Source organism: Zeugodacus cucurbitae, chromosome 4 (assembly GCF_028554725.1).
Source record: "Zeugodacus cucurbitae isolate PBARC_wt_2022May chromosome 4, idZeuCucr1.2, whole genome shotgun sequence".
Classification (NCBI taxonomy): Eukaryota; Metazoa; Arthropoda; class Insecta; order Diptera; family Tephritidae; genus Zeugodacus; species Zeugodacus cucurbitae.
The window spans coordinates 67,629,662-67,740,000 of NC_071669.1; the positions used below are offsets into that span (position 1 = coordinate 67,629,662).

Here is a 110,339-nt window from a genome sequence, read left to right on the forward strand (position 1 = left end):
GTAATGCCGGTGCACTCTTTGTCCATTTAGTGTATAAAGCGAGGTCAAGTTGAGTTAAGTTTGGTTTGAAGAGCTGCCTTTATTTTCACGCGAGTGGAGAAAAAAGAAAACTGATGTAAATTCAACTTGGTAGTCTATTCTAAACACACATACATACATACATGTGAGTATCCATATGTTGTCTGTGTGTCTCCCTTATATGTAGCTCCAAATGAGGAGACCATATACAAAGACTACTCTTGAACATAAATGGTTGTGAGTAGCAACTTGTTGTTGTTGGTGTTGCGAAAAATAGTCAAAGTAAAATAGCAAAAATATATGTAAGTGAAAACATAGTGCGGTGAAAACAATTAAAACATGTTGCAATTAGTAGATTAGAGCTTTTAATTGTTGGATTAGTTTTTGTTCAGCGCTTGAGCGCCCACAGCTTAGTGTGGTGATAATAGTTGAGTGGTTGAGAGGATTAACGAGTGGCGATCTGAACTACAAAGGAGTAGTAGGAATAAAGAAAAAAACTATTTAAATAAATGTAATGGTAGTCTAAGATCTGCAATGCTCTCTGCATAAAAATATTTTTTTTTAGATTAGAAAGCAATATAAGATCAGATTATTCTGTGAAATATTATAAATTTTAAATCTCAACTCGATCGTTTCAAATAATGATTTTAGTGAGCGATATAGCGATTTTTTAGCGATATATTGCTTTGCCACCTTATTATTTTAACCATTGTTGATTTTGAGCAACTTAGGACCGCCTGTTGAGAACGAGTCTTTTTCCATTTCTATGCAGAGAAGGTTGCCTTTTCTTTTTAACAGCAGCTGGAATAGCATTCAATACTTTCTGAGCTGAAGACACTGCAGCCCTTCATATAGTACGTTTTCTCCCGCATGGATGTGTGATTTCTGAATAGACTTAGTTGTAAAGTTCGTACTGCATGTGAGTCCTCTTATACGATTGTAAAGGGGTACATAAAATTGTCTTCATGGATGAAATTATGTACTTAGAACTTATGTATCTACTTAGAACTTAAAAAGGAATCTCCCTTTACACCGTCTGTTTCAGTTATGATTGTATCAAACTCTCGATTGACAGCAACAATGTACCTCTTCTGGTCTGCGGGAATCGCGACAATTTTGATTGAATATAATCTTATTTGGTTGTGTTGTGTCACTTTAACTATTACGACATCTGGTCCATTAATTCTAGAGAGTGTATTTTACAATACTTCGCTCAATATTGTGGCTTCTTTGAAGATCGGCTTCCCAAGATAAATAATTGAAACTATCCTTACTTAAACTCTTTCGAGCAATTAGATTGTGTTATCGATTGTCGAGGGATGACTTTAATTTAGAATTCCATATAGACTAATAGAGATTGGCTCTAAAATAATGTATTAAAGTTCTTAGTTCAGCATCTATCATCTGAGAGTAAGAATTATCAAAGAGGCTTGTGAGTTCATACAACGTGTAACTAATGAGGTTGGTGGTGGTGTATCCCATACCATACCTTCAATAGGTATTTATGAGAATGTTTCGAACGGTTTATTGAATTAAGCTGCCAAATAATTTGAGTGGCTAAGTCGCGTGAAAAAATAGTTTTGTTTCTTTAAGCCATTCCTTCAGCTTTGCAGCACAGCTCACTTCTTCGCCTCATATCAACTTGCCACCATCACTGCCTCCACATCCCTTTACATTCTAATCACTTTTGCTGTAATTCACGCATTTGCCTATTGTTGTGCAATGAATGCGTTTGCGCTTGCATTCGTTCGTATTTTCTTTACGGCGCTTTGCAGCCAAAAATGGTAATTTACGGTGTTCTTTCCTCGTTGTTGTTGTTCGTTGCCTTTTGATTGTTATATTGTTCACTTGCTGGTTTTACGTGATGCGTAAGTGTTGTTGTAGTGTTCTATTTTAGCTGCACATGAGCTGCTTTCAAAAGGATTCAGCGCTGCTACCTTCTCTAGTATATCCTTGCCGCTCTTCCATCGTCCGTTCATTGCTTTCACAAAACAGTTGAATGATTTCGAGCTTCTTAAATTAATAGTTTTCGCGTAATCCGATACAGGGTGCGCTTCATATTAATTCTTTTAAATGTTCAGAAACCACAGTTTACTCAAGATATGACTGAACCTATCATTGAAAACCGGAAAGAAAAAAAAACTAAAAAATTTAACTATTTGCCAGATTGAGCTATTGATTTTTTATTTATTGTATGCCTCTCGATGATATCCCATAATATTATATGCCCCGGAGGCTTGACATTACCAGCCGAGAGATAATTGGATATCTGTCGTGCTCTCATCTTAGGACCCTTCGGAAGTTATTGAAGCAGTTCTTTACTAGTTTTGATTAATTCGCCTATATCAATTGATTTCTTTCCGTCTTTTTCTTTTTCCTTATAGAATCATTTTGTTACGGGCGTAGCATTCTCTATAAATCCATAGTAGGTTCGGTTTTATTTGTGGAAAATATTTTCATCTTTTATCAAAGACTTTGAGCCTCCTATTGAATACAAAATAATGTTCTTTCTGATTTCTACCGATATCTGTACATAAGGACTACGTCGAAGTGACCCACTACGTGATTCTTCTGCTAGATATCGTCGACTGAAGTCCCTAATATAACATCTCTAATATTTCTGTTAATTCTTCTAATATAATACCGGATTCTCTTATTTGTGGATATTAAGCTCAACTCCAAACTCATATGATTTCCATGAAACGATTTTAACAGGGAGCCTAATTGTGTGACTGATGTTTAGAGTCTTCTTCGACATTTGTGGTCTTCTACTTCTTTTGGATCTTAATAGTGTTAAGAAATAAATGGTTGGGGGATTGTTTTGTTGTACCTGCTGAATCGTTCAAAAAAATGAGTATCAACGAAATGGACGTTTTGAGGCTTGGTCCACCTACTTTAGATAATATATAGCATACGTTCTACGAACGGGTTCCTATTTAACTGAAAGTATTATACAAAAAGAAGAATTATCTGTAATTCCAATATCAAGGCACACCCTTTAACATCTCAACGCATTCTTCGAATGCAACCAAAACTTGTGGAGGCGCATAAACAAAACGGCTTTAGATTGGTGTGTGCAAACTTGGAGCTCGATTGAATTTATTTGCGTTATTGCCACAAGCAAACGTCGAATAACCGACAAACGAATTCGTCGAATGGCGAAGGTAATGAAAAGCGAACAATGCAAATGTGTGCGCATTGCTTTGCAATCCTTTGCAGCAACGCATTTCCTGTGCCTGAGCCGAGTTGGCCCATGTTTCTTCCGCCTATTTCTCAACGGCGGCGATTTACATGGGCCGCCAATAAAAACGAGGCAACAACAAAACAAATGAAAATAAAAATCTCATAGTGAGCTCGAAATGCGTATTCGCATGTATACTCGTAGGTGATTTCCAAACCGGCAACACGCATATACCGAAGGCATAAAGCCCACGTCCAGCGCGTCGATGGGAAGATGGCCGAACCGGAGTGGCCGGGCAAGTAAACATTAGCGCGCAGAGAAATCATTAGAATCCTTTGTGAAAGTGTGCGTCCAAGTTGAAGTAGGCTCGCGTAAAACGCAATAAAGGAAGAAGCTGTTGGAGAAGGAAGAGACGGTCGCTGATGCGCCGGAAGCCAGGCATGGCCAATGCACTGCACTGTGAGTTGCAAAAAACTACAGTAACAACAATAAATACGCAAGCAACAACAAAGCGTAATTGAAGCATATACAACAACTCGGTGTATGTGCAGCAATATACATATGCATAAGCTTATGGCCCGGACAAGCGACCGAGGCGAAATAGAAATAAAACTATGGCGGAAGAAAATCTAATGTTTGTTTGGAAAATTTTCGATTTTGCATACCGTTATATCCGCCGACCGGCTACACACGCCGCAACCATATCTTTTTACCAGCTTGCGACAACAACAACGAACGCACTACAATTGGTGTCCGTGTCCCCGTGCGTTGCTCGTAGGCGAAGCATCCGCCAGAATATCGAGTGTCGTTGATGATTGTGATGACGACGACGATGGCATTGGCGTTGGCGTCGGCGACGCTGATGTTTGGGCTTGTGCTTGCATCGCTTGAACGGTTAGGATGAGCAAATCAGGCTCCGCTGCCTGGCGTATACACACGACACTGTGGCAAGTCCGAGAACAATTTCGAAAGTTGCACTCCTTACCACACCCTTTTTGTGGCGTTACACAGCGCCTAGGCCTTCTGCAGCTGACTTGAGTGCTGCACCCATGCATTGTGGGTGCTGTGGGCGGTAAGGCGTTGGATGTGAGTTGTGATAGCCTCGTATGTCCCTAGCAACTGCCACCAAATGCAGCGTTTTTGCTCGCTGTGATCTTTCTATGCCTACAGCTTGCACGGATGAAATGCCGGGTACGTAGAAAATCTTCCAACAACTACACATAAATGCAAATGTAGGTACATGTTCGAACAGAAATTGTAGGACAATTGACTAGTTTTGAAATGGCGGTATCTGGAATATTGATAGATTGATTTTGACGTCGATTCACAAAATATATAAGTAGTCGGATATCGCATTCGTGACTTTCCTTTGACCCTTGATCTTGGGTAATTTGGGAATATTTTTTTACTACGAAGAAGGTAGGGTTCAAAGCTGTCGGAGAATTATCTTTAAATTATGAAATGAGATTCGGTAACAAGTTTCTTGGCTTAACTTACGGATCAGCATTCCCCGTTTAAGCGCTTCGAACTGCAAAGGAATGGTTTTGACGATTCAGAGCGGGTGAAAAAGACACCATGAATAAGCCAACCGGCGGAAGACCTGTGACGACGAATACCAATCAAATCATGGAAAATATCTAGGACCGGCTTGTAGCATCTCGTGACATTGCCCAGAAGATGGGAGTTAGTCACCAAACCATTTGAAACCATTTGAAACCATTTGCAGAAGGCTGGATACACAACAAAACTTGATGTTTGGGTGCCGCATGATTTGACAAAAAAAAAACCTTCTGGACCGAACGAACTCTACCCATTTTTGAAGCGGATGGTGACTGGCGACGAAAAATGGATCACGTACGTCAATATCAAACGAAAACGGACGTGGTCGAAGGCCGGTGAATCGTCCCAAACAGTGGCCAAGCCGGGATTGACCTAAAGGAAGGTTTTGCTGTGTGTTTGGTGGGATTGGAAGGTGAATCATCCACAATGAGCTGCTCCCATATGGCCAGACGCTTAATACTACCATCTACTGCGAGCAACTGGACCGCTTGAAGCAGGCGATCGACCAGAAGCGTCCAGAATTGGCCAATAGGAAGGGTGTACTGCTTCACCAGGACAACGCCAGACCACACACTTCGTTTATGACTCGTCAGAAGCTAGGGGAGCACGGATGGGAGGTTGTATCGCATTGCTTGTATGTGTTTGGATAGCATCTCTGCTTGAAGGTCGATATTCTTTAAACAATAAAATTAGTACAAAGAGTACGTTCTTGTGGCAGATCATTTTCATTCGTGTCCCTACTTTCAGACAGAATTCTGATTTTGTTATCTCCTTAGAGACCTGAAGTCTCCAATGAAGCACATACATACTAAGTAGATATTTGGCAACCTCATGCGATGAGTCGTACCAAAAGTCTTCAATGAGCCCTTAGAAAGTGTTATGTTCTACCTCAAATTTTATTCGCTTTGTTAGTGGACCAGTCTATGGTAGTTTGTATGTACTAAAACATTGCTAGTTGCGAACTAAAACCTTTGTCTACCTAGAAAAGTGTGTCTCTTATAAAGTGTAGGCTTGGTTGCGTATGTTTCTATTGGCAATGTCGTAATTTTGTAGGCTCTTATTTTTCCTTGCTTCAGCCGGTGGTTTATCGTCGGCATCGTGTGAGTAAATGTGAGTGGCGACAATTTTTTAATGCTGAATTTTTTCTACACGAGAGATTCGTATAATTTTACTGCGAAAGCTTATTTGCCTTAGTCTTTCACTGCATTGGCATACATGTATATGTGTTTTATGTTTGTGAAAACATCGAAAAGATACATCGAACGTGCTTTGGCCAGAAAAGCTGGCATATTTTTCTTCAACTTGTTTTTGTATGCTTTGGTACGCCTAAGCCTTTCTGATGTGTGTTTTTATGTGAATTTTTTCTTCCATAAAATGTATTTAATTATTTTCGTTTTTATATGTAAGGCTCAATTTCTAATCGAAGGATATTTCTAGAGGTTGTTGTAACTGTGACGGGCAGAGTCATATTGAATACGAAAATTTTAAAAATTTAAATAAAAGCTAAAAAATTTATACCATCTAATCTGATCGGTCGAATTATAAATTTTCGGGGAAATAAAACTCGATTTCGACTAATACTTTGATAAATCCCTCTAAAACTAAGGGCTTTTCCCAGTCCTGGTGTAGTTGTTGGAAGTGGTATATCCGTTCGATACCTCTCATCAAGAATATAAAGGTCTTTTTAATTAGATCTAAGCATAACAGAGTGTCTTCTTGCCACAAAAAAGTTTAAAATTGAGAAATAGACTATAATTTTGCCGGGAGAATATGTATATTTTTAAGAAGAATCAAGGTGGCAAAGCTTACCTAGTAGGGATCATCATTAAATCAAGATTCATGACAAACTAAACGAAGGCGTATGAGAACTTAGCTTTATTCTGAGTCTAACTTTTTAAGGAAGTATGGTTATAAGTACAGACTGTTTTGAGGTTACTCGGTTCTGTCTTTATACCAATTTTTTGAAACATAAAAGATTTAGAAAATATTGTAGAATGTCTTTAGCCCCTTGTTATGGCATATAAATCTTTAGAAGAAATATAATTTTTATAAAGTGATAGTTCATTTAAGCCCTGCCAAACAGTTTCTTTTGTTTACCTCCAATATCGTCTTTAAACGAAACATTTCAAGTGTTTGCAAAGTGCCCATCGCTTTGGACATCTATGGCGTATAACCCACTCAGTACGAGTATGGTGATGACCATCAAAAAGCTTTACAATTGCTTTACGCTAGTGGAAGTGTCCACTTCCTGTACTCTTTCAATTTTCTTATTCGTCGCCGTTTGGTTTTTTTTTCGCTTCTGCACAACCCGTTCCGTGGTTATTCACTTTGATGCGGATGTCGCTGCGGTTGTTGGTGTTGGCTGGATTTCTTCTTTTTAATCGATTTTCTGTCGAGCACCTCAATTTGTCCAAGCTATACGTACACTCTGATTCATCTCTCAATAATTCCACTTTGAAGTCATTGCTTTCATCCATCAACTAACGCATCTTGGGCCGCCATTTTTCTTTTCTGACTCATTCCATTTCAGCTACTTCTTATTGATACTTTTTTTCCACTTTTTTCGTACACTAGTATTTTTCGCTAACTCTTTGAGTCGGAAACAGTTTTCATTTCCTATTTGAATGTTAGATTTTTCCTTTTCACTTTTTTCGCATTTTTTTCCATTGCAACGACAAGGATGTCTCTTAGTTTTGTTTAAAGTAATTGATGATTGTAAATTTCAAGGTTTGCTGTACATATTCGTAAACAAAATGTATATCTTCTTAAAGACTATGGCAAATTTATGAAATCTTGAACAGTCATTTCATTTTATAGTGCTTTTCTTTTAAAATTGCTGTGAATCCAATTTGTGTAATAATTCTGCAGATTGGCAGAAAATATGCTGAATATCTTTCGTATGAAATTTGAGTGAGTAAAATTTCTGGCTAAAACTTATATAATTAGTGCAACTTATAATATTTTAGGTCGAAAATGTATAGTTATAGCTTCAAGGTAATTTCTTAACCCCTTCCCAAAGTTTTTTTTTTTAAAAGATTGTAAGTGATTCTCGATACTTAAGGAAGATGCGATGTGATTTTTAAACCTGAAGCAAACCAGCAAATTTTCAGAATCTGGCTTATTCTTTCTCTTCCTTCATAATATTAGGGTCAAATTGTTTTTTTAGTTTCGACTGCGGAAGGCTACAGTAGATGACAGACGGCAAACAAACATCTGCAAGTCCGCCATTTTGTTATAAACCTCAGGAAACATTTAATTGCATATACAATTTTCTCTATATATAATTTAGTGGTATTTCTTCGGATGAAATCGAAAGAATAAGATGAAATTTGACGATAGTGATGTAATCCTCATTTAAAATTCTAATAATAAAGGGTTTGCCAATAAGAGTACATTCGATGTCATTATGTATGTAACTCGATTTTTTTTGTATGGCTAGCAAGGGCACGCTTGAAGAACTCCAGACACTGTACTCAATCTTCGACGGTTTTCAAGCATAAATCGGCCGATACTACTGCAATTTCACTTCCGATATTCGTACGAAGTTCATCAATCGTCGCTGGCTTTTTGGCATAGACCATAGATTTGATCTAGTCCTACAGGAATTAGTCTAACGGCGTCAAATCTTACGACCTATTGACTGGGCCATTTCGCGTGATAACCCGTTCACCAAACTTGGTTTTCAATAAATCGGTTGTGACATTCGCTGTATGGCTTGTGGCGCCGTCCTCTTGGAATCACATTTTGTCCAAGTCCATATCATCCAATTGGGGCCAATAATTTTCGATACCCATTCATAGTAACTTGTCTTGTACATCACGGAAGAAGTACGGCCCAATGACGCTGCCGGCCCATAAACCGCACCAAACAGTAATTTTTCGGGATGCAATGGTGACTCATGGAGTAAGCGTGGATTGCTACTTGACCAATAACGCATGTTTTGCTTATTGACGACGCCGTTCAGCCAGAAATGAGCCTCATCGCTAAAGATGATTTTTCGATGAAAATCCGGATAATTATCAAGTTGTTGCTCAGCCCAATTCACGAGCATACGACGATTTTGGTGGTCAAGCGGCTTTAGTTCTAGCCTCAATTTTGATCTTGTAAGGATGGAGCACAAGATCTTTTCGCAAAATTCGCCACAACGACGGCACATAGATGCCCAACTCTTGAGAACGACATGTGCGAGATTGATATGGGTCTTCCTCAATTGATGCGCTAGCGGTAGCAATATTCTCGACACTACGGTTACTTCTTTGTCTCACTGGCACGGAAACATTTTGTACTGTGCCTGCGGAATCAAATTTTCCACTAGACGCTGAATTGTTGATCTGGCAGTACGATTATGACGACCATAAATTGGACTTAGTGCTCTTAAAGTTGAAGGCATTGACTCCGAATTTCGGTAGTAAATTTTAATAATCTCGACACGTTGTTGGATCGTCATCTTTCCATGATGAAATGTCAAACCTTACTGAAGAGAAATGTTCAAAGAGCGAGGAAAAATATGGCGTCGTTTGCTGTCCCTATCAGTGTACTTTTGTAGCGTTCTTTTTGAAAACCCCTTTTCTTTAGATCCGACTAAAGTAAGACTTCTTTTTCATTCAGGCAAATCTCCAACTTTTTTTAAAACAAACGTGGCTGATTTATTGAGCAATCCAAGACGAGCCTTTCCATAATAGATGTACGTTCATTATTTTTTATGCTGCGTTTTAGAAATCTTCAAAATCTTTCTTGGAAGCATTAATTACAACTATATTAAAACCTTGGAGTTACATTTGAACATTCCTGGTAAATGGGTGTACGAATTTTGGACTCTTTGTTAATCGTAATATTGCTATGAAGGATAAGCCAAAGAGTTTACAATAAATTCGAGAATGCAAAAAGTTTATTTCTTAAGAAATTCGAATCCTATGATGATTAATATTCTAACGAACAGACCGACTAATTTCAGTGAATCAGATCACTTATTTTGTAAAACTAAGTAAGGCCATTGGAGTTTCCGAATTTGTTTTTTTTTTATTTTTTTATTGGCTTGAGTCAACATGCTTTTCTAATGAATAAAATCTGAGAATCACTTCTTTTGCGATGATCATACCGAAACTATATAATAAAATTATAATTAAAATTATTAATAGAAAAAATATTTAAGACCTTCAGTAAAATCTAATTGCATGCCGCTATTGAATAATATATAGTTTATACAATATATTTCTCGGAAATAGTCATCAGCACATCAAATCATCGAATGGGGAGCACACCTTCTTTTTCTCCGACTAATTACAATAAATTACAGCTTTGTTATTGTAGACAATGCGGAAAGAATCAGTCAACTAATGCTTACTCACGCGCAATCAATCTGTGCAAATTATAGTTGTTGTTATTGTTATTGTTATTGCTGGCATGGCATAGTGGTTGTATAATAAAATATAGAATTTATTGAAATTATAAATTCGCTTTAGGGGCGGATTTTGTCGCCAATCAACGGTGAGTGGGCTGCAACATTCGACTGCAGTATAACAACGACAACAACGTATAAACGCGAATTTAAATATGAAAACTTACGCAATGCCAACAACAATTGCCTGTAAAAACTAACAACAACAATTATATAAATATGCAATAGTGCATTGCATTGGCTGATGCAGTGCTGTTGTTGTTGTTGCTTGTGTTGTTGTATTGCCGCAACATGTTTGTTGTTGTATTAACAACAATGCTGTTGTAGTTGTTGCTGACTGCTGTCAAGCGAGCACGTGGCATTGGTGACAACAATAACAATAAGACTAACAACAACAACAATAACAACAACAAACACAACGGTCTATATTACCACCTACATGCCCTGCACCACCACAAGCAGCGCCACTTTCAACAACAACACTCGTTGTTAATACACACACACTTCGTTCCGTTATAACGCCAGTTCGTGTCCAGTGCCTACCACTTTTCCCCTACTCAACGCCAGCTCACACTCCCCACCGACTGTCCGATTCGCACATTCGTTTACCAAACACGGGACATTCATTTTAAGCACCGCCTACTGTGTGACGTCACACCGTAGCTTTGTTGTTGCACACTCTCACCATTTGTGGGAGCACACCGTGTATTTGTTGTTGTCCCTTGTGTTTGTTGCTACTTGTGCTTGAGCGTTTTTTCTGCACTGTTAAAATGCAAACACGATTTTTGCTCTTTTTTGCCCAAGCTCCAACATTGCCCCAGCACAACAACAATGTCGTAGTTAAGAAGAGCCAACGAGCGAGAGCGACTATGGGCACGATGAACAAATGAGCGAAGCAATTGTGTAGCACACACGAGCGAGAGCACGAGGCCACATCATACCATGGTTGTTGTTTGTGGGACGAGAGGGTGGGGGCTTTCTTGCATGCTTGGTAAGGCGATAGCAGCAGGTTGGCTTTGGTAGGTGCTGTGCTGTGCTGTGTTGGCCGAGCACACAGAGAAACTACACTCATTCCCTGTTATATGTGCCAACAACTGCAAGCACACTGTGGAAGGCGTGGCTTAGAGTTGTTGTTCTTTCTCAGCAGCAATTCTCCAGCTCTTCGTCAACATTGCACGACTTGGCTGGTTAAATAGACGGCAACAACACATACAAGAACAATTATGCAAGTTTTTTGCAAGCAATGGGCAAAACTATCGTCGCCGACGACGACAGCGACAACGATACCACACACAGCCATGGCCCGACGAAGTGGAAGTGAAAGACTTTTTACGTTGCAGCGGCGGCGCTCGTCTCTATTGCGAGCTCTTCTCTTTCTTTCTGGCAACTGCGGAAATGTCTTGAAGGTGGCTGGACCCAAGCAGCTCTACCGAAACTACCATTGCAAAAGTGGGCGCCGTAGGACCCGTTGACTGGTTTTTAAATGCACACGATCCATTTACATGCGTTCGTCGCTTTGCATGTACATATGTATGTATGCATGTCTGTAGTTGTATAAAAACTACTTTTTGCCTTTGCAGTTTGTCGTGTTGTAATTGCTGCGAAATATGGGGAAAGGTGCCGTGAGTGAAGCCTACAACAATGTAGAATTTGCATACAAATGAATTTTGACTTATGAGACATTCATGCACGCCTATATGCACATATGCATATAAGTGCACTAATGTAAGTATATATGTACATATGTAGATATGTATGTGCATTTGCCTATTAATACAAGTATAAGGCAGCTTACTCATGTTCATGCTCAATACTAGATAGTAGTTTCTAGTCTTATACATAAGGATGTACATATACTAGTGCTGTGGTTGTATATATACCCATGTACGCTATTGGGTGGCCAACATATCACGCTAATATTATGCATATACGCGGACTAATTGAAATCATGCAATGATTTTTTTCTCATTTCGTAGATTATTTCGCGAAATTTGGAATACTTGATAGAATTATGGTTGGAGATTGTTATTTACTTATTTGATGGAAATGTATTATATTTCTTCGGTACAAAAGAATTATAAGGCTTTCTCATAGCGTTGAATGCTTCAGTTTTTGAATTAGAAAGGTTTTATTGAAATAGAAACATGCTTCTATCTATATAATCAACTATAATATTAAATTAATTTATTACAATTAAATAATAATCGATAAATTAAATTACTAATTTTGCATTAAAATGATGATTATTATTTCTTATCTGAAATTATATATAATTCTTATCAACTGAATCAAATATTTTGCAAACAATTAAATATTTTCTGTTTTTCAATTCGATTTATTTTAAATAGTGATTAAATGATTTTCTTTTGTACTGCAAAAAGTAAAAATATGTAATTCTCATTTCTTTTTTCATTGGTGTTAGGGTCAAAAAATAGGAATCAAATAATTTCGACTTCAAAAACTTTTTAACGAATTGTATATACATACATATATGCATATTCTTTTAGTGTATTTAACTATAGATCAGTCTAATCCGATCAGTTGAAATTTGATGCATAAAATTCTTGATTTTCGTTGATTACATCATTTCAGGAGTCTTACAGTTTTTATTTATCTTCAGCAATATTTTTTTTCTAAATCGAGAGAACTGTAGACCACAATCACTTATTTTAATATCTATAAAAAACGTTATACTAAAATTCAAACATACATATTATTTATTACTTAAAAACATGAAGACAACTAATTTAACAATCATTTATGATTTTAAAAACTTTTTTATTTTATTGCTTAAAATTTTCAAACAAAAAATAAGAAATACAAGTTCGTAATCGTGTCATTTGGGCGATTTTTTCTAACCAGGTTTTTATTGGATGATTTTTTTGTTTTAAAAATAAAACAAATTAATTAATTTAAAAATAAAATATATTTTATAATATATCTATGTTTTCTTTAATAGATTTTACACATTTTCTAATTTTTATTGCGATTGACCTTCTATTTTTAAATTATATTTCTGACTTATTCTATATACCTCAATATGTTTAAATTCTTTCCCATCAGTTGACCTATACTAAAGCTTAATGCTCTTGCAATTAATTTAAGTAGTAGTGAATTATATGATTGTTGGAAGCCATTCTTGGTGTATCTTTGCGTTCTAAGTTTGGTTGACGTAGAAAAAAATATAAATAAAGGCAAGAGAATTTCGTTGGGACAAATAAAGGGTGTTTTTTTTTAGACATGCGGTCTTCAAGAAGAAATAATACGAATATAATTTAATTTTATGGCGTGTTTAGCATTATTATAAAAAACAAGAGTCTGACATTATGCTTTGAGGGGCACACCTAGTGTAATGGTTATCAATTATTTAAAAAATTTAAGAATATATTTACACATATTTCAAAAATATACAGTGAAATTTTTGAAGACAAATATTAAATATTTTTTATGTTATAGTCGATCTCCAACGGCTCGAAAAAAAGGTCCTTCACTGCTGCAGTGATTCCGGCCTTCTCCGTGGATGAAATCTAAAAAAAAAAATTCTCGTTAAACTATATAATATTGCCTGTACAATGATCTACGATAAAAAAATAGTCAAAAATTGACAATTGACGTTTTAAAAAAAATAGTCGAATTTTACCCAAAATTTTGATCGTTTTTGGCCTGCCAAAATTTGATTTTTTGATCAATCAAAAATCGACAGTCATAGGTACGGAGAACTATATATAGAACATGTAAAAAAAATTCGATGTGATCGGATCATTTGTTTTTGAGTAATCACTGCAGCAAATTCGGAAAATGCTGTTTCGTGTTTAAAGATAAAATGATCGTTTACACTGTTACCGAGCTGATGCTCTTTAAATTGCTATAACTCAAAAACTATTTGAGATATCGATTTGAAATTTTAATCTGTTATCTTTAAATAGATTTTTTTTTGAAATTCCACACTAGGTGTGCCCCTTAAAAATGAAAAATGAAGTGACCGCCATAATTTAGGCTGGTTCGAATAAATTCCAGTCGAGAGTTCCAATTTTTTGCAGCAACATTGTTCCGAATTAAGTCTGTGAATTATGAAATGGTAAACTAAACTGAGTATGAATCAAGTGGATAGATCAACTCCGTAAAATGTATTGCCTCAACCACACGTCTAACAAAAAACTCCGTTACAATTTTGATCGAATTAAATAATTAAGTTTTCATGAAAATGAACATAAAAAATTTGTTCTATTAATATTTACAATTAGAATTTTATCAACATTTTCTTCATGCAGTCTTTGGACCCTTTTAAACTAAATGTTATAAGAATCTTGCATATAAAGCCTGCCATTCAGAAACTTAAATTATCTATGAAATGTTGCGATGTGTAAATGCATGTTTTACTAAACTAACTATAGCTCGCTAAAAGCTGAATTAGTGCTAACAATGTATTTATTAAAATTAATAGTCAATTGTTACAGCAACAATCAGGTTGTTATCACCTTATTTCTTGGAATAATTATACGTATGTATCTACTAGATAATTATGTATTTCCTACATTTTCAAAATTGTTGACTGTTTTTGCATAACAGGGATTATTAAGTGATATTAAGTGAATGAAATCACTTTGATCACTATTATCTATTATTAATATATTTTCCAATATTTAAAATAATTTTATTGAAATAATTAGAAAAAGTTGGATAATTGTATAATAATATTTAATTCAATATCTCACAAGTTGTGATGAAATCTTCATACGACGTGACTAAAATCGCTCTTTTTTTGGATTTATTACAAAATTTTATTTCTTAAAATTGCTTGGAAATATAATATATTGTGCTAATTAAACTATTTTAATTATCTTAACAATGAATTTGCCAATTATTATATACCCAACATTAATACAAATATTAAAAAAAAGTTCATCATTGCTAAAACTGTTACTAATACTCTCTTGCTAACGCGCCACTATAATTATGCGCTCTTAAATATTTTGACAATTCTCTGCAACCAAAAACTAAAAGCTAAACAAAAACACAAATCTTTCGTAGCAACTCAATGTCGGCACAGCAGCAGCAGGGGTGTTTTGCCGATCAACGGAATTGTGAGAAAACGAAACAGAGAGCAAATGCAGCGAATTCGCCTGTCAACGGTCACAAGATGCAGGCACACACCCCCAAAACGGAATGCAACCGTTGGAGCAGAGGCATCCTCAACAACAGTAACAACAACCAGAGCAACCCACAACAGCAGCAGCAGCACAAGGCGGCAGCAGTGCATTGCGTGGAGAGAGAGAGAGAGCCACACACACACATATTGAAGGAAATGACTTTACGGTGCTCACGCATACCAGCGCAGCGCCATAACAACTGAGCTGAAGCGGCGAGTGGCGGCTCGTACGAAGCCAATTGGCGAAGCGGGCCGGCGCGCGTTTGTAGTGTGAGTGCCACGGGAGTTTGCGAGAGTGTATGCGTGTGCCGCGGCGAGTAGACAGCGCTGTTGGCGACGCTGCAAGCTGCATTCGGTCCACGTATGAACCGCAAACACAGAGTTTTATTCACGTACGCGAGTTCAGTTCGCATTCAACTGTTGTGTCGTGTCGTTCGTCTGATTGAATTGAATAGCGCATTTTAACGTCGACGAGAGTGTGTGAAGCAGCAAGCAAAATTGCCATTGTAATGATGTTGATGATGAACAGCAACTGTTTTGATTGAACGGCCCAAGCGACCGCGCGCACATTTTGTGAATGAGCGTAGAGTAAATGGTAAATGTTGGATGCGATCTGTTTATTTTCGTTCAGATGTGATGTGATGTATGGCGACAGCCGCAAACGTGAAAGAAACGCGCAATCAAAAATTTATGTGCGGCAGCTAGAAAGTTAAAAAATAAATGAAAACAAGAACAAAAACACAAAATAATTTTTGTGAAAATTATAAACAAAAAATATAATTAATTAATGACAGTGCAGTAACTGTAGTGAATTTATAATATAATAAAAATTTAAATACCAAAAAAGTGAACTGCATAATTCTAGTGCGCTGCAGTGTAGTAAAATTTTTTATAAGAAAACGGTGAAAAAGTGATTATTTATGCGCGACGCAAACGACGAAAATCGATTTTCAGAACAAAACATAATAAATATGTATGTATGTGCATAAAAAATATATATAGTATATCAGCCGTCTATATATATAGAGAGATATAACAAAACCGTATAAATAAAACTTAAATTAATGCGCGCAGAAAAAGCAAGCGCAGCAGTAAAAAGCTGTGAACAGCAGCGGCAGTGAACAGTGAAAAAGTTTCCAGCGTTGCAGCGCAACAAATTTGTAATTTATTAATTTATTACACTTCAGTTTGCCAACGTTGTGCGCCTGCTTCCGCCACCCAGGCTCCTTTATATACCACCAGTACAACTTGTATAATAATTGCTACTGTTGTTGTTGTTATCGCTGTTGTTGGCCATTGCCATTGTCGTTCCGCAGGTTCCTTTTTGTTTTTATTGTTGTGCACATTGTTTTTTATGACTATTGCTGCTACGGTACATGTTGTTGTCGCCGTTGTTTTTGTTGTTGTTGCATATTATAAACGTGTTTACGCGCGCCTTACAAACCGAAACCAAAACCAACTTCTCAGCCAACCAACCAACCAACCAGCCACCCACCGTAGAACTCACAGACACACGCACACAGGTGGCAACCGCCTCAAACTCAGCCTCATCTCATACTCAGCGTAACAGCCTTGATGTTAAGGACAGCCGGATGTCCTTACTTTCATACGCTCGCCTCATTATTATAACGGTTATTGTACATAGTTGTGTGCCTGTGTGTGCGCTTTTTTGTTTTCTTCGTAGACTGCGAGAAGACGACGATCTTTGCAAACTTACTGCCAGTCAGCCACCCAAAGGAGCTACTCAGCAGCAACGCAGCGGAAATACATATATGTATATGTACACAAAGGGCTTGTTGAAAGCGAGTATATATGAGGCCGCGCTGTCTTATAAAGTAGAAATATAAATAAAATGGAATCTTCTTCGTTTGTTTTTGGCTGTGAAGGCGCCAAGTCGCGTGTGGTGGGGCAGCAAAGATGAGTAAGTCGGATTTCCGACGCGGTCCATGACGGCAATGCTGTGAGTTGTGGAGCAACATTAATTAGTATTAACGGCTCGAAGGTTGGGCAGAAGAAAGGACGCACACAGCAAGACGGCACAGTGATAAAAGTTGTGTGAAAGCAAGCGATACACTAGTACAATAAACAATAAATACCGTTAGATTTCGTAAAGGAAGTGTTGGCGATAATTAAAGATTTTCACGGACGGGTTAGAAGTAATGAGGAGGAAACAATTTCTTGATAATTTAGAAAGTTGAGAATTTGGGTTTTGGCCGACTTTTTTGGATTGTGGTTAAGAGTTTATAGAAGTAAAAAATTAAAAAAAAAAAATTTTGAAAACAGAATTGATAAGTTATAAAATAAATATTCAGATAAAGAAGTCAAATAAGAAAAGCTGAAAATGGAGGAAAATATTTTGACTTAATTTACATAACTCTTTCAAGAGCCACAAGTTATAAGAAGAAAGTCCCTAAAGAGATTGACTAAATAAAAATACTTTTATAGCAAAATTTTATATTTTTTTTTAATTAATTAAATTATTAAATTAAATTAATTATTTAAAAAAATTGTTATATCAAAAAAAATATTAAAAAAATTTTTCGATTTCGCCACACTGTGATTGCTACACAGTAATTGGCCCCAAACAAAGACGAAGATAAACGTACGAACTGCCAAAACTTTGCAGCAATTTATTATATTCATATATTAATATGCAACAAAAACCATATATTATATGTATAAACAACAAAATATCGTACACACACAATTACAACAATATATATTTGGTACATTAATAATTATATACGCAATATATGAAGGCGCAATATTTCACAAAGATATTATATATGTGTGCACAAATGCACGAAAAAGGACACGCAGAAAAAAAAAAACAAAAATAAAAAAAATTGACAATACAAATAATAAGAAGCGCAACAACAAAAACAATAAGGCAATAAAAATAATATAAAGCAGCAAAGTAGCGTAGCGTTGCCATACTACAACATAATGGCGGTAGTAGCAGCAGAGGCAGCGACTGTGGCAGCAGCATTAATAAATTAAATAAATAAAATATAAAATAAAATAAAATAAATAAAAGAAATTATTGACATACACGAGCGTAATATGCTAGCAACAACAATAAGCACGCCAACAAACCACGGCACTCCTTGGTGGTCCCAACAAGCAAACGGCAACAACAACAACAAGCAGCAAGCAGTAGCAACAGCAATTTATTTTTATGTGTCTCCACATTTATTTATTTGTGCCAGTGTTGTTTAACTTCTACTGCATATGGGTGTGTGTGTGTGTGTCAGTGCGTGCTTTATATAAATATATCTATCAGATATATATATGTATGTATATATGTATTTAAAATACATTTGTTATGCGCTACATTATGCTGTGGCCGGCCACCCTTTGCAGCGCACACAATTACTGCTTCGAATTGTACAAATACACATATATATAAATATCATATATAACTGTATGTATGTCGGTGTATATTTATACATTAAGCTACATACATAATTAATATAAATAACATTAAAATAAAATTAATAAATAACGAAGCAAAACAGCTGCAACAAAAACACCACCAAAATAAGCAAGCAACAACAACACACATAACAGCAACGGCAGCAGCAAAAGCTCAGCAACATAATGCTGCGTAGCGCTGCTGCTGCTTGTTTGTACGCTTGTGCTCGAGATAGATTGTACTGTATTTGGCCGAGCGGGTGGTGGTGGCGCTGGCAGCCTCTGCTCAATACAAATTTATATGAATTGTTTTCGTTGTGTTTCGAGGCGATTTTGTGGCAACTTTTGCCTTTGCGGTCGCAGCTGGCAGACAGTTCACACCTTCTCGTAAAGCACAAGTAGCTGAATGTTTGTTTCTACTGTTCAATAAATAATTTTTATAGCGTTTTTGTGCGTTCTTTGTTTTTTGATGCTTGTTGTTGTTGTTAGCGGGGTTACCTGCAATTGTGTGTTTGAGAAAGTTTTATGTGTTTCCGAAACTGGCGATTTAAGGGCGAACTTTTTGTGTTTTTTTTTTCTTTCATTTTTGGGAGTGAAGGATCTGTTCAATATTAATTTATTACAAATATTTTTTTGAATTGTTGGAAATTTTTTTGTTGTTGCATTTTAGATTGTTCACACTTAAAATAATTTAAAGTTTGCATGAATTTTGTAAATGTTTTTTAATACAAAAGATTTCGAAGGAAATGAGTGAATATATTTTAAAATAGCGAAAATTGTTTTGAAACAATTAAAAATTTTAATTCAAATTTTTTGCAAATATTTTTCCATTGGTATTTAATGTTATTCAGGACAATTTAATAATAGTAAAGATTTTTATGAAGCAAATATAAAATAAATAAATTAAATTTAAAGTAAATAAATTAAAACATATTGGAAATTAAAGCATAAAAATTAAATATAAAAAATTTTTACATTAAATCATTAACTATTTTTAAATATTTTTCGAAAACTTCGAATATTTTTTTTATTAAAAATATAAATTTTCTAAATTAAAAGTATATCATTTTTTAAACTTGTTTTCGAAGTCATATTAATACAAATTCATATTTTTTAAGTAGTTCAAAACGATGACTTTTCTCTCCTCATCTCTTCGCCTTTGCGAAAATCTGAGCTCTTAAGTTAGCATTGATGTAATTTTCGAAAATTGAAAGGGTGTTTCCAAATTTTCATGTTTTGAATATATTGCCAAAATCAAGAAATTACGCTTGTATATACTCCATTAGCGTTCATATTTTTGATTTGTTTCAAAGGCGTATTCGAAAATTTACAAATTAAAAAAAGGGATTTTGAAGAAATCTGACCACAAACACTTCTTTAAAGAAGTTAATATTTAAAATTTATTGAGTCAAGAGTATAAATTTTTCATAAAAAATGTTTAAAATGTCCATACTAAACTATTTATAAACACATTTTGGTTTTATTTCTTTCTTCAAATTTTATTTTCAACTGACAATTTTAAAAATTCTAATTTTGAATTCGATAAAGCAATTAATTTTTAATAAATATTCGCTATTAGAAAATACACTATAATTTTTTAAGATTTATGCTTATTTTCTCCATTAAAAAATCTGAGGTTTTCAAAAAAGTTCTGACAATTAGAGTTTGGGAAGGAATCAGGCAAATACAAGCATATGGCAAACATAACTGAAATTTCTATAGATATGTATGTAGATATATATAAAAATAATTTTCGTGTTCATTTCAGCAGAAAGAAAGAGAAATATAAAATAGAAGAAGTATAAAAAAACATTACTAAAGCAAGTGACAACAGTAAAATCGATAAACTATTCGAAAAATGTGCAACACTTGAAGACAAGTGTTTAAAAACTTTGTTATATTATACCACAGAATAAATAGACCGTAAACGCTATAAGCAAAAACAAAAAAACAAGAAAACGTTAAAATGGATATGACAAAAGACATTATTGATTACACACAAAAACACACCGAAACGGCCGAGCGCTTAATTGCCGGCTATCAATCGCCACTATCAGAGATCAGCGAGAGCGAAGCAAACACACGCGCATGCGCCACAGCCTCACCATTTCAGATTGGCAGCAATATATTGGAAGCTAAAATAACAACAACAGCCACAGCATATAACGAGGTGACAGAACACACGTCCGCCAACACAGCAAACGCCGCGCAGCAGCTGGAACAGCAGACCGCCACAGCAGACACTATGGAGCAACAAGCGGCACAAGATGCGGAGCATGATAATATGTCTGTTGACAAAGCAGGTGAAAGAAATGTTGCTACGGCAGCAGCCAAGACTGTGGGCGCTGTGGTGAGTGGTGATATAACGCCACCACCACGCCCCTTCACCACCAGCGAAGTGGTTGGCTTGAGTTCGGCACTGGATGATGATCCCGATTTGCACGTCGACATGCAATTGCCCAAGTCGCGTTCGCTACCCACATCACCCGATCATCACCGGCGCAGCTTGGACTCGGCATCAGCAGAGATTTTAACGCGCATGAATGCTGCACTCTTTGGATTCGAGCAGCGACGCGGCTTGGACGGCGCAATGCATATGCCCATCACAGCCGGTTTATCGGCGCCAATGCGCATCTCGAAGTTGACAAAGCAGTCTGCGCCACTAACCGCACGCAAGTCCATTTCACCGCTTGGCTTGAAGTCGAAGAAGCAATTGGCCGCAGCCGCTGCAGTCGGAACAAATTCACAGCAACAGCAGTTCTGTCTGCGTTGGAACAACTATCAATCGAATTTGACAAATGTCTTCGATGAGCTGCTGCAGAATGAGTCGTTCGTTGATGTGACGCTCGCTTGCGAGGGACAGTCCATCAAGGCGCACAAGATGGTGCTATCCGCTTGCTCGCCATACTTCCAGGCGCTCTTCTACGACAATCCTTGCCAGCATCCCATAATTATAATGCGTGATGTGCGATGGGAGGAGCTGAAGGCCATCATGGAGTTCATGTATAAGGGCGAGATCAATGTCAGTCAAGAGCAGATAAATCCTTTGTTGAAAGTCGCCGAAATGTTAAAGATACGCGGCTTGGCGGAGGTGAGTGCCGGCAGTGGACATGGCATGGCCGCACCACACCCCATGATGCCCGAACAGCGCATGACCATTTTCGATGATGAGGACGATGCCGAGAGTGATGAGGATACAGAAAGTGCCGAAGACGGTTGTCAGAAACCGAAGCGCGCACGCATGCTCGATGCTACAATGGGTAAGGCGTATCCACATGGCGCAGCGCTTGATCTAAACTTAGCTGCACAGCGTCAGCGCAAACGTTCACGAGATGGTGTCTTCACCGATGGCAATTTGTCACGTTTCGGTGTCAATGTCTCAATGCCATCAACAACCGAAACAGCGGAGTCCAACACGCATACAGCCAACGCTGCCGCTGTTGAAGCCAGCAGCGCTGACGCCAATACTACATCACAGCAACCACCCGTTGCCGTGACCACATCCACCATTGTACGCAACCCCTTCGCTTCACCCAATCCCAACAACAGCAACAACGCCGCAACAAATGCCAATCAGAGCAACTCACAGTCCGCCATTGCAACCGGCGCAGCACCATCAGCCGCCAGTTCATCAACACCAACGCTGAGCAGCTCAACACCGACTGCATCAGATATACCCACACCGCATGCCACCGGCCACTCATATCGTCCACCATCGATGCCGTCGGCTGGCAGTCTCAAAGCTGCAATGTCTTCTCCAGCCGCAGCTAATACGAGCGGCATTCCCTTGAATGTACATTCCAATCCCGTCGCCGCGGCTGCAGCAGCAGCTGCTCTCGGTGTAAATCCCCATCATCCGCATCATCCCCACCACCATCACCATCATGCCGCCGCAGCGGCCCAACAGCTAGCTGCTCAACAGCAATTGCATGCAGCGGCGCACTCACACGCAGCCATGGCTTCAGCGTTGGGCGCATCTTTGGCTGCCGGTGCTGGCGCAGGCGCCGCTGGCACTGGAACAGGCAGTGCAGCAAATATCTCGTCATCGGTGGGACATCATGATGAGCTGGAGATCAAACCGGAAATCGCTGAGATGATACGCGAGGAAGAAAGGGTAAGTGTTGCAGTCTTTTTTTAATTCTATTATTATATTTTGACTCATTAAGAAACCGGTAGTATGCTTTGATTTAGAACAGAGCTTCTTGAGCGTCATTTTAATATGATGACGGTAGTTCCGTATCTTATCTGACTCAGTTAGTGAATGAAATTATTATTTCATTTATTAATAAATGTAAGCGGTCTTCGATCTGTCTTCTCTTCTCATTATGTCTAAATTTTTTCTTCTTCGCTCATCTCTCTTTGTTCATTATGTCTGAATTTTGCTCTCTTTTCAAAAAATATGTATGAAAACACAGTAGGAGTAAAAGGAGTGCATTTGAGTAACTTATTAAAAATTGGTATAATCGTTTACCACTCTCATAAAACTGGTATAACCACATTCTATTCTCATAAAATTGGTATAACCTCTTACTATTATCGTATAATTAGTATAATCTCTGACTATACTCATAAAACTGGTATATAGTTTATACCAGTTTATACCACTTGCCCGTTCGATTCGCCATTTTGTAAATATTACTTACTTTGACAGAATTCACCTTCAATTAATGCACATTATCAGTTTGTGTATAACGCAATTAGTGAATTAAACTGCACATTTATGTATAATCAGGCTTAAATCATAAATGAGCAATTTAATTTACATAAAACAAAAATAAAATTCAAATAAATTGCTAAATAAATAGAAATCATGCGTTCTTTTGTCAATATTTGCGTCGCTTGCATGGCATTAGACGACTTTGAAGACACACATTGCTGTTGTTGTTGTTTCTATTATTATTATTTACATAAGAACACATGTATTTACCTGGTCGTGTGTGTGTGCGTATGTGTGTTTGTGTCACATACATTAAATTCATTATGCAATTTTGTCATTAACATAAAATGAAAAATGATTTCAAGTCTGAATTTCTAGGCTGATTTGAAAATCAGCTAACTGCGCTATTGACTGGCTGACTGACTGACTGCCACGCTGACTAGCTGTTTGACTCACTGACTGACTCTTTGACTCACTGACTAACGGTTTGACTCACTGACTAACTGCCTGTGGCTCTCACTAACTGTCAGTCTCAAAATTTGACTTTTATTTGTTTGCATTGTGACTTTGTATGCGCCTAATGCACACAAATCACGCGTGAGTGTGTGTGCGTGTGTGGCGCGCTGAGCAAATACCGTTTGCTTAATAAGTGTCTTGCAGGGTGAGGAGGGGGGAATGCAGCCGCATGTCTGTCACGGACATGTGGGGCACTAGGCTGCACTTAAGTTGCGCTTAACCAACATGCAGCTGGGCCGGGCCGCGACGCAGGTGAAGAGGTCCCTACAAACTTGCAAATTTACACACAAATATATATATATAAATATGTGTGTGTGTGTGTTAAGTTATACAAACTCAAGTATTTGACGGCGGTCGCAGGCACGCGTAAGTCGTCGTTGCCGTCGCCATCTCTCTGTATGTGTACTTACGTTACTTTGTGTGCTATGCAAATTTTCGAATTGCACATTTACATAAATAAATGGCGAATAACTTAGTACATAAACAATTGCAAGTAGGCACAACAAAAGCAAAATTATACATTAAATTACTAACTAATTTGCAAAAAAATAATGACAACAACAACTCAAATAAACTAATTTCGCCCTACGCCGCTTGCTTCAGCGTCGCTTGGAAGATGCAATAAATATATGTAATTATATAAGTTTGTATGTATCTATGTGTGTGTAACTGTTAATTCATTAACTGCACAATTTAAGTAAATTTGCAAATATTTTTTTTTTTGAATTTTCATTTTATTAGTTTTTCCTATTTTTTGTTGCTTTTTTTCATGCACCGAACGGCATTAATAATAAAATATTTGCTCTGGCACTAGGCGCTTACTTTGTTAGGCACTCGCCTCGCGAATAAATATGCGTCAATGTCGTAATTTTTAATAAAAATGCATTTATGCGACGCAGTAAGCGCTGAGCTTAGCTGAAGTGGGCAGACACCTGCAGCTTCTGTATTGTGAAGTTTTAGCGCGTGGAAAAGGTCAAAAATAGGGCGCATAGTGCGGATTGCATATTTATTTATTGAAATTTATTTTTTATTTTCTTTTAAATATTGGCGTATAAATTGGCAACTGTCGAGCTCAAAGCTCATTATTAAATTATATGTGAAATGAAAAAAAATTGGAAGAAATCTAAAGGGGTGGCCTTCATTTGTTTGAGCGTTCATTTCTTCTTCTCTCAAGCAAGCTTTTCTTGCTTATAACGGCGCGACAGGAAATTAAAAATACTATAATCAATTATTGAAACTTTTAATTACAACTGGGGAATGTATATATGTACTATATATAAGTATATAACATATAGATGTGTATAAACCTTGCAGTCATTTAACCTCACTCTTTGGCAGAGTGTCTCTAGGATGTTGCTGTTGTTGTTATTGTGGTAACAGAAATCATTCCTCAAATAATTTTGTGGAAAGCTGTTGAGCTCCCCTTGATCGGATAAAAAATACATATCGGTTACTTAGACCCGACTAACGTGGAAACTTTACTAATCTCGAGGGTTCGAAAAGAGTTCTGATATTTAATCTTGGATATTTAACCTCGATGAGTTAAGATATTCTTTGAAAATAGTCCGTGCCAACAAGTAAATGGCTGTCTAGTGATACAATAACGGTTATTTGTCTCAAATTAAATGGTTTAAGGTAGACGAAGGATCGGCTAGTGATCTCATAACGGTTGATTATACCAAACTAAAGGGTGATTTTTTAAGAGCTTGATAACTTTTTTTAAAAAAAAAACGCATAAAATTTCATCGGTTCTTTATTTGAAACGTTAGATTGGTTCATGACATTTACTTTTTGAAGATAATTTCATTTAAATGTTGACCGCGGCTGCGTCTTAGGTGGTCCATTCGGAAAGTCCAATTTTGGGCAACTTTTTCGAGCATTTCGGCCGGAATAGCCCGAATTTCTTCGGAAATGTTGTCTTCCAAAGCTGGAATAGTTGCTGGCTTATTTCTGTAGACTTTAGACTTGACGTAGCCCCACAAAAAATAGTCTAAAGGCGTTAAATCGCATGATCTTGGTGGCCAACTTACGGGTCCATTTCTTGAGATGAATTGTTCTCCGAAGTTTTCCCTCAAAATGGCCATAGAATCGCGAGCTGTGTGGCATGTAGCGCCATCTTGTTGAAACCACATGTCAACCAAGTTCAGTTCTTCCATTTTTGGCAACAAAAAGTTTGTTAGCATCGAACGATAGCGATCGCCATTCACCGTAACGTTGCGTCCAACAGCATCTTTGAAAAAATACGGTCCAATGATTCCACCAGCGTACAAACCACACCAAACAGTGCATTTTTCGGGATGCATGGGCAGTTCTTGAACGGCTTCTGGTTGCTCTTCACCCCAAATGCGGCAATTTTGCTTATTTACGTAGCCATTCAACCAGAAATGAGCCTCATCGCTGAACAAAATTTGTCGATTTGTCGATTTTTCGATTTGTCGAACCGAACACTGATTTTGGTAATAAAATTCAATGATTTGCAAGCGTTGCTCGTTAGTAAGTCTATTCATGATGAAATGTCAAAGCATACTGAGCATCTTTCTCTTTGACACCATGTCTGAAATCCCACGTGATCTGTCAAATACTAATGCATGAAAATCCTAACCTCAAAAAAATCACCCGTTAAATAAGATTTTGAAAATAATCTCTACTAGAATATTTAAGAAATTCAATCTTAATTTCAATAACTTCCAATAAATTTCATTCTAAAGTTTCTGCTATCACCTTGAGTCACCCCAAATGAACGAAACCCGCTAACACCCTCAAAGCAAATTTCTAATAGCAAATAATTCAATAGCGTAAAAGCGAAATAATTATTTTAACGCAGTTTTGTGAGCATACGGCTATTGACTTTACAATTTAATTGCATTAATTAACTTTATTTCTTTATCCATTTGGATATTGACCACACACACACACACACACCACCCTCAGCCAGGCAGCTGTCAGCATTGGCGCTTACTTTTGGCATTTCTTTGTTAATTTATTGAAAATAAATTAGAAATGTAGACAATAAAAATGTGCGAAAGCATGTAGCAGCAAGTGTCTGCATGGACTTGCTAACGGTAAATGGCCATGTGATGGGTGGCAAAACCGAGTTCGACGCACCGTTTGGCGTTAAGAATTCAGCGAGTTGTCTGCGTAGTGCCTGGATAATGTCTTCACTTGCCTGCACTGTGGTTTTGCAATGCAGAAAAGTTTACCATTCAAATATTTTGGAAGTGTTTAAAAATGCGTGGATATTTGAAATTTTAGTGAGAGGAAGAAATTAAATTTTTCGAAGAAAATTTTTGATTTCTTAAGAGAGTTTAAGGTTAGATTTTGATTTAAATAGAGGCATTCTTAAAACTTGTTCAAATCCTCACTATGATGCGATCATGTTTGGTCAGCAGATTTCATCACAAAAAAGCTTTATAAGAGCTTTCATGCCACAAAGTTTTCAAAAATTGCCACAAAGCTTTTGAAAATGTAATCTCTGTGTGGAGAATTCATCTACGTGCCTATTTGTTGTGTTTCAAGTATTCTCCTAGATTTTATTAATTTCCAGTTACTCTGCGATTTTATGAGATTTACTCTATTTGTCTTGTAGAGAGTCTGAAGAGAAAGTTTAACTTAAATAGCAAAATCTTGGCAAAAATTTCAAAATTTTGTATACAAATATTATTATTAATATAAAAAATATTAAATTCTACAAACAACGCATAGGAGCATCTTTTCTTTTCTTAAAAAATATTTCGAGTCTCGAAAGAGTTAGCTTATGAAATCACTCATATTCATATGTTTTTTGATATATTTCTTAAGTTTCTGGACTTAAAATATTTTCTGAAGATTTTTTAGAGTACCGTTACACTGTTCGTAGTTTTTCTTGAAATTAATATGAAGACAAAGAAAATTCTTATAATGCAAAGAATGAACTTTCGACTTAATAGGGTGGTAATGTGGTAGCAAATGCAGCGAGAGCAATGAACACAAAAATTAAAAGTGTATATATGCACACATATACAGTTATATTATAAGTATAAGTTGTATATATGTATCTCCATGCTTTCGATGCTTGTGCTTTCTGCTAACATATACACATATACAGTAGCATTCATGCTTAAATTCGTAACAAGACTTTGAAGGATCACGAAGTCAAATCACTTGCAAGCGAAGGAAGTTTGGGGGTTCTAGTCTCCTGCTCCAAATACATATACATATATACATATGTAGCCAAAGTTGCTATGTTTCAACAAGTTTACTTATAAACTTGGTTAACTTGTTGGTAGCAACTGTGTATGTGTTGTTGTTGTTTTTGGCGCCGTTTGTGCAACAGCAACGCGGCGAGTTTGTGTCGCCCTTCATCAGCGCCTGCTAATTTTCTCCAATTTCGCTCGCAAATTTCTCACATAACGGTATTGTGCGCGCTCTTGCACGCTCTCTCTCAGCTGCCACTTGAGCTTGACTTTGGGTAACAGTGGCAGTCACTTGCAGCTGGTCACAAAATTTTGGCGCACAAAAACTTCACACGCCTTCTTAGCACCAGCGCCATGCGACAGACACTACACTTCCGCACACACACACACACACACAGCTACTTAACCGCATTGTGTTAGTCATTCGACTTGTTACAATTGCTGTGCGCCTGTTGCTTAATGCAATCTACTACGCTTTTTCCAATACTACACACTCAACAGACGACACCAACAACGGTGTTGAGACGCGCGCTCACTCATTCACTACAAATTGATGGCAAGCGCCGACACGCGACGCACGAACACTTTTGTTCGCACAAGTGCTTTTACTTATATTTATTATAGAGTGAGTGAGCGCGCGCGTGTGTGTGTGTGTTGGCACAAAATTTGACTGTCTTGACTGGCTACTGAAGAGTTCACACTTGCTTGCGGCGCGTAGTAAATTTGGTGGCAGCGCGCGCGCCGCTACACGACGCGTCCAGTTACGTCGCGCGACGACAAGGCATGCCATGACGCGCCGCGCCGCACCGCGCTACACACAAGAGCCGCTTCATTCATTCGATTTCATTCACAAAAACGAAAAATGTGAGCAACAATAACAACAACACATGCATGTATGTCGGTATGCGCGTGTGTATTTACAAGTGTAGCAATAACAACAACAGCGCCAACGACGACATTAAAGGTTACGACTAAAAGTATTAGCAGCTGTTAAGCGTTGGCAGCGCCAGCCAGCCAGCAAACAACCAAGCAACCCCACAAGTAGCAGCAGCGCGCCGAGTTAAAGGCAAAAAAAAAAAATAAAAAAACAATAACACAGTTATAAAAGCTAAATGCTGTGCGGTGACGTCACTTTGCCATTGGTCTCTGTCGCCAGCGTCAGCGTCTTTTTGATGCCTCATCTACGGCGCGTAGTCGAGCGCGCAAACATGCAAGCACAACGCTAAATACAAACAAACATCCAGAGCACTGTGAGCAATATGTTATTGCTTGTTTTCGGATGCTGTGCGTTGTTTCTTCAACTTTGTTGTTGTGTGTTTCTTTGTTTGGTTCTTCATTCTCGTGGCGGCGCTGCGCTCACATTTGTGGCTGCCCAGCATTTTCATCTGTGCACGCTGGCATTGTTCGAGACTTGACTTCGCGTTTTGTTTACATTTTCGCTTGGCCTGCTCTCGTCGGGTCGTCATCATCCACTACTTACTTGACTTCCATTAGCTGGCTTGTCTTGGACATGGTTTGTCGGTTTGTTGGCTTGTTGTTGCTTTTCGGCGCTGATAGCTCTGTCAGATAATCAGACAAGTCAGCTGACAAATCGACATTAAAGCACACAGCGCCTCTGTACGTCTGTCCAGCTGTCCGCCTGTCAGTTAGACGTTCCGTCAGCGCTTTCATTTAATGTGTTGCCTTTGTAGTGAGTTCTTTGACTTTTCCGTGCTTTGCTTTGCTATTTATTTTATTTGCATTTACTTTTGATGAAAATTTTTGATTTTTTTGTTGTTTATTGCTATGCATTTATCATTCAATTTCATCTATTTTTTTTTGTTTGCTGCCTTTTGGTAATTATGGTTTTGTGCTGTGCAGCTGGCGGTGCGTTGATGAAAAGGTGAAACCATTTAATTTATTGACTGAACTAGTCCGCCGTTTGATAGAACATTGATTGATTGTAGCTGCTTTTGGAAAAAATTGTTGTTTTCTTCAAATTTGGTAGAGTTCTCAAGTTTTGTCGGGTAGTGCTTATTAATGTCTCGAGGTTACCCGCCCCTTAAAATTTTGCTCTAAATTTGAATTTTTAATTTTATTCTAGAGTTTAATAATTTGTTATAAGGTCAGCTTAATTATGGTTTCATAACAGTAGTCGCACTAATAAATGTCTTTTGTATGCTACAATGGGGTGGTCTTAAAATATAATGCTCTTCATTGACTTAATAGTATCTTGCTAATATCGGTTAGCATTTGAACACATGTTCGAAAAATTTAGAAATTATTTTGTTAATCACTAGAAATATGTTTAATAGCATACTTTTTAGCGCAATAATGTGGGATTTCTGTATACTTGGGTATTAGAAAAGAATTTCTTAAGAAATTTTTGAGACATTAGATCATAGGTTAGGTTAGGTTAGGTTAAACTGGGAGGCCAATACGCCACACATAGATCTAACGGGTGATTTTTTTGAGGTTAGGATTTTCATGCATTAGTATTTGACAGATCACGTGGGATTTCAGACATGGTGTCAAAGAGAAAGATGCTCAGTATGCTTTGACATTTCATCATGAATAGACTTACTAACGAGCAACGCTTGCAAATCATTGAATTTTATTACCAAAATCAGTGTTCGGTTCGAAATGTGTTTCGCGCTTTACGTCCGATTTATGGTCTACATAATCGACCAAGTGAGCAAACAATTAATGCGATTGTGACCAAGTTTCGCACTCAGTTTACTTTATTGGACATTAAACCAACCACACGAATGCGTACAGTGCGTACAGAAGAGAATATTGCGTCTGTTTCTGAGAGTGTGGCTGAAGACCGTGAAATGTCGATTCGTCGCCGTTCGCAGCAATTGGGTTTGTGTTATTCGACCACATGGAAGATTTTACGCAAAGATCTTGGTGTAAAACCGTATAAAATACAGCTCGTGCAAGAACTGAAGCCGAACGATCTGCCACAACGTCGAATTTTCAGTGAATGGGCCCTAGAAAAGTTGGCAGAAAATCCGCTTTTTTATCGACAAATTTTGTTCAGCGATGAGGCTCATTTCTGGTTGAATGGCTACGTAAATAAGCAAAATTGCCGCATTTGGGGTGAAGAGCAACCAGAAGCCGTTCAAGAACTGCCCATGCATCCCGAAAAATGCACTGTTTGGTGTGGTTTGTACGCTGGTGGAATCATTGGACCGTATTTTTTCAAAGATGCTGTTGGACGCAACGTTACGGTGAATGGCGATCGCTATCGTTCGATGCTAACAAACTTTTTGTTGCCAAAAATGGAAGAACTGAACTTGGTTGACATGTGGTTTCAACAAGATGGCGCTACATGCCACACAGCTCGCGATTCTATGGCCATTTTGAGGGAAAACTTCGGAGAACAATTCATCTCAAGAAATGGACCCGTAAGTTGGCCACCAAGATCATGCGATTTAACGCCTTTAGACTATTTTTTGTGGGGCTACGTCAAGTCTAAAGTCTACAGAAATAAGCCAGCAACTATTCCAGCTTTGGAAGACAACATTTCCGAAGAAATTCGGGCTATTCCGGCCGAAATGCTCGAAAAAGTTGCCCAAAATTGGACTTTCCGAATGGACCACCTAAGACGCAGCCGCGGTCAACATTTAAATGAAATTATCTTCAAAAAGTAAATGTCATGAACCAATCTAACGGTTCAAATAAAGAACCGATGAGATTTTGCAAATTTTATGCGTTTTTTAAAAAAGTTATCAAGCTCTTAAAAAATCACCCTTTATTTAGGTCCTTTGCGATACCAGATGGAGTGCCGTCACGTTGTCCACGAGGAGTAGTCATCCTTTAGGATGCCTGCGTTTGACGCGAATTTTAAAAGCATTTGTGGCTTTGTGGCTTTCGATACCTCTTCCAGATTCCCATTTTGTAGGCATGTGCCGCCACCAGACAGTGGTCTGTGAGTATTCCCACCAAACTCCTACAGTCCCTTCTATCGAGTGACAGAATGAGTTTGGTGTACTTCTGGTCTACGGTTTTACACATGGCTTTGGCGGTTTAGTATTAGATCATAAGTAGAACTCATTTCCATTTGGTTCATCTCCCTCAAAACAGCTAGTTTCTTAGGTCTTCCATGAGTTAACCTGGATAAGAATGCATTAACCTTTTTTCCGCAAATAGGTTTTAAATTTGTAACACTAACAACAACTATATTAGAGGTTTTAATAATATGTTCTATAGACAAAGCTTCAATGATTCTAATATATTGAATATCCATCTCTTGCGTCATGGAAAATTCATAGCTAAGAAAAAATCGACCAAAAATTAATTAAAATAAAAAACCTTTTGAGATACCTACCATAAAGATATTTACAATTCTGAAGTTGATATTAGAAATCTTTCGAAAAATTCTTTTTCTGTTTTTGAGAAATCTATATATACTCAGTACACTCAGGTTGTCAAAAAATTTTTTATTACCATCTTGAGATATGCTTTTTTGGTTTAGAACGCTGTTATCCTTTAGTTGAGGCACTGTTAAGAAAAATTAGATAAGTTATTACTTCACGAATTTAGCTCAACTTTGAGTCAAGTCTACTAGCTTATTGTGTTAACTTTGAGCCAATCTCACTGTGGCATAGTATTTTATAAAATTAATTTCATTAATATTTTAGACGCGCTCAAACGAATCCAGGAACAACTGAATTGCTTTGTGGAGCAACTTTGCAAGTTCTTATTTTCAGCCACGCAATTCCGGCACAGACACACACACAACCTGCCCCAAAAAATGCGGCAACAATCGCGGCATGCAGCAAATGAGCAAACATCATGCCTTTGCATTTGCCGCCGCCGACTTTAAAAATTATTATGATTACCCGAGTACACGAGTGCTTCTTGCTGCCGCTGCAAATATATCAATAATTGAGCATACATTTGTATGTATGTATTTAGAACTCCTGCGATGGCAAATCTTATGGTAACGCGTGTGTTTCGCTACTACATACTGCTCCGCCGTTGCAAGTAGATTCGCAATTCGCTTTCATGCCAAATTATTTTCTTTCATCTGTTATTGATTCATATCAATTTTATTTTATTCCATGTTAGTTGGAGAACAGAGCGTTGCCACCGTCGCACACACCACTCTACAAACACACACAGCCACATACAAAGCACAACTTGCAGCGCCGAATAACTTCACCTTTGCCGGTTGTGCGCTGTGTGTCTTTCTTGGTCTCGGTGTAATTTCTCGCTGGCTGGCTGGTTGGTTGCTTGCCTCAATTGCTTTATATTTATTTATTTACTTGTTTGGTTGTTTGCTTTCTTGTAATGCCGCTGTGTACCTACCTACCTTGTTATTTATTTTATACAATTTATATATTGTAGTTTTTTATTTGTTTGCTTTATTGCAATCATATTTTTTAAATGCAAACGTATTATTGTTATTGTTTTTATTTCATTTATATCGGGACGTATGTACATGCATAACTATGCAACTACGTAAGTAGAATTTCCGGCATTAGGGTGGGACAGTTAAACTATTTTGGTTCAATAATTCGTTGGAGATTTCATGTAAGTGAAGAATTCTTCGAGTAATTCTCTGGAGATTTAAAATATTCGTTCACATAATAGTTAGCAAAGTCACCGCTAACTCTTTTTTTCATTATACCAGTTTATGTGTTTTATACCAGTGGCTTTCATTTGGTATAATATCGGATTTACTTGTTCAATATTGCATGTTTATAAGATCCATATGGATTTCAGTCGCAAATAATTCAGTTATAACTATGGTATGTTATCTTAATTTATTTTTGGGTGGGTTAACTGGAATGCTTTGGAACAAAAAATTTTTTTAATATTTATTTTCACTGAACTGAATAATCCTATAACTAATCGTTTTGATAATTGAAATCTTTGATCATCTAATAGCCAGCAAAGTAATTACTATATCTTTTTTATTATACCAGTTTTTGCGATTTATACCAGTTGCTTTCATTTGGTATAAAATCGGATTTACTTGTTTAATATTGCATATTTACAAGTTCCATTCGAATTTTAGTCGGAAATAATTTAGTTATACCTAAAATTTTGTTATGTTAATTTATTTTTGGATGGGTTAACTGGAATGCTTTGGAACAAGCATTTTTTTATTATCTAATTTATTCGAATAAATTTACAATTAATTCTTTTGTGTATTAAAATACACGTTAATATTATAACAAAAAGCTGTCTCTATTTCATTATACCAGTAAATATGATTTATACCAGTTGCTTTCATTTGGTATAAACTCGGATTTACTTGTTCAATATTGCATGTTTACAAGTTCCATACGAATTTTACTAGGAAATAATTCAGTTATACCTAAAATTTTATTATCTTAATTTATTTTTGGATGGGTTAACTGGAATGCTTTGGAACAAAAAATTTTTTGATGTTTATTGTAAATGAATAATTCTATAACTAATACTTTTGAGAACTAAAATCCTTGTAAAATCCTCATATAATACACAACAAAGTAACTGCTATCTCTATTTCATTATACCAGTAAATATGATTTATACCAGTTGCCTTCATTTGGCATAAAATCTGTTTCATTTTCATTATTCCAAAGTAACTGCTATCTCTATTTTCTATATTTCATTATACCAGTAAATACGATTTATACCAGTTGCCTTCATTTGGTATAAAATCTGTTTCATTTCCATTATTGCATATTGTTGGTTAAAAGAACAACTTATGTAGAGTTCTAAAGAGAAAAAAGTTATATTGTAAGAGAATTTTGGAAATTTTGGGGCGAAAGTCTTCTAAGCCGCAGAGAAAAAGTCTGCGGTAGCCTCTTAGTTTTCGATTTCTTACTCATCAGTAGCGCTGGAAGATAGCAAGCGGCGATTTTACAGCTTCTTCTTAACTAACTCCTCACGGTTGCACAAGAACAATGAAAACTTCTGCAAAAAAAAAGGTTAAAAATCATGACCCACCCTAATGCAACGTAATGTACCCACTCATTGCGTACAACTGTACAGACTATTATTGCATTCGTACTTTTTGCCGCCAATAAAACGTGTTGTTGTTGTTATTGTTGTTGTTGCTGTTGTCGTTGGAATATTATTTGCTGGGCCATGCCAGTTGTATTTGTTCAGTTTCCGTTTTTTGTTTTTTTACCCGCCGCCGCACGTAATTGTTGTAGGAAAATTATAGGTATTTGCCCTTCTGGCAGCGTCGAGGCAACGAAGCGCAAACATAAAAATTGCGCACACCAACAAACAAATATAACTTTATAAGTTTGTATGTATGTATGTATGTGAAATAATATAATAAAAATAAAATGTACGAAATTATTTATTTCGTCGAAGGCGGCTGGGCGTGAAAGGAGGGAGGTAGTTGGCAAGCATGCGGTCAAAGCAGCAACAGTCGTACAATTCCACAATTGTTATTTATATTGTTATTATTATTATTATTGTAACTGTTTTTTGTTGTTGTTGTTTTTTTTTTTTGTTTTTGCTCATTGCCGCTATAATTGCGTGTACATACAGTGACATACATAAATATATAGAAAAAGGAATATATATATATAAATATTTATTTATCTTTATTTATATATGTATATAGAATTATATATATTTATCTAAGAGTGTGTGTGTGTATATCTCCAGCGTATTGAGTCCGCTCTTATACGTTTGTATCTTAGCTCAACGCGCTGTCGTCATTGATCTGCTCCGTCATTATTATTACGTGTGTATGTATTTGTTGTTGTTGTATACTCTATTCCTGCCTGCTGCTGCTGCTAGAAAAATGACTTGCAAAGAAATGGAAATGCCAGCGCAATGGTGTGCAATTAAAAGTAACAAAATTAATGTAGCACAATTTCCCTTCAAATGTTGTTTCATTTGCCGCGCGTTGTTGTTGTTATCGTTATTCTTTTTTTATGTATGTATGTATGTATGTATGTATGTTACATTCCTCCCACTGTGTCGGCATTGCAGCCCATTAAATACAAATATAATTCATAATTGTATATATATAATTACAGAGTGTCTTAGTTGCTGGAAGAAATCTAATACACACATACATACATATATACAAATATACATACATATATATACATATATATATATATGCAACTACTGTACCGTCATTTAACAACGACGGTAATATTTTTCTCAATTATAGAAATAACAATCGACAATAAAATAATGTGTTATAATTAAGTACGTTTGTTTGTTTTTGTTTTTATAGTTATTTTCCATGACTTCAAGGCAGTCACACACACATACACAAATATACATACAAACACACACAAACTTCGTGCTGCTTGCATTTCTATTTGCATTGTGTGTGTGTCTGTGCTCGCTAAAAATTGTATCTTCAACGCCTATCTGCCTTGTACACATACACACACACATGCAAACATCAATGTGTCACATATATTTGTATCCGTTTGCTTGTCATCAGTTACAAATTTCGCTGCAAGCCATACTTTTCTTTCCTGCCTGCCTTTCAGTCACTTGCCGATTGCTTGATTTGTCCGTTTGTTTGTTTGTTTGTTTGTCTGTCTGCGTTTGACTTGACTACACTTGATTGTAAGACGGAAATGTCAAAGCAGCATATAACATTATGGTGTCAAAAAATTATAATTATCTGCGCCACTACACACATCCACGCATACATATATATGTGCACTCATTATATTATTATTGTTATTTTTTCTACATATTGCCAAGTATATTTTTCATATTTAATTTCTGAGTGAGTCATTACAATTCATCGTTTTAAATTGAGTTAAGGGTATTCACAATATATTTGCAGCTGGTTTGGCAATTATGGAATGAAGATTCTGTTGAAGAAAAATATTTTTATTTGGAATTTCTTGATATATTTATATCTGAAGTACTGTAGCAGCTACTAATTTTAGAGTTTGTTTTTTAAAGAAAAAAATATTTTTTTCTAAGCATGACTTTAGGAGCTATGTTCCATCTAAAAATTATTTCAAATATATATAATTTTGTAATTATATATATAATTTGTTTCAGCGCCTAAAGATATATTACTGAATTCTAGAGCAAAAAAAAAATCTGTCAAAATATTCACAATCAGTTAAGTACTTGGATCTTAGGGTGCCCTATACATTTAAGCACACTTCATTAACTGTGTACTAACTTTATAAAGCGTATATGGAGAGCTTCCCCTCAACACTGCTGCATTTTTTAACATGAAATTCCCTACATCATGATAAGGTCTCAATAAAATCAGTCTTGGATTTCATCAGTCCCTTCGAAATTTTACTTTTTTCTCGACTGAACTCGAATTTTTTCTCTTGAATCTTGTATTTCTCATAGGCGAGATATTGAGCAACGTTAGGTCCACTAGCTCTGTACTATTAGGTGCTTTTGATCGGTATTTAAGTTCCAAGTATTGCTCAAAATGTATTGTATAACTTGTGGGGGTGACAGCTAAACCTCAAAAAACTTTGACTTTGCCCGTCGTATACTAAATCGTGGATTGTTTAAAGCTGTTAGTTATAAGAGATATCTTCACTCTATTTAATATGTTTTTTACCATTTTTTTTTTAATTTTACAGCTTGCAGCCTTATAGCGTTTGTAGACAGGAGCTAATTGATCAATTAACCGGCCTCTGCTCAATTAAAACGCTTATTAAGTTTGATTTACCATAATAAATAAAATATACATTTATTTTTGATTGAATTTTATGCGACTTGAAAATCAAATGCAACTCTGCAACAAAGACGGATGATATACGTTCTTTGTCTGCGATTGGCTGATTTTTTTTTTAGAAAGCTAAGGCAGATGTCACTGCTAAAAATATTAATCAGCTGATGAAACTTGCCAACTTCTTATGAAAAGCAAAAACAAAAATGTATAACAACTGATGGGTTATCGAGCAGCCGGCAGTATAAAAGGCTAAAAAGGGTTTCTCAATAAAAATTTTAATTGTTCAATTAATTTGGCTGTCTAAAAACGCTATTCGCTTAAATTTAATCATTAAGAGCTCTAGCTCTGGTTACAATTAACTGCAGTCGATTAGTCAAGAAATCAAACTCTTTTTGAGAACAATGAATCGAACATTAAACTGGTATGAATCAAATAAGCTTGGAAGTAGCGATAATGAGTTAGTGTAACAAGTGTTTACGCCACTTTAATGAGGTATTGGCTAGTATTGACTAGTATTGATGTCATATTGATCATTTTATTGCCGCTTCAATAAGTAAAGTTTATTGATAAGCGAGTGGATGTTTGAGCATAGCGAGTAAAGTGGAAGATTTTTAATGTGTAGATTTTTAAAGTTGAAATTTTTTGAAGCTGAAGTCTTAAGCAGGTTGCATATTGAGCTCACTTGGTTTAAATGAAGTATACACTTTCTCTAATTACTGCACTCTACTTCGTAGTTGTTTTTCTATAATTGAAATATGTAGCTGTCATTGATATGAAGGTAAAATCAAACATGATTTCATATCAAATGGAAAAAATATTTGTTTATAATTTTTTTTTTTATTTTTAGACAATATTTAGAACATAAAAACAATTTTTTATGATATTGTTGATAAAACAATTTTCGTTTTCCCCATAAAATACGAAAATATTTGCATTCGTCTTATAGTTAGTCACATAAAGTTATGTTTTATAGCGTTATTTTTGACAATATTTCAAATTTCGACTTGTGCAATAAAAAAAGTGAATTTCATATACGTAAACTTGCTTGCATAATTAGTAGTAAAAAATAATTAGTACAATAAAAATAAATAAAATTAAATTATAGCAACAGCACACTAATATATGTATGTATGTATACATGAAAACGAGCTTATTAACCAGTCGACAAATCAAGAATTATGTTGAAAAGTAACGCGCGACCTTTGGCTACATAGCTACATAATCACTCATGATCGCTTACGAAATTCGCATTTATATGGTACAGTTATAATTAGTAACTGGTATTTATGTATGTAGAGCTGTATAGGCCTGTATAAGTGTGTTTATAATGCAAATCGTGTCAAATAAAATTTATAATCGACACTCAATTAGTTTATTACTTTATTAAATATTACCAATTTTTTTTAAACAACGTTCAAATCCAATAGCCTTGACGCGCTTGTGCTATAAAATGGTACAAATACTTATGTATATATATATGTATATATATGCTTATATGTGTATGTATGTATACATAGTACATGTGTATGCCTTCAATAAAATTAATATTTCTCTACACTTAATATTGTATAAAATGACATTAGACTACAAGTATTTCGTGCCTTAAAATATTATAAAAGCACACACATACACTAACGCATACATACAAACACATATAGCGTCGCATACATAGTAACTAATTTTATTAAATTACAATCGCGCTCGTATAATAAAAACGCTTATCATTTTAATCACACGGCAATATTAAATCGCTATCATATAATATATTATATGTACGCGACACACACACACACAGTATTTACAGTATATTTTAATGTTGTATTTAAGAAAATAAAATCATAAAAAACCTCATATAAACTAAATATTACTTAAACACAAATTGTTAGCTTGTATTTTTCGAAAGCGTATCACCTTGCTGTTAGCACGCAGTTAACCAGCAACACAACAACAACAACAACCACAACAACATGCCATCATAATAATAATACCAATTTAATGCCAGATAAGATTGTCAAGGTATGTCGCCATATAAAAAGCGCGTTTAATAACATATTATAGATTAATAAATAAATAAATTGCGTTCATAGCCGCTTAACTTAGTGCGGATATGTTTTAGTATAATAAGTAAGACGGCGCAAATATTAGAATTCTAATAAACAAGCAATTGACAAACTCATCGTCATATATCGTCAGCAACACATACGAATATATATACTATATATTTTATAATTTGATAAATGCGCGAGATATAATTTAAGTAATAAAAATTTACAACTTATTGCTTGGTAATTAGTACATGACATGGGGCTGTAAATGGGTTAAGGCACAAGCAGTACGAGTATATGTATGTACATATGTATATTCTACAAATACTTATAATTAGTTAGTTGGCTTTATATGGAAGATAGCAGCCTTCCTTAATTATAAATAATTACAAGTATCATAGTAATTTTGTTAAATAAATAATTAGGAAAAACAAATCACTTTCATATGAAAATATACCTTGCTTAATATTATAGAAAAAGTGAGGTTTGCAAGTTGTTTACTTAGAAATATATTATAATATTATAATGATGGAAGGCAAGTAAGCTGCTTCAAACTGGTTTCAAAATATTTATTTAAATAATATATTATTGTAATTTGTTGTTGTGTAAATTCAAAGTTAAACAAATAATTCTTTATAATGCTATTCAGTGAAGAGCAGAGCAAAAAATCTTGTTAACTTTATACCCATATTGTGTGAGTGTCGCCTGGCAGTAGAATAGACTCCTGTCGATTGAGTCGATAATATTTCAAATTGCTATTGTGTAACTTGATCGACAAAATTCAAAAATTTTCAACGACTGAAAATTTGCTGTCGACAAATGAGCGAATGAAATTCATTCATAGTCGTTGGTTGAGTGATTGATCGACACTTACAATATCAACGGTAGTCGACAATCGCTCAGTAGTCGTTTATCTACTGCCAATCTACACTCGCAATAGAGGTTCTACGGTTTACGATTTTCTAACATAACCTCAAAACTGTGGGAATATTTAATATATTAGATCTACAACTTTGCTTCCACCGTCTTCCAATAGATGCCTCTAGGATCAAGCACTGCTGCCAGAAAGATAGTCAAAAATAGTAGCTAGCGACGGCCAATATTTTGAATTACATTTTTGTAACCGTTTTTATACAAAAAAATTCTTAAATTTACAAGAAAAAAAAAACAAAAAAACGGCGGAAGCAAAGTTGTAGGCCTAATATATATTATTTTAAAGACTAAAAACTTATTTATCAAAAATAAAATTGTATTTAACCCTTTTGTTTGAAAAAAAAATCGTGATTATTTCTTTATAATTTTTGACATAACCTCAATAGTCTTGAAATAATTATTTTTTATTTAATTAATTATAAAAAGACGAAAAACAAAATATTTTGAAAATGAAATGATATTTGGCCATTTTGAAAAAAAAATTTCGTATTTTATTCACCATTTTTCGACATAACCTCAAAAATTGCGAAATATTTGTTTAAAAATCAAAATAGTTTAGCGACTCACCTGAACACTCTCCAGATTGTAGAACTTATTTTGATATCAGACTGATGTTTCCACTACCCATGTCTTTTATGTGACTCAAATAATAATACAAGTTTACGAATACACCAGATTCAATCTAATTGTAACGGTGCTTTTATACAAGTACCTTCGGAAATTTCAGAAAAATATTTTTTTAGGTTTTAAATATATAACCAATCAGTAATGGTGGAAAGTGTATAACATTAACATACCTTAAACTCGATATACAGCTATATTCGCTCCTGTAACAGTCCCAGAATCTCAATGAGTAGAGGTTGAGAGCACTAAAATTATGCCATTTGTAAAAAATCATAAAAATTCGAAGATAAAATAAGCAACACTGAGTTAAACCACATATAAGTGGTGCCACAAACTCGAGTTTATGATTTTGAGTTTATGGACAATTACCGAATGCAGTTATTGTGATGTTTAAGTAACTCTGAGTTTAAATAAACTTTTTTTGTGGCTAACACAGGGTTATATTAGCAGTGTAGTAATGTTTAAAACGAGTTAATTGAACATTTTTGCATTGTTAGCTCTGAGTTTACGAGTAGTGTTTATCGTTAAACACCAAAATTGTCAATAAACACGAGTTTATTGTCGTGCTAAGCATGAATAACTTTGTTGTTGCTCTCATATGCAAAATTTTTTCTTGAAGAGCAGAGTAAAGAACGCACAAAAGTCTACAAAAAGTACAGTTGTATGTCCGAAAATACTAAACTCGCGTACAAAAACAACAAAATGCACATTCTACAAATATCCTTGCCAAGAACTGCACAAAAAATTTTCAACAAAACAGCGCGAAATTTTGCTTATAATATAGCAAGTGGTACTACTTGCCACATTTGCTGTGCGCCTGTTGCACGTGTTGCTGTAAACGCACATTTAAATACAGATAAACACTACTAAAACGGCACTTTTCCAGCTTTACCATCTTTCCATAAGCACATACAGCTAAGCAGTGGCGAAATGTTGCATGCAACAAAAAAGAGTAGTGAAAATTCGCAATGAAAGGCAGTCGCCTAAGAGGCAGTTTAGCAAAGAAATAAATTGCTCGTCCACTTGGCGGCACATTGAGCGTCCGTTTCCGCGTGTAATTTATGTGCCGTTAGTAAAAGCAAATGCTAACAGCAGCAGCAGTAATGTTGGCTATGATTGAGGAAACTGCTAGTGGCAAATAGTGGTAAGAGATTGCTGCAAACACACATACATACACACAGAATGTAGCAAGTGGCACTTTATACTGTGCTCGCACTCGCCAGCCGTGCTGACTGCACTGTAAGACGCATAAAAACAAAGCAACAACAACATACATACAGCGCATGTTGCAGGCGTGAATGTTGCAACAAGGAGCAACTTGTAACGGACAGTAGCCAGGTGCACAGCATTCAACGTTCGCCACTTAGTCTCACTCTCTCTCTCTCTCTTTAGCAGGCTGTATTGCACTCTGCATCCTTTGAAATTCGCTGAGGCGTGCAAGTGTTGCAATGTTGCATGTATGGCGGTGTAAGGATGTTGGTTGTTGCGCACAAGTCCGGCGGCTGAGTTTTTCTTTTTTGCTTTAAAGTGCTTACAACTACTCGCACATATAACGGTACAAACATATCCGCTTGTGCGCGCTTATGTCCTTTGGGTTGTGCAACGCATGCAAACTGCTTGCAACATCGAAGTAACGCCTTTGCTGTAGCAGCAACATTACAGCTGGCTACTGCTGGTTTTCCGCGCAATTGCTGTTAACGGCGTCGGCGCCGCCTGCATTTTACACAAACAATTTGCGTTTTTATGCGAAAGCAATTTGGTGGAAAACTGTTTCGATTTAGTGGCAACACTTGCAACAACACTACAACACACACACACAGCTGCATATCTACAGCGATTTACAGTTAAGCATGAGTAAGTGGTCGGTGCTGTAAGCATATAGCGAGTGCAGAAGGCTCTTGCGCCTGAAAATATGCCAAGTAAAGTGTGCTTTGATGGCCGCCAAACACTTCCTCTACTTTTGCGCGCTGTGTTGGCGCACATCCTGTTTTACGTCGTTAACGTAAATATTTCGCGCACACACACAAGCATCTGTTTGATTGTAACGAGTATTTGTTTTTTTTTAGCATACTTACAGGCGCATTTGCCTTTAAATGTACTTCTGTATGTGTGGTTGTAATTGCGTGAGTGGCTAATTTTTAACACTTCACGCGCAAAATGCTTGTACTTGCCACACTCCATTCTTCTTCTTCTTCTTCTTTTGCGCGTCAACTAAAAGCTGAAATTAGTTGTGGCCTAAATATGCAATAAGCAATTTCCATTGGAATTTATTGCACTTACTAAATAAATAGCCGCTTACCGCCTGAGCACTTATTTGTTGCAGCTATTTACACACTTTACAGTTAGAGTGGCAGCAGCAGCGGCAAGCGAGTATTTGCGGAAGCAACATCGTAAATTCCACGCTTACTGCTTAATATTAATTGTCTAAGCAAATATTTGGTGTAATAGAAAAATATTTTACAACAACTCGCCAAGCAAATAGAGGTGGATGGCACAACAACAACAACCAGCACAGCATTAATAACAAATGTAAATAGCAAAATGGGAAAAAGAAATGTTCGAAAGCTTCGAAATTCTTTGCTGCCGCGCCTCTCCTATTCGATTTATTAACATTTTTTACTACGCCAATAGTGGCAGATACATATATTATTTGCTATTGTTTTCGTTAGCAAATTTACCAACGAATACCGTTAGTTAGTTAGTGAGTTAGCTGAACACTATTTGCTGAACATTATTTATTTGTGAAGTGTGTTAACGGCATAGAGAGTGCAGAATTTTCACGAAGATGATGGGCTGGTCTGCAGTGAGTTGTTGCTTTTATTGTAGTTTGCACTATAGCAAAAACAAGTGTTACCTAGCGAGCATAGTCCAGTTCGACGTCTGCATTTCTGCGTAGCTCACTTGCGCACAGACCCTCATGCTTTTTTATTTGGGAAATGACTGCTTGTGGAACTTAGAATATTACCTGTAGGAAATTGATTGTCATAAGAAATAAAAAAAAATTAACAACAAAAATTAATTTTTAAATTCTACAAAGATTTTAAATTTTTTGAATTTTTTTTATATGTGGCAACTCTCTTCCACATAATATTTCCATTGAATTCTTCTACATTACTCACCAGTGGCTTTCTAAAAATAATTATGTTTCAAAAATAAAATTTTTTCAGTTTTAATTTTTGTATAGGTGGCAACTCTATTTTAAAATATTTCTAAATTTAAAGCTTTTCGAAAACTTTCTTGAATACCTTAAATTTTACATTATATCTATAATATTCTAACAATGTTGATATTGCTTTTGGGTGGCAACTCTTGGAAATTGATTGCCAAAAAAATATTTATGTAAAAAACACAAAAAATAAAAATAAAAACAACAACAAAATTGTATACTAGTTACGTACAAAGATTTAAAATTTTTTGGAAATTTTTTTTTATAAGTGACAACTCTAATCCACATAATATTTCAATTGAATTCTTCTACATTAATCTCCAGTGGCTTTCAAAAAATAATTGTGTTTCAAATATAATTTTTTTTTTGTTTTTATTTTTGTGTATGTGGCAACTCGATTTTATAATAATTCTAAATTTAAAGATTTTCAAAAACTTTCTTGAAAACCTTAAATTTTACATTAATATATAGTATTTCTATAATATTCTAACAATTTTGATGTTGCCTTTAGGTGGCAACTCTAGGAAATTGATTGCCAAAAAAAATATTTATATACAAAATAGAAAATAAAAAATAAAATTAAAAAACAGCAAAAATGTAGTATTATAGGTATTATTAAATTATGGAAAGTTTAATTTTTTTATTTTTTTATAATAGGTGGTAACTCTTTTCAAAATTTTTTTTTTCAATTGAATATTTTTATTTTACTCTTCAATGCCTTTCTCAATCATTTTCGAGTAAATTTTTAATATTTTTGATTTTTTATAGGTGGCAACTCTATTTAAAAATTTGGCAAAATTTTCAGCTTTCAGTTGACTTTCTTAACCAGCTTATATTTTACATAATTCTATAATATTTTGTTACAAGTTTACTATTTCCGTTAGGTGGCAACTCTGTTACAAATCATATTTAAGGTAAATATTTCAAAAAAAATTATGTTTGATGTCATATTTTTACAAATTTTTGATTTTTTCGAAAATAATCAGTTTAATACATCAGTTACCATTTTAGACCAAATCTGCGAACCAAGAGAATCTAATCTTCGAACCTAGTGATTAGTCCACACTTTAATTATAGTCTCACAAAATTTTCCTACAGTGCCTGCACAAATATGCAACTATGCAAATGATTATGCCCGCATTTCTACAAGACTCACCAACTCACCAAGTCAACTTCTTCACTTTGTTGTTGTTGTATTTTATGTATATTTATTGTCGTGTGTTTTTTGCGCATAACATTAATTCTAAGTCGCGCAAACATTATGTATTTATAGTAATTTGTATTTTCTTCAAATATTTACATGCTGCTATCATTTGTTTTGCGCTTTGTTGTTGTTGTTGTTGCTGTTGTTCGTTGGTTATTTGTAAATGTTGTGCGTATTTATTTTGACACGCGTACATTTGTAACGGAGCATGTAGCCGCAACCAGAAGACATGCGTACAAGCAGCACGCTCGAACACAGACACACACACGGGGCATGTAAATGTACACTAGCGTGTTAAAAATGTGTACTTAAGACAGGTGTGTGGCCATTAGAGAAATTGTTGAGATACAAATTAAAGTGCTTGAAGACATTCTGAAATATAAAATATTTTTTTTTTGTTTTGGTTGTTGTTGTCTACATTTTTGTTAATTTTTTAAATTTATTTTTTTTCTCTTCACAAAGAAGTAGTTACGAACTGGTCTCAAATACACTAGTTTGCGACTAGTTGTTTTGTGTGTAATATATGAACTCTTTCAAACTAATTTTGTGTGAATTTCTCATAGAAATATGTTTCTGCATCGCTGGTGCTTGGGTCCACAGCTCACCCGTCGCAATATCTAAACTTAACGCGACAATTTGTTCAAATATTAACCGTTCATTAACAATTATTTGCAATATTTTTCGCGTTTGAATACAACTAATTACTATTTGTTGTATTATCAACTCGCTCCACATTAATTACCACATTACAATGTCGATCGGTAGAAAATATTTACACACTACACATTTGTAATTAGCAAATTGGCAATTGACTTTATAATATTGTATGCGATTTCCTAGCCACTCAACGCAAATAAATTGTGCAAATAGTAGTTTATCTTGTTAAATTTATAGTGTCGCCATAAAGTAAACACACACCACCGCTTTGGTGTTGCTGTTGTAATTTTGTTATTAGTGTTGTAATTATGGTCGCGCCAGTTGTGCAAGCAAAATTAGTAAGTTTTTACTTATTTAGTATATTATTTTGAATGTTTAACAAGTTGCAGGCGATTTTCTTATTTTCTTAAAGTTTCGTATATGGACACTGTGGCTCGAACTTGTCTGCCGCTTTCTGTTGCTGTTGTTGTTGTTGTTTAATAATTTATTTGCACATTTGGCTTCATTCATTAATGTCGCGGTGACGCTGTTGCAAGCGGCGTTGCAAGTTTGCATCGTTAGCGACATTTACAGCAAAACCATCAACAACAACAGGTGACTCAGTGCAGCGCTGTTATAGATGTTGTTTATATTGCGTTTTTTGTTTTTTTTTGTTTCTTTTGCGTACTTTTCTTTAGTTTTATTATTTGTTGTTTCAGTACTCTCATTAATTATAGCTTTCTTAGTGTCTTGTGCCACAAAGAGTGCTGGTAAAGGGTTTGGTAAAGTTGTATATATAGTATTTGATTCTTCGTGAAGTACATATATAAACTATAAAGTTTACTAAAGTCAAGAAAATATTCGTGTTTTGTGTATAAACAGCGAAATTTCGGCAACGCCATTACCTTAATTGAGTCAATTAGCAGCTTTAATTAATTTAATTGACTCAATTAAGATTTATCTCAAACACCATATAGGCTGTTGGATCTACATAATTTCATTTGAATAAAAAATTTCAGCAACACCATTATCTTAATTGAGTCAATTAGCAGCATTAATTAATTTAATTGACTAAATTAAGATTTATCTCAAACACCATATACATAATTTGATTTGAATAGTGTGTCAGTAATAACTGCTTTAAGATTCCATCAGCCTGTAATTTTAGCATTAAAATAAAGCTGTAGGCTGACGGGGTTAATATGTTGCCAATATTTTTATATTAAACCCAAATTGCTATAGTTATTACATGCAATTTGACTTAGGCTGGGTTACGCTATTTGTTAACATACTTAATGTCTCGTTATCCGTGCAGTGGCTATTTAATGAAGCCAGAGGCTTATTTGAAAATTTTAAACTAATTTAGTGCATTTAATTATATGGCAGTGCATTTATATCGCTGATGCAAATATATTATGCATTACATTGGGGCCAAGGCACCTGCGTACATAATTTAACTATGAGATTAGAAAGAAAATCAACAAACACAATTCAATATTAATTAAGCGTATTATAACTTATTTCACAGTTACTTGGCTGTCAAGGTGCAATTTTATACTTTTGACACGCAAAAACTTGCGAAAGTCAAAGCAAATAGCTGTCATAAGATTTAAAATGTATAGCGTATTATGGTGTGTGACCCACGAAATCTCGAAGTTCGATTCGAAACAGGTGATACAATTCGGACATTACAACATTCGGATTGATTTGAAATAATGTGGGTTGATTTAAGAGATTGTCGACAATTTAGAATGAAACTAACCTCACATAAATAAATGAATCTTAAATGCATAGAAGCCGAAATTATATAGTCGAAATTATTGACTATTTTGCTGACCTCAGCCTAATTAGTTTAGATGCGTCGTTCTAGAATTACCTGAAAATTAATTGTTTTGACTTTGACATTCCGTCATTAGATTTATAATTTTCTATACTAGGGTTTCAAGGATCTGTTGAAAAGAAAGTAAATATAATGGTATGCATTATTGATTATATATTCTATATCATCTTTGGGCTGTCACAATCTCTATCGGAGAACTATTACCTATTTTTTTAAAGAAAAAAGCCTCCGAGGAAAAGTCTCTATTGAAAAACACTTCTTGAGGGTATATTTGTCTCTTTTCTTAAAAAAAAGAGCTAAATCTACGGAAAAGCCTGGTAATGGAATTTAATTTTTAGAGTTGAGTGACTCACCAGCGTCACTTTTTAGCAATTTTACGATGCTGTAGAAGCTCATAATGGAGAACGAACGACTTGCATACATATAATCTTTGTTTCCACCGTTTTCCAATAGATGTCTCCAGGGTCAAGCACTGGTCGATTAAGTCGATTTTTTTTATCGATCTTGGACATTTGTGTCAACATTAACCCAACGAAATATTTGTAGAGATCTGTTTGCATCCCAAACTTATTCTCAACTGAAAATGTCACTTTTTGAGCTGAATTCTCGACATTTGCGGGAAATTTTGCTTCTCTTTTTTAATTCCAAGAAAAGTGCGGCTGAGGCTCATCGACATTTGTAACCGTTTTTATACAAAAAAAAAACTTACATTTACAAAATAACGGTGAAAGCAAAGTGGTAGGACTAATATATTATTTCCTCGGATAACCTCTGACCATACATACATACATACATATATCTATAAATTGCATCGTCATGCGTATGTCTAGAGACTGAACCAATTATGCTTCGATAAACCTGTTTTCACATTTATGTAGCGCAAAATGACGAATTTCAAATTGCACGAAATCAAATTACGCCAATCACTTTGAGATCTCGATTTGAGATATTGAACACTCATATTAGACACACACACACACATACATATATACAATATAGGTGTAATAAGTAAGAGTATGTGTTACTTGCGCAAGCAATTTGTTTGGGTCACATAATACATTTTAAGCATTTTCGATTTCATTGTCATTACGCTGTGTACAGTACGTATAAAAACATATGTACATATATAATAATTAATTTTTCATATTTTATTAAAAGCTTTGTGTAGATCAACACGTTGTTCAGCGCGGCTGGTGAACATTAATTAATTAACTTCATAACAATAAAAACGCAACCTTGTAGTGGCTATAATGAAAAATACAAAAAAAAATAAAAATTTAATAAAATTTAAAATATGAAAACACACACACATACTCACACATGTGCGCGGCCACATTAAATCATTAAATCTTTTAAACATAAAAAAAAGAACATGTGTATTGAGAAAAGCGCAAATACAAACTACGAAAATATTTTTAATTTAAGTCATATTAACAAAGAAAATCGCGATTTTAAATTAATTTAAAACTGAACAGTCACAAAAACAACAAAAAAAAAACAAGAAAAAAACTAAAAAAAAAAATAAAAAAAACAATAAAACTTAAAAAAAACTGTGGCATTGCTCATGCTGAAACAAAGAAGGCATAATTATAATATGAAGACTTTGTTGTTACTGCTCTTGTTGTTGTTGTCTTAAATCGCCACATGTGTCTGATCGCCATTTGTCTGTGTAGCTGTCAGTTTGTCGCTCCAGCGCTGGGTCGGTCGGTGTGGTCTCTCTCAGTTCGGCACGCTGCCGCTGCCCTTGTGCGATCCGTTGGGCTGCTCCGACAGTCATTTAATTTATATTAAAATATATACATATGTATATACATATATACATTAATTTAATTGCACGTATAATATATTATCTTTAGTTCCGCCCCCACCGCTTTGCTTGAGTTTCCATTGAAGTCGATGCGCACTAAAAGCAACTCTGCGTGTGTGTTGTTGTTTGGTTTGGAATTTTCCAGGAACACGCTGATTGCCTGTTCTCTCATTATAATAACAAACACCATAACACATATATTTGGCTGTATGTACTTACATACATACATATGTGAAGATGTATATGGCTTGCCACTGTAAGCTGTAAGGCTTGTGCAACAAAATAATAAAATTTAAAAATATAAACTAAATAAATATACTGGAAATAATTTAATTTATAACTCGGTTGCGTACAATTCTTATTTTATTGCCGTTGTGCTGTTGTTATTGTTGTTTTTAAATCCCCTTATGTACGCATGTTTACATATGCGTGTGCGTCAAAGTGTGTAACCCAGTCAACCAAATTGAGTTGGAGTTACGTCGTTGGTGTCTGAAGACTGGCGAAAGTGATCGAGTAGTGCTTTTTTCTTACAAATAATAACAGAAAAATGTATATAATGGAAGCTTAAAGCTTTACTAGCAGCTTCATGAAGCTTTTCCTCACATTATCTTGAAGTTTCGAGAAAAATGGTAGAAAATATAGATTTTATAAAGACTCCAAAAGAGCTAAACATTTTATGAGATATTTGTTGATGGCTTTTACCAGCTCAGAATATACCTAATTGAAGCTTAAAGCTTTACTAGATGCTCCTTCGTGCTTTTTCTTTCTTCGTTTTGAGAATAATTGTAATTTTAAGTCACTACCGAGAATTTTGTTTGAGAAATTCTCAATGCCAAGACAATGTTGAGAAGTTCATCTTTGTCTATAATTGAGCTTGAAGCTTTTCCTCATATGATGAAGTTTTGAGAAAAATGGTGGAAAATATAGATTTTACGAAGAATATAAAAGAGCTAAAAATTTTATGAGATGTTTCCTGATCGGAAAAAGTTTTAAGGTTGACTTTTACCAACTCAAAAGTCATCACTATTCAAAATATTTCTAGTTTTAGCTTAAATCTTTACGAAAAGCTTCGTCGAGCTGTTTTTCATATTTATGCGAGGTTTTGAGAAAAAAATAATTTAAGCTGTGACGAAGAAATTGGTTGACAAATTTTTTAATGACAAAAAAATGGTCAGAAGTTTATCTTTGACTGCCCAAAAGCCAGCATTATTAGAATTTTTTTTTTATATTGGAAGAAACTCAGTTTTAATCATTTGTTGTTATATTGCGAACCTACACGCATTTTATTGTTGTTGTATAAATTCCTTAAAATAGGAGTAATCTTACAAGAGAAATCTCTAATTTTGTCATTGATCTCTAATATCTCACACCAAACAAGAAAAAATATTTCTTTTTGCTCACTGGGTTACACCGCAACGCATGGTCCATGGGGCTGCGCAGCCGTTCGCATTTCGCTTTGTTATTTTTAATTATTTTTATTACATTTATACTTTTAATGCCGACTGTCATTGCATGGCGGTGAGTGTGTTGTTTGTGCCGCACAGGGCCGCAATGGGCTCAAACAACTACAATTGTACATATGTATTGTGGATTTGTTTTTGTTGCTTTAGAAACTCTTAATATGCACAATTAAAATGATAGCATCGCCGCGGAGGGCAACAGACGCACACACACACACACACATCTACAACTATAAAAGTAAATATTATTTATATCACACACACACACGTAGACACATGTGTAGAGGTATCTTCTTATTAATCATCCCATTGATGATGGCGTGCAGTGTTGCAATTTCCCCCCTCCCCGACAGCACGTCAATTCAATTCAAATCCACCGTACAATCGTCTAAACAATAATTTCTTGCAATTCACTCGCGCGCTGCGTCATAGCAACAAACAACAACAACAATAGTGTTCGCCTAGACGCAACATGACGCGCAAGACGTCGCCGACGTGCTTTGACTGTGTCGCGCCATTTGTTAGCGATGCTCGTAATTTATTGTAGCACAAATAATATATAATTTGATTTTATTCATGTGTATTTCCATCCCCCTACCTCCCCGCTTCGGTGCGATTCGGTCATAATTAATAGTATTTATTTTTAATTCATATATATTATTATTTTTATTTATTATTTATTCATCGCAGTCAGCATTACGTGCGCTGTTGTTGTTGGTTTCAAAATAATTTCACAATTTTCGTTATGAATCATGCAACAAGCGAGTGATGTTGGCAACAACGCGTGAATTTGTTGACTTTATTTTGTATGAGTGTATGTGTTTGTGAGTTCATATACAAATCCGTTGGGTCTCAATTCTGATCTCAAATGGTTTTCAGAACCACAACTGGTTGGTTGAATAATAATTTGTGAGTCTTATGCCTGGTTCACACTATGCCATTTTAATTAAGGTCATACTATTTTCCATTAATTTGTTATATCTTGGTGAAGATCTTATTCAAAATAATGGATTTGTTGATAAAAGACCTTTTCAATCGAATCCATAATCATATTTTTATATTTTTTGATTAACATATTTTAGAATATATTTTTATATTGATAAGTCAGTCGAGAAAAATTACTGCATCTTTTAGAAACCAAGAACATGCTTGGAACAGCTCTGAAACAACTACTTCGAGTCTACTTTTAAAATATCCAACAAGAACCGAATTAGAACATGATAGATAGGTATACATATTGTGCAATATATAGTGAGGTCGATTAGCTGGTCTATAGTTAAATTTAAAGGTTTAAAAAGAATGTAATGAGATCGGTACTTATGCTCTGAAAGACCGATAATACTACGCTAATAATTGGATATCATTTATAAACAGAGCTGTAAGATGTTAGACATGTTGGAGTTGTTTTCATAAAACCTTTCTTGGATTCTTCATTATGTTTTAGAACACACATAGCTTAAATTTTGGTAGAGGATTCCAAAGGCTAGGGGTTTTGCCTATAAATAGATTGATGATCTTTGGAATTAAAATTTCAAGAGTATTCAAGTGCTGTAGTTGAACTTTGACTGACTGATTTTACTAATTTCATTAGTAATCGTGGTAAATTGGTATGTTTTGAGATTAATTATAATTAGAATGGCGATCTCACATCTATATCTTGAGTTTCAAAATTGTATGCACTTCAGGGAATCAAACCTTTGAATAAAATCAACCCTTTACAGAGATATCTTAATATATTATTCCAATTTTTTTGTTCAAAATTTACCTACAGGGTGGCATCAAACCACAGGAGTACTACAAACGAGAGGCAAAGGGTGCCCATAATTGTTTTTCGCCGTATGAATCGCGTTTTTATTGCACTCTTGTGTGCCTCTTTATTAGAATATAAATATAATTATATATTTTGTTCCATTCGCCTGCGTCTAAATAAGTTCCGTTGCAAATTTCGCTTGCCACAGATGGGCGAGTACAATGTCTACACGATTCGGATTATTTATGTAATTTTTTCTTAAATTAATTTCGCTTCTGAAAATATGTATTACACGTCGTTCACGCGGGTCTTTGAACTTTCTGCGCGCTTATTACATGCAAACAAACACACATACAGTTGGTTATACGGAATTTTTTGCTTCTAGCATACTCGTATTGTGCGCTAGTTTTGGGCGCTGTAATTATGGGTATTATTAAAGTGATTTAAAGGAAAGCCTCTATACTTCTGTTGGTGTCTGCGCATATATGTAGGTGTGTGTGTGTGTGCTTTGCGGTTTGAAAATGTTCTAATAAATATATTCGAATTAGCTTAGCTGTGGAGCCAAGCGTGTCTGTGTTGTTTTGTATTTCCAAATGCTTTATATTTAATCCAACTCGCGTATGTGTTTGTGTGTAATCTAATAATATATTAATATAATTATGAATAATATTTAAATAATAAGCGGTAAAGTTCATAATAAATTTGCTGTATTTGGGCGGGAAATATGGTAATAAAGCTTTCTGAATGAAATTTAGTAATTTTTTATAGAATTTTATTTTAATTATTGGTTGGCTGATTTTAATTGAATTTAATTTGAAGAAGTGAATAATAATAATATTTATGGAAGTCATTCAAAAGCTCAAAATGAAAAACTATTTTTTTATAGTTTTTAATAAGATAATAATTCATAAATTTTGTTAAAAATAAAATAATAACAAGTTAACGGGAAATAAAAAAAAAACAAGAAAAAACGTTAACATAATATACCCTTCACAGGTGCATTTCTTCTAGTAACTATGTGTTTTATCAAATCTAAAGACGTAAGAAAAAGTAAGTAAAAAAAGAAAACATTTTACTAATTCTTTTTAGCCGGATTGTTTGCTAGAAACATTAAGGTTATATAGTTAACCGATCTAAACAATTTCTTCGGAGATTATATTATTACCTTTAGCAGTAATCCATGTCAAATTTCGTGAAGATACCACGTCAAATGCGAAAATTTTCCATACAAGCCATTGATTCCGATCGTTCAGTTTGTATGACAGCTATATGCTATAGTGAACCGATCCGAACAATTTTTTCGGAGATTAAATTATTTCTATAAGCAATAACTCACATCAAATTTCGTGAAGATATGTAGTAAAATGCGGAAGTTTTCCATACAAGCCCTTGATCCGATCGTTCAGTTTGTATGACAGCTATATGATATAGTGGTCCAAAATCGGCAGTTCCAACAAATGAGCAGCTTCTTGAAGAGAAAATAACATCTTCAAAATTTCAAAACGATATCTTAAAAACTGAAGGACTAGTTCGTATATATACAGACAGACAGACGGACGGACGAGCAGACAGCCGGACTGGATGGCTAAATCGACTCAGTTCAACACTTCCACGCTTCCTTCTGGTTGTTACAAACTTCGTGACAAACTTAATATACCCTGTTCAGGGTATAATAAATATAAAAGTTTAACAACTTTGATATTTGAATTAAAAATGAATAAATTTTTATTATTTTGTTGTTGTAATATAAAAAATATATAAAATAGTATCAAATTCATGCTCTGAATTTAAATTTTTAAATTATTTTTATTTATTATGAAATATTTATTTTACCATAAACATAAAAATTAACTAAAAAAAAATAAAAAACAAATTGAATATTAACTTAAATATAATAAAGAAAAATGTGAAGATAATTTGAAAGAAGTTTAAAAATCAAAATTGAATAAATCTAAAATAAAATCTAATTAGGAAAAAATAAAAATTAAATTTACTTATTAAATAAAGTAAAAAAATAAAAATCATCATCAATCAATAATAATAAAATAATGGAGGAAAATATTATTAGAACAGTTTTAATGTAACTGAATATAATTTGCTTTTTATTGTAAAAAATATATAATATTTTATAGAAAAAATATAATTGTTTTCTTTCTGTAATTGTTTTAATAATTTTTTTTTCAATAAATTTCCACATCAAAAAAATATTTCTATTTCATATTTCATTTTCATATTTAAATATTTCATTTAAACAGATATTCTGAACCAACATCTTGTTATTTCCTTCCGCGTCCAATATTTATTTAAACTGCTGCATTAGTCACATTTGTAAATATAATTTAAAGCAAGGGATAAAACACAAACGTGTCATTTCCACTGTAAATTACTTTTCTCTGCAACCCTATAAGGCAGTACAGTGCATATATACATATGTATGTGTGTATGTGTGTGTTTATTTAATTTGTTGCATATTTTGTTTGTATTGTTTGTACGACTCATTCTTCATTTTTCAGCGTTTGAAGTCACTGTTCTTTCACTGCAACATTCGATTGATAGTTTTCATTTATTTTTTTTTCTGTAAACTATTTGTTGTTGTTATAATTGCGCATTCGATTGCCATTAAGAGTGCGTTTGTATATACATATATAAGTATAGGTATGTACATGTGGTCTCAAGCGGTATTTCATCATCATCTGCATGCGGTGTGTTGCTGTTGCCCCTCGCCCAACCAGTATACACTGTGTTAATGCAGTTCTTGAAGACACAACGCTGGTCGCATTATTAGCCCGCTGTTGCGGTGTATTGCTTCCTGTTTCTGCTGGAAATATAGAATTATATATGTATGTATATGTGTAATCGTTTGCACTGCACTTCTCTCACTTTCCTACTGCTCTTCTCTTGGCCACAGTATCCTTACTTCTTTCTTGCACACACACCACACATGCTTACCCCCCGCATTCGTGTTGCATGTGTGCATATGTAACTGTGTGCGTGTGTGCCTTTCTTTATTGCTTCTTGCATTTCTTACGATATTTTTTTGATTACTTTACGAATTTTAACACATCTGTTGAAATGCATTAAAATTACAACTGCAACAACAACAACAACACACACATCCATATGCACATACAATATAAGCCGCATAATAACAACAAAGTAGCATCATCAGATATTACTCAGTTCAGTTTGAAGAAATGCATTTTTATTGCCGTTTGTATTTGTTGTTGTTGTTGTTGTTGTTGTTGTTGTTATTCTTGTAACATCGATATAATTGTAGTTGCTGTTGCTGTGCGCTTGCTTGCCTCACCGTTGTATTTATGAGCTGGATGGATGCAAATGCATCTGCCGGCACGTTCATCTTACCGATGCAACAAAAATAACAAGAAAAACAACAACAACAACAACAAAGACACACATATGTACACACAAGTGATGCTGAGACAGCGCAACTGCATATTTTGACTGTGTTGTTGTGCGTGTGTGTGTGTGTGCTTTAACTGCACGTTTATAAATATTTATTACTTTATTACAACAAAAATTAAGAAAAGAAAAAAGTGGCAATTTACAACAATGACGAATGCCAGCACAATGTATCCTCTTTGTAGAGCACAATGCATTTGTGTCTTCTCGGCTGTCTGTCCGTCCGTCCGTGTCTCTTCGCTGCCGTCTTATAATTTCGTAAAACTCCTCGCACCTCCTTGCCTTGTTTGTATGTGTGTGGGTATTTTATTCTTAATACTTAAATGTCTGTATGTATTTATTTTTTTAATTTTATTCTTATTGTTCTTCTTCTTCATCTTCATCTTCATCTTATTCTTATTCTTATTTCGTGTTCAGCTTCCAATGCCCATGTAGTCTCATAAATTTTTAATATTCACTGCCTTTTCCCTTTGTATTTTGTCTGTCATTATTTTATTACTTTCGTAGTGTTTGCCATCTACGAATGTCTGCATGTCTGTATGTATGTGTTTATGTGTGTATATTGGTTATAAATACGAAATTTTATAGTGCTATAAATGTGAAATAAATAAATGGAAATACAAAATATTACTTCGAAAGTTAAATATACACAAATCTGTGTGTGTTTGTCTATAACTTAGTTGGAGAAATAATTTACGCTTCCATCCTAATTGTAGAGCCCTTGGTAGTAAAGGAATAAAGGAATTGTTCTACATATGTACATGCCGCAGATACACAGAGACATACATAGACGTGTATTATAGTAGTTAAACAGATTAAGCGTTTTCCTACCTGTGTGCCGTATAAATTATTTTTATAAATAAATTAAATTATTTATTAGTCCATAATCAGTGCTTTGTCGTAAATGAGTTTAGCTTCGCGGGTTGCTTATAAAAGATTTGAGTTTTTATGGTAGTTTCTTCAAAATCTTTATGTAGGTTTATTGTTTAATGTCTGCGAAAGATTAATATACATATATTTTTTAGGGTCGGTCTTAATTTTTTGTAGCCCAATAATTCTTTTCTGCGTGTAATTTTCAATAATAATTATTTTTTTTTATATATTGTGTTTTTGTTTTAACTGAAGAAATGGGTCTTAGTGACTAATATCAATGTCATTAACATAAATTTCTACCTCACTATTTATGTTCAGTTAATGAAAAATATTCAGATTGTTTTATGTCTCAAACTTAAGTCTATAGAACAAGATATTCTAGACTAGCAGTTCCTAACCCCTTCATTTCTCACCAATTACTATTATCCTATGTATTTTGAAATATATTTATTTGAAATATATCTTTTCTTCTTCTAAAAGTTAGTGATTTCTGACAATTTCCTGGTATGGTATATTAGTCATGATGAAATTAGCTATCTCAGCTGTTTTTTGACGCCACTTTAGCGTAGGCTCCGAGAAGTGAATACCATGACAGTTGTTTAATTAAAACAAGAAAAAACGTTAACTTCGGCTGTACCGAAGCTAATATACACTTCACAGGTGCATTTCTTTTAATAACTATGTGTTTAAGCAAATCTAAAGACGTAAGTAAAAAAAAGAAAACATTTTACTAATCCATGTCAAATTTCGTGAAGCTACCACGTCAAATGCGAAAAATTTTCCATACAAGCCATAGAATCCGATCGTTCAGTTTGTATGGCAGCTATATGCTATAGTGAACCGATCTGAACAATTTTTTCGGAGATTAAATTATTTCAATAACTCATACCAAATTTCGTGAAGATATGTAGTAAAATGCGGAAGTTTTCCATACAAGCCCTTGATTCCGATCGTTCAGTTTGTATGGCAGCTATATGATATAGTGGTCCAATATCGGCAGTACCGACAAATTAACAGCTTCTTAAAGAGAAAATAACATCTGCAAAATTTCATTTCGTATATATACAGACGGACAGACAGACGGACATGGCTAAATCGACTCAGCTCAACATACTGATCATTTATATATATACTTTATAGGGTCTCCGAGTGGGCTTCCTTCTGGGTGTTACAAACATCGTGACAAACTTAATATACCCTGTCTGTTCAGGGTATAAATATTTCCAACTCTTTGGTATTAATTATCGTATGACACAAAATAATTCTGACTGATCTATTTTTATTGCACTATTATTTGTTGGATAAATGAAATCTGGAAATCCTATTACCAATACTCAAAATTTCTAGAACCAAAATACTAAAAATTTGTGAATATAAATTTTTTGTATTATAAATAATTTAATTGAGACCCTTGTGGAATCATAGTTTAGTTCAATTTAGGAACTACAGCCTTAACACGTTAAGAAACCTCTATATTACCAAACAGTAATTCTCCCTTCTAGTGAAAGTGCTGTTATTATTCATCTACGAGACCTAAAACTAGTATTAGAAGTTGGAGATACACTTCAACGCAGAATCAAGTTTAATGGTTATTGGGAAGAACTGTTCATAGTGCTTTAGAATACAATCTACTACCTTATAATAGACTTCTAAGCCTAGTCTTTGCTCACTACGCGTTGCTGAAAAATAAATAATATTTATTTGTTTTAAATTCAACTATTTCATCGATATGTAATTGAGTCCATTAATATATATTGAACGTGGTTACTATCATGTAATTTATCAAATGAAATAATAATTGGCATGTGCATACATATACATATAGGACATAGCCACTCACATTTACATTATATGAATATAATAATGAAACAAATTATATGCAATGAGCAGGAGAAGTAAATACTAGAATTATTTCTTAGTATATGACATAGGCCCGCATACGAAACCTGAATATATTTTATAATGACTGATGGTACGTATGTATGTGGCACAACCGAATTGCCACGCCCTTTCAACAATAATTATTTGACCTATTTATTACATTTGCAATGACATCGCTATAATTTACTATAGTTTTTTCCAATTAAAAATATATTATTATATGTATGTATATATTGGTGTGTATGTGTGTATAAGCTTGACGCTTATTGTCGGCAAACGCTCGTCTACAAATGCACTTTAAACATTAACGCCTCCATTATAATTAAATGTATAAATTCTGCTGCCTTTTCATTAAATAAATTTTATTCTTTAATTACATACGCACATAAAAGAAAACGAAAAACAAAAAAATTGAAAAAATAATCTATAAATATATGTATATGTGTGTGTGTGCACATAAGTATAGTACTTGCATATGTAATGGCACAATTTTTTCCTAGCAATTTATAAGAAAAATATTTAATGATATACCCCAACGAATTAAATGTACGACCGACAGACTGCCGCAACAGTCAAACGTATGCCGAGCGCTCGAATCGACTGATGAATGAGACAACGCTGTGCTACATACATTTGTTTGGTAATGATGCACTTACTGAGCTGGTAGGAAAAATTTCGAGTGAGTTGTATGTGAGATAGAAAAAATTAGTTCGTGAAATGATTGAAAGAAATTAATTTTGGAGGCATGGTAGACTAATAAATGTAATTTTGAAGCAAAAAATTTAAAAATTACAAATTAAAAAAAATTAAAACTAAATTTATTTTCGTTGAAAAAATATAATAAATTTCAATTTGTTAAAAAAAAAAATTAAAAAAAAAATATTTTAAAATTATAATTTTAGGCAGTATACCTGGAGCTTACGCTGTAACAAGTACTTTTGTGAAAAAAAAAATATTTTAAAATTTTAATTTTTTTTATATGATAAATACCTCCAATTCCTATTTCCTACCGTCGTCAATACCTTTGTAGTCATGTGCGTTCACACAACTAAGTAGAACAACATATGGACTGGCGCTGCATGCAATAATGTGTGCCACACAATTGTGCGGCAGTTTGTGAAATGCATAAAAAAAAACGAAATATAATAACAAAATTTATTCAGGGCAATTATTTATTATTGCTTTCTTTGCTTGCTACCTTTTTTATTTTAAGCAAATTGAAGTTGTTGTATTTTTATCCAGCTTTTTTTCTTCTCAATACAATTATTATTACTTTTTTTTTTGGCTTTTATGACTATTGGATTTTTCTTGCATTGTAATACATGGTTTATTTGCTACACTCTTTTACCGTTTATTCCGATGCATATGCGTTTGTTTTTTAATTAATGTCTTACGTTATTGTTATTGTTATTATATTACTTGCTATTTTTTTATTATTATTTTTCAATTCATTTAAGTACTGGTTAGTTGTGGCTGGTAGGCGTGTAATTTCTATGTGCGTGAGTGTGTGTGTGTTACAATTTTAATTATAAATTGTATTTTTTTAATTTCTTCTGTTTCATTTTTATTGCACCCTAGGCGTTTTTGTCATGCTGACTATGCGTTTTTCGCTGCGTTTAACATATTTTACACACACACCTACATACATACATACGCATACGCATATATTTATTCATTTGATTGCATTACATTTCATTTGTTTTTAAAATTGCTGCGTTTCCGTGCATTATTCTTCGTTGTATGGCGTTTTAGACACGCACCAAATTATAAGCACATACACATATGTATGTATGCAAATGTATGCACCTTAGTACATATGTACATATGTCTATATATTTATACATATGCACACACCTTTAACTGCATTTCTATTTGCTTACAATTAAAAAAATATTTTTTTTCCCTACAATCAAAGCATTGCATTAATTTACAGTTTTTAAAAATCTTATAAATGGAAGACGTTTAAAAAAAGTCTTAATAACAGCTTCAAGGTTGCTTAAAAAAAATATAGTAAAGTCATAGTTTTAATTAATACTTGCAGTTCAATTTCACGCTTGAAGGAATTTAAAGTAAACTGCATGACTTTCGAAAAAATTGATTTATAGTAAATTATCTTTTGTAGATAACATTTTTTTAAGTTTTCGTCAGTGGGTGAATAATAATATAAATTTAAATAGACTACGTAGTCAAGTTTTGGTAGCAAGTATTGAAGACCCAACATTTTTACCTTAATGTAATTTTTGAGAAAAATATCGATACATTTTTACCGAAATCGATTATTTTCTTACTAGTTCCGATTATTTTTTTAACCAAAAGCGATTATTTTCTTACTAGTTTCGATTTTTTAAAAGTCAAAATCGATTATTTCACCAAATCCAAATTATTTCAAATTAATCGATTGTTTTTTTTAGATTTTTGATTTAAAATAGATTATAAAGAAAATCTATAAATTTTATAAAAATCAATATATTTTAACCAAAATCCATTATGTGACGCCAAATTAGAAATTATGGCTTTTAAAAATCGACTATACTATATAAAGAAAATCTATAATTTTTTTCTAAAAATCGATAGTTTTAACCAAAATTAATTTTTAACCTAAATTGATTATATTTTCATCCAAAACCATGTTGTTTAAAATTAATCGATTATTATTCTTCGGATTTTTATCAAAAAATCGATTAGGAGTAAGAGAATTGTTAATCATATCGATATATTTTATCCAAAATCCATTTTTTTACATCAAATTCGAAATTAGGGTTTTGAAAAATCGATTATAAGAATATCTAACTTTTTTTCAAAATCGAGATTTTAGACCAAAATGTATTATATTTTTAACAAAAACGAAATTTTTTGATTACAAATCGATTACATTTTAGGAAATCTAATTTTTTAACAGAATTCGATTAATTTTTTTTTTAAATCGATAATTTTTTAACAAAATATATAACTTCTTAATCAAAACCGATCTGTTTCTTTTAACCATCGTTTATATGAATTATTTTTACAAATAATTCCGTTGAAATTTTCCCGCGAACCACATAAATTTATAGCTTCAGATCTATTTGTTAAACTATTTCATTTGGCGATAAACGCTTCAAAGTTTACATGAGGTATGAGGTCGTAATTGCACATTTTGCTCTTGAAATAGATCTAAGTTGCAGTGAAGCAAAACGAGAAATTGAGAACGCTATATATGGTAGTTATATAGTAGTAGAAGACATTCACTGTCAATCATTTCTAATGAACTCTGTTATCATCAGGTTTGATGGCTTATTTGCGAGAGTCATTACGGATGTCATCATGATCGCGTGGACTTGTAAATATAATACACAAATATATTTGCAAAAATACAAAGTTCGCAATGCAAGCTTTTTAGCAACATTCTCAGCGATAAAATGTGTTAAAACATGAAATATGACAAATAAAAACTAGAACTAAAAAAAAACAAAAATAAGAAATATAAAAAACATGAAAATTATAAAAAACGACGTCTCATCCACTAACGCCAAGCTGTGCGAAATGCGAAAATATTTTGCTACTGTTAACACTTTGCAGTTGTTTGACAACTTTTTCGCACACATGCCACCACGAATGGGCCAACAACAACAAACAACCACAAATTTGGCTATTAATTTTAGCGCCTATTCGTCTATATGTTTGCACATACATATATCCGCTATGATTCGTGTTTCTTCATTTGGTCTTTTGCCTCTTGCCTTTTGTCACATACACACACGCATACAGGTGCACAGAAATTGATTAACAAAGGCATTTCTTGTTGTTGTTGGTATTAATAACATTTATACCGCGCATTCTCGTTTTTGTGCTTTACCTTGTTTGTTGTTGTTGTTGTTGTTATTTGATATTTAAATTAAATTAAATTTTATTACTCAAAATTTTTACACGTGCGCTCGATTATTTATTTATTTATTTTTTATTATCATATTTTTTTTTATTTTTTTATTTGGTTTTTTTGATTTTTTTTGTTTTGGAATATTTTTTCTCATGATTTCTTTTGAACTTTGAATACATTTGTGGCTTGGCTGGTTCGGTATTGTTTTAGATATTACGCTAGATGTGGGTATTTTTTGTATGGGTTTATAGTTAATTTTGTCACACGTCATTTGAGCACCGTTGACTCTCATAACGGTTATTATTTTTAAATATTTGAAGTTTAATCTATCTAGAAATCTATTTATAGATCTATTTACGTATAACTTGCTACCTAAAAAAAAACTTATCAAAAAGCACATGTCTCCAAATCACTATGCATATAACGGTTATGAATTCGTTAAGTGCGCTGAAAAATATTTTTTTATATTTTATATATTTTTTTTTCGTCCTCCATTCCACACAAATATTCAATTTATACACATACCTCAAGCCACATTGTACTACTTTTATTCACATGTTGTTGCTTTTGTTTCTTTTTTTTGTAAATTGTTTTCGAAAAAGTACAATTTTTTATTAGATTTAGGTGAAATGTTATGCACAATTATAATTATTGTTGTGAATTATTAATATGTATACATACATATATACACACTCACATGTAGTGACATTTACTTTTACATTTGATTGCGTGTGCTCGGCATGTAGCGCGTTCAACGGAACGTGCCACGATTTTTAACTTTTTAACAATCATAAAACAAAATATGCCATTTTCTCATGTACGTACCAATATACATATTTCTATATGCCTTGTATATGATGTAGTGTCGCTACAATAATGATATGTCATTTATTGTATTTTCACTTGATGGGAATTTCGTGTCAGGTGATGTTTGTTGAAAAAAAAAACAAAGCAAAACATAATAATAAATGACAAAAAATTAACTCGAGTAAAATGAATAACGAGTTGATAACCTTATTTTTCTAAGTGGATTGAAATTATTTGGTGTTGTATTAGAATTTATGGAAATTGGTATTAATTTGAATTCTAGGTTAAATGATTTTAAAATGACATTAGCGAATGATATTTTATTATATAAGTTCTTAAATAACTGGATAAATTTATTTGAAGAATAGAAAAGAAAGTACTGGAAATATTTTACAGAGAGTCACTGTAGCTGACTGCGGCAATTTCGAAGAGTAAGACTATATAAACTTACATTTTTATTAAATACTAACGATAAATATTTAGTTTCATAGGTAGTTAAACGAAGTCGCTTCGAGAAGTAAACAGACCGTTTGTATTTATTAAAATTAATATTTGAAATTAGTCCACGTTAAATATAATAAACTTGTCTTAAGTATTGGAAAGAAATTTAAACTCATTTTGATACAACCCTGAGCTTGCCAAGCAATCAAGGTTTTTTTCTTTCTTAGAGAAGATAAAGATTGAATTGAGTTGAAGTCAGTAAACACGGGATTGAGCTAGTTCCTGTACCTTACTGACAAATTTTTCACTCCTTCAGATGTTTTCTTTCTCGTTTCTTGAGCTCTGAGTTGACTAGATTTACAAACGGAACGTCAGAAATAAAACAAATACAATATATCCGCCCAAAAGAGGGTTATTTGTTCTAAAAATTTAACTTGGTGCATGAAAAAATGTCTGCTCAAGGGAGGTGTCCGTTAAGACAGGTTTCTCTGTAATTCTCACACACTTCTAATATCTTTGAGTGGTTCAGAATAGATAGCAATGTCATTCTGTTTTATAGAAAGATTTGGGGATCAGACGATATATGTCTCAAACCAAAAGTGTGGAGAAATTTCCCCACCTTTGACGATTTATTAGGTTCTTCAATATTTTGTGGTGTCTAGAAAAACGGTCTTCATTGTCATTTGTTTGACCTTTTGAAACTGAAATTTACCTCAAAGTTTTTCGCTCTCAAAAATAAAGATTTTTGCTCTCTCTTTGGACACTTTGAAAATGTCTTACAAAACGACTTATTAGAGTATATATGAATATATATACATATTTATATATGTAAATAAGTGTAATAAATAATATTTTGGAAGAAAAGCGGCGCGCATGCGCAGTGCACACACCAACAAATAATCATAACATAAACTCAGCGTAGCAGAGACCAACATAATAAACAATTAAAAAGTAGGCTATGGCCATTAAAGGTAAATTAAAGAAAAACCAAGCGAGAAAAAGACGAATGACAGAAAGGCAATACGGACAATACACACTTTTATAGTTTATATATATATTTATATATATATATATATATATATATATATATATATTAATTTTATTTTTTATAGTGACACGCGAAAATCTAAAATGTATAACTATATATGTTTGAGTGTGTGTTGTTGTAGTTGCGGAGCCTAACTTATGAATAAAATATAACTAAGCTATAATGACAAAGCAATCATAAAAAAGCAAGCAAACTTTCAGGCAAACTGTTTGGCAATATACAAATGAGATGATAAATTTTGGCTGGAAAAAAATTATAAAAACAACAACAAACACACAGCAATATTTAAAAAACGGCTGCATAAACTGGTCGCTCGTGTTTGTTGCGGTTTCACTTAGAAAAAAATAATTCGCGTTTGTTGTAGCTGATGCCTTAAAAAAATAATATTAAATAAAAATTAATTTGAATAAAAAATTTAAAAGATTTTTTTTCTGCATAACTTTAAACCTTTTCAAACAGTTGCCAAGTGGCTGTGTTTGGCAAGCAAATGGTTTTTAGAAAATTTTAGTATTAAAAGAAAAGAAAAAACTAAATAACAGCACTTATGTTCCCGTAAACCCTTTAGCGCGTAGCCCTAACCTCACTTCGCATGCTCTGCAAAGTGTTGAAATTTGCTAATAGCTCTTTTAGCATAAATTAATCAATTTTTATTATATATTGGTAACGTTTGTATAATTTATGCTGCCAGACCGAGCAGACAATGCATGATAAAGCAATAACAAAAACAAAACTAAGAAAAAACAACGCACACGCACATGCCGCTAAATATGTATGCATACAAAAACAAAAGCGACGAAGAAAAATACAGAAAAGGAAAAAAAAACGGGGGAAAAAAATTAAAAAATAAATAATGCAGAATAAATTTTATAAGCAGACAAACATACAAATTTGACATAATAAAAGTAAAACGTGTTTGCATAAATTAATTAATAAGACAAGACATTAACATCGCGGCCGATGTGTTGTTGGTGCTGTGTGTGTGCGGTCCCAGCTGCCGCCTATAGCTACAGTATTCAAATTGTGAGTTTGTTTGACTGTTTGCTGTACGGTTATGAAATGACGAGGGAAAGTTGATTTCGTTCAGTTGAGTTCCAAAGTTCAGGAAATTAATGGATCTGAGTTATCAGGAAAGGATATTCGCGAATAAGAAAAGTGTTGCATCAGTAAATTCAAATGATAGAGGAAAACATGAGAAATATGTTTCCGGAAATTACTTACGAGATTCCACGGAGAGAAGAATTCGCCTATTCTGGTCTTCAATATGGTCAAATATGGACGCTCCGTAAAAACTGTTAATTCAGTTTTATAGTTCATTTAGTCTTCTATTTGATACATCTCGAGTCCCACTAAATTCACTTACTGAGGGAACACTCGAGTAAAAGTATTAATAATGTAAATTTCAGCGCTCTAGCTTTAGCTCCAAGCTTTAACACCAACAATAAATCTTTCTTCAGTGTTCCCATGACGATATTACCTATTGTTTCAGCACTTATCACAAGTAGTTTATAGTGTTATCTAATGTCTCCAAATTCTGGCATGTATTTCCAAAATATTAGAGAGTTCGTCTTCTAGTTTCTTGTGCGAAGAAGTATGAAGAGTTACTAGCAGCTTGTACTTACTTGAAAGGGATTTCCAGATCAAAGAAATTGACAATTTTTGTCGATCGAGCAGTTAAAGAGATCAGTCTAAATTAATACATATGTAAGTAACAAGAAAATTCGATAGCTTAAATTTGTGGTACTTTTTTGGTAATTTGAGTCAGGTTCTATAAAATTTAGTAATAAATAAAATTCAATATCTCTCTGCTGGAGTTGAAACATTTCACCTGACAGGTTTGGAAGTACCCTCAAGATTTGACTAATATCTCAATATATAAATACTTGAATGATTCACATATTGAGAAGAATTGTAAATTTGTAATAAGAATATAGCGTTCAAAAGAGAAAATAAAATGAAAACCGCTTCAACTTATGACGTCGGATGAGGAAGTGAATTACAAACGTTGAAAGATCAGACGTACAAGGAGAGGGAGAACACGAAGCAACGTAGGAAGAAGTAAAGTAAGATTGATCTTCAGTAGTGTTGGAGAATTCTTAGCTTTGTTTGCTAAAAAAAAGAAGAGGAATCAACTGTAAAGAAATGGATGCGTGATCGTAGTCATGTTTACAATGTATATATGTATGTTTGCTTCCTGAATAAAAAATTAAGAATAAGAATCCCCAAGTTTTGATTGCTAAAACGGTATTTGCGATGTTTCTTGGAAACGGATTTAAAATTTGCCTTGTTTTGTGCAATGAAAGGCATATAAAAAATCAATGCAATTTATAATCGACACGCAATTAAGAATTGAAATAAATTTTAAATGCACAAGAAGCGAACGTGTGAAATAAAGTGTATGTTGGGAAGAACGGCGTGGACTTTACTCATTTTTTAGCAATTTCGGTTATAGCCAACGCATGCGCACGTACGCAAATGAATCACATGCCCGAAGTGCTGGTAAATTATGCAATTCCAAAGTACCGTTATATTAATAAATTAACGCATTTCCGAGATTTACGATTTTAACTTGTTGTGTTGCTATGTTGTTGTTGCTGGTTTGCCGTTTTAGTCATTGCAACCGATTTGGCTTTGAAGGGTCGTTAAGCGGTTTTTTCGGTCAATATATCTTTCGGTTAAAAAAATACAAAAAAATCAAAATTTTTTAAAAGATTTGTGTGCACAGTTATGCACACATAAGCTGAGAGTGAGAGCGAGAATAAAAATAAACAATAAAATGCAAATATTCATAAAAGTATAATGACTTTGTGTTAAAAATAATGTAATGAATTGAGTCGGCCCAATAAACCAAACAGGGAATTTTGATTCAAATTTCAAATTAATTATTTTATGTGATTTCGAATTATAGTAAACTGAAATACAAAAACAATATGACCTAAATAATATCATACTAAAAATATTTCAGAGAGCAAGTTGCCTTAAAGTACTTTCAAATTCAATTTATTTTGACTTTTTAGCAAATCTGTAGCTTACTCTACTAGCTGCACTCTCATAAATCTGCATTTAGCTGGCAAATATTGCTTTATATATACCCCAAATTGGTGTATGAAATATGAAAATTAAAAAAGCGCTGTGATAATATTTAAATTAAATGGCAGCGCAGTCGCGCTAAGCTGGCAAATATGTATGTGCCCATGTGTTTTGGTTGTTGCTGTTGTTGTTGGTTTATATTTTTTGTGTTAACAATTTCATTAACTTTTCGGCTGCACACGCGTCGCGCTTTTTTGCACTTCATTATATTTATTTATTTATTTAAGATTTAGCTTTGAAGTTGTTTTTGCTCAGTGGGTTGCCCAGTTGGCACACATGTATGTAGATCACACAAACATACACACACACACACACACACACACACACAAATGTACGTGTGCGCATAATTGTTTATTTTTGAATTAAAAACTCGGAATTTTGTTTATTTAAATGCTTAAAAAGTATTGAATTGGCAATTAAATAATTTAAAAAGTAAATTTACGTAAATATATATTTTTTTGTATTGTTGTTGCCATATGTGTGCGAAAATACATACATAAATGTATAAGTGTAGAAATGTAAAAATACACAAATAATAAATATAAATAAAATTTAATGTATCGAAATTTATGCGAAAAAAATATTAATTGCAAATTTCACCACAACACGTGTTGGCAATTAATTTTTTTTAATAACAATTTAGTTAGGTATATTTTGGGGATATATGTTTATATAGACATGTGTATATATTTAGGTATCACTTGAAAATATTTTTTAAAATATAAATATTTCTTGACAGTTGCTAATTTGTGCTTGATATTAATAGAAAATAAATTTGAGAAAAAAATGTTTAAACAGCTTTCAAATTTTTTTTCTCAAAATTAATAATTTAGAATTAGGATTAATGAGCAAATATACATTTAAATCTGTGTTAAATATGGACAGTTTTTGCCGCTAATATTTTTCATTGTTTTTTATAATTTTTTGAAAAATATTTTAAATAGAAATAATTCATTTTAAATTTTAATTAATATTTTTTTTAAATACTATTTTTAATAAATTGTATTTAATGGTTAATCGAGTTTATTTAAGTATTTGAGCCTAACTATAGTAAAAGCAACTTCATTCCACCACTAGTCGTCAGCAATCATGACAGCTGCTATGCTGACGTCACTATAGCATAAGCTTAAATTACAATTTGAGCTGTACAAAGTAAATTTAAGATACATATTTATATATTTTCTACAACAATATTCCAACAGCTTGTCATTTGTTTGAAAAAGAGAGCGTAAATGACATAAAAAAAATTTATAAAATTTTTTTAATTTTTGTAATTTTTCGAAAATTGAATTAAATTATGCAAGAGGTAGAAATTGTAATTAACATTAATTTTGGTTTTCAAATTGTTGGTAAATTTTACTGTCCTTGGATTCGATGACAGTACACTCTAAGCTAGTAAGGGAGTGCCTAACATTGTTATCAGTAGCTTCGAACTACTTCAAAATCCGACTTGGGTGGGTACCCGGTCACCGCGGAATCGCTGGAAACTGCAAAGTGGATCAGCTTGCAAGAGAGCCCTAGCAATATTGACGCCGGAGTTGAAACGTGTGCGCAGTCCGTGGTCCACTTGCTCCAGAGCACTGGACACACTGTCTTTGAGTGAGCTCGCCAAGCGCTGGAGAACAACCAGCACCTGCGCAGTAGCGAGGTCATTTTGGCCCACTGGTCATTGCCCAATAGGCACACACGCGTTGAGGCTAGGGATCATGTCAGACGCTAGTTGCCAAAGCTGTTTGTGGGAAGGCGAAGAAGAATCGTCCTAGCACTTCCTCCTTCAATGTCCAGCATTCGACAGACTTAGGTTAAAGCAACTCGGTAGGCATATTTTCTGCGAACGCAGCGTAGTGACTGGAATCGTCATTAGCCGACTTAAGAACTATATTATTGAGTCCAAGCGCTTCGTCGCAACATAAGGATCTTAGTGATCCGTTAGGAGTTTTTACGGGTGTCACAATGGACAGTCAAAACTGTCTCAGTGAGATTCTCTGCATTTGCGGAGATCTGCCCCTTAACCCAACTTAGTAAATTTTAAGTTCGATCTTTTTTATTATACAAAACAAAAAATAGAGAAAACACTGGGGAAAAGTGAACTTTATGGAGTCTGCAACCAAGCTAGCTTAATTGTAAAATCATGATTGTTCATATTTTTAAATGGGTCAATATGATCCAATGTAATCGGATTGGGTTAAATGTCAATATGTAGATCTACTTTAAATAATATATTATTTTTACAAATTCTGTCGCAAGTTAGTAGTCTATCGCATATACATAGTTGTTCAAATCAAAACAAAAAACAAAAAAAAAAACAAAAATACCGAAAAAAATTAACATTGATTTATTTTTAAATAATTTATTTTACTTCAAATACTCAGTTATTAAATATATTACTCTTTCTTTCATTTAATAACTTTAGTCAACAAAATATTCGTGAGATTTTGTTTGCTCGCTAACTATTGCGGTATGCTGCCGGTGAAGTTTATTTTGACTTTCAATTATTTAAATATTTTAAAGTTAAATAGCAACCAAAAAAATAGTAATATTAACGGTAAATACTTTAAAATATAAATATACTTTAGTTGGCCGCAATCTATGTAGAAAATAAATAATTCTATTTACTTTTATTTATTTGTGTTTATATAATTTACGCTTTCTTCATTTTATGCGTAGCTTAAGTAGCGACAGTTTACAGTAAACATACATACATAATACCTCATCCGCCGCCTACAAGCGTAACTGTTAATAACAATAATACATTGTTGGACTGTATATTTATATAATTTAATTTCACTTATTGCGCCCTTTGCATTGCACACAATGTAGATGAATTAATTTCGTATTGCTTTACTCAAGGTTTTTGCACAGAAAATTGTTCGAAAATACACACAGTGTTTTATGTTATATTTATTTATGTATTTCTTTTGGTTTTGCTGTTGTTGTTGTTGTTGTTGTGTGCTTTGCTGGCAATCTTTTTTGCCATTTCTTAAATTGGCATATTCAATTATTTGTATTATTATTGTTTATTTTTGATATTATGAATAATTTCCTGCCTTGAAGTAGCGTTGGCAATGACGCAAGCGTTGTTCTCTTTATTTCTTTTTATTTAAATTACGCAAATAACAGCTTTTTAATGGCATTTGAGAAATGGCAAGAAATAATACAGTTACATTCGTACATATGTATATGCAAAGCGTGTGCGTTGCTTGTGGCTGTGAAATCCGGATGCCAAATCGAAGATATATTTATATAGAATTTTTTTTTTTTTAGGTTACCAACCTTAACTAAACCTTTGTCTTATTTTTTCATTACGTAAATGTCTGTATTTACATACAAATAAACAAATAACAAATATGAATATTTTCTAACTATTATTTCCTTTGTTTTCATCTCATTCCAGGTGAGTGTTTTCACAAGTCACTATATATACATATAGATACATATGTATGTCTATGTCTAGTGCTGTCATTATTAATTGAGTAAGTATTTAAATAATCAACACCTGTGCATGGACGCACATTTATTTGGCCTAAACATGTGTTTTATAATTTTTATTTATCAAATTATAAATTGTCTACACGTGCGCCTTAATATACATATTTATTTATGAGAACTATTAAATATGTTTAGTTAGTCTAAATTTAGTCGACTGTTTCTTAAGACAGTCTTTTCGTTTTTTGCCAGTTGTACGTTCGATTCACCATTAGCCAAATTCTGGCGAATCCTAGACAGCTAACGAGTGGTTTCAATGTCAGCGCAGCTACATTTTTTAAATGTTAAATATTTATTTTTCAATGCAAATTATTAAAACATGTTTGGTGTGTATGTTTTAATGAATTTATTTATTTGAAACTTTTTAAGTAAATTTCTTATTATAAATTTAATTTGGGTTTTACCAAATAATTCGCGCACACGTGTCTTCAAATATCTACAATTTAGTTTGAAAATATTATTTATATTGGCACATCTGTTGGAAAATTTTTTAAACTAAAATCAATAAAACATATTAAATAATAAAGCTAACGAAAGTAAATAATGCTTTTTCAGAAATTTTCCATAAAGTTCATTAACTCAAAGGTACACCAAAAAAAAAAAACAGGAAAGGCTTAAAATTATAAACTTTTTCATTATTTTATTTTATTTTATTTCATTTTTATTTTATTTTATTTTACTTTATTTAATTTAATTTAATTTAATTTAATTTAATTTAATTTAATTTAATTTTATTTTATTTAAATTAATTTAGTTTAATTTAATTTAATTTAATTTAATTTAATTTAATTTTATTTTATTTTATTTTATTTCATTTTTATTTTATTTTATTTTATTTTATTTTATTTTATTTTATTTTATTTTATTTTATTTTATTTTATTTTATTTTATTTTATTTTATTTTATTTTATTTTATTTTATTTTATTTTATTTTATTTTATTTTATTTTATTTTATTTTATTTTATTTTATTTTATTTTATTTTATTTTATTTTATTTTATTTTATTTTATTTTATTTTATTTTATTTTATTTTATTTTATTTTATTTTATTTTATTTTATTTTATTTTATTTTATTTCATTTTTATTTTATTTTATTTTATTTGCTTCTTAGTCTAATTTTTATTTCTTATTTCTTTTCCATTGCATTCTACATTTCTCCTCCACCATACATACGTTGTTTATCACTTCTTACCCCCTTACCATCACTCATTGCACTCATTTACCATGCTTTTGAATAATTTATGTCCACTAGATGAAAAATAAACGAATAACTAGTGAAAACGGGCCAAGCTTTCACCGTTATAAATGCATAAATATGTATGTTTACCGTTATGTATTTAACTTTTTTTTGTATAAACATAAACTTTTAGAATAAAAAACATATTTTATGAATTACTGTTTGCATAGACTTTTTTGTGCAAGAATCCACAAGTGAATAGTGAAAGCTCACACACCTTCGTGGTAGTAGTCTAACTTATTTGAGCTGCGATTGCAATATACATACATTTAAGGCTGTATTTGACTATGCAGTTCGAGGCACACATTTCATGCGTTCTTTTTTCGAGAAGTTCCACGCTGCAGTTTTTTGTTGCGTTTCGGTGTTCTGGCTTAAAACTTACACTTAGGCTCGAAGGCCTCCGCGTAGTTTATTATATGTACTGCCGTATATATTTATCTTATTCTCATATACACACCTGTGATAGTGGTTTTTATGTTGACTAAGATCTCTGGAGCTTTCATGCAAAGCTTTGGTAAATACTGCTAAAATATGTAAGCTCAAGTATGAGCGGGCAGCTAGGCTCTATTTACGAATTATTAAAGAATGAAGTTCATGCACCGTTGTGTTTTAAAAATTAATGTTGGATTTGTTTTGTGAGCTTTCATGGTAAGTTTTGGGTTTATAAAGCTTGCTGTGTGCAGTTTCAATGAAATATGATTATTTCCCTTAATAACAATATTTTTAACAAGAAGACTAAAATCTAAAATAATTTTACAAAAACAATAAAATTTTAAAAAATTTGTGGTAGAAGTTTGTATATACACAGTAATAATTGCCCAGTCACAAAAGCGCTTCAAACTCTACAAACTTCATAAATTCTTCAGCAATTGTCACACCGTCGTCCAAACGTTGTAGTTTTGCAGGATTGCGCATTGTCCAAAACAATCAGAGCTGCAAATACATTAAATAATAGTAAATGAATGAACTGAAAATATACAGACTAGACAGACTGGGTTTGTAAGAATAAATGTGTAAATCATTGCCTTCCCTGCTGAGTTAACCACATGCCAATATGCAAATGCATAGAATATTATTACCGTTATGTGGCATATACATATAATCATTTTTTATTATTAACACACACACACACTCACGTACCGCCTGTCATGCCTATTCATCACTCACCATTTGAATTGCCAGCGACCATCAACAGCACCTTCCAACACTCCTTGCTCACCTCAAAAAAAAAAAATGTAGCAGAAGAAGCAGAGAAAATTTCTATTCAAAAAATTTAATGGCATTTTAAATAAGAAATTACGCTCGTCTTACATAATTTATAAGGTTTTAGCCGCATGCATGTGTTTTTCTATGCAAACCCCCCCTGCATTACTAGGTGTGTATTTGTCTGTGTCTCTAAAGGGTGGCAATTTGAATATGTTCGCAGGTGTCTGCCTTTGTGTGTGTAAACGAAATAGATATAAATTGCACATATAAAAGGAAATCAGTAATGGTGAGGCATTGAAGATTATGTAAGATTTATGTGTGTTAGTTAGCTATATAGCCTGTAGGAAAAAATTTTAAGCTTTGTTCTCTTCAAAATCTAATGAGAATTCAGTAAAACTGATCCGATCTGATATCAAGAGATATTTAAAAATCTCATTAAAGAGGTTTAAACGCTTAATTTTTTATAAATTTTCAATTATACTAGTTTATGTGGTTTATACCGGTCGTGTTCGATTGGCTGTCAGCCAAGATTTGCCGCTTTGAACACAAATTTCATCTGAATTTATTTTATTTTATGTGGTTCATACCGGTTGCTTATACGATTCACATCCTTCCAAAGCTTAGTATCCCATAAATTTTGTGTTTGATTATGCCAGTTTAAGCAAATATAGTATTATTGTACTATACCAGTTGCTTGTTCAATTCGCTACAATACACGATTTCCAATTCAAAGACAGTTTTGAAAACTAATTGAATCAGTATAAATACTATGATTTGATTATACCAGTTTTTATGTGGCTTATACCAGTTTCATGTTCGTTTATACCAGCTTGTATGCGGTTTATACCAGTTTCATGTTTGTTTAATTATTATCTATGATTTTATGATTCAAATTAATCTAGGCGATTATGCCAGTTTTTACCATTTTATACCAATTATATGTTCGTTTCGGTAACTCTCTCACTATTTATTAAAATAAAAATTCCAATAGGGTTTCAAATACCCATACACACATTTCTGCATTTGTGGTGACTTACGAGCCCTCAAACGTTGCTTAGCTGACGATTTGTGTTGCTGGTTTGTTGGCTTGGCCGTGCGCGTATGCGAGTGCTGCCATTGCGCTCTCATTTTGATTGTATTAGTGCAAGTAATAGAAAGTAGCATAGCTACTAGCAACAACAACTCAGCACCAACAAGTGAAGAGTATGCAACGAAAAAAAAAGAATTGATTGCCACCAGTTTACCGCTTGAAAAGCAATGTTTCAACTTTGCACCATCTTCTATCCTCCTCCCTACAGAACCGGCGTATTGAGCACGCGGTGGTCAACAAAAAATATATGTGAAAATGGCAAACGAAAAACACAGCGAAATAGTATAATAGAGCGGAGTAGTGGAGAGTCCTAGTGTACTACAACGAATGCCACACACAGCAAGCACTTGCGAGCATTGGGTCATTCAGGTGACTGGCTGTTGGCTGCCATCGTAACTCATGGCAAACACAAGTGTCACTGCCATTGCAGCGCAGCACATAGCTAGCTAGCTCGGCATGTATGATTTTATGTGTTTATATGTATGTATGTATGTGTGTGTGTGTGCTGTTAGACATGGGCGCATGCATTGCGATTGCTTCTATGCATACCTTTAGATTTTCTAAGTAACACATTCATTTAATATTTATTTCTCTCTAAATATTAAATATTATTTCGAGGGGCTACAGCAATAGCAGCAGCACAAACACACACAGATACTTACATATACACACAAATACAGCTATAGGACGAGGCAATGACGTTAACGCTGTGCATACACTTTTTGTTTTTGTTGGCATTGCTGCTGGTGCCACCGCATTGTGCCCCATACTCACCGAATATATACTCACTCAAAAACATTGCAGCACTCATACATGCATACAAACGCTAGCTGCTGAGCGTTGTTGCAACTTGCAAAACTATGCACTGCAACTGGGCGATTTGATTGCAACGGTTTGTGGCAACTTGCCGCTTATGTAGTGATATGCACACGGTTGATGTATGTGCCCTGTGCAGTTTGGCGGAGTGTGGTGCAGCAGCTGCTGTTGTTGGTGTTGGCATGTTGCAAGTACGCAGCTAATGCCAACAGCTGAACGTTTGTTTGCAACCATGGAAAAATGTGTGGTATGCAAGTGTTTTGATACTAACTAAGTTGCTTTGCTTTACGGCCGCACACACACATACACATACTCTCATATAAGTAGGACTCATAGCAGCGCACCTTTGCGTTGCTTCCTTCCAGTGCTTGTATAGATTTATATGTATGTGTGTGTATGTGAACGCATTTTATCTGCTCGGTACTTTTACTCATGTCCTTTAATAAGTTTTTCATTTTCATTTTGATGATTAGTGTGTATGCGTGCCTTGCTAGGTAAGAACTCACAGCTATCTGCATGCATATGTGCGTGTGTGTTAAGCGAGTTTTGGACATTTGAAATTTATTTGCTACAACGCAAATGCATATAAATATAAATATAAATACTTCTACGCGTCATGTAGGCTCGTTTACCTAAGCACACGCACACACACACACACTCGTATCCAAGCATGAAGACTGCACAGTGGTAGCAGTGCAGGTAACGTATACGCCTAGTGGCGCCTTTCAAGCAATGCCAACCAAGCAGTTCTATGCATTTGCTATGTCTTTCAGCCATATTTTATTTTTAAATTTTTTTTACTTCATTTATGTTCTGCCAACGCACACACACACACACTCATTCGTGTTATTGGATTTTATGCTTGCTGAGTTAATAAGTGAAATTGCTTTGAATGCCAGTTTTTCATCAAACACATTTGGCACTCGAGTGTAGTTACCGGCAGTGGATTCAAATTTTTTTATTCATTTATTGAGCGCAAGGTAAATTTGCAATTGCTATATATATATTTGTAGTTTGTTTTAGAAATTATCGTTATATTTATATGTCGAACTAGAGAAAGTTTTAGGCACTTCAGTTCGGTGGATATAAATATATGCTCTAGACAGCGTGAAATTTGGCTAATACAGTTTGAGTTTGCTCAACTGAGTGGGTTTACCTTATAGGTATATGAAACATAGATTTTATCACTAAATCTATAATGTAAAACTGAAAAAAAAATTAAAAATAAATTCATAGTTTTCTATATTTAATTTAAAAAACTGAATTTACCTTAAAGCATAATTTTTTTTCTCGTTTAAATTTAGGTGATTTAAGATTATTGATGTATTGCCTAAAAATCAGATTACAAGTGTCTAGTTCTATTCTAAAATTTGGTGGATCAGCGATTCAGGAGTACTAACTCCTGGATGTCATAGATTTATTTCTTTCAAGTTGAAACCAAATATATATTATAGTATATTGATCTAAATGCACACTTAAGCTGCAGCAGAGCACTTGAAAGTGCCTTTAATTTATTTCACGCATATGACCGGTGCTTAAGGTGCCCATGTTTTGTGTCTTCTCACTTTGCATATATGCCTTGGAACACTATTTGTTATCTCCAGCGCACTTTACCGCTAATTATATATTATTACATATGTACTAATAACCGTTATATGTCGTTAAGTCACCATTTGTATGTGTGCTCTCGAAAGTGGCGAGTTGTGCCCATCATTTACAGCTATGTACTGTACTGTCAACATGGTGAACAAAATAGAGATTCAAGCAATATATAATTGTTGTTGCTATATTAGTAATGAAGATGGTTAAGCGTAGTTGTATATCATGAAATTGCTAATGAGTTGTTGTTGTAATTGTTCTGACAATGATAATATAAATGGATTCATATATTATTATTAAATGCATATTTATATATATAGATATCTTAGGAGAGGCTCCAAGCCTTACAGACAACTGAAAAAATTTGATGAAACAATTGATAACCAACGCAAAAAATGTCTCTAGGGTCAAGCACTGTTCGATTAAATCGGTTTATATCGATCTTGGACATTTGTGTCAACATTAACCCAACACAGTACGAGGGCTGTTATATATGTTTCTAGCCTAATAAAAATGGTTTTATTGTTTTTCAAAATATTCTTCATCAAGATTTATACACTTCTGCATGCGCTCAAACCAATTTTCGAAGCATTTTTTTTAGCCTTTTTTTGAGCGATTGTCAAATTGTGCGGGATCCAACGAGAACAAACCTTTTTTACGGCCATGTGTTCATGCAATATCGAATGTATGCTGGTGGGAGAAATGCATAGACATGCCTCTATCTGAAGGTATGTTACATGACGGTCTTGCATTATCAGTTCACGTACGGCATCGATGTTTTCTGGCACAACGGCTGTTTTTGGACGACCTTCACGGAATTCGTCTTTGAGCGAGCGTCGGCCACGATTGAATTCGTTGTACCAGTTTTTCACAGTGCTATAAGATGGTGCTTCATAGCCATACAAAGATTTTAGTTCATCGATGCACTCTTGTCGCGATAATCCACGTCGAAAATTGTAAAAATGATCGCACGAAAATGTTCACGAGTTAATTCCATTTTTTGGCCGAAATGAATTTTTTAATTCACTGTAAATAAAACAATTCACGATTAAATGACAAACCGTTCTGAGTGATGTTATGCTAAAAAATGTCAAACTTTCTAATGGAAATGTCAGATTGCACCTGACAACACTTAGTGTTGCCTAGGCCAGAAATATATATAGCAGCCCTCGTATTTGTAGAGATCTGTTTGCATCCCAAATTTATTCTCAACTGAAAATGTCAATTCCAAGAAAAGTGCGCTGAGGCTCATCGACATTTGTAACCGTTTTTTTTTACAAAAAATATTAAATTTACAAAAAAACGGCAGAAGCAAAGTTGTATACCTAATACGAAACACAAAAATTTTGTTTTTTATCATTATTTTGAGAGTGGCCAATCGAAGGCAGAACTAGTATAAGTGGTATAAATGAAAGAGAGATGAAATAATAAATGTTGAGCTATACATATAATTAGTTAAAACATAGCGAGCAAAAAAGTTAAGAATCGAAGATTGTTATAGTCTACTTACATAAAGAAACGACTACATTAGATTTGAAAATGGGTCTAATTTAAATAAACAGACGATATTATTTCTGCATATCTGCTTGTCCATATAGATTGAAGTCTACAACTATGCGATATTTATAAGTTAGCTAATGGGTGCTCTGAGTCATACTGCATATAAACAAAGTGTTGCCTATAGTTCATAAACATATTTCCATATATATTAGACCTAATTTTAGTCTACTGCGACCTAAAGATAGGTAAAATAAGCCAGTAACCTTTTATATACTACTTCTACCCTTTTTAGGTACCGAAGACTTTGCATATTATTCATATTTATTTCAAACAAATCTATTTCTCGAAATAAATCGCATAAAAAGAAGCAAACAAAGAAATTGAGATCGAAAACAACATACAATTGCTAAATTATTATGCCTGCTGCCGCGCTCATTAAATATTACAATACCAATTTTGCCGGCAACCAGCACTTTGCCCTGCACACAAGTCCTTATTAGCCGTTCACCTTGCAAACATGCAAATGCAATTGCGCTAAAATGTTAATTTCCACAACAACAACAACAACAGCAAACATAAAGAATTGCAGAAAAGTGAAGGAAATATTGGAAAAAAATAAACAGCAGAAAAGTGAAGAAATATGCATTTTCAAATTTCAAATTAGCCAACTACAGTAAATGATATGTTAAATAAAAAGTGCTTGCAATTGTAGTTGTACAACAAACAACAACTACATTTTGAATGACTTACTGCAGTTTACAAGGGGGAAATGCAAGAAATTACAGTGAAGCAGTGTGAGTTTATGCTTATGTGTGAGTGTATGAGTGTGTGTGTGTTTGTACGAGTGCCACTGCGATTCGCCAGCCATTTGCTGCAATTTCTTTCTTTCACCTCCATTTGCCATTGCAATTGCCACGAAAATTATAAAGTTAATTTTGTTTAACTAAAACTTTGGCTTATACATACATACATACATTTTGCATTGCACCGCTGCCACATGCATATGCATTCAACTGAAATAATATAATAATATATACAAGCTCCTCAGTGTGTGTGTGTGCTGAGCATTTCCTAATACATATACTTAAGTGTAATTATTTATTGCATTGCAATTCCAATTCGTTGTTGTAGTTGTTGTTGTTGTTACTATAGCTTTGTTTTTATTTTGATTAAGCCATTGGCGGTTGGCTTCCGCCCGAGCCATCGTACTCAGTCAGCCGGCCTACTGCCGGCCTGCACTTGCCAGACTTGGCTGATTATGGTGTTTTGCGAAAAAAAAGCGAAAAACAACAACACCAAAAAATGAATGCAAAAACAAAAAATTGAAGCTAGAAACAATGGAAAAAATTACTTTCATCGCATGCAACTATAAAAATGTTAAGCTACATTAATTTACTAGCTGCCGATGGACGACGTGCACACAAACACGTATACGCTTATGCACATAGGTACTCATACATATATACATATATACATACATATATTCATATAAACTCACTTTTGTATATTTGTGGGTGTGTGTGTGTGTGTGTGTGTGCCTTTCTTGCAATATTATTACGTTTGCAATTGCATTTGTTATTATTATCTACTTGTTGTTGTTGTTGTTGTTGTAACATTTTATAGTCATTGCAAATTTTTGTTTGTTTTTGTAATTTTTTAAATACCGTAATTGTCATTTGTTGTAATTAAATAGCAGTTGTTGTTGTTGCCGACAACACAACAAAGTAATAAGTTTGATTCGTAGAAAAACTAGTGAAAACACTAGCAATTAACTGCTAATTAAAAGGCGGCAATATTTACTAGTTTATTATCATTTTAGTTATTTTTTTAGTTTGCAATTTCTTGTGCACTCATTTCTGGAATGCACTGTAAAGCTCTATATTTCATATATTTTTTTTTTCAAAATTATTGATTTGATTATTTGCTATATTTGTACTTAATGGCAAAACATAAGTGTCAATAATTCTAAATTTGAGAAAACTTGTTATTGTTGTTGCTTAGTACATTAAAAAAGTTTTGCAAAAGCTACCAGCTGGCTTTGAGTAGGTGTGTCTTGAATTAAGAAATCTTGATTTCGGTAAGAAATAATTATATCAATCATATGATTTAGTTAAAGCCAAATGCTAATTGTATATTGAGTTCGCATTGAAAGCAGAATTGAGTATAAGATGTATAACTTACATATATACAAGTAGAATAACGATCTTGCGTCAAATTTTGCGCTTTATTGCTCAACATTCGAATATCATTTTGAACTGCTTACTTTATTTGATTTGAAATTAAAATACTTCTAGCTTTATAGCGTTTTTAGATAGTTAGCTCCATGTTCAATTAACCTGCCGCTGCTAGATTAAAACGGTTATTAAGTTTGATTTACCATACAAAATAAAATCTACAACTATTTTTAATTGAATTTTAATCGACTTGAAAGTCAAATGCAACTCTGCGACAAATACGTACGATATACGTTCCTTGTCTGCGATTGGCTGAATTTTTTGGTGAAAAATAGTAATCAGCTGATGAAACTTACCAAATTTTTATGAAAAGCAAAAACAAAAATGTATAACAGCTGATCGATTATCGAGTAGCCGGCAGTATAAAAGGCCAAAAAGGTTTTCTCAATAAAAATTTGTATTGAACAATTAATTAGGCTGAAGCGCTATTAGACTGGTGATACAATAAATTATGAATAAAAAAATAAACGAAAAATTCATGCTACGTTCGTCGAAGGATCACTAGATCACTTTCGTGCAAATTACTCTGTGTTGCAACAATTTTTGTTCTCTACTGCTAGATCTTTAAAGTGGTAACTTAAATCATTTATATTTATTTCTATACTACTATTATAAAGAGGAAAGATTCGTACGTATGTTTGTATTGAATAAACTCAAAAACTACTGTGCCGATTTCAAAAATTCTTTCACCATTGGAAAGCTACATTCACCCCGAGTAACATAGGCTATTCTTATTGCTAGAATCTCAACTTTCTGGACATAGTTCCCAGGTGAGGGTATCAAAAAGACTTCGTGATGGAGAATCTTATTCTGAAACTGAAATTCGTCTTGGAAGTCATTCTCTTCGCATCGCAATCGCTTGCCAAAGAGTCGAGTAACGAGTTCTCGCAGCTGCTTGCTGAAAAAAATTTCAAAACCTCCCAAGTATGCGCTTGAGAGTCGAGTACGGAGCGTGTGCAATGGCTTGAAGAGCGAAATATTGGAAATATACACGCTAGCACTAGGGCATCAAGCTCTGAGCGCTCCCAATGCCTTCATAATCAGAGTGAAAGACATCGGACACCGAAGACTAGAGGTCGTAATCAAGTTTTAGCTCATTGTAAATAAAATATAATTTCATGTTCGAATTTTCCTCATTTTACTATTTTAAAATGAACCCACGGAAGAAACGGGGAAGTACATACATATGTATGGGAGAGTGTGTATGTATGTGTAGAAACTTATAACTTTTGAAATGTATGTTTAAACCCGTGCGAAGCCGGAGCGGTCTGCTAGTTATTTATATTTATATATCCAGTCAGGAATGCTCATACTAGCACTTTATGAACAATATCAAGAACCGAGGAGTGCCGAAGTTGTACGAGTTATTGTATAACGCACGATCGTCGGATTTACATAATCAGAATTATCTTGGAATAATATATGATCCGGCATTGTTAATTCTGTAGAAATCTCTAAGAATATTTTATACTGTTACAACAACAACAATGAGCTTTGTCAGACCTTGGAGATTAATATTAAAAATCTATAAAAAAAAGTTCTCAGGTTTCGGTGAAGACTATATTTGGTTCAATATTGCTTAGTTAAATTATTATGCTATTTTTAAATTTAATTTTCTAGGTAAGCAGTTGCCTATAACTTAAGTCGTATTATCTCAGATGTATATATAATAATTATTAAATTTGAAAATGTTATAAAATAAATGCAACACCCTGAAAGCGCAGCTGTTTAAATATTAGTGAAGCTGCACATACTTTTGATAAAGCGGAGGCAGCACGAGTAGTTAGTTAAGTTACTTAATTCATGCGCGGACATAATATGCCAAAACATGTGTATAAATGTATAAACTAGTGTATATAAAACATAAATATATACATATATGAATGTATGAACGCCTCACTTCAAGTGAATGGCAGCCAATAGAGTTTCGCAAAGTTAACGAACCGGCTTGTAAGTTTATTTTCTGCACAACATATAATACATATATATGTACAGGCGAGTGAGTAGGTATTTGTTGTTTATGGCATTTACGACATAATAACTTTTAAATGCCATAAAATAAAAATTGCAGTAGTTGAACTAAATATGCGGCAAGCGCATAATTTTGCTACCAAATCGCCAACGTTTGCCGCTTAATTTGCGCAAACGCACACACACACAACGTTTCGACTGCTGTGTACACAGTGTAACTGTTTATTTGCGAACGATTTTAGGCAATAAGCGATACGCATTAAATAGCAAGCAATTAAACACCAACTTACGCGGTTTTCGCATTTAACGACTACACTTAACTAGTTTGTGCTGCAAGCGAGCTTTTTTGCATGTCACACACAAATACATACAAACACACATACATACAAATAAACAAATATATGTGCTCAAGCATTTTAGCCACATTTTCGTTAACTTAACACATTAACAAAGCCACTTCTGTTTGGTACTTTTGGTTAACTATGGGTCGGCCTGTTGTTCATTTCACTTAGCACCCGTCTTCGTGGGATAGTCTTTAGCGTAATTTCCAACACACATGACGTAGATGGAATTATAGTTGATTATTTCTTTTTTCCCCCCATTTGACACAAGTCAATACGCCCACATTATTTGCAAGTACACACACACACACACACATACACATACATACATACATTTGTAATTTTTCAGGTGTTTTCATACCTACTCTGTGTTCGAAATGAAGTGTGCAAATATGTGGCATATATAAATTTGATCAGTTAATTTAGAATGCGCGCGGTGTGGACTGTTAGTTTTCTTTAAATTGTTGTTGCATTTCTGTTTTGTGTGATATTTAATATTTTTAGCGTGACTTAGTTATGCAAATTCCTTTAGGTTATGCTAATTTATCGAGTTATTTCGGTGTTGGCAAACATTTTATTTGCGTACTTGAAGAATGTCATATGAAGTATTTGCATAAAAAATTATGCGGCTGTTGCTACACAGTAAAAAAATAAAAAAATAATAATTTTTATACGCTAGTTGGAAAGGTCTACAGTTGGTGTCGTACTACATATGTCAATTGTACTTCATGCTTTATATTTAGCGATAGCAAACATCATATCTATTTTATAAATATATTTAACATTTAATAATGCCATATAAATATGCTTTTTATTGTTTCATTGAATGGAATTTTTTTCTATTTTTATAACACAACAACTGAACTGAATCGAATTTATATATAACTTAGTATTTCCTTCCGCAGTACCTCACATAAGGTTTACTCTGAAAACAAGCGTTTAAAAATAAGAAGCGCATTCCGTGCTTCTGATAAAGTATGCATAGTAAGTTTATCTAAATATTATTAAAAAAAAAAAAACAAAGGTGGTTGTGAACCGATTTGGTCTATTTTCACAGCATATCGTTGGAAAGTCAAACAGATATTATGAACCGAATTTCATTGAAATTGGTGAAATTTCGGAGATATGGTTTTTGACCCATACCCATTTAAAATTTTGTATACCATTTTGAGTGCAGCTCTTCTGTACTACATTTATAATGAAATTTAAGGTTTCTGGTGGTTTTCCTTACAGAATTAAATCATTTTTAGTAGTTCTCAACATAACCATTGTATGGCAGGTGGGTGTGGTTCTAATCCAATTTCATAGATTTTTGGACTGTATGAGGTAATGCCTAAAAGAAACGACAAGAGATATGTACAAACAAATTTTCGGGTATAGTCATTTTGTGAGCGTGGCAGTGGTCCGATTTTGCCCATTTTTGAAGTTAACTTATGGTGGCAAGAAATACATGTATCTACCAAGTTTCATCAATATATATAAATTTTTACAGTTACAGCTTGCACGGACGGATTTGAACTTTACTCGCCACCTTGACCATTTTGATATATATAACCCTATATCTAACTCGTTTAGTTTTAGGACTTACAACCAACCGTTATGTGAACAAAACTATAATACCCTCCTTAGCAACTCCCTTGTTATTTTTTCGGTAAATTATTGATTTACTATTAAAAGCAGCTTGTTAATGGAGATTCTCACAATTTTTTCTCTTAGCATTTTCAGATGCATTCAATTGGCGTAAGTAATTGATGTACATCATATGAAATATTAAAAGTGCATTTATAACCTTTAAGCCTTGTTGTCGTCTGCCTCACGAAAATATTTAAAAATTTCAAAATAATAACGGTCGAAAAGTACCTGTTGCAGAGGCAATGAGTAAGCAAAGTAAAAATACAATAATAATTGTATGCATATTTAAAAGGTTGGAAACTTATATTTACTTATTTACTACTTAAGCATTTACATGCTTTAAAATACAAACATAATTGCATTATGCCTTAAAAGTTGCTTGCAGCACTGCAACTACCTGCGTTACGTATACGCCATGTCGAGTCATTGACATTGTATCAAACTAGCGCTTTAGCTACGCGTAACTGCCAGTTATAAATAATGTTGAATGCATTGATATGCTTACGAATTTTAGAAACGCCAAAATGCACATAGGTTTACATAAGTACAACTAAGCAGAAACATATCTGTGTGTCTGTAGCTGAATAGATACCGCTAAATGTCTAACTAAATATTGTAGGCCAATGTCCACAAAGCTACCATAACAAAATGCCTCGATGAAGAGTTCAAGGGAAGCAGTATTACATTTTGATATCATTACGCAATTGCAGACATACATACATACATACATATATACATATAACAAGATTAATACTAATGAAACAAACTTGAGCTCGAGCGTAAGGTAAACAAATACATAACACATATGCATATATATATAAGGCGGAGAAATACCTAATATTGCGTACTAAATCAATATTGTGGAAACGCGCATATGATAATCAAGTTTATGTTATATAATGATATATGAGTGTATGTATGTATGTGGATGAATGCGTTTGCGTGCATATTCTTGGACATTTATGTGTTTGTGTCATTATAGATGATCACTTTGTTCATTTTTTTCTAATCTTGACCTCTTTATGCGACTTTAGTTTACATTTTAACATTGGAAAAAATCGTTTTTCAATATTTCAGCATTATTTTCTTCAAAAGCTAAATATCTATTTGTTAGGAATTACTTAATGTCACATAGGCAGCAGCTCTATGAATTTCTATATCTCAATTTATATATGTATTTATATATATATCTATACATATATTCGCTAATTGCAACCTAGCTTTGTGCTCTTATGATTTCCAAATTGCCTTTATATATGTATTCTCTACTGCAATGATGCGCTATATATACATATGTACATTTATATATACAAATGGTGTACGCAGCTGATAAAGTCAAATAACCCCAAGCAGTGCCACAAGCCTTGCAATTGCCACATTAGTTGTCACATGACAATAGCAATGTTTGGTTTGATGGTCGAGGGTTTAATGCTGATTTGTGTATATGTATATGTAAAGTGAGTTGAGGAGGCCAGGTAAGGCATTGTGGCAGCTGCATCATCAGGCTCATTATTAAATATTTTCCCAAAATTTAAAAAATCAAAAATTGTATTTCTTCTTAATTTACAACAAATAATTTTATTAATTTTCTTAATTGAAATTCGTGAAAATAAGTATTAATTGTACCTTATAGCGAGTTCTCACTGTATGTATAACTGTTACGTTAACAGTGGACACTGGCAAATAATTCGAAATTTCTATATACACAGAGGTACAGTGGTGTATTTATTGTTGTTAGCTACTTAGTGTGCTTATATTTTGAATTAATTACTTACTTGTGGCATGCAGCGGCGTTGTCTTGGCGGCGGGCATATTGCTCGAATATAATGTATTAATCAGATATGATTGTGGCAATAAACATAGGTACACAAATAAATAACGGTACGAGCGTACAAACAAACATTGAAGCGTGTGTGCAAGGCTATGGCCGCAAGATATACATAGCTGTTTATCTCAGGGTTTGATTTAGCGTTGCAACTTGAGGTTTGTGTACTTAAGACTACTCTATATTTGAAGAAAAAGAATGGAATTCGTTCTAATAATGGCATTATACTAGAAAACTATGCTATATTACTGTATTTTACGGCCTTTAAACTCATTTTCATTCTCCATTTATACTGAAAGCTTTCACTAGATGGTGCTGTGCTACAATTTTTACTATTTTTTAATAATTTTCTGCCTTAGAATTCTACTTCATGTATAAAAGGCCAATATTACATTAAAATAACATATATTAATTCCATCAAATTAAGTCATTAAATTTATTATTCATTACTTACACAAATAAAAGCAATTTAAAGTAAATTATGAAAGCTCCACTGCATGTTTTCATGAATTCAACCCCTTCATTGTGTAATTTATTTAATTAACTTTTCCGTTTGCCACAACTTGCCATAAAATGTATTGATTATTCTTTCTTCAGCAGACCGCAATAACTTGCTGTCTGCCACCGTGCTTTTGCCTCAAACCATAATAAAGCATGCAACAATCTGTCTTCATATTAAAGTATTTACAAATGTACAGCTATATGTAATTTAAGCTTGTATTGGTCTATATCAATGCGCATAAAATATAATAAAATAAGTATAATTTCACTATTTTACGCGCGCGCCTTCTCGAAACTAATTCAATTTTAATGCTATGCCTCGTACACCATGGCGTATAAGCAACCGGCAGTTGAGACAGCACTAAGGCAGTGTGCAGTGGTTTGTATGTTTATCTGGCATAAGGATAGCTTTGCTACGTTTCTTTGGCTTCAGTTTTATGTCTTACAAGTTACGTTATATACCTACATACGCGTACACATATGTACTTTCTTTATTAGCACTCTGCTATGCCTCCGTTTGTGTGTGTGTGTGTGTGCTTGAGTGCGCGCATCGGCTTACTCATAAGTTTTATATTTCTTATATAATATAACACTTTATTTATTATTCATTTTCGATTCCTATATTTTATTACACGCCCACACAGCGTGCTATGCCTTCCTGCACCTCCACCAGCTTACATAGCCAAAGCAAAAAGCTGTCCAGCCCGCGCTACCGTTGCTAATAAAAAAAAGGCACATGTAAATAACAAAACTAAAAACACATGTGAGTGTATGTTTGTGTGTTTGAATTAAGTATCCGCTTGCTATTCAATACTCTGCGCTTATGAGAAATAACTTCATTCCCATCCATTTGAGTATCTGCTGTTGTGCTCTTGCGGCTCACTCACTTGTCCTCACTGCCATTAGCGCGCAACTTTCCTTATTTGCTGCCTGCCCAGTCTTTCGCTCAGGCAAAACAACAAATTTTTCATATAAATATTTCTAATCCTTCACTCCAGGTTTTTATACAAGTCGCTCCAATCATATATATAAATGAATACATACACATACTCACATAATCATCGCAATCCTCAACAGTTGTATTTCGCTTTTTTTTCTGCTCATTTCCACTACAACTAGTTTTCATGTCCGCCTGATAGTTTTAGCGGCATTTTCTTCAATGGCGTCCGTACATTCAGCGCAACAACAACTCGGTCTTCTTGCCTTTGTAAGCACGAGTAGTTGGTCACAGTCCAATTGCCATTACTACAACGGTACTACAGTGAGCGCTTACACTCAGTTTCTCTCTCTCTCTCTCTCTCTCTCTCTTTATATGTATCGCACATTCATTTCACATTCCTTCTTTGCTCATGCCACATTCTTGGCGTCATGTTATATATTTTATATTGTTTGCCGTTGCGCTCATTCCATTCATTAATTTTATAAGAAGAACCGTATCGCATAATAAATAATTAATTTAAACGTCGCCGCACCCAACTTTTGTACTTTCAAGACATTGCACTCCAACGGCATGGCCGGTGTGTGTGGGTGTTGTTGCCATGGACGATAGAGGTGTAGTAAGGGGGAAGAGTGATAGTTCGCATTGAAATAAATTAAGAATGCATACATTAATATTGTTTTTATGTAAGTAAGTAAGTAATGGCGAAAGAGGGTTTAAGAAGAGGTGCGCGAAGCGTAGGCAAGGCCAGTATTTGCAACAGAACTCGCTTCGCTGCTAAAACTTCTTGGCAGATCGAACGGCTGTTGCACTTGTGGATAACGGAAATGAATGATCAAGTTCAATGAAATTTAATTTTATTAACGTAACGGAATGTTAAATTAAGACAACACGACTTTAATACTAATAATTTAATGGAAGAGTGTTGGCAGTTATGAGGAGGTAAGGTACTAAGTGAACTATGAAAAATGTACTATGTATATAAGGTATGTACAAGATTATTATTAATTCAGGGTCACTATGAATCAAAAAATCAAAGCAAACGTATAGTAGTAAAGCTTTAATGAGCTTTATAATATTTTTATCACTGAAGCTCAAAGCTTTTGAAAATTAAAAGCAATTTTTTGTTTATAAGTGTGCAGTCGAGTACAAATTCCCATAAAATTATGTGGACTTTTAAATTTGCATGGAAAGCTTTTATGAAAGCTTTCGTTAAAGTGTGAAAGCTCCTTTCAAAACAGGTATAAATGTGAAATTTATATATCTGGCAGCTTTTAAGTAAAATATTTTTTACTTTCATGGCATTTTATAACTAAAACAAAGCTTTGTGAAAGTTTCTAAAATTATAAGTGCTTAAAGCTCGTATGAATTCTGCACAAAAAATTCAAAGTAAAATATCATGGAAATATAAAAACAAAAATATTATTATAATAAATCATATAACTGTCGATTAAATTCTGTAAAAAATGTGAAAGCTCGATCTGATGGAAGTTCGAACGTGAAATTTAAATATCTAGCAGCGTTTAAAGAAAATATTTTCGACTTTCACGTCAGTTCATAACTAAAAGAAAGCTTAAACATTGTAAGTGCTTAAAGCTTTTATAACTTTCGAGCAAATTTTCGCGAAAAATGCAGAATAAGTGAAATTCAAATATCTAATACCGTTTCAAGAATGTATTTTGAACTTTCATGTCATTTCATAACTAAAATAAAGCTTAGTGAAAGCTTAAGCATTGTAAGTGCTTAAAATGCAGAATAAGTGAAATTCAAATATCTAATACCGTTTCAAGAATATATTTTGAACTTTCATGTAATTTCATAACAAAAATAAAGCTTAGTGAAAGCTTAAACATTGTAAGTGCTTAAAGCTTTTATAACTTTTCGCGGAAAATGCCGAAAAAAATATATTGAAAATTAAAAACGAAAAATGAATCAATCATTTAACGGCAATTTAACTTCTCAAAAAATGTGAAAGCTTAACTTAATGCATATGTAGGTGTCAGTTTTTAATACCTAATAATATTTAAAGCAAATATTTTGAACTTTAAATTGTTGATTTCTCCAAATAGCTATCCATTAAATCAAGAGAATGCTACAACAAACTTTAATTACATTTGCGTGTGCTGGCTACATTGTAATTAATGAATAAATAGACACTTCAGACAATAATGTATGAGATGTAAGCGCTTAGATATGAAAGCTCATATACATTTGTATGTATGTAAGGACACTAGCATAAAACAAATGCGGTTAGTTTAGCATTGCAAAATAGCTGCCAAGCCAAATGCCGGCTGCCCGGCTTCTCAACGTTTTGTCGGTGGTTTCTTTATTTTCTGAATGTGAATAACGGAAGTTTTAACTACTATTAAAATTCACATCCGCCACCACAAATCCCATGCAAGCGAGCCATCTTGGCCAAGAAAGCAAGAAAGCGGTAGAGTTTAAGTAGAGAGAGCGAGAAAAACCACAACAACAAACAAATTTGCAACTGGCGCGCAAGTGATTGCCGCAGTCGGTGTTAGCGCCTAAAAGTCGGCATTTCCGTTCGAGTAAATGCTAAGCGTTGCGAAAGCCGAGTTAAGCGCGCTTTTATAAAAAACCAGCGGCGAATTTAACAAGAATCATATGCTATGCTCAGCGCTCAATTGTTTCGTGTTTTCGCGTCGTCGTGTATGCGCTGCAACGCCATTTGCGCTGAAATTTATTAATAAACGTGCAACATTTGCATTTGCAGGCGGTTCAACGGATTATAATTCAGTAAAAAGAAAATGCTAAAATGTGGCAAAGGAAATGGCTTAGCGAGGAATCAACTAATTCCTCTTTAAATAAATCACTATGCTCGCAGGATAAGCCGACAAAGCAAAATGAGGAAGGTGCACATAAAAAAAATACAACAAAAATAATGCAAAGGATTTCCAGCGAGTCATAAAAAACGCTGTGTGGCAGTGTTGCATGTTGTCCCACACACATACACACACATGTATATATAGAGTAGAGTATAATAGTTTAGTTGCTTTACTACTTTATTACATTGTTGACTGCTTTTTGTGGCGGCAACAAATTGATGTTCGTTTCGTGCCAGCGTTAAATATGCAATGAAATGTCGGCAAAGGAAAGCAATAAACTGCGCTGCTGCATGGCCATGCAGACCGGTGAACGCCTCCGTGCGCGCCTGACCAATGAGGTGGCTATTTTTTGCATTCCATTGAATGCCACATTCCACTTTGTAGTTGTTACATGTTTTTATAAGTCAGCCGCTGCCTACTTCGGGTTCCTGAGCGCATAAATATAGACAAGCGAAAATATTTATGCTTGTTGTTGTTGTTTAATTTCAGCATAAACATGATCACGTGCTTGCGCTGCATATTTCATGCGAGAAAGAAATTATGTGCGCGTTTTTTAAGCCGAAATATGTATGTATGTCTGTAGGTACATGAGTGTGCAAAATGTTAGCATACACTTCGACAAATGAGGCACAAATTTTTTATGCATTTTTTTTTTGTAATTTTTTATGCTAGGAAGCTGTGAAATTTTGCGTTAAATATTTGAAATTAGGCGTCAAATGTAGCAGCAGCGGCAGCAGCTGTAGCACGTCCGATTTACAGCGTGTAAACATGCTTAAAAGTACTCAGAGAAACACACACACACACACATATATATGCATAGAAGGAGTCTCATATATCGGCTAAAAAATATCCTTGCACTAACTGTTCATATTCAAATCTACCAAGCGGCATAGGTTATCATACACACTTGAGAGACTCACTGTGTATTTGTTTAAGTGTTTGTGTGCGCTCATATCGCTTGCGCTATGCAAAAAGGCCATAAAGTATATGAATAATTGAAATAGAAGTCGGAAACATTTTTATGGCAAGCGCGCGAATGAGTCTAAACAAGCCGCAAACTGAAGTTTATAACTGTGAAGGCAGCAAAGGTCGTACAACGGCGTGTAGCAGCAGCTGAGATGCGCGCTTGCGTTTAGCTATGCATAGAGGCCCACCATGTACATATACATATACTAGGGAAGTTTAAAAAAAAGTATGTGAACATGTGTAAACTTTTGTTTATGGCAGCCGCTTGCTAAGCAAGTTGCCGCTCACACGGCAGCCTGAAATAATATTGGCAGCAACACACAACTGTTATGTGTTGTTGTGGTTTGATTTGGATGAAAATTTTGTGCTGTTTTTGTTGTTGTCAAAATAACATGCAGCGCTGCTATTTTATTTATTATTTTGTTAAGTTGTTTTCATGTCGTTACATGTAATTTAAATATTTATAAGTTTCAAGCAGTTATAATTTTTATTTTTTTTTTTTTTATAGAGAGTATTGACAAAAACTAGCTAAATGAGAAAAATATATCGCGAAAACTAGACTGAAGAATTATAAAAATATTATTTTTTTTACCAAAAAATCCACGAACTGTATGTAATTAATCGTTAAATAATTGCAAAATATTAAAAAAAAACTATCATGCTATAAATATAATATATATATCATGAAATAAATATATCGCATGCGAAAAAAACTAATTAATAATTTTGTTTTGTTCTTTCTAGGCTAAAATGATTGAAAGTGGACATCCTTGGATGGGCGGAGCATCGACCTCTTCAGTAACCGGTTAGTTAAAAATATTAATATTTTGATATATTTATTATTATTATTTATTTAGAATATTAAAAAATTTTTTTTTTTCATATTAAAGCACTACTTTCATAAATATATTTATTATTTATATGAATAATTATTAAATCATCATTATCCCAAAAAATCAAATATTTCGACTTTTCAAATTCCGAATTTCTCTTCTATTCCCCACCCACTGCATCGTCTCAGCAGACAGCTACCAGTATCAATTGCAATCGATGTGGCAAAAGTGTTGGAATACGAATCAGCAAAATCTTGTGCAGCAATTACGGTTTCGTGAACGCGGTCCCTTGAAGTCGTGGCGCCCCGAGGCAATGGCCGAAGCCATATTCAGCGTGTTGAAGGAGGGGCTCTCACTCTCACAAGCTGCACGTAAATATGATATACCCTACCCCACATTCGTGTTGTATGCAAATCGCGTGCATAATATGTTGGGACCCTCATTGGATGGTGGCACCGATCCACGTCCGAAGGCACGCGGTCGTCCACAGCGCATTTTGCTCGGCATGTGGCCGGAAGAGCTTATACGTTCGGTTATCAAAGCGGTTGTTTTCAGAGATTATCGTGAAATTAAAGAGGATCTGGCACATGTTTACGCTAATGGACAAATGCAAGCGGTAAGTTTTGTGGCATGATATGCGTTGTTGTTGTTTAAAAGCAACTGTAAATTTTTGCATAAACATAACCTATGAATAGACAAGTTAATCATTTCATTTCTTTCGTTTTTTTTTTCTCTACTACACAGGGCTCCCCCTTCGGTGCCGCTGGTAATGCCGCCGTAGCAGCCGCTGCGGCCAATGGTTATCACAACGCCGCCAAGTTAGCCGCACAGAATGCCGCACTCGCGCCGCCCGACTCGCCCAGCCCACTCTCCACAATGACCGAGACACTGCGCCGCCAAATCATGTCACAACAACAGCAATCGCCCATTTCACAAACGATGAACATGTACAAATCGCCAGCGTATCTACAGCGTTCGGAAATCGAAGATCAAGTGTCGGCGGCGAATGCCAAACAGCATGCCGAAGTACGACGCACCTCCGACAGCATGCCCGATTTGAGCGCGCTCGGCGGCCTAATGGGTATACCAGGTTTGAATGTGATGCCCGCACAAGCGGCAGCATCGCGCGCCAGTCAAATGCATCAGAGCGGCGCTAGTTATGCACGCGAGCGTGAGCGTGAACGTGAGCGTGAAAGAGAGCGCGAACGCGAACGTGAACTGAAGGAAGCAATGCAAGCGCGTCAATATGGTAATCAAGCGCGCGGCACCATTGGCGCATCAAGCGGCAGCGCTCAAAAGATGCCGCCCTCAACAGCGGCGGCGGCGGCCGATTCGGCGGCAGCAGCTTACGCGCACTACAAGAACAAAGAGCACGCCAGCAATTATGCATTCAACAAGCGTTTCGCTGAGACGCTACCGCCCGGCATCGATTTCGAAGCGATCGCCAATGGTTTGCTACAGAAATCGGTGAATAAGAGTCCGCGCTTCGAAGACTTCTTCCCCAGCGAATTCTTTGGCAATGCGGAGAGTGCGCCCGGTGCCGGCGCTGCCTATCCACCGACGCGCGAATCACCGCTCATGAAGATAAAGCTGGAGCATCAAGCGAGCGCCGAAGTGCCGCATGAGGATTGAATGGAGCGGCAGTAAGCGCGCGTGAATGAGTGAGTGCTTGAGCGCGTAGTATGCTTCATGTTGTTAGTGGGAAGGGTAAGGCAATAATATTATTATGTAGTAGTTGTATGCCATATAGTATATGCACATACATATATAAACCAATACACACTTATATAAGCATAATTACATATTTAATAGTTATTTGGAGGAAGTAAGAATTCTTTAAGAATACACATTTTTGACTGCTATTTAACCCCAACGTATGTAGGTTAGTTCATAGTTTATAGCTATACTATATTCAATATATTTAAAAGCGTATATATTATATATGCACACACACACGTATAAATGTCTATATTATATGCTGATTAGTTTAGATACATAGTTGAGATATGGAAATAAGTAAGCGTTAGCGCAGCTAAGTATGCTAAGAAAAAATTTAGGATTTTCATTTTTGAGTTAAACACATTTCTTTTAATTAGAACCACGGTGAAAGAGACAAACAGTTTCCAGTGAATTTTTAGTAAATAAATATGAAGTAAACTTTACTGTATTTTTTTCAATTTCTTTCCTTACATGCATAAGATCTCGTTCTAATATACTTATATATACAAATATATATATAGCTCTTTGTAAATTTATTTATTTGCTTGACAGCATTGCTGCTTCTGTTGTTATAGCAGTTTATAAAAAATATTATTGATTAAATAAAAAAATATATATTTCTTAAAAAAATATTATGCATTAAAAGCAAATTATTATGCTAATTATAATTATGGAAAATTAAAGAAAAAAAGCAAAAAATATGTATTTATAAAACAAAGTTTTCGCAAATAATAGACTTGAGCATTTTTAAATGTACGAATAGGTGTCTAAGTGTCTGTGTATTTAATAGCTAAGAATTTATTGTGTATGTAGGCGGTAAAAATATATGAAAATGAAACAAAAATAAAAATAAAAAATTAAATTAAATGTGACACAAAAATATGCAGAGTAAGTAAGTTGATTAAAGAAAACAAAAAATTATGAAAAAATTAAAAAAATGTGAATTTTATAAAAAAAAAATATTGAAAATATATACCAAATACATATATTTTCCTTTACTTCCAATTTGCAAATGCCTTTTTTTATAAAAAAAATAAAATTAAAAATAAAACAATAAAATTCTGAGTTAAAACACGCAGCAAAGTCTTACTTGGCGCGCCTGAAAATTATTATTTAATTGTAAATAATGTACAAATTAAGTTAAAAACTGTAAAAAAGTTGTAATAAAATTAAGTAAAAAATAAATAAAATTATTATAAATAAATATAAATTTATTGTAAATGATAAAAATTTACTATAAATTATATAAATTTACTATAAATTATGTTAAACTTGCATGCAAGTGCAAAGCTCTACAGTAATTAAGAGTCCAAATACACAAAAGCCAACACAGCTATATGTGTCTCTGACGGCTGCAAGCTCATGATTAACACAAAGAAATAACAAATATTGAAATTTTATTTCATACACACACATATACACATACATACTTACAACAATGATCTAATAACAATAAAAATTCCATATGTGAAAATGTAATGGATGGAAATTTCTGATGAACATTTATTTTTGCTTAGCTATTTTTGTGCTTACTTTAAGTATAAATATAAACAAACATATACACACATATATTGATTACGAAATAAATATGTATAACTACTTTACATTGTATTTAATAGATATTTAAGTATAAAATGTAAGTAAGCTGTAATGCATATTGTAGAATTATATACATACATACAAACATGCAGTGTAATCCAATGATAATTACTGTAATATTATACAAGTAATGCGATGGCGGAATAAGTCAACAAAAAAACGTGAATGCACAGTTGCAATGACGTGAATAAATATTTTTAGTTAATCGTGAATATAAAATAAATCAATTATTTGACTTTTTATTTCAAATTGGTTGAGTAAAAAACGAACTGGTGAGTATAATTACAAAAAAAATATTACAACAAAGAATATTTTAACATGAAACGACGGAAATGCAGTACAATGAGTTCTTCATATAAAAATAGCTCGTTTCATTTGCCTTACTCATCTCTCTCTCTCTATTCAGAAATCCCATTATTTATTTGATCAAATTAGTTCTAATATGATACATTAAATACGTTCGATAGCAAATTCGTGTTCATAAATTGAAATTTCTTCGGTAAGGTGGTGAAATACGATGATGCAACGAAATTGTGTTACGCAACAAATTTTTGTCACACTCGCAGTTTACAAAGCACAATGATAGTCAGGAGGCTAAAATTATGTGGATATCATTTTTAGACCGTTCGATGTAATATTCGCATGATGTAAAACCAAATAAAATGCAAATAGGGTTATAAAGCTGCCACTTGTTTGAAAATTTTAAAGCAGTAACAGTGGTAAGCAGAGAATACATCAAAATATAGGTTTTAAGTTAAAGAAGTTTAAAAGGCTTTAAACAAAATACTATAGAAATTTATTATAGGGTGAGTTGCCACCTATTTCTATTTTTTTTTTTATTTATTTAAATATTTATAATGAAATATAGCAATAAGTATATCGATCCAGAATATATTTAATAACGTCTGGCTTTAATATTTTGAGGGGTTAAGGGTGCCACCTGTGTGGAAATTTTAATTTTTGCTGAAGTATAATTTTTGAATTTCGAGTATAACTTAATCTGGTGATTTATTAACAATATATAATTCTCAAAGTTCCCTTCCATTGAAACAATAAAAATGCTGATTACTCCAAAGCTCACAGTTAACTTCACCAAACACACTCCATTATTTATCTGATCAAGTTAATTCTAGTATGATAAATTAAATACGTACGACAGCAAATTCGGGTGCTTAAAGCGATATTTTTTAGGCACGTGTGGTAAATTTAAATTATGCAACAAAATTTCGTCACTCTCGCAGTTTACAAAGCACAATTATAGTCAAGGACTAAATTATGTGATTTTACTTTTTAGAGCGTTCAGTTAAATACTCGGATTTTTTAAAAGCAAATATTGTTAGAAGGTTGCCACTTTGTTGAAATTTTAAAATCATAGGCAATGTTCGTGTGGGGAAGACACAATCATATGGGTTTTAAGCTAAAGAAGTTTAAACATAATAATATAAACATTTATTTTATTGCGGAGTTGCCACCTATTTAAAATGAAAAAAAAATGCACAACGAAATATAGCAATACAAAACTATCTATCTAAAATCAGTAATAAAACATATAGCGTATATATTTTGCGAAGGGTTGCCACCTGTACGAAATTTTTAAATTGCTCAGTAGCTTAATTTTCGAATTCCTAGTATAACTTATTCTGGGAATATATTAGCAATATATTATTCTCAAAGTTCCCTTCCATTAAAGGAATAAAAATGCTGATAACAACAAAAAATATATCAGCTCACCAAAAACACATATCAACAGCTGGAGCATGAGCTTAATCCGACCAATTTTGATGGCTAATTTGTCACACAATGCTTGAACCTTAAACATACTGTACAAATACAAACATACATATGAGTATATGAAGTGGCGTGCCACAAACAATTTGTGTTGCTGTCTTGTCACCGTCACCTTTTATTCATTCGCTAACTTTTTTGTGCTATCGTTGTTGACGCTGAACATTGCCGACAAATGCTGGCATTTCCACCGACAAAGTTGGCGGAAAAATAAGTTACAATTGCCAACAGCGATAAGCTGTTGATGTTCGTGCGCTTTTTATCTCGCTTTTGTTTACCACTTTGTCTTGTGGCGCGGCGCTTTCAATGCCAGCAATTTACTATTGACTGAGGTTACTCATACGCCACGGTCGGTATGCCGTCAGATTGTTGTAGACCTTTGTGGCTATAGGCAAGCATTGGTATAGTAGTTAATTTTTGTGGCTCGTTTATTTTTGTTTTGAAAGCAAATTGCTTATATATTTATTTATTTGTGGTTAACCAAAATTAGTAGAGAAATATATGTCATATGTTTGTGGGAAGTACTCGTATAAGGATAAAGGGTAGCATATGATAATCTACTTTAGACAATATTGTATACCAGTTGCTACCATTGACCTTTTTTGTTGTTTTATTCGTTAGATATGAGAAAATTATTTAATAGCGAACCATTTGCCTGTCAGAACATCTTGAAGAAATGCGAAAAGCGCTGAAACAGCATCATATTCTGTTTATTTATTTACTCTGGATTTGCTAAGATTAGTTAATGTTGATGATTGTACATTTGGAAGGTTAAATCGTTTAATAGATGAATATTCTCCACGTTTTCATATATACCAAATAAGATCAACAAGAGCTGAGGAAATAAATATATTACATGTATGGGGCTAGGCAATGGTCTAGACCGATTTCATCACTATATTGAATTTATGTATTGTGGATAGGCGATGGTCTGAGGTGACTGCATTTAATTTTTGTATAAAACTAAATTATGCTTTAGAACATGCTCCGATGAACAACTCTCATATCGGTAGCAGTATTCGGCATAACACCAGAACCGCCACCGCCAGAATAACATCAATTTATATGAATAGGAACAAAATAGGAAGAAAGGTTTGTCACTATGTTATCGAATACATTCCTGCCAAGAGACCCAATTTTCGATTCTTTTTGCAGCAATTGAGGGCATATGTCACCAATAAATGTTGTTCCGGAGTAAGTCCGTTCGTTATGAAATATCAAACCAAACTGAGTATAAATCAAGTAAAAGCTGTCGAAATTGCCCAAAAATCCGATTTTCGAAATTTTAGACTTTTAATATGTTGATATACTTGCCCCTCAAATATTGCTAAATTTCCAGCGGTATTCGCTACTCACTTTGTCTGTAGCAGCTGCTAACGTTAGACGAGTTTTGCGATTTTCGTTTGTTAAAAGACCAAATGTCGTTGTTTTTTCATGAATTCATGGCCAAGGATAATATTGTAACAATTTCCTAGCCACCATATTTGCCAGACATGACTCCGTATGACACTTTCATATTTCCAAAAATAAAGAGATCCTTAAAGGGCTATCGTTTTATAAGCATATGAGAAAAGCTGAAGCAGCCAAGTCTATCGCAAAAATCGAGTTACTGAAGTATTTCAACGATCGCAACAAGAGCTGGTATAATTGCTTAATATCATATGAGGAGTAGTTTAAAGACGACAACAATAATGTGGATTAATGAATATATATTTTTTTTAAGAAAATGCTCGTTATTTTTTGAACACCCCTTGTATTTTGTACTTAAGAGTATTACAGATTTAATAAATAAATAACATTAGGCCCCCGTTCTATGTGTATATAATATTTCTGATCCTTTTTGAACTTTTAGAAGGAAAGAAAATATGTTTTTTGGACAGAGACTGTATTGAGTTTAGAAGTAAATGACTTATTAGACAGTCTCCATATTTTTCCAACTCAAGAAAAAATAAAATGTTCCTACAATTCTTTTCTACACTCATATGTACATCCAGACTTATTACTTATATAATAGCGACCCTTTGACTTCCAGCAGACATACAATAGTGAGTTAAAGCAAAGCACAAGCGGTGCAAACAATAGCGAAGCGCTTGCCATGAAGACAAAGTTTCGTCAGTGCAGTTGTGGCAAGTGTAAATTGAATGAGACCGAGAGCTCCGCTTGACTTTCGCCGCCAACCATCGGCAGTAGTGAAGGCAGGCCAATTCTGCTCATGAACAACGCGCAGCAAGGAGCATGCGAATAATGACGAAGGCGAGCGAAAGGCAAAGCAAGGCATTCTGCATATAGTAAAGTAGAACCCGTTAAGTTAGACCGACAACCATTTGTTGCTTCTATGCAGCGCCATTGTAAGAGTCTAGCTATGTGTACGTGTGTGTCTGGCTACAAGTGAATAAACTGCATTGTGGTTTCTCCGCTTGGTACAACTTCATTTGACACTGCTTCTTGTCCGGTGTTAAATTGCTTTGTCGCCACTACTGGCTAACGAGCAGGCTGCGATTGTATAAGTGAGTGAGTGAATGAATGCAGCATGGCAGCAAGTCAAGATAGGAGCTCTCAAGCAGCAGTTGCAGTTGAGGAGAGTACAGGCGCCTCTGTAGACGATGCTAAGGATAACAATCAGCACAAGGCTTGCGTTATTTGCTGAAGGCAAATGTCCTAGTGTGCGTGGAGCAAGTCTCCAGAATGTGCAGTGAGATGTGATGAAGACGAATGCTTCAAGGTCACTTGTATATTTGTGTTCTCAACATTACACTTCACCGTTCGTGCAAAGCATTGTGTGATAATTGCTGCTCTGACCATTGGCCTGCACGGCAGCTCAAAAGGCGCCACAGCCGGGTGTGAAGACACTGAAGAACATGAGATGCTCACACATACTCTTACATACAAACACACAGCCATATACAAATAGAGTTGTCGCATTCTCAAAACTTTCTCTAGGATTTATGTGCGCATACAAAAGTACGTCTGTTTAAGTGTGTGTGTGTGTTTGTTGCTACAACAATTGTCAAGGTCATGCTGAACGCCCAGACAACTCTCAACTTTTTTGTTGTTGAATTCGTTTAAAGCATTGCTATTGCGGCTTTGTTAATAGCCAACTGACTCCTTTGAAAAAACACGCTCATTTCATATATCCTTATGCATATGCACACACTCACATACAAGCATATATAGAGCGCACGGCATAAGATTGTTGTTATTGTTGAAAGAAAACAATTGCTTACTGCCACTTAACAGCTCAACACCACAGAAGATATAACAGCAGACGCAAGACAAGCAACAAGCAAGTGACAGCAGCAATGCAACACTGTGGGCGGACAGAAAGACACGAATATTTCTAGAAACACACATAAAAACACATACAGACAAACATGCAAGTAGACACATGTGTACGAATTCGTAAAAGACAATCTCTGCTTCAGCTTGTGTGCGAAGCATTTGAGTTTTGGGTAGTAACCGGGTGTATGGATGTCTGTTGTTAGTGTGATAGTATGTAGAATATCGCACACAACACTATAAGATTAGTGTAATAATTTTAAAATTGCGTAGAATAGGAAGATTATAAAATGAATAGACTTATTTCGAATATTTTATTGGTGGTGGTGGTTTAATTTTTGAAAGAGCTTTCGAATAAGAAACAAAATTTTTTTTTTTATACTCTCGCAACAAAGTTGCAAAAAAGAGTATTATAGTTTTGTATACTCTCATAAATGGTTGATACTCTCATAAATGAAATGGGGTTATATATATATATATAAATGATCAGAATGACGAGTGGAGTTGAAATCCGGATGTCTGTCCGTCCGTCTGTCCGTGCAAGCGATAACTTCCCAAGGTGTTTCGACCATACCTGCTTGGGATGCCCTATCAGCATTGCGCTTAGGAGCATTGCACGTTCTGAGATTTCTCATCGCGTAAAGATAACAATTCTATTATTATTCGCTTTATATAGGTATACAACTTTGCTTTCGCCGTTTTCCAATAGATGTCTCTAGGGTCAAGCACTGGTCGATTAAATCGATTAAATCGGTTTATATCGATCTTGGACATTTATGTCAATATTAACCCAACAAAATTTTTGTGGAGATCTGTTTGCATCCCAAACTTATTCTCAACTGGAAATGTCACTTTTTGAGCCGAATTCTCGACATTTGCGGGAAGCTTTGCTTTTCTTTTTTAGTTGCAGAAAAGTGCCCGCTGAGGCTCATCGACATTTGTAACCGTTTTTATACAAAAAAAAAACTTAAATTTACACAAAAAACGGCGGAAGCAAAGTTTTAGACCAATACACACTTCAAATAGTCCTCGTCTTTTCTTCTTTGTCCTCGTCTTTTAGCCTTCGGGTGGGATAATTCTCAGTCAAATTAGGTCTGGATGTACGTTGTGGTTCTATAAATAGCTGCAATTTATGACAACAGCTAATTTGCGGTATTCAACCATGAAGTTGGTGTTCTATATTTAACCGAATCTTACAAAAAATATCAAATTTTAATTTATTTTGGTTTGCTATGGCTAATGGAATAAATATGAAATAAAAACAAATATTTAGAAGATCTCATTTGAACTCACATATGAGCTACTTCTGCAACTTAAACTAGACTTAGACTTTACTGGAGATAATTTTTTAGAATTGTTTTTTCAAAAATTTATGGGTGTAAACACCTCCACACACATTTTTAAGAGTCTGCATATTGAATTTGACCACAGAAAAATAAATTTTTGTTATACTACAAAACCAACAGCTCATTGATGATTAAAACTCTACATTTCATGCGTATGTATTTGTAGACACAAAATAAAGTAAATTAAGCAAGCTCCATGGGAATTTGGAGAAGTAACCTGCAAATACAAGGCTTCTTCACAGTTCACAAACCACATCAGCATAACTACAACACACACGTGCCACATGCTGCACACTAACTGCTCGGCAGTTATTCTTATTGCTGCCACACATATCCTAGCATATATGCAACACAACAACAACACACAATACACCACTTGACTTATCAAACTTCTCAGGCGGAGTCGTCCAAGGCATGATGTCGGTGCTCGTATGATGAGTGACCCCCTTCGGTTGTTGCTTGTAGTGTGCAAGGATATGAGAAGAATGTCGAGTGTTGCACACATGCAGCAGCAACAACAACCACAATATACATATGCGAGATATACATATTTGGATTTGTACATATGAGAATGGCACTTACAATTGTCTAGCCACACAGAGAGACAAAGCTTTCGTCTGTTGGCTGTCTGCTGCTGCTTCTACAGCTTGTTGTTGTACTTGTTGTTGCTGTTGCTGCATCTTCAGTGCCGAGAAATTACCAGAGATAATTTGTAAAATATGGAACATGTTGTGTGGAAAAGTGAAAGTGAGAAATTTCAAGTGGCTTTTGCACAACAAACCCCATACACCCATAAGCAGAGATACATACATACCAACATACATGTGTCTTCGTGTGTGTTTGTTGTACAAATACTGCTAGCATATGAGCTTATGTTGCAAGCAGTTGTGAGCTATGTGCCACGTTTGTTATTCTTACAATTTTCATATAAATTTCTTGTTGTTGTTGTTCTCCATGTTGTTATTGTAGTTGTTACAATTTGTGTTAACACAAGAAGTTTCCTGCAAATTTTCTGCACAAACACACATACACTCATACATTCATACAACAACATACAACTACGTACGCCCATAAGAAACTACGGTCACCCAGTGAGATGTGTGGGAAACTCCTCAGTTGAACGCCGGCACGAAGCCAGTCATCTCTCGAGCTATGCACATACACAAACATAACGTTTTCTTGAGTGCTACGACTAGGGTTTCCTCTACACAACGTTGGCTTTAGTAGACATTTAGCTTAGTTGTTGTTGTAGTAGCAGTTATTTGGCATGCATGCGTATGTGTGCGTTAGTTAGTCGGTTGGTTGGTTTGCTTGGCAATGCGAGCAATGAATGCTCCATTCATGCTGTCATTCATTCATGCCCACATTTGGCAAAAGCCAAGAGCTTCGGCGTCTGCTGAGGCAGACAGCATGCGTACAAACACATACACATGCACCAGCACTTGGGCAACCAACAACATAAGAAAGGCAGGCGAGAAGGCAAGATGGAGCAGCTGCTCGGTAGAGATGGCTGACTCAGCAAACACGCCTGGCATACTTAGTTAAAAGGCAAGGCAAGGCAAGGAAATGAAGTTAAATATGCCAACAACAATGGCAAGTCTTGGCAGCAGACAGTTGGCCAGACGGGCTCACACTAACCTTTAGCACACTACATATGAACAACAGCAACAACAGTGTGAACAATTATGATTTCTGCTGAGTGTGTTTGGGTGTGTTCATGTCTTGTCGAATATGTTACTCATTCGCCCGGGTGGCAAATATTCAAGTGTTTGATTATTGCTTGCCTGTGTGTTTGTGCTGCGTCGTAGGGAATTCCTCAAGGTTGTTTGAGGTTGTTTCACGATTTTGTGACACACTTATTGCCAAGATGTGTATTTTTGTGTGTGTTCAAGTTCAAGTGTATTTGTATGTCTTGTGCAAATGTGTGCTTGTGAGCATTTTGCGTGCGTTGCATGTGACGATAAGTGTTGTGTCAAGTGTCACAGTTGTGCTTTTTCTGAAATGTGGGTTTCTATGATTGTATATATCGTAAATATATTTGTGAAGCAGCTAAACAGCTTTATGCGATTTGTATTTTTTTTAACAAGAAACTAATTGGGAATTGTGAGTAAAATATATAATTTCTTCAATATTTTAAAATTTTATAAAAATTAACAAAAAATAAAAAAAATATTTATAAATATGACATAAATATAAATAATATGTAAGATAAAATATTATTTTTAATATATTAGGCTGGCAAATATCTCCCTTCCATTTTTTTGCTCTTTATTCAATGCTTTTTGGAAAGTGTTACAGTGATCGGCTTTAGTTCAAATATTCGCCGTTTCGTTCGATAATCTGTTGTCATCTAGACGGCAACTACTTAATACCCCCCTCGTACAAGCTCCCCTCCTTATTTTTTTCCACTTTTCACAAGCCTAGTTTGAGTTCAACTTTACACCACCAAGCTATGGACAGGAACAGGTGATAATCACTTGGCGCTATGCCCGGGCTATATGGTGGATACGATAAAATCTCCAATCCCAGCTCCCGTAGCTTCTGACGAGTCATCAACGAAGTGTGTGGTCTGGCATTGTTCTGGTGGAATACTATACCCTTCCTGTTGGCCACTTCTGAATGCTTCTGGTCGATCGCCTGCCTCAAGCGGTCCAGTTGTTCGCAGTAGATGGTAGAATTAAGCGTCTGGCCATATGGAAGCAGCTCATAGTGGATGATTCTCTACCAATCCCACCAAACACACAGCAAAAACTTCCTGGCCGTTAATCCCTGCGCTGGCCACTGTTTGGGACGATTCACCGGCCTTCGACCACGACCGTTTTCGCTTGATATTGACGTATGTGATCCATTTTTCGTCGCCGGCAGGCTTATCCACCTGATCTGAATTGTCGAAACCATTCCTCCTCGGTGCGAAGTGATAGAGTACCATCCCCCAAAACACTGTGAAAGGTAAAGACTTTTCGTGTGGGAAAATATTGCTCATCACAAATCTACTCTATCCGTATGATATTGGCTTTCGACTATAGAACGAAAAAAACGAACTTATAAAAATTTGATCCTCCACAAAGTCTCAATAGCTAACCTGTCGCTTGGAGCGCTCTGTTCTCTAACTTTTAATAGTTTGTGGCCAGTTTGAGTATTTTCTTATGGTGGCGACATAACTGTGAGCACCGATAGTTCAATAAAATATTTTTGAGAGCGTTCTATGTCACTGCACGTATAACGCATTATTTTTCACATGAGTCTCATATTTTAAACATTCTTTAAAACCTTAAGGGAAGATTATTTGATCATAAATCTATGACACGAATAAATGACTTATGTTAATCAGTTTTATGTAATCAATCTTGAAATCGACTGAGCGCAACCAAATCTCTTTGAAATGTGTATTCGTAAGCAGCCGTAGAGACTTCGGTATTAATGCAATATGTAAGTAAGTATACCACAGAGTAGATTTGTGTATCTGCATATTTTGAGTTCCTTAAAGCCAACTTATACATATGTATTAGATACATATGCCTACAATATATACTCGGAATCCAGGGCTCAACTGAAATATGGATACGCAGATTCCAAATTTAGGAGGACATTAATAAAGGCGTATACATAGAGATACTCGTACACCCTGTAGGAAAAAATCGTAATTAAATACTAAAATTTTATTTTTTGTTATGAAGCTGGTACTTATTCCACTTGTACTGAACGTGATCTAAAAGGTATAATGGCTAATAACGGAGCTGAATACTTAGGGTATTATAGTATAATAAAATCATTATTATAACTCAACAAACAATGCCAATGTATTCCCAATGGGTGACCGGATAATACGATACCTAAGCAACACCAACAAAGCAACGCAGCATAGGCGACTACTAGCAATGAAGCCTTGCAGGCACAAACATCGATAACAGACCAATACTCATACGCACACACACACATAACTATGTATTTCCGTATTGACGATTGCCACGTATGCTTGCTGGCGCAGACGAAGGCGAAATCGAAGGCACAACCGAAAGTTGATGGAGCCCATTGACGATGTGGCTGAAACAAAAAAAAAATGCCAGCAACATGAGCACTGCGACTAACCAACGCAGAAAAGTCGCCGTTACTACAACGACAAAGCTGAGCTGCCCCTACCGATTGTAGCATGCGGTGTGGTTCTATGCTGTGTCGTGCTGTGCCGTGCGCCATTGTATGCATGCATATTAAATTGAATCGAATCGCATACGTTGCTCCTAGAAGTTCGCATGTAGAGACGACAACAACAACAAGCATATGCATTGAGATGAATATGGCAAAAACAACAAGAGCAACAGCAGAACTGGCATCGTATCTTTGAAACACCCTTCGGTTAGTTTGGTAGCAGCCAGAGAAAAATGGCAGTAGGAATAGGAATTGGAATAGGAATAGAAATAGGCGGAGTTATCAACAACGTTTTTCAGTTATAATAAAAATGCAACACACACAAATGTATGTATGTGTATGTATGTGTATGTATGTAATATTGCTGTGAAACTCCATACTCAGTCACTCGTTGGGCGCACTCATACGCAGCGTTGGTCGCATCGATACTTTACTTGCCATTCGAAATGTTGCGCGTCCAACTCTCTACTAAACTCAGTCCAACTTGAGCTTGGCGTTACAACACTGAGTTGCAGCTGAGTTCTAAAGCATTTTCCAATATGATTTTTTCCCTCGTTACTAGTATTTTCTTTGTCTACGTTGGCGCTGAAGTGTCACACATACATACAAGTATATGCATAAGTGCTGGTGGGCGATGCAGAGGAAGGTGGTTGTCCGTTGGAGGTGGCGCTGGCGTTGGCGAGCAATTGGAAACTTGAGTTGAAGTGTGTTCTTTTGGATTTTTACGTTATTTCATTTTATTTCACTTATACTATATGTAATTTATTTATTTTTTCAATTTCTAATTTCAGTTATCAAGCGCTCGGTTGCCGCCGCTTCAAGGATTCAATAAGTACACACACACAAACACACTCTCACATATATGCAATATTATATAGCAGTGGGTACAGTTGCTTTCCGATATGGATTTGCATGACCATAAGTATATATGTGTATGTATATGTGTTTGTAGTGAGTGGCTGCTTGCTAGCCAGGTAGTGAGACATTTTGCTAATGCATTGATTAAAATTGAATTTTTAATTAAAATATATGCTGGGTGTGCAATCAGGTGCATGCCTCGCTTCATGTTCGCTTCACTCGTGCACAGTGCCACTCACATACATACATAAATTCATTTATATATGCATAGAAGTCCTGCTGCAGCTTATAAATTGTTTGTAGTTAGTTACATTTGCCATGATGGCTCTTCTTCAATTCTATGCATTTGGAGGTAGCCATTGCCGCTGCTTTGGCTCTCACCGTTATGTGGCACACAATATTATTGTATTTGCATGCAGCTTAGCAGTGGCATATAAAATAGAAAATTAATACTTTAAATGAATCAGAAGGAGTGCTACTTGCCTCGAGTGTTAGCGTGTGTGTGTGCGTGCGCAATTGTTAATTGAGCGCCGTCAGTACTTGTGTGCTAAATTGAATGAAACAATTTTATGAAAAAAATGAATATTATTTATTTCGCTACGGCCATGTTACGTTTAATTAAGCTTTCCGATTTATTGTACAGCTGAAAATATTAACTTAATATACGTGTATAGTACTTAGCAGTAGAAAATGTGAATACGATTGGTGTAGGGCGCTCCTCCAATTTTAACATAGTGATAACCGTCATAGGCTTAACGCTGCAAAGTATAGAAATTATAAGAAATAAAGTAATTTTCACCCGAAGGAAGTCAATCAAAATTTAAGCGACAAAGACCTAAAGATCCTAGAGATCTGATTGAGATCTGGGATCTTATTGAAAGTAGCAAATAATATCGGTTTGCTGTTGTTTCCTTTATTCCCAAGTTCGTTACCAGGATTTATTGCTGCAGAATATGTATGTATATTGGGAAATAAAAAATTTAAATCATTTCACATCTATATATGACTTTTGATATATGAATATAGATATATATTATGTAGATCATAAATATGTCCTCTGAAATTTAGTATGGTAATCATATTGCTAGAATTGTTTTCAAAAGATATAACCAATGTCGCTGACAAATTATACTTCAGTCATGTTTCAGGATCACACCTTAAGACATCTACATTTTATATTATATCGAGCAAAGTTTGCAAATATTTCCCGAATAATATTTTTATCCGATTCACCCTCATTTCAAATATATTTATACCATCTTTTTGAAGGACGACTGATTTCAAAATATATATAAAAGATATTAGCTTGATTATCTCGACTGGATCGAACGTATGAAATAATTGTAACGCAGCTATTATAGTCAAATATCATAACTCACCAAGATCCAACTCAGGTACGATCTACCTATTGCTATTTCGGTGGAAATTATATTGATTGTTTAAAATTTACTCAAAAAGTTCCTACAATCCCATTTTATCAATGACCGACTATTATTCCTCCTTCGAAGCATTTCTTATTCAAATAAGCAATTAACGACAGAAATATAGATAAAGAAAGTGGTCTTAAACTCACTTTTATGGTTCAATAACATTTAACTGCATCACAGAACATATTCACGTTGAGAGAACACAATATTGTTTCCAAATTTTTCAGTCAATGGTAATTAAAATTTCCAAACTAATAGCTTTAGTACTGACCTTTCAAGTCGTTTAGAGAGAGTATAAAAGTCCTAGCGAAAAATTCTGTATCATATGTCACCAAGGTTATCAACCATTCAAAATTGTTATCAACCATTCAAAGTGTTGTGGTGAGCCACACTGAAGCTCTACTCTGCTCTACCGGAACCGGAAATGAGAATGGTCAACCGGATATCGGACAAGCGGAAATGTTGTACCTGGACTGTTCCGGACCCGGAAAAGGACAACCGAAACAGGAAATTGTGATACCCGAACCGGATAACATAACCGGTAAATGAGGTAACCGGAACCGGATGAAGGGGAACCGGAATTGGAAATTATGTTACCG

The 110,339-nt window shown here is 34.3% G+C and overlaps 1 protein-coding gene and 1 long non-coding RNA gene across 9 annotated transcripts; one reads left to right on the forward strand and one right to left on the reverse strand.

Annotated features, from left to right (window-relative positions):
* The first annotated feature begins 15,694 nt into the window (after positions 1-15,694).
* On the forward strand, positions 15,695-96,874 carry LOC105214101 (protein bric-a-brac 2). Of its 8 annotated transcripts, none has more exons than XM_011187311.3 (5): positions 15,695-16,466; positions 20,489-22,834; positions 93,496-93,556; positions 93,773-94,200; positions 94,329-96,874. In XM_011187311.3, the coding sequence occupies exons 2-5, from the start codon at positions 20,687-20,689 to the stop codon at positions 95,214-95,216; spliced, it is 3,525 nt and encodes a 1,174-aa protein (XP_011185613.2). In that variant the 5' UTR covers positions 15,695-16,466; positions 20,489-20,686; the 3' UTR covers positions 95,217-96,874. The 8 variants fall into 8 exon arrangements, with proteins under 8 accessions (XP_011185613.2, XP_011185634.2, XP_011185624.2 ...); XM_011187332.3 differs by having other exon boundaries at positions 93,776-94,200; XM_011187322.3 differs by having other exon boundaries at positions 20,492-22,834.
* On the reverse strand, positions 55,307-63,400 carry LOC128921322 (uncharacterized). The gene is made up of 3 exons (XR_008470774.1): positions 63,159-63,400; positions 56,030-56,213; positions 55,307-55,967 (listed from the first exon to the last, which is right to left on the reverse strand). It is a non-coding gene; the product is annotated as an uncharacterized LOC128921322 (long non-coding RNA).
* Positions 96,875-110,339: the final 13,465 nt, after the last annotated feature.

Excerpts from the sequence above, each read along its gene's own strand:
- LOC105214101 (XM_011187311.3), top strand. The coding sequence starts at position 20,687 with ATGGATATGACAAAAGACATTATTGATTACACACAAAAACACACCGAA. Across the intron at positions 93,557-93,772 it reads ATCGACCTCTTCAGTAACCG|CAGACAGCTACCAGTATCAA; the intron begins GTTAGTTAAAAA and ends GCATCGTCTCAG. Across the intron at positions 94,201-94,328 it reads CTAATGGACAAATGCAAGCG|GGCTCCCCCTTCGGTGCCGC; the intron begins GTAAGTTTTGTG and ends TCTACTACACAG.